The 144179-nt window shown below is 44.5% G+C and overlaps 2 protein-coding genes across 2 annotated transcripts; one reads left to right on the top strand and one right to left on the bottom strand.

The window, feature by feature from the left end:
* Nucleotides 1-64591: 64591 nt before the first annotated feature.
* PPP1R15B (protein phosphatase 1 regulatory subunit 15B) lies at nt 64592-99193 on the bottom strand. The gene is made up of 2 exons (XM_082244707.1): nt 97288-99193; nt 64592-64931 (listed from the first exon to the last, which is right to left on the bottom strand). The coding sequence occupies exons 1-2, from the start codon at nt 99058-99060 to the stop codon at nt 64734-64736; spliced, it is 1971 nt and encodes a 656-aa protein (XP_082100833.1). The 5' UTR covers nt 99061-99193; the 3' UTR covers nt 64592-64733.
* Nucleotides 99194-113289: 14096 nt separating this feature from the next.
* On the top strand, nt 113290-114150 carry LOC309548057 (uncharacterized protein; the record flags this gene model as incomplete). Its single annotated transcript, XM_082248024.1, has 1 exon — nt 113290-114150. The coding sequence occupies one exon, from the start codon at nt 113290-113292 to the stop codon at nt 114148-114150; it is 861 nt and encodes a 286-aa protein (XP_082104150.1).
* Nucleotides 114151-144179: the final 30029 nt, after the last annotated feature.

Below are 144179 nucleotides of genomic sequence, written 5' to 3'. Positions count from 1 at the left end.
CGGGCACGCTGGGCAGTTGTGTAGGCGGGGCCCCAGTGCACTGCATTACCCGGGGGCCTATAATGCTCTTAAGATGGCACTGAGTGCGCTCCGAATCATATGCGATGTCTGTGATCGCATTAGTGTGAACCGGCACTTAATGTTCAGCTCACTTTAACAGCCTGAGATGCCCAGACAAAGTAGCAGTCAGAGGCTTAAGACAAACCATTTAACACTGACAGAGGGGCTTACAATTATCAGCTTTTATTCATTTATGTAAAAACTTTATCCCAAAAAGAAAAAAGCTATTGCTGTAACTGCTTAAAAAGTGTTAGCTAAAGTTCACCTTTTTAGTAAAGTGAATCTAAATCTGTTAGTCTAATGCTATCCTCTCCCTAGAGAGGATAGCATTAGACTCCCTGCTGTTATCCAAACGTGTCTGCTTTACTACTTCATCCATAATGCAGACACCCTAAGAAATAAAGTGTTACAGTGTTGCAATATAATACATGTTTGCTTTTGGGTTCAATACCGCTTTAAGCTCAACATTATGAATGGTTGCCAAGAATTAGACTATGTATTTTTTTATATATATTACTACAGTTAGAAAAATATGAATCTCATTTTGGTCCTACAATAGAATAGAATATATCACAAATAACAGGGTTTTTGACTAACCAGTAAATTCGTGTATTTGGAGTACAGTAGGGGACAAAAGATCTTTAGTCTTTACCATAGTGGCAGCTGGTGCATTGGGGGTGCAGGGGCGCCGCCCCCCCTATCCATTCGTCCGGCCCCCTAACCTACATGCAGATACATCCAGAGGCTCTAATAGGCTTTAAAAAAAGGTGGGCTTGGGGCGCAGAGCACTGCGCCCTGAGCCCACCCAGTTGAGTGACAATAGCGAATGAAAATTCGCTATTATCACACTGATTCTCCTCCCAGCCAATCAGGAAGCGGGTCCTGAGGCCTGTTTCCCAATTGGCCAAAAGGAGAGGCCATGCTATTGGCCAAGGAGGAGGACGAGGGAGGAGATGCAGGGGAAGCCGCCACCGCCGCTGCTGCCTGCCATCCACGTAAGTCCAGGTGAATGAGCCAGCGGAGGGGGGGGAGGGGGGTGGGTGGTTATGGTGTGCAAGCTTGTGTGGTCTAAAGAGGGGTATGGTGTGGTCCATCTGACGCCCCCCCCAGGCCCATAGAGCACCAGCCGCCACTGCTTTACCATATATGCAGCTACCTTCAAGTGGCTAGACACTGGCAAAAAAAAAATCATGGGCATTCTCTATATAACTCCTCCCGCTCTCAGCTAGCCTCAGCTTTGTGAAAAGCAATATAAAATATGGCCCTACAAGGGAATATACTTAAAACCCAGCGCAAAAGGAGCAAAACCAGTATACAACCCTCAGAGGTAAAAGAACAAGGGGTGAATAGTTGTAAATCTCAAGGTAATGTTCATGAAAATTAAGTCCATACAATATAATGAATCCAATAAAGAGAATACACTCTTACAGTGTCAGCAGTCTCTCCTAGAGTTTTCCTACCAATAGTCATGTGAAAACAGAAAACACTGAGTTGGAGAGAGAGCGCCACTGTCTAATAGTAGTATTAGGAAAATCAATTAAAAAAAATGGATGATTTATTCCACTCAGATACACATGGATAAACACAGCATATTAATATGTTCAGTGGAGACATCAACAGATGGCAGCTTCTTAATAATACTCCAATGGATATACAACGATAAGAAAGAGGAGAGAGGGAAAGTGCACCACTCTCGGTGTAGTATTAAAGTGGTAGTAAAGTAATTTTTATTATTTAGTAATAAGTTGTACCTAAAGGTAAGCCTATAATAAAGCCTACTTTTAGGTACAGTGAATATCTCCTAAACTTGCAGCCAGTGACGTCACCGGCGCATGCGCTTTAAAGTTCTGGCGGGCCGTAGCCAAGGGCTCCTGTGCGCATAAGTGGGAGTGACGTAAACACAGCCCCAGCCAGTCATACAGCTGGAGCCCAGAAGAACCCAGAAGAAAGAACTGAGAAGGATGGAAGCCCTGTCAGCCAATGGAGGCTTTGTTCTAAGATAAGTATTGCATACTAGCAAATTATGCCATTGCCTTGAAGGGGATTCTTCTTCTTTTTTTTTCTTACTACCGCTTTATTAACCTCCCTGGTGGTCGGATTATGTCAGAATTTTTTGTACATTGTTATGCATGGAAATATGTTGTTTTATATTTTAGGCCTGTAATTCTTAGGAATAACCCACTTAAATCTGTCCAAACAAGAGTCTAGTATACATCCTGGGTATGATAAAGTTTGAAACACGAAATTAGAAATTATAATATAATAATGTTACATTTTATTCAATAATATAATCAAACCAAAAACACTGACATTTGTACAAACAAGGGATGCGATATTACTAGTCACTGTAATAAAGGTTTAGTAAACATCTCGGGTATGAAATATTTTGAAACCTGGGACTGCACAAAGTTCAATGTCACATTCGGGACAATAGAATCTGGTTTCTTTTCTTATTTTCCTTCCACTGTCATCTCTCTTCGAGCAACAAACCACTCACATCCTTATAGGTGCTGACTTTTTCTCAGTTGGTAGGATGTAGTCCATGAAGTGATGACCAGTAAGGCGTTCCGGGGTGACAACGCCAACAGCACGACGTCCATATCTGTTTACAGCCATTGATGGTGTTTGGTGACTCAGAAAGAAACTTTCCAAATTAAGTCCGCATGAATCAAAGAATTGTCACTCTTTTTTTTTTTTAGCAAAATGTAGGTATTGCTCAAGAAGATATCTGAAGATCTTATGGTATTTTTTTTGCTGCTTCCTCATAGCTGGGTAGGATGTCACTGCTTGGTCGCTCTGTCGACACCTCCCATGGTGTTGTTGTAGTCTATCACTACTTGTGGCTTCATGACTTCTTTCCCACCTTTCGTGCGTACCATAACAGTAGAGTTGTTATGCACTGTACTCATTAGGCACACATCTTTCTTGTCCCTCCATCACAGTGCCATCATTTTGCCATTCTGCCAGACAACCATTTCTCCTGTCTTGAGCTTCTTTTTGCCAAACATTGGCGGCATGTCGCGCCGGTTAGCCCTTACGGTTCCATAGGCATCAGTTTTGTTGTGCAGTAGAACCTCATAAAGTTCAGGAGATGTATAAAAGTTGTCTGTTGTTACACAATAGCCCTGATTTAACAATGGCTCAATTAGTGAAAGAACAGAAGATGTTGCCATTGCATAATTACTGTATTTTTCTTCAAATTTTGTTCCTTTTCCAGTGTATATCACTTAATTCCAAATGTAGCCAGGTGATGACTCGCACAGCATGTAGGATTTTACGCCAAATCGTGCCCTCTTTGATGCAATGTATTGCACCCAGCTGAGCCTTCCGTTCATTAAATTCTTCATTATTTTCAGGGAAAAATCTGTATTCTGACGTGACCGTGCCAAATAATGGAGGGGCAAGTAATGAATTGGTTGTCCAATACCACTTCTGCAGGGTTTTCCCCACCACTACCTGAAGAATTATTAGGCCCAGAAATTTCCAAAGGTCATCTTTGGTCAGTGGTTCCCAATTTCTGCATCATGCAAATCTCCGATGCGTAGCTCATTGTTGCTCTTTGTACCGGTTGGTTGGTCTCGGTAACATTTTTTTTTAATAACCTCATCGGTCAAAAATAATTGTAGGTATGCCAAGGGGTTGTCATGGTCAACGTCAACTTTCATGCCAGGTGCTCCTGTAAATGTGAATCTTGGGGGCGCTGCCTGATCCGTACCGCAGTCAATAGAGCACCAAGTCCGCACATCGCTGAGCTCAGTCGCAGAATCGTCGCTGTCGCCACTTTCCATACCTGATAATGAATTTTCCCACGAATCGTTATCGCTCAGTTCAAGTAACTCCTTTTCTATGTTGCTGTTTTCCAGTTCGTCTAAAAGCGCTTTTGCATAAAAAGAACGCTTTTTGAATGCCATGGTCATTCTCAATTTTCCAGGCACAAAGAACTGGAAAAGCACAGGCAGGGCACTGGAAAAGTTACCAGGTGAAATCCTGAGGTGAAATGGCTTGATACAGCGTAATCCGTTAGGATAACAACTTTGTGTCATGTCATTTATTTTATTTACTTTTTTGAAATTGCCATGGGTTCCACCCCCCTGCGTTCACAGGGAAGGGAACTGGAAGACAGGTGCCGGCATCTGCCGAGCACACAGAGGGAGGATGGCTGGAGGATGGCTGGGGAGGACGGCGGGGGATCGCAGGGGAAGGTGAGTTTGATTGTGGGGTAATCCCGAGTGTGGCTCAGGGTTACCGCTTTTGGAACTCTATATTAACCCTGAGCGACACTCTAGGAATATCGCTAGGGAGGTTAAAAGGTCATGTTCAAAAAATTTAGAAATACTCACATTAAGGTAGAGAAACACAGACTTAACTCTATGTGTCCAGCAGGTGGCATTCTTCTGATGGTTCCCAATGGAGATATATTGAGGCTGAATAGGGAGTTGCTCCTAGTGGATGGTCTCATCAGTGGACGTAAAAATACAGTGGCAAAAAGGCAAAAAAACAAACGGAGAGTAGGCTGCTCTAAGTGCCGGTTCACACTGGGGCGACCTGTGAGGCGACCTGGTCGCCTCACAGGTCGCCGCAGGTCGCCTCCCATAGGGAAGCTGCGGACTCGTTCTAATAGGAGCGACACAAGTCGCTCTGACCTAGAAAAAGGGTCCGGAGCTTCTTTGGGGTGACCCGGAGGCGACCGCCATAGACTTCAATGTTATGAAGTCCGTGGCGGCCGCTCCGAGGTAGGTCGGAGGTCGCGGTGCGAAGTAGCGTCGCTCCTATGTGAACGGGGGCTAAGTGTCGTATTATTTATTAAATAAAATGATAAATTACAAAAATTCACTTACCGTAAATTTAGTAAGTAAATCAACAGGCCCTATTCCAATAACTTTCAGTCGGTTGCATTATACCATGGGTCTCAATAGATAGTCAGTCCTGGATGGTCATAGCTGGATCAGTCCTGGATGGTCATAGCTGGATAAGTATGCTAGGAAGCATTGTAGTTTCTCATAGGATGAGAACCAGGGAGAAACCACACTGCTGTGTATAATTGGACTTTGTAGCAAGCAATGGGGAGATCATAAAAACAGAGAGGAGGGGCCTGTGTAAGTTTTCCAAAAAAAAACAGAAAATGTTATACTTACCTGACAGTAATTTTCCTTTCCTGATGCATAAGCATGACAACATACATGTATGGGCAGGCTTTGCCCCTCGCCCAATCAGAAATGGTAATACTAGATGTAGCACTGCCCCCTTTGGAGCTGCTGAAAATGGATTCCCCTGGGTTACCCATAGCAACAGTTTGTAAAATCCTATCGCTTTGTACTTCGCTCAGTCAATGAACAGTCCAGGGGAATTTGTTTTTTTTTTGTGTTTTATTAAGAATTGGGATGGGAGAAGGGATGAGTGGGATACTCCAACTTGACAACTATGCACAAATCTTGAGTACTTCTAACTGGATTGAGTGCGGCAAGGCCGCTGCTTCACCTTGCCACTGAAGTGAATATTTGAAAGGTGAACTATTCCTTAGGTGACTCTTCAGGGTCTAACTTTGCACCCCCTTTCTCACTTGCTGTGTGTGCTAGCTTCTGTCCACTGACCCTACTGGAGTGTTCCCTTTCCTGGTCAGACCCCTGGCAAGCTCCCGGGCACTCACGGACACTGTTTTTTTCTTCGGTCACTCTGCCTTCAACTCCACTGTCAGTATCCTGGACCTCCTGACTCAGCACCACACTCTGGCTCACTAGGCTGACTACCTGTGACCACCTTCTTTGCTGACAGCCATCACCCTCCTCCTGAGACCTGGCTTCCTGCCCAAAAACGCCCAGCCACATGTGCCCCTGGCTTTTATGATCAATCTCAGGATGCACAGTGATTGTGCCCTCCCACTGGGACTGCCACGAAAAGCTAGTGTGTCATTGGCTGGGCCTCCTCCACTGTCCAACAGGCTTCCCCACCGGACACAGCGGGGACACTCCCTCAGACCAAATGAATCACACCCTGTACTCATGTAACAGGCAGAACTAACAACCAGACTCTCCTGATGAGCAGACAGAGCCAAAAACTAAGCTTTTACCTAGCACCTATCTAGGAGGGTGCTACATCCACCCCCCACCAAAATGAGCCATGTCCCCATTGGCTCTGGGGCAGCCGCCCCCTATAAAAATCCCTACTGGAAAAAAAAACATAGGAGTATCCCACAAACCTGGAAAAGGGGAAGAGGAAAAAAACAAATGTACATAATAAATTAAGTAGCAAAAATATAAATATTCTGTCTGTACAATATAATACAAGTTAGGTGCATTTAGGGCAATGCACCCCCCCACCAAGCAAATTCTGCTCTGGTGGGTGGATATGACATCCTAACTAACTGACTCTTACTCTAAACAACCTGAAAAGAGAAACAAGGTTAGGCACTTCTGCAGTTACATGCTTTACATATCACAATCTGGATGGGGAATCTGTACAAACTTCCCATCCTTATCCTGGATTCGGATCGACCAGGCCTGGCCAGATCCATCTGGGCGGCGGACCTCGACCCGGTCCATGTAGATGGCCCGCCCATGATTCCACTGTGCTTTGACTGATAAAGAGGTTTTTCCACAAGTCCATCCTTGACTGGCTACGATGTGGTTTGGGGATAAAGAGGAAGTCCCATACAGCTTCATCACACCAGTACTCTCTCTTGGCTTCTATCTTGAGCATGATCTCCCGTGGAGCATATGGATAGTCATACCCATAATCTAGGGCCACCTTTCCCTGTATCCACCTCTGCATCCTGGAAAATCTGGGAAGGGTCTTCCGATTTCCTCACCCAGCTGGAGAATATGGGGTCTCCTCTCTTTTGATGAGGGAGTCATGGGCCTCATTCTGATCCCGAGCCCGGGCATAGTTCTTAGGTGGAGTTAGGTCTGGGACTCGATTAACATAGGCCATAATCTCTAGTCTCCTCAACAGGTGTATCAGGACCCAAACTGATTCTGAAAGCTGGGAGACCCCACATCAATGACTCCGTCCTCTTCCTCACTGCTCACACTCACACTAGCAGCCCCGGTCACCGCTAGCCATTTTCTCCCTTCTGCCTGTGTAGGAGCAGACTTTTTCTCTATCACTGCAGTTTTCAATGCACCAGGTGGCCACTCCCCGGCCTGCACTACCTGCATGCATCCTGGCTTGGACATTAAGGCCTCCTTCCATCTGCACGCTGGACCACTGTCAGTCTGCATGGTCTCCAGCTGCATTATGAACCGCAGCATTCCTCTTCCATGGCCCAGGAGGGGGCCCCGACTCTGCAGCCGACAGGGCATGATTGACCCCGGTCTCCCATGTCATGCTCAACTTCCTGGGCCGACCTTCACTCCTCTCTGCCCGCAGCAGATTGCCGCAGTGCCCGCACTGGCCCCAAGCTTTCACTTGCATGGTAACACTCAGACACTGACTATATACCAGGCACACATGCTCCACGCCTTCTCCAGTGCACAACGCCAGTCTTCCATCAGGCACCATCCACACCCCTGTACCCCACAGGATGGATGTCTTCGGCAGTCCGGTCTGCTCCACAGGTTCTGCGCCAACATGTGGGTTAGCCTCTGAACTCTGGCTCACTCTGGTACTCGCCATCTTGCCCCCTCGAAACAACGTGATCTGAATAATTTGTTTGTCTCACCTCCTAAAATTCACTGGACCAGGGAGTATAAGTAGCCTGATCATTGTTTCACTGGGTATACACAGGCCTTTCCCTCTCAACATGCCCCGCTGTATACCTCTCACTTTTAATTTGACTGTATTACTGTCCTGATGAACCCAAAGCAAGTTTTCTCGTTATGCTATGCTACTGTTTGACCACTAGATGGCAGCAAACCCTTATCCTTATTATACATGCAAGTTTTATCTTCCTGCGATGCTGTAATTTGACCACTAGATGACAGCGAGTCTCTATCCTCATTATGCTTGCATGTTTTTTATTCATGCAATACTTTTATTTGACCATTAGGTGGCAGCAAGCGTTCTACCTAACATGTAGTTTTACACAGTCAGACTGAAATAATAATTTTGTTGACAGAAAACTGACACAGTAATCTGGATACACCGGGTCCATATATCCTTTCTACATCTAACGAATCTGTTAGGAATACACCTTTGAAATGCTTCATATGTCTAAACTATCAGGAATGTACAATGTTCTACTGCTTTGCATTGGGTTATGATTCGTCAGTCCCTATAGTTTCCCTGACCTGTCGTTCAGTGAAATAAGGCATCCAAGGCCCTTCCAATCCTATTATCTCTCACATGCTCTCACTATCTTCACTAAGATTAACCAGTGGCGGTTTTAGGCATGGGCGAACGGAGAAGCCGCCCGGGGCGGCATTTTTTCATGACACGTGGGGGCGGCACACGAACTTGGAGGGAAAAAAAATCATCTGTGCCGCTAAGCGGTTTTCTATTATCTATGATACCTGTGCCGCCCCTGCTGCTGAAGGAGCTGCAGAGAAGCTAAGCGAGCGGAGAGGGGAGGGAGGGGATGAGGGGCGAGGGGCGGGGGGGGGGGGAGGCGCAGAGTACAGTTCACCTCTCCCAAATGAAGCGGACAAGGAGGGGGGCTAAACTATGTCAGTGACACACCTGACTTTCTTACAAATAACGCACATTTCATTCAAAATATTTTAAACACAGACCAATAATTTGCACATTTTTTTTATTTATTTAATTGTGTGAAATGGCTAATAAAAATAGGTAATAAAAACCATTATGATGTGGAGGTGAATTGGTTTAGTCTTGACTTCTGGTCGTGAATGACAGCGTTGGGGGATGGGAAATCTGTTGATTGCCGATTACAGTAAACACAGCGATGGAGAGAAAAAGGCCAAAGCTGTCAGGTGCCCAATTTAGGAAAAAAAGAAAAAAAGATGAGGAGAAACGGGCAAAAGACAACCATATTCTCTCTGTATGATTAAGGTATTCATGTCATTGTGTTAATTAGTGGTCTAACGTTAACTCTTAGGTTTGTTGTTAGCCTTCTTGCTTATGATGCATGCTATGCTTACCTTGCTAAAAAAAAAAAAAAAAAAAAAAAAAAAACACAGTAAAAGCCTAATATACCAACCATCACAGAAATTCTAATGGTTTCTATTAAATACCATTGTGCACCATTAACTTTTTTCCAGTGAAACTATTACAAAATTCCTTATTGTAGTGTGTTTTGGGCACTTTTCCAATAGGATTTACCATCCCACCCACCAATAGAATCCATCATATACCAGCAGACACTGTTATACTTACCATTAAAACCAATACAATTCCCATTATAACCATTAAATCCATTACATTTTCTGTTATTTTTGGGCAGGGTTCTATTGTTTTTTCAGCAGTGTATACAACACGAGATCTAATTAAATTTAACCACAAAATGATGCTTTGCAACAAAACTGTTGCAAGTACAGTTATTATTTATTTCCATTGTTTGTGTTGGCTACTGTAAATAGCCAGTGTAATTTACATATGTGTAGATAATGTAAAAGACAAACATTTTCCATTTGCTATAACTCTGTTACGTGACAAAGCATATAATTTGAGGCAGTAAATTAACCAAGGAGCTAATTGTTCCTCCCTTAGATTAGATTATATTGTATACATGTTAGGGCATGTTTATTTAAATTTGCAATTTTTAGGAGCAATATTGTAGCCAACAGTCTTTTTATGTCAATTTCAACTGCGTCCTGTTTTAGGGGCACTTCTAAAATATTTTGGAGCATGCTCTGCCACTTGTCAGGATGAGCCACCCAGAATGAGAGAGTGTGTGTGTGTGTGTGTGTGTGTGTATGTGTGTGTATGTGTGTATGTGTGTGTGTGTGTGTGTGTGTGTATGTGTGTGTGTGTGTATGTGTGTGTGTGTGTGTGTGTGTGTGTGTGTATGTGTGTATGTGTGTGTGTGTGTGTGTGTGTATGTGTGTATGTGTGTGTGTGTGTGTGTGTGTGTGTATGTGTGTGTGTGTGTGTGTGTGTGTATGTGTGTGTGTGTGTGTGTAGGGGGTATGTCTAGGCTACAAGACAACTACAATTTAATGTAATTTTAACATTTTTGATAATTTCTGAATATGCCTATGTGTTATGTTCCACTGCTCTGTTTTTTGAGTAATGTGCCACTATGTTGTCTGATAGAAATGCCTGGAGCTGAACGGCCTGAACCCCCACTCAGCCCCACTGCTGAGGATGAGCCTCTGTCAACTGACCCTGCTAACTGGCCCTCACCTGAGTCACCTCTGACTGACAGGATTCGGACTGAGCTGGTTCGCAGAGGACCAAGTAGGTTGCCAACTGACTTTGTTTTCCAGAGGAAAGAGAGTGATGGACGAAGTTGCCATCACCAATATTTGAAAAAGACATTAGTTAGTGGTGAAAAGATGGCAAGAAGTTGGCTGATATATTCCATGAAGAACAACAGCCTTTTTTGCTTCTGCTGCAAATTGTTTTCCAAGAGGAACATTCATTTAACAATTTCAGGAATGGCAAATTGGAAACATGCGAGCACTCACCTCACATCACATGAAAACAGTACAGAACATCTCAATTGCATGAAAGCATGGAAGGAACTGGCAGTGAGGTTAAGAAGTTGACAAACTATTGATAAGCAGGAGGAGGCACTACTTGAGGCTGAGAGGGGGAGATGGAGAGCAGTGCTGACACGTCTCACTGCTATTGTACAGTCACTGGCGGTTCGAAATTTGGCTCTAAGGGGACACACAGAAACACTGTTCACACCATCAAATGGGAATTTTTTCTCAAAGAGGTCCAACTTATGGCCAAGTTTGATCCCATTATGAAAGATCACCTTAACCGTGTCGAAAGAGGAACAGCAAGTCACAACAGCTACCTAGGGCATCATGTGCAGAATGAGCTGATTGATTTGTTAAGCAGCAAAATCATATCTGATAAAGTGGATGACATCAAACAGGCAAAGTTTTTTTCAATAATTCTGGACTGCACTCCAGATATAAGCCACATAGAACAGTTGTCAGTGGTCATTAGAGTGGTGTCACTGATGGAGAAGCCCTATATCAGGGAACATTTTTATGGGATTTTTGAAGGCAGAGGAGTCCACAGGGCAGCACTTGGCATCCATGATCCTGACAAGACTTGAGGAGTTGGGAATTCTTTTTGACGACTGCAGAGGACAATCATATGACAACGGGGCAAACATGAAGGGCAAAAATAAGGGAGTTCAAGCCAGGCTCTTAGAAAAGAATCCCAGAGCTCTGTTTGTGCCATGTGGGGCGCATACATTAAATTTAGTTGTGTGTGATGCTGCTAAGGGATCTGTGGATGCTATGAGCTATTTTGGTGTACTGCAAAAGCTTTACACATTATTTTCAGCCTCCTCCCAAAGATGGTCCATTCTGAAGAACCATGTGAGCATCACCTTAAAGATGTGGGCAGAAACAAGGTGGGAGAGCAAGGTCAAGAGCGTTGAGCCCATAAGGTACCACGGAGCTGCCGTGAGAGAGGCTTTAATTGAGGTGAGAGACCACACCAAAGACACTGCTATAAAGGCTGAGGCCCAGTCTTTGTCTGAGGAGGTGGGGTCGTACCACTTCAGCATCTGCACGGTTGTTTGGTATGACATGCTATCTGCAATACAGCATGTCAGCAAACTCATGCAGTCTCCAAATACGCATGTCGACCTAGCTGTGAATCTTTTGAAGAAGACTGAGCAAGGTCTCCAGAGCTACAGGGCAAGTGGCTTTGTGACTGCACAAATGGCGGCCAAAGACATTTGTGAAGAAATGAATGTGGAAGCTGTTTTGAAACAAAAAAGGCCGAGGTCCACAAAGCGCTACTTCTCATATGAATCACATGATGAGCCTTTCAGTGATGCCCTTAGGAAGTTGGAGATTGGATTCTTCAATGTTGTTCTTGATGCAGCCCTGTCAGCCATCGCGGAGAGATTTACCACACTGGAAAATGTGGAAAACAAATTTGGGGTTTTAACAAATTTCCCTAGTCTTGCAGATGAGGAGCTGGCAGAGCAGTGCAATGCACTAGGTACCACACTGCACTTCGAAGGGCATTCTGATTTGGACAGTAGAGAGCTTTTGCAGGAAATCAAGAACTTCCCTCACCTGCCATCAAAAACCATGAGCCTCCTTGAGCTTATCACTTTCATGCACGATAAGGATCTATCTGAGATCTACCCCAACTTTTGGAATGCTCTCAGGATTGCACTTACCCTGCCAGTGACTGTGGTTCAAGCAGAGAGGAGCTTTTCCAAACTGAAGTTAATCAAGACATACCTAAGGTCAACCATGTCTCAGGAACGGCTCACTGGCCTTGCTGTCATAAGCATTAATCATTCAGTAGGGGAGCATATCTCATATGATGCCATTATTGATGACTTTGCATCTAGAAAGGCCAGAAATGTCAGATTTTAGTTTCAGTTTGTGTTTTCTGTTCTGCGGTGAAATAATTTAATTTTCTTTAGTGTGATTTATTCTATATTTTACTTGTATATTATTCTTAATAATTTAAAATATTTTTTCTTAAATAATATTGGTTTGTACAGAGTATATTTAAGTTATGAGCAGTTTATTTATTTATTTATTTTGCAAAAATTGGTCTGTTACGGAATGACATAGTATTACTACAATAAAACATGTGGTGTGTACAAAATGTGAAGTTTTGTCATGCTATTTTTTTTTTGGGGGGGGGGGCCCCGGGAGGGAGTCTCGCCCAGGGAGCAATTTAGTGTAGAACCGCCACTGAGATTAACTATATGTGTCTCACATTTTTCTCTTAAACACTTAGTTCCGTTTCAGCGGAGCATAGCGGTCCTTATAGACTCACGTTTTGGAGGATGCACTGGATGGACATTTGCCTTTTCGCAATGGACGATCAATGACATGGAGGTACTGTGCCGCTGGCCAAGGAAAGGGAAGTGAGACTCTCCCTGTTTATGAACTCCCTTACCATTTTTGTCCATGTTAGGATGGAGCATTTGTTTCCTGGTGAGAGATGGGTTCACCTTGCCTACATCTCTCAAGTTTTGACTCATGGTAGAGTCCTCATTCCCTTACGTCGATACGGTAGTGGAGGATATGATAACACAGAAGTTTCATATAGTTTACCCGCAGAAATATGGCCCTTTTTTCGCTTCTGTAGTGAAAGCAATCCTGATTGCATTATAAATTGTATAACACCAACTTCTGTGGGTACTCTATGTACAATTTTGTTAACTCTATTAGGGAGAATTAGGAATGGAGATGGAGCTGACATCCGTGTGTTTTGGGGCCGTTGATGCATCTGCTCGCCTCTCACCCCTTTGGGCGGATTTTTGCCCAGGGGGGAAGTGGTATTGGCGCGTTCACGTGCCTCCTGGACATGGTGCTCAGGAGAAGGTGGGGCATGGTCATGACCTTGTCACGCATTCTCTGGTTACATAGTTACAGCTGCAAGAAAAAGTATGTGAACCCTTTGGAATGATATGGTTTTCTGCACAAATTGGTCATAAAATGTGATCTGATCATCATCTTCTAAGTCACAACAATAGACAATCACAGTCTGCTTAAACTGATAACACACAAAGAATGAAATGTTGCCATGTTTTTATTGAACACACTATGTAAACATTCACAGTGCAGGTGGAAAAAGTATGTGAACCCTTGGATTTAATAACTGGTTGAACTTCTTTTGGCAGCAACAACTTCAACCAAACGTTTCCTGTAGTTGCAGATCAGACGTGCACAACGGTCAGGAGTAATTCTTGACCATTCCTCTTTACAGAACTGTTTCAGTTCAGTAATATTCTTGGGATGTCTGGTGTGAATCGCTTTCTTGAGGTCATGCCACAGCATCTCAATGCTGTTGAGGTCAGGACTCTGACTGGGCCACTTCAGAAGGCGTATTTTCTTCTGTTTAAGCCATTCTGTTGTTGATTTACTTCTATGCTTTGGGTCATTGTCCTGTTGCAACACCCATCTTCTGTTGAGCTTCAGCTGGTAGACAGATGGCCTTAAGTTCTCCTGCAAAATGTCTTGATAAACTTGGGAATTGGGGGCGTGGCCTGGAGCGTGATGGGATAAGTCACATGTGGTGAGAGCTCCGTCTACCCGGTCTCCGTCCTAACTATCCTGCTACGTTATTCTAAACTATACTTACCTTACCTCATTCCCTGGACTCTCCTGACCCTCCGGGCACTAGGTCTCCGCCTAAAAGAACCACGGCCACCGTATCGCAGCTGGATAAGTTTCGCCGGCAGGATCCGGCCTTGCAGGCTCAAGATGGCGCTGGCTCCTCCTCCACCTCGGAGCAAAGTAGGCCATGCTATATCCGGCTCGCCTTCGGGTGGAAGCAGACAATCGCGTTCAGTTTTTTGAGGACCCTGCCCTGGCCATGGACTGGCTGGACTGGCGTAATGCTGCCCCTGCCTGAAGCTTCTTTCCCTTGCTGAGACCTTGGACCCTTTTCTCTTCTTTTGGACTTCCTGCTGGGGGGAAGGGGGATTTCTGATTGCTGTGACTAATGCCTGGTCAGTTTATCCTCCCTTATCCCCCTTTGCACTTGCCCCCTTTTTTTTCAGTGCCTTGTTAGCAGTGATGGTAGTAACTGCGTTTAAGTAAACGGCGTTACTTAACGCAGTTACTTTTCAGGGTAATGAGTAATCTATTTGATTACCCGTCCTATCCCTGTAACGCCGCTGCCGCTACTTTTGGCCGCGTTACCGCAATTACATCTACCGCCACTAGATGGCAGTAGATGTAATTGTATTCCCCCTCTCCTCTACAGGGCCGCTTTAAGCAATAATTGGGGGCCCCCGGCCGCTTGAAGCATTGGGGCCGCTGCAGCCCCGGCCCCCGCTGCGCTCCAATCGGATACACTGATGTACTTTCCTACGTCAGCCGCTATGAGTGGCATGACGTCACATCCGGCGGGAGCGGGCGGCTGCGCGGCGGTGGATCGTCGGACTCACTGCAAGCAAGATGGTAACACCGCAGATGCCGATCCGATCCCTCCCACAACAAAGACAGACGCCAGCAGCAGCATTCACAGCCAGGTAAACTGTGTTCCACCCAGTTGTGCCAAATGTTATATTTCTGGGGGCAGCGTCAGTGAACATATACAAAAGTGGCTTGAATGGGAGGGTGGCATCAATTTCAGAGATCCATAGGGGCTTTGTTGGAAGAAAATAAAGGTCAAGTTTTTATGTGGACTAAAACACCAACATATTAACAGAGCTGATTGTTCATTTCCTTCTATTCTCCCAAGTGGTCTCTCTCATGCTATTGATGGATCAGTGAAAAGACATGTTACTTTAAATTTATTAAGCCTTTACCTTTTTTGTAATGAATTCAATTTTGGTATTTCTTCAGCTTTACAACATTGCTGGCCCAGCAAAGAGTTTACGTGATTACAAAGTGCAATTTGTCCCTTTCCACAAAGACCTTGGATACCGGCACAAATACATATATAAGAGTCCGGAATTACGACAGATACTGAGGTAAGCAGGATACATGTGACTTAGGATAGCTATATACCGCCTGATATAAGGAAACAGTGCAGCAGATCTGAGCATTATTTCTAGCCATTAAACTTGTAGAATACTTTCAGTTTTCAAACAAGTTAGTCACAGAATTTTTTCTCTGTACTTCACAGAGCATGTACTGCATCCATATGTCAGCTGATTCAAGGGAAATGTGGATCCTGGCAGTTCATTTTAAAGTAAAACGATCACGTTGTATAACAACTCATTCAGTTTAAAATAGAAATGAAAGGCAAAACATTTTTTTATAGCTATAGAAAAAAAACACTATATCTTTTTCCCTTTTTAATAAACAATCACATTCACTCTGTTCTCAGCTGCATAAGAGCAGGGGAGGAGAAGCAGCAGCTTGAGCTTGCCAGTGAATGGCCTTGCAGCGGGGGAGTGTCAGGACAAGTCTGATCATTGGAGGAGAGTACACCAGGCTGCCTGGCTGGTGGTGACGTGGCACACTGCTGAAATGGCCGCTCACCTCCAATGGTAGGTAACAGGTCTCCAATGTAGACGGAGACCTGCCACACCAGCCGTCAGCGACAATGGCGACGAAAAAAGTCACAGTTACTTTGCTGAGTAACTAATTACTTTTTCAATATGGTAACTGAGTCAGTAACTCAATTACTTTTTGGGAGAAGTAATTTGTAACTGTAACTAATTACTTTTTTAAACTAAGATGAGCAACACTGCTTGTTAGTGTGAATGCCTGGAGCTCATTACTGCTGTTGAGTTTTTTTTTCTTCACTGTGGGAATTGACCTTGCTTTTCTATGATCACTGACTATGGGTAGCCCTGTTTAGCTCTACTGGAGCTACTGTGCGATCCTGTTCCCTCGGAATGGGATTTGCTCTTTCTCCACGTTACTCAGCGAGACTTTCGCCCCCAAATGCTACTGTTGGGTTTTTTATGTTATTTCAATTTTTGCTCTCTGATTTTTTTTCCATATTTACAGACTCTCTGTGTCACTACCCTGGTGGCCAAGGTGTAGTGCCCTGGTCCACGCCCGTTCCCTGACATGGGGCTCGGGCGGGGTACCGGAGACTTGTTCTCTGTGTTTCATTTTATTTGTGTGTTCTGTTTGGGTACTATGCTTGCACATGTTGGGGTTGGTGTAGAGCCGGGTGGGTTTGGGATTTCTGTTTTTTGTTGTTTCACACTGCCAAGGGGCCCCCTCATGACTTGTCTTTTTGTTTTCTGCCTAGCCTTGCCCTTTGGGGCTTTCTATATTACCGGTGCATGTCCTGTCTTGATTGCCCTGCTGGCTCTGGGGGTCCTCCCCTATTACTGTGGTTATTTGCTATTACAGGTTTTTATGCCCCCGGATGTCATCTTTAACCTTTTTGACGTGGAACGTCCGAGGTCTTGGGGATAGGCTGAAGCGCACGGCTGTCTTTTCCTATTTGAAGTGTCAGCGTGCTAACGTCATTGTGCTAGTCGAGACTCATGCTGCTGGTTCCATGCAGCGGGCGCTTCGGCGTCCCTGGATCGGGTGGGCGTTTCATTCTACCCACACTACCTATTCCAGAGGGGTTTCTGTATTAGTGGCTAAGTCGGTACAGTTTGCCGTCCACGTGGCTGAATTGGACCCTCAGGGCTGGTATTTTTTTCTACGGCTGTTATTGATAATTCCCCTGTGTTGCTTCTAGCATGGTATGTGCCGCCCCCCTATTGTTCGGGTGTCCTCACAGAGGGGTTTTCCTTCATGTCACAGCACCCGACCATTCCAGCCATCTGGCTGGGCGATTTTAATACTGTTTTGAATCCGGGCTTGGATAGGCTTGGGCAATCCCTTACGCGATACCCGTTTTGCTCGTTTACTGTCGGATTTTGCACTTGTGGACACTTGGAGACACCTCTACCCTGCCCGCAGGGCGTACTCGTGCTTTTCACTGACTCACTCGTCCATGTCCCGCATCGATCTTATTTTGGTTTCCCGTCACCTTCTCCCTAAGTTGCAAGGGGCGGTCTTTCTGCCCGCATATTTTGTCTGACCATGCCCCATATTGTTTTACTCTCCGTAAGACTGTAGTATCCTCCACTGTAATTTGGAAGCTTAACCCCTTTTGGCTGACTATTTTGACGGACCTTGCCAAGCTGGCGGGTGAGTGGCAGTTCTACTTTACCTGTAATGTGGGCTCGGCTTCCCCTATGCTTGTCTGGGATATGTTTAAATCACACTCGCTTACACTGCGCTTACTCAGCGAACATATTAATAGACATAAGCGTAGTGCTGAAGCCTCCTATGCTCAGGCTCTGGCCCGGCTTAGTGAGCTGGAGATTGGATATGTGGAGGCACCCTCCCCTGCTGGCTTGGCTTATCTTAGGCTGCAGACCCGCATTACTGAACAATTGTGTTTTGAAAAGGCCAAACGTTGCATGTTCTTTGCGAGGCAGCGGCTTTTCGAGCACGAAGAACGCCCAGGTAGGTTGTTAGCGTATCTTGCTCACCTTGACTCTTGGCACGCTGTTGTGGTTTCGCTCCTGTCCTCTTCTGGGGACTTGGTGTCGGAGCCGGCGGCGGTGGCGGAGGAGTTTGTCGCTTTTTTCTCTGATGTCTATGAGACCTACTCTGCTCAGGACCTCCAGACGTTCCTTGACCAGTTTTCCTTTCCTACCCTGACTGATGCACAAATTCATGCACTGGAGGCTCCCATTACGGAGGAAGATGTAGTGACTGCGCTCTCCCTCTTTGCACGTTCTAAGGCTCCTGGATCGGATGGCCTGCCAGTTGAATTTTATCAAACCTTTTCTGAGGTCTTGGTCCCTAGGCTTCTCGAGGTTTACCAGGCGGCCTTCGAGGCAGCTACCCTCCCAGATTCTATGACAGAAGCACTTATTGTGCTTATCCCTAAACCGGGTAATGATCCTCATCAGCCGGGTTCGTACAGAACGATCTCCTTGCTGCAAACAGATGTCAAGATCCTTGCAAAAATTCTGGCTCTGCATCTGAACAAGGTGATCCTTTCGCTTGTCCACGCGAATCAAACTGGGTTTATGCCTGCGAAGAACACTGCGTTTAATACCAGGTGTTTACATATGAACATCCAGGCTTCCCATTCGCAGATCGGCACCAGGGTGGTAGTATCGTTGGATGCAGCCAAGGCGTTCGACTCGGTGGAATGGCCCTACCTGTGGCAGTGCCTACGCTGCTTCGGCTTTGGCCCTAATTTCATCAAATGGCTCTCTATATTGTACAATTCCCAGAGAGCGCGGGTAGTAGTGAATGGGTGGACCTCTGCTGCTTTCCCCCTTTCGAGGGGGACGCGTCAGGGGTGCCCCATTTCTCCCCTTCTGTATGCCTTGGCTGTTGAACCGCTTGCTATGGCTTTGAGGGATCACCCTGGTGTCACTGGTCTGAGTTCGGGTACCCTGGAAGAAAAGGTTGGTCTGTACACCGATGACATGGTTCTGTACCTGGCTGATTCTGGACCCTCCCTTGCTACTGCCCTTCGCCTTATCGAGACCTTTGGGACCTTCTCTGGTTTGAAGATCAACTGGGACAAGTCCCAGATATTGCCTATTGACCTTTTCCCTCCTCCGCTGGAGCAGGCATCTTTGCCTTTGCAGAGGGTTAGCTCACTCAAGTACTTGGGGATTCAGGTGTCTCGGGATTTACCGGAGTTTGTCCCTTTGAATGTTGAACCCCTGATAAGAATAAGACGCAGGTTTGGTCTAAATTGCCCCTGGGTGTTATGGGTCGAATTGGCTTAGTGAAAATTGTTTTGTTGCCCAAGATATTATACACCCTCTGGCACTCACCGGTGTATATTCAGTTGAAATATTTTCAGGTTCTAGAGTCTGTCCTGAAGTCTTTCATATGGGGGTCATCCAGGCACAAGTTGTCTTGGAGGGCGCTGAAGTGCCCCACTGCCCTGAGAGGCCTTGCGGTCCCTGATCTCAGTTTATATTATATTGCTGCACAACTATCTCATTTTTTCTATTTCAACAAGATCGACAGGTTACGCTATGAATCCCTTGTCTGTGTGCAATCTCCTGGCCACTTCCCTCACCCCTTTTGTGATATTCTTAGAGGCCTTGGGGGTACGTCAGGGGGCTCTAGCAGGCATACCTTTACGTTTCATACTAAACGGATCTGAGAATTGGCGGTTGCAAAATTGGGCTGCCCTCTTTTTCACGATGACACGTCCTTATGGTTTAACAGATATTTACGGGAGCTGCTGCTGATTCCTGACCCAAGGATCTGGATTCAGCATGGTATTTATTTACTGTCCCATGTGATCCATAATGGTCGCCCTAAGCAATTTGACCACCTGAAAACTGAGTTCCATTTACCAAACTCTATGTTTTTTCGGTTTCTTCAGTTACGCCACGCCCTCTCCGCACAATTTGGTGATGCCTATCCCCAATTGCAACCCTTGGATGTACTGTTGGTTGCAAAGGGGGATGAGCCGAAACAACTAATTTCTATGTTTTATGATATGCTTCTTACTCCCTCGTCGACACAGCTGGCCTACCCTCTTAAGACTCCTCGGGTAGATTGTGCTGGGGACATGGACAATGAGGATTGGAGTGAGGTGTTGGAAGTGGGTAAATTGGTGTCTCCTAAGATGTCCGACAGGTTCTCAAACTTATATTTTACATAGATGCTATCTTACGCCTGTCAGAATGGCGAAGTTTGACGCTTCCCGCTCCCCGGATTGCCCTAAATGCCTCCTATCTCCTGGCACCTTTGAGCACCTGATTTGGCAATGCCCTTGAATCAACTGTTTCTGGCAACAAGTTGTTCGGTTTCTACATGACCAAATGGGCTCCCCGGTCTCATTGGACTTGTTCCCAGATCTAGAAGTCGATAAAAGTTCCCTGAAATTCATACATGAGACATTGTTTAGCGCCCGTAAGCTGTTGGCTCGCAGCTGGATGCAATCCACGCCCCCTACTCTGCCCGCGTGGATTGCAGAGATTAATGCTACTCTGCCATATAAGAAGCTGATTTATGTCAATAGGGGGTGTCCTGCTAAATATCACAAAATTTGGGACAGGTGGCTTAGATGATAGCAATCTGTCCAGGCCCTGACGCAGCAAAGCAACCCCAAACCATGATGCCCCCATCACCATACTTCACAGTTGGGATGAGGTTTTGATGTTGGTGTGCTGTGTCACTTTTTCGCCACATATAGTGTTGTGTGTTTCTTCCAAACAACTCAACTTTGGTTTCATCTGTCCACAGAACATTTTGCCAGTACTGCTGTGGAACATCCAGGTGCTCTTGTGCAAACTGTAAACGTGCAGCAATGTTTTGTTTGGACAGCAGTGGCTTCCTCTGTGGTATCCTCCCATGAAATCCATTCTTGTTTAGTGTTTACATATTGTAGATTCGCTAACAGGGATGTTAGCATTTGCCAGTGACTTTTGTAAGTCTTTAGCTGACACTCTAGGATTCTTCTTCACCTCATTGAGCAGTCTGCGCTGTGCTCTTGCAGTCATCTTTACAGGACGGCCACTCCTAGGGAGAGTAGCAGCAGTGCTGAACTTTCTCCATTTATAGACAATTTGTCTTACCGTGGACTGATGAACAGCAAGGCTTTTGGAGATACTTTTATAACCCTTTCCAGCTTTATGCAAGTCAACAATTCTTAATCGTAGGTCTTCTGAGAGCTCTTTTGTGTGAGGCATCATTCACATCAGACAATGCTTTTTGTGAAAAGAAAATCCAGAACTGGTGTGTGTTTTTTATAGGGCAGGGCAGCTGTAACCAACAACTCCAATCTCATCTCATTGTTTGGACTCCAGTTGGTTGACATCTCACTCCAATTAGCTCTTAGAGATGTCATTAGTCTAGGGGTTCACATACTTTTTCCACCTGCACTGTGAATGTTTATATAGTGTGTTCAATAAAAACATGGCAACATTTCATTCTTTGTGTGTTATTAGTTTAAGCAGACTGTGATTGTCTATTGTTGTGACTTAGATGATGATCAGATCACATTTTATGACCAATTTGTGCAGAAATCCATATAATTCCAAAGGGTTCACATACTTTTTCTTGCAGCTGTACATAGTAGTTGAGGTTGAATAAAGACAATAGTCCATCCAGTTCAACCTGTGGAGGTGTGTGTGGCCGTAATCATTTCTCATACCCCTGAATGTTTTGATCCTTGAGATGTATGTCCAAGAGTCTTTTAAAAGTAGCCATACTCCTCGCAGTTACCACCATTTGTGGCAGAGAATTCCACAATCTTGTAGCCCTTAGTGTAAAGAACTCCCTGCGCATCCTGAGGTTAAAAAGCTTCTCCTCTAAACACACTGTATGGCCTCATGTCCTCATGCATTCCTTACGACTGAAACATTTTTTTTTTCTATGCTCAGATCACCGTTGAGGTATTTGTAAATTGTTATCATGTCCCCTCTCAGGCATCTCTTCTCCAGGGAGAATAAATCAAGCGCTTCTAAACGCCCTTCGTAATTAAGGGCCTCTAATCCCCTTATTCGTTTTCTCTGTACTCTAACTCCAACACATCCCTTCTGAGGACTGGCGACCATAACTGGACAGAATACTCCAGATGCGGTCGGACCAGTGTTTTATAAAGTGGCAGGATTATAGTTTTATCTCAGGAATACGTCCCATTCCTTATGTATGCTAATAATCTTCCGGCTTTGGCAGCTGCAGCTTGAGATTGCATGCTATTGCTAAGTCTATCTTCTACTAAGACCCCCAGATCTTTCTCCATTTTTGATACCCCCCAGAGGTTCCCCTCCTAGCGTGTATTTTGCTTTTATGTTATTGGTCCCTAAGTGCAATACCTTGCACTTATCCACATTAAACATTATTTGCCACGTAGTTGCCCACTCTGTTATTTTGTTCAGGTCGTTCTGTAAGATTTCTGCCTCACGATGTGAAGTTACTGCCCTGCTCAATTTTGTGTCATCTGCAAAAACTGAGATTGAGCTAATGACTCCATCCTCAATGCTATTTATGAATAAATTGAACAAAGTTGGTCCCAGAACTGAGCCTTGGGGGACCCCACTTACCACCCCAGACCAGTCCGAGTATGCGTTATTTATTACCACCCTTTGGACATGCCCCTTTAACCAGTTCCGTATCCAAGAGCACACCTTGTGGTCAATGCTTGTGGACCTTAATTTATAAATCAAGCGTTTGTGGGGAACTGTATCAAACGCCTTAGCAAAATCCAAGTACAGCACATACACAGGTCTCCCACTGTCTAGCTCACAGCTAACCTCCTCATAGAATGTTAACAGATTGGTTTGCCACGAACGCCCCTTTGTAAACCCGTGCTGATTACGGCTGATGATAACATTGACTTTAGCAAACTCTTGGATATAATCCCTTATCATCCCCTCCAGAAGTTTACATACTATTGATGTCAGGCTAACCGGCCTATAATTTCTTGGGATATGCCTCTGCCCTTTTATCACGTTAGCTTTCCTCCAGTCACCTGATACAGTTCCTGTCATAATACTGTCAGCAAAGATTAGGAACAGTGGTCTAGATATAACCTTACTGAGTTCTTTAAGTACTCTTGGATGTACACCATCCGGGCCTGGTGATTTACTTGTGTTCATTTTATCCAGCCTTTCCCTGATCTCACCCTCTGTTAGCCATAGCGGCAAGTCCTGTGAAGTACTGTTAACCATACAGTTGTGGTCAGTGTACCCCTCCTTTTCTTGTGTAAAGACTGAGGAGAAAAAAGCATTAAGCACGGTTGCCTTTTCCATGTCCTCTGTAACCATCCTCCCATCATCGTTAATTGTGTGTAATATGTTCTGACCTCATTTTTTTACTGTTGATATATTTAAAGAATTTCTTAGGGTTCTTTTTACTATCCTCCGCTATTTGTCTCTCGAAGTTGATTTTAGCCATTTTGATTACGTATTTACAATTCTTATTTAATTCCTTGTATTGCTGGAAAGCCGATAACGTCCCCTCCGAGTTATATTTCTTGAAGGCCATTTTTTTCCCTAATAGGTTTTTTTACATTACGGCTAAGCCAGCCAGGTTTGGCTTTGGCTCTTTTAAATTGATCTCCCTTCTGAAATTTAGGGTTCTTATGTTCCCCTCATGCCTTGTTATGTTGTGATTTACGCTAAATGTGATCATCCTGTGATCGCTAGAACCCAGGTTGTCCCGGACTCCTACATCTGAGCTTAGGTCTGGGTCATTAGTAATTAATAGATCCAACACTGCATTCATTTTAGTAGGAGAATCCACCAACTGAGACATGTAGTTGTCCTGTAAGGTTTCCATGAAGAGACGGGCCTTTAGTGAGCGTGCAGTCCTCTCTTCCCAGTTAATGTCAGGATAGTTGAAGTCCCCTACTATGATGACTGATCCCAGCTTTGCCACGTTACCCAACAGTGACATAAATTCCAACTCTACCTCCTCCCTTTGGTTGGGTGGCCTATAACAAACCCCCACAATTACTTTCCCCTTTTCTCCTTCCCTATGGAGTTCTACCCACATGGGTTCATACTCCGTACTCATCCCTTCCATAATATTACTCCTCTTCACGATCCTTACATTATTCTTGACATAGAGACCCCCCCCCCCTCTTTTTCCTTCCCTGTCCTTCTGATACATAGTATACCCTTGGATATTGGCCAACCAGTCGTGTGAGGAATCAGCCAAGTTTCTATTATTCCCACAAGGTCTATGTCCTCCTCATGTACTAACATTTCCAACTCATCCATTTTATTAGCTAGGCTCCTGGCATTTGCATATATACCTCTTAGTTTAGTGGAAATTGATATTGCATAGTGCTTAATTTTATTTCTGTTTGGTCTGAGGTTTTCTTCAAACAGACCCCCCAATTTTAGTCGCTACGGACCTGCTGTCGCTTCTGCTCCTAATAATACTCTCTATCCTTAGTTGCCTCCTAGCTGACTCTACCACTGCCCCCCCCTCCTAGTTTAAAAGCACCTCAAACTTTGTGGCCATCTTTCTTCCCAATAGAGCTGTACCGTCCCCATTAAGGTGCAGCCCGTCCTTACTAAAGAGCCGGTAGCCAACTGAGAAGTCAGCCCAGTTCTCCAGGAACACAAACCCCTGCTTCCTACAGCAGTTCCTCAGCCACTTGTTCAGTTCCCTAATCTCCTTCTGCCTCTCTGGTGTGGCTCGAGGTACAGGCAGTATTTCAGAGAAAACCACCTTGGAGGTCCTATTCCTCAATCTATTCCCTAAGTCCCTGAAATCATTCTTTAGGATCCTCCACCTTACTCTTACTTGGTCATTGGTGCCTATGTGCACCATGACCGCTTGGTCCTCCCCAGCCCCGCCCAATAATCTGTCTACTTGATCCGCGATGTGCTGAACTCGAGCGCCCGGTAAGCAACATACTGTTCGGCTATCACGATCGTTTTGACAGATTGCCCTCTCTGTCCTGTTGATAATTGAGTCCCCCACTACCACAACCTGTCTAACCTTTCCTGAGCCACAGCCCCCCTTCTTCCTGGAGCCGCCGCTCCCCTGGCAGCTGGGGAAGGGCGCCTGCTCCAGCACTGCCACCCCTGAGCTGATATTGTCATGCAACTTGGCATATTTGTTGGAGTGTACCAACTCAGGACTGGCCTCCCTAGCGCTCTTCCCTCTACCCCTTCTTCTAACTGTCACCCAACTGCCTACCTCTGTTGCCTGCATCTCCTCTACTCCTCCCTCCTCTATGCTGGCCCCTGCCAGCACCTGATGGGTAATGTCCAAGCTCCTTTCGTTGCTACCTTGTTCTCTAAATCCAGGATCTGGGCTTCCAGAGAAACAAGTCGCTCACATCTTGCACAGCAGTATTCGCCCTCGGTTGCTTCATCAAGGAACGCATTCATTCAGCAAGAAGTGCACTGAGTCCAATCCTGCCAGACATTATTACCCTCTACTCTATGGGGAAAAATTAGGATACCTGCTATTCCTTACCTACACTACCTCTATCTCCCCTGGTACTGACCCTAGGGTACTCACCAGTCGCCTAAGGTACTCACCAGTCACCTAAGTTACTCACCAGTCGCCTAGGGTCACTTGGTCCTCCTAGTCGCTAGAGTTATCCACCAGTCATTGAAGGACAAGGTATACCTGGTCCCAGTCGCTACAGTAGCTCCCCAGGCACTGAGGTTACTACCAGACGCTAACTTACTCCTTAGTCGCTAAGGTTCACACCCAGTCGCTAATACCCAGTCACTAAGGCTACACGCAGTCGCTAAGGTTACACACAGTAGCAAGGTAGTCCTAGTCACACCCAGTCCCTGTCGCAAGGTACTCAGTCGCAAAGCACTCCCTGCTGCAAGGTACACTTAATACACTTAGTCACCTAGCCATAGTTATTTCTTATAGTCACATTCACAGTATATAGTGTCTTACAGTCCCAGTATATAATATCGTACAGTCGCAGCTATATCTTATAGTCCTAGTCACGGTTATTCTTAGTCACAGTCATAGTTATATCTTTTTACTCAGTTATATCCTGTAGTCACTAAATATTCCCCCCCCCCCCCCCGGCCGAACAGCTGATCAATCACTTACTCACGTCCCTGCTGCTGTTGCTCCCTCTGTCCTCCCTCTGTCCTACGCTGCCGCCGCCACTCAGTCGCTAGCTTAGTCTCTAGTCACAGGTCCCCCAGAGGTCCCTGCACCCCCGTCTCCCTTGTGTGGCTTCCCCCGCACATATCACCCGCAGCTCCTCCTCGCACTCAGCACTCAGCTCCCTCGCTGCATGCACACACACACACACAGTCACACAGCTTCCGGCTTTCTCACAGCGCCTCCTCCTCGCGCCTCCTGTGTGCTATTGTTATTGCGAGTAACCCTAATGGTTACTCGCTGACCCATCTTATTAACATTGGTCAACTTCTAATGGGTTGTGTTACACTGAAAGTTATTTAGTTGGGAATCCCCAAAGATGTAGAAGCTTGTCAATAAGGATATTACTGTTATTGTGTATGGTCTGCATCTATTAATGCCTTTTATGGACATTTGGTTGCATAGGCCTAAACACAATCACTCAGGTAGTTACTTGCTATACATTAGGCCGTTATTCATTACAGTCTTTTTAGGTTATATCATTAGGAGACTGTACTCCCCATGGTTCGTAATTAGTTGATACTTCCACTTTCCCCCAAAAGGAAGTTATTGTAACATACCAGTTACTCAGAAGAAGAAGTGATCGCAGGTAGCATATTTTGTTGCTGCTGAAATCATATTCTACTATATAGTCTTTTCCTTCTATCTATTCTTTTTTTTTGCTCTCCCTAGTTCTCTCCCACTTGACTATGGCTTATTCACATTTGGGAAAGAACCCCCTGATGATCCCATTATGTGAATGGTCTTATTATTCCCAAAAAGAGGAGACAGTTACTTCATGAACTTAAAAAGAGTAAATCTCAAATTGTATTCTTGCAAGAAACTCATTTTAACCACTTCTGGACCGGAAGATTTGCCCCCTTAATGACCAGGCCATATTTTGCGATTCGGCACTGCATTATTTTAACTGACAATTGTGCGGTTGTTCGATGCTGTACCCAAATAAAATTGATGTCCTTTTTTCCCCACAAATAGAGCTTTCTTTTGGTGGTATTTGATAACCTGTGTGATTTTTATTTTTTGCGCTATAAACAAAAAAAGAGTGACAATTCTGAAAAAACAAAAAAACAATATTTTTCACTTTCTGCTATAAAACATTCTCAAAAAAACAATATTTAAATCAAAATGTTTTAAAATTTTATGCTAATTTGTTTTCTGCTACATATTTTTGGTAAAAAAAATTGTAATAAGCGTATTTTGATTGGTTTGCGCAAAAGTTATCGCGTCTACTATCTGCGGGAAAGATTTACAGTCAGGTCCATAAATATTGGGACATCTACACAATTCTAATCTTTTTGGCTCTATACACCACCACAATGGATTTGAAATTAAACAAACAAGATGTGTTTTAACTGCAGACTTTCAGCTTTAATTTGAGGGTATTTATATCCAAATCAAGTGAAAGGTGTAGGAATTACAACAGTTTGTATATGTGCCTCCCACTTTTTAAGGGGCCAAAAGTAATTGGACAATTGGCAGCTCAGCTGTTCCATGGCCAGGTGTGTGTTATTCCCTCATTATCCCATTTACAAGGAGCAGATAAAAGGTCCAGAGTTAATTTCAAGTGTGCTATTTGCATTTTGAATCTGTTGCTGTTAACTCTCAATATGAGATCCAAAGAGCTGTTACTATCAGTGAAGCAAGCCATCATTAGGCAGAAAAAAAAAAAAAAAAACCCATCAGAGAGATAGCAAAAACATTAGGTGTGGCCAAATCAATTGTTTGGAAGATCCTTAAAAAGAAAGAATGCACCGGTGAGCTCAGCAACACCAAAAGACCCAGAAGACCACGGAAAACAACTGTGGTGGATGACCGAAGAATTCTTTACCTGGTGAAGAAAACACCCTTCACAACAGTTGGCCAGATCAAGAACGCTCTCTAGGAGGTAGGTGTATGTGTGTCAAAGTCAACAATCAAGAGAAGACTTCATCAGAGTGAATACAGAGGGTTCACCACAAGATGTAAACCATTGGTTAGCCTCAAAAACAGGAAGGCCAGATTAGAGTTTGCCAAACAACATCTAAAAAAGCCTTCACAGTTCTGGAACAACACCCTATGGACAGATGAGACCAAGATCAACTTGTACCGGAGTGATGGGAAGAGAAGAGTATGGAGAAGGAAAGGAACTGCTCATGATCCAAAGCATACCACCTCATCAGTGAAGCATGGTGGTGGTAGTGTCATGGATTGGGCATGTATGGCTGCCAATGGAAATGGTTCTTTTGTATTTATTGATGATGTGACTGCTGACAAAAGCAGCAGGATGAATTCTGAAGTGTTTTGGGCAATATTATCTGCTCATATTCAGAACTGATTGGACGGCACTTCACAGTGCAGATGGACAATGACCCGAAGCATACTGCAAAAGAAACCAAAGAGTTTTTTAAGGGAAAGAAGTGGAATGTTATACAATGGCCAAGTCAGTCACCTGACCTGAATCCGATTGAGCATGCATTTCACTTGCTGAAGACAAAACTGAATGGAAAATGCCCCAAGAACAAGCAGGAACTGAAGACAGTTGCAGTAGAGGCCTGGCAGAGCATCACCAGGGATGAAACCCAGCGTCTGGTGATGTCTATGCGTTCCAGACTTCAGGCTGTAATTGACTGCAAAGAATTTGCAACCAAGTATTAAAAAGTGAAAGTTTGATTTATGATTGTTAATCTGTCCCATTACTTTTGGTCCCTTAAAAAGTGGGAGGCACATATACAACCTGTTGTAAATCCTACACCGTTCACCTGATTTGGATGTAAATACCCTCAAATTAAAGCTGAAAGTCTGCAGTTAAAGCACATCTTGTTTGTTTCATTTCAAATCCATTGTGGTGGTGTATAGAGCCAAAAAGATTAGAATTGTGTAGATGTCCCAATATTTATGACCTGACTGCATGCCATTTTTATTGTTTTTTTGTTTTTTTTTTTCTAGTAATGGCGGCGATTTGCGACTTTTAGCGGGACTTCAACATTGTGGCGGACAGGTCGGACCCCTAACTGACATTTTTGACACTTTTGGGGGGACCAGTGACATTACTACAGTAATCAGTGCTAAAAATATGCACTGTTACTGTAATAATGACACTGGCAGGGAAGGGGTTAACATTGTGGGTGATCAATGGGTTAAATGTGAACCTAGGGGAATGATTCTAACTGTGGGGGGGGCGTGGCTTGTGAAATGATCATAGAGACCTGTGATCCTATATAGAAGCTGTGTTTACAACAGCTGACCGTTCTTCTCTCTCAGCAGGGAGCGATCGCGGGTGTCAGGCGGCAATCGGAGCTGCCTACCCTGTGCATCGGCTTTCCTGCTGTTAAGTATCCCGCTACCGGATCACTCGCTCATACCGAACCTCTCTACTACTGCTTGCTATTAGTGATAAGTACCCCGCAGGGGAATCCTCCATAACCTTCCTACTAAGCTTACACTATCTAGCTCTGCATATTAAGGACTGTAACTATCATCTGCACTGTTGTTTTAGATTGCTAGCTCTTGAGCCTACTAACATCTATCCTTGCACTGGGTTAGTCTCTCCTGTATGTCATCTGCTGTCCTACCACCTACTACCATACATGATTGCTAACCTACCTGCATCCTACCTGTTACCATCTATACTCTCATGAACATTTCTCTCAAGTGCTGTTCACCTATTTGTCACTGTTCATACCTGTCTCTTCAACTCATCACCACTATACTGCTATATACATCTATCACTCCAGGAACATCTTATTGAGTGTGTATATTTGTATGCTGAATCAGACAGACCACAGTGATGAGTCTTGGGAGTTGGAATTGGTATTTCAACGTATCTCTACATGACTACTGAGTGGAGTTTTTCTGCAGCTGCAAATCCATCGTGTTTCAGAAAACGCAGGAGCGTTACAGGCAGGCGGTTCGGAAGAGGTTAAAGGCCCCTATTCTACAAAAATTTCTGACAAATACTTTCCTAAGGTATTCCTAGCCTCTAACACTCAGCCCAATAACCAAAGGAGTCGCAATACTACCCAGTAAACATTCAACCTTTTCAGTAGAGAAACAATTATCAGACCCAGAGGGAAGGTACCTATTCTTATCGGGCACTCTTAATGGGAAATTACTTTCCTAATAAAGCGCATATTACCTTTTGCCAACACATCACAGATGAACTTAAAAGCTTTGCAAGGGGCTGTATCATACTTGGAGGGGATTTTAATATTCCCTTAAACCCTACACAGGACACCTCCACCGGCAAAACTTGTATAACGTTTAAAACACTCAAATGAATAAAGTCTCTTCTTAAATCCTTGACTCTGATAGACACATGGAGAGCACTCCACGGACAAGGACTTCATCTATTTTTCAGCACCTCATAGTAGATACACAAGAATTTATCATATTTTAATTTCCCAGAGAGACCTCCCTGACCCAATAGAGGCAGAGAAAGGTCTGATCTCCTTTTCTGACCATGCCCCCATCTCTATAAACCTGACGGCTAATTTCCCTAAGCGACACGACTTCAATTGGAGATTGAACTCCTCACTATTAGTGGTTCCAGAGATTCAAAAGAGTGTACAAAATTCTCTTACAAATTACTTTTGGTATAACTGCTCCCCCGATTTATCGCCGATGACTATCTGGGAGGCCCACAAAAAGCGTGATTAGGGGGGAATTAATCAAACATGGTGCCAGGAAAAAAAGAGAAAGGGAAGGCCAACTGAATCAGCTCATTTCTAAAATTGCGTTACTTGAGACCCAACATAAACAATCTCTAACACTGAAACTGGAGCAAGAATTGCTTACCCAGAGAAAAGCACTTACAAATTTATTAGATACTAAAATAAAAGTACCTGGACTGACTTTAGAAGGGAAGGAAAGTTACATGCAAATAGTTGAGGAAATTTGGGTGGAATGAAGGTTCCAAGATATTTCAGTGCAGAGCTTGTCCATTTTAGTTTGAAATGTAATTGCAATTGTTGTAGGAGGGAGTTCGATATACCCACCTCCATGGCCTCGGATTTGATAAAATTGATTTTCAGATTGGACAAAGCTCCATATGTCACAAATTCATGGAGGAGATTCGGCAATGAAATAATAGGATTTGTGAGGGGAAAACAGCATACTGTATCATCTGCATATGCCGATATTTTATGCTGGGTCAGACCCACATTAATGCACAAAATATCCGGGTTTAGGCGTGCTCTGCACAAAAACGGTTCCAGTGATAGGAAAAAGAGTAAGGGCGAAAGGGGACATCCCTGTCTAGTCCTGTTCATGATTGTGAAACAATCAGACAAGACACCATTCGCCCTCACTCTAGCCATGGGGGTAGAATAAATCTGCAATATCCTATTCAACATGGTATCACCTATACCTACATATCGAAGCACTGCGAACATGAAGTCCTGTCATACACTATCAAAAGCCTTTTCAGCATCCGTGCCAAGTAGAATGCATGGAGTATGGTTCTGGTGTACTATGTGTAAAAGGTTTAAGACCTTGGTTATATTATCTCGGGCCTCGCGCGTAGGCACAAAGCCAACATGGCCTAAATGGATCAGTTGCGTCAGATGTCGTTGAAGTCTAGTTGCGAGTATCTTTGCAAGCAGTTTGAAATCAACATTCAGCAATGAGATTGGTCTGTAACTTGTACAGGATGTGGGCTCCTTAACCTCCTTTGGGATAACCAATATGTGGGCTTGTAAAGTCTCCTTTGGGACTTTGCTTCCAGAGCTCCATACATTTAAAATGTCGACCACAAATCGTCCCAAGGAACGGATGAGCTTTTTATGATATTGAATAGTAAACCCGTCGGGTCCTGGGGCTTTCCCCACCTTAGTACTAGCCACAGCTTCCGTCAGTTCAGCTAATATAATTAAAACATACAAGGTGTTACTATCCCCTTCAGATAAGGGGGGCATCTGAGAGGAGTGTAAATACTTTTCCATTTGAGTTTGATGGGGAATCAGAGATTACAGATTATACAGTAAGGCTTAATACGATTTAAATTAGTGGGCAATGTGTCTAGGAAGTGTGGCTTTCTGGCCAGTACTAGAGACTTTTTGTGATATATATATTTATAGCCAGAGTTTTTTCTCTGAGAAATCTGGCTAGTTTTCTGACTGCATTGCTGCCTTAGCTTTGTATAGTAGAAGATCATTGATACATTTTCGTACCGTCGTAAGGTCCAGCTCCGACTAGGGTGAAGGAACGTGTTTGTGGCGGGATTCTAATGTGTGTAAAGACCGTAATAAAGAATCTAACTGCGCTGTACGTTGTTTTTTTATCCTGGATCCATGCTTAATAAGAACTCCACGAATTACTGCTTTGGGGGCTTCCCACATAATTCCGGGGTCAGAGTCTGCAATGGTATTGATTTGAAAGAAATAGTCCAGTTCTGTCGTGACATCTGTTAGGACAGTCTCATCTTGAAGTAGACTCTCATTCAGTCTCCACGTCCGCATCCCATGGGAGCGGGTGTCGGACAGCGCGTAGGAGAGAATGATAGGTGCATGATTAGACCAGGTAATGGAACTTATCGACATGTCTCTGATCGCATGTGATTGACTATGAGAAATTAAGAAATAGTCTATACGAGAGTATTGTTGATGTGAAGGGGAATAGAAATAATAATCGCGTTCGCCAGGATGCATTAGGCCCCACACGTCTATCAGCTGAGCATTATAGAAAGACTTTGCAATGCGTTTCCAGGTCCTCCGAGGGACAGAAGTAGAGCCCTGAGATGTATCTTCCGAAAGAATCAGGGGGACATTAAAGTCTACCCCCAACAATTAGATGACCCTCCCTCAATTCTAAAAGCTCCTCCATGCCTCTAGCAATAAAGCCATCTTGTTGGGTATTGTGGGCTTAAAAGGTAGCCAGGGTGATCCTAATATCCCCAATAGTTCCCTTCAGGACCAAAAAACGACCACTAGGGTCTTTTAAAGTATGTACACAAGTCCACGGCACCTTATTAAAAAATGGAAAATTGTATCAAATACTTACAGTAATTTTCCTTTCCTGACGCCAATACATGGCAGCATACACATGATATAACTCCGCCCCTATATCCACCCACAGGACCTGTTTAAATAAATGTATAAAAGTGTGACTGAGAGCAACCTCCCCATTCTTCGTAAAAATCATAAAGATCAAGAGGGAGGGTCCGTATGCTGCCTTGTATTGGCGTCAGGAAAGGTATATTACGGTAAGTATTTGATACAATTTTCCATTTTCCTGACGCCAATATGGCAGCATACACATGATAAATAATGAGCTTCTGAGAGGGAGGGTTTTGTGTTGCAAACTCAGTCTTTATTTTAACATGTAGACATGTTAACTCCACCATAGTGAGAGCTGCTGGACCCACCCTGTAATGTTTCAGAAACGTATGGCGGGAAGACCAGCTAGCTGCTCTGCACACTGTCTCCAGAGACACCCCTGCACGTGCTGCCCAGGATGATGAAACTGCTCTGGTCAAATGAGCCCTTACCACCTTCGGAGGTTCCTTCCCAACCGCTCTATATGCATTTTGAATGGTTTTGACTATCCATGCTGATACTGTTCTGGATGAGGCATCCTTCCTCTTCATTTTTCCAGAAGGAATGATGAAAAGCCTCTCAGATTGTCTGAAGGCGGCTGTTGCCTGTAGATAGGCTTTTAGGATCCTGGGGATGTCCAGTTCCTGAAGGTTGGCCTCTGACTCCTCTGGAAATCCCGGAAGAACCCATTCACTATTGAGATGAAATATCGAAGCCACTTTAGGCACGAAGTGATCCAGTGGTCTTAAGACCACTCTATCCGGGAAAAAAGTTGTATACGGGACATTAGCACCCAGGGCCTGAAGCTCTGACACTCTCCAGCCTGAAGTTATGGCAATTAGGAAGGCAGTTTTTAGGGTGATATTCCCTAATGAACAGTCCTGCGTTGGAGCAAACGGGGGTTGGGTCAGGAAATTTAGGACTACCACCAGGTCCCATTGGGGAAACCTATTTCTCTTCGGAGGGTGAAGCCTAAGAACTGCTCTCATAAACGGTTCCACTAGCGGATTTGCTGACCATTTTTTCTGTGTAAAGGCTGAGATGGCCGAAACTTGAACCTTCAGAGAGCTTAGACTTAACCCTAGATCTAGCCCCGTCTGCAGAAAAGAAAGGATCTGTGAAATATTGTGGTTACTTGGTTCGAACTGCCGGCTGGTCGCAAAGCTTGCAAACTTCTCCCATATCCTGGTGTATATGGTGTTCGTGGAGCTCTTCCTGGAGCTTTGCAGTGTACGTATGACCTCTGGTGAACATCCTAGGTCTTGTAACCCTTGCCTTTCAACCTCCAGGCCGCTAGGGCCAGCCGAGATGGATTCGGGTGTAGGATGTCTCCTTGCACTAGGAGAAGCGGGGTTTCTGGCAGCATGATCGGAGGACACATGCTCATATCCATTGCCAGAGAAAACCATGGCCTGCATGGCCAGTATGGAAGTATCGTAATGACTACCAGATTCTCTGCCAGTAGTCTCCTCAGAAACTTCAGTATTAGTTAGATTGGAGGAAAGGCGTAGGCCAGTTGTGCCCTCCACACATGTGTCAAGGCATCAGTCCCCTCTGCCATTGGGTGAGGGTAGCGCGAGAGGAAGCGGGTTACCTTGTTGTTGTTCGAGGAAGCAAAGAGATCTATTTGCGGAAGCCCCCACTGGAGGACGATCTGCTCGAACACTTCCGGGTGAAGAGCCCATTCGTTGGGATTCCTGAACTGCCTCAAGAGAAGGTCCGCTTCTATGTTTTGTCTGCCTGGCAGATATATTGCCCTTAGATCTGCCAGGTGTTGTTGTGCCAATGTCATTATTGGTTCTACCTCTGCTAGGAGAGAATGACTGTGCGTTCCTCCTTGCCTTTGTATATATGCCACTGCTGCCGTATTGTCCATGTGGATTAGGACTGGACGCCCTTGTATGTAGGTGTAACGCTCCTGCGTTTTACGTATGATGTGGATTTTCAGCTGCAGAAATATCCCACTTCAGTAGTCATGTAGAGAAACGCTGAGACACCATTCCCAACTCTCAATGACTCATCATGTGTGGATGATCTCAATTCAGCAAGTAAATACACACACTCAATAAGATGTTTCCTAGAGTGACTTATGTATATAGTAACACAGTGATGATAGGCTGAAGAGACAGGTTGGGTAGAGATGGTAGATGACAGACACTTGAAAGGAAATGTTCTTGAAAGTAAGATAGTAGCAGATGGGATGCAGATAGGTTTAGCAATCATGTATGGTAGTAGATGACAGAGTAGCAGGTGGACATACAAGAGAGATCAACCCAGTGCAAGAACAGGTGGTAGTAGGCTCAAGAGCTAGCAATCTTAGATAATGCAGATGTAGTAATAGTTCTTAGTATGCAGAGCTAGATAGTGTAAGCTTTAGTATGAAAGTTATAGAGGTTTCCCCTGTGGGGTACTTATCACTAATAGCAATGTAGCAGAGGAGAGGTTCGGCAAGAGCGGATGATGCGGTAGCGGGATACAGGGATCAGCGCAGCGTGGTTCCGACAGCGAAGTATGCTTGCAAGTATGTGAGCTTCAAGACAGGTTAGCATCAAGGCACAAAGCAGTGTGAACGAACACATGTGAGTGAGAGCCGGCGATCTAAATAGCCATCCAGTCCGGCGCTCAGTGATGACAGCATCAGTCTTAAAGGTGTATGCGCACCTTACCAAAAGAGAATGGTGGGGCGCATACACTTATGAAAGAGTAATTAGGGTACCCAAAGGTACCAGAACATTACAGTAGGGTAGTAGGGTGGTTAGTGCCATAAAGGCTGACCGAAGCTCCAGGATGTTATAGACGAGACCCTCTGTCGGGAATTCCCATCTGCCCTGAGTCTTGTGTGTTTCGCAAGTGGCTCCCCACCCTGCTGCGCTTGCGTCCATAGTGACCGTGATCCAGTCTTTTGGACCCAACGGCCGGTGTCTCAATAGGGTATCTTGGCACCAAAAACTTTGACTCATTTGAAGCTGACCCTGATGGGTTGGACTAGCCGCAGTTTTCTCCACTGCGCTAGGAAGCCCAGCTGAAAGATTCTGAGTCTCCAATGGAAGCATCGAGATACAGGACGCCATGGTCCCTAATAGGCTCATACATTGGGCTGCTGACATCACTGATGTTGCTAGGGCCTGCTGTATCTTTTCCCTTATCTTGGGGATTTTTTGTAAAGGTAAAGAGACTGTGGCCTCTTGGGTATTGAATTGGGCTCCTAGATAGACCATATTTCGCGTAGGTTCCAGCTGGTTTTTCTGTAGATTTACTATCCAGCCGAATGTCCTTAGGGTGGCCAAGAGTAATGCCCCGTACACACGTGCAGATTATCTGAAGACTTTTGTCTGTAGACTTACCAAAACCATATAATATGAGGTCAAACCTAAACACTTTCAATTTGTATGCAATCCGGCAGGCCCTTGCACTACATAGAAAAGGTAAATCTGAAGACAAAAGTCTTCAGATAATCTGCACGTGTGTATGGGGCATAAGTCTCTTTGCTGATGTAAGAGGTCTAAACTTTGGGATATAAGAATAATATTGTCCAAAAAATGGTGGACCCTGAGCCCTCTCTCTCTGAGGGGGGCTAAGACTGAAATTAGTACCTTGGTAAAGGTTCGTGGGGACGTTGACAGCCCGAAGGGGAGGCAGACAAATTGGAAGTGGTCTTCCCCTAACGCAAACCTGAGGAACTTTTGATATGCCTCGTGTATTGGGACGTGCAGATATGCGTCCTGCAGATCCACTGAGATCATCCAGTCCCCTGGTTGTATTACTTGGATTATCGTGTTGAGAGACTCCATTTTGAACCTCTCCAACCTGATGAACTGGTTCAACCTCTTGAGGTCTATCACTGGCCTGAAACCTCCTGTTTTTTTCTGGACCAGGAACAGAGGCGAGTAGAATCCTGTAAACCTCTGACAGGCAGGAACTACTACGATCGCTTCCTGATTCAGCAGGATATTGATATACTCCTGGAGTGCTGACATCTTCGAGGGAGACTGTGATGTTTTGGTGGGGGTAAAGGAATACTCTGGGGGGGGTGCTGCTTGAATGTCCAATAGTGGCCCTGCCAGACTGTGGACTGCACCCACCGGTCCTGACACTGATCCTGCCAGATTTGGGCAAATCTGAGCAATCGTGCCCCGACCGTTGTACTCTGGACTGGCTTGATGTCAAAAGGGCTTCTGGGAGGCAGGGGGATTTGGAGGGGCCTTGTTTCTTTGAGTTCTCCGGAAGGTGGATTGAGTGCCTCTCCAGTTCCTTCTAGAGTCTCTGTTGTACCAAGAGTTTCCGTATTCCGGGAACCTATTCGGTATCCCTCTGGAGGGTTGTCCCCTCTGTCTCCTAGTTTTTCTGTATGAGGCGGAAGACCCGACCTCCCGCCCGTAACTCTGGAGATGGCCGTCTCCAATTTTTTGGCCAAATAAGGCTTTTCCGTCGAAGGGAAGCTTGCAGCAATTTTGCTTTGACGAAGGGTCTGCCGCCCAGGGTTTTAGCCACGGGGCTCTCTTGGCTGCCACCGAGCTGAGCATCGCTCTGGCGGACCACCTAATGATGTCTATGGCCGCTTCCCCCATGAAGTCCGCGGCAAGTTTTATTTCATCCAGAGGTTTAATAATCTGCTCTTTCGGCAATCGGTTATTGATGGCGCATTCCAAATTCTGCGTCCATACTCTTATGGCGCTTGCCACAGATGTTAATGCCACTGCTGGTTTACAGGCGCTACCTGCTGCAAGGTAGGCTCTTTTTAAGTCAGTGTCGATACGCCTGTCTAGAGCATCCCTGAAGGAGGAGGAATCCTCCATTGGAAGGGTTACATTTTTGGCCAGTCTGGTGACTGCCGTGTCCACCACCGGTGGATTGGACAATGACGCCCCGTCTTCTTCTGTGAGGGGGTATAGTTTCTGGAGTCTACTGGAAAAAGCGGATCTTCTTTCTCCCTTCTCCCATTCCTCCTTAAACAGACCTCTTATTTCTGTCATAAGAGGGAAGGTAGCGACCTGCTTTTGCAGTCTGGGGTAGTAAGTCTTCCCCTTCTTTTGGGGGGGGGGGGTTCCGGGTCCTCCCATTCCAGTGCCACCTTTACGGCTTTTATAAATGGGGAAACCATGGAAAATTCAAATCCAGAGTCCTCTGGGTCCTCTGCCAAGGAAGAGGTTATTGGTTATTAGGATGTTGCTAAACCTGGGGATTCAGCTCGCGGGATCCGCTGAGCTGGCATTATCCCTGATGTACCGGGCCTTTCCCTTTCCGAGGAGGCCTGGATGGCAGGATCATGAGCCGGTATGGGGACCGTGACTTGTTCATTTGCCATTGGATGTGTCAAGCGTCCCGAAAATTCTGCCAGTGAGTCTTGAACTACCCTTTTCAGCAGGGTTAAGACTTGTTGGCTTTCAACCTCTTGGTCTCTGGCTAGCTGTCTGAAGCAGAGACTGCATACTAATGTGCCCTCCATTGGGTCGTTTCCGCATGAACAGCATTTGCCCTTCGGGCACTGCGCCCGCTGTGGCGATGCTTTTCTTTTTTGAGAGCATTTGCGTCCTCGTGCTTGAGGCCTGCCAGGACTCAAAGAGTCACTTTCTGCCCTGGAAAAACTTTGGTGATCCAGAGAGGCTCTGGACCTCGTGTAGCGGGAATGCAAGTGGCTGGGGCTGAAATAGATAAAAAGGCACGCTCGTCAGGGCATAGGGCACTCTTTTTTCCCGCTTCTTCTTACTTACCTGATGTTGGCTCTTTACCGGATATGGTGGTGGTCTTGTGTGTGTGGCGGTAAGCTCATGTTGAAAATGGAATACCGAAAGGTGCAGGGGGGGCTGCATAGTCATAGAGAGGAAAGGAAAAGAAGAGGAAAGATTTCTTATAATTTTCTTATCTATATACATGCAAAGACACCTTGTGACATGAAATGAACACCTATGTTTATTTAAATCTATGCCAACACATTGAACCTTTATATATTTTTTATCACTATCCCCTCCCGCCGCCCCTTCGTAAAAATCCCTAAAAAAGGAAATAAAAATATTATTTGTTTCTTAAATATATATATATGTATATATATATATATATATATATATATATATATATACATACACACACACACAAACCCCCCCCCCCCTTTTTTTTTAAATAGTCATAAAATACCAAAAACTGCCCTTTCTCTATTTCCTATTCCCCTCCCCCCCCCTAACGTCCCCCCATAAGACCATTACCTGTTTTAGTAGACTGTCCGTGGCGTGCTGCTTTCTTGACGTCCTGTTCCTATGGACATGTTTTTGCTTGTTGGCTGGAGGGGGTTTAAAAAGGCTGTTGAAATAGCCATGACCCTCCCAGCTTTTTATAATAAAGTTAATTTGGATGAGGAAAATTACCTTTTCAACATACAATGACTTTTTTCAACTATACAACGAGCAGTAAGAATACACACCAGCTACTAGATCAACAGGGAATGTTATATAACAGTCTACATATCGATATACATATAGGGGAATAATTTTGATGCAAACCCCTGCCCCCCCTAACAGAGAAACATCAAGGAAAGGAAGGAAAGAACCATGAGATATGCTGCCCCTGCTGCCATAAACAGATCCCACAACATGGACGCCACGAGAGGGACACCATCTCTACTAAGAGAACTCCTCACCCCAGAAGACCAACAGAAGGGGTTCCTCACCGTGTTGGCGCCATTGGCATGCCTAAGATGCAGGACTTCGATCTGGGAGAGGCTGAACCCAGACAGAACTGTGACATAGTCGGTAGGTAAGAGCTTTTGTCTTGAATATGATGGTCTGTAGGTGTTGATCTTTTGAGGACAAAAAGGAGAATGGAGAGGTTGCTCTCAGTCACACTTTTATATATTTAAACAGGTCCTGTGGGTGGATATAGGGGCGGAGCTATATCATGTGTATGCTGCCATGTTGGCGTCAGGAAATCCGTTTTTTTAGCATAGGGAGTTTGTCATCTCGGAATAAAAGCAATATCTATTTTAAAGCGTTTTAAATTGTTTAAAAGAATCTTTCTCTTTTCAGGGACATTAAGTCCTTTAGCATTAATCAAGAGAATTCGTATGACATCCATTTGTGGGAATCAAAAGGGGAGAAGGGAGGGAGAAGAAAGGAATGGGGAGAGTAAAGAGAGGGAAGAGTATGGCTGAAAAGGAAAAGAAGAGAAAAAATACAATCCTCCAGCTCACAGCCGTCAGTGTAGCAATGGACATGGGTGAGATTCAGATGTGAGCTCCTGCCTCTGGAGGTGAGCTGCTAGTGAATATTGGTGGTGGATTCTATTGAGCACATGTTTTCTTGATTATCACACACAGAGGTGGCAAGATTATTCATTTGTTTGGGACTGGTCGATTGTTACTGGAGAATTTTTGTCTTTTTGCACTTTTTTTGTGATGCCAGTTTATTTTTTGATAGACACGTATATAAGAATTGTTTTTTTTTTTTTACATATTTCACTTGGGGGTGTGTTGTGATTTAGCTATATTTTGGCACAGTTTATATATGTTTATACATACAGTATCTCATAAAAGTGAATACACCCCTCACATTTTTGTAAATATTGTATTATTTCTTTTCATGTGACAACACTGAAGAAATTACACTTTGCTACAATGTAAAGTAGTAAGTAAGCTTGTAAAACAGTGTAAATTTGCTGTCCCCTCAAAATAACTCAACACACAGCCATTAATGTCTAAACCACTGGCAACATTCAATTCCTCCTTCATTCAAGACAAATGGGTCCACGAGTTGATCAGGTCCGGTTACAAGTTCGAGTTTTGGTCCTTGCCTCCGGCAAGTTTCTTACTTACAACCTGCGCCTGTCCTTGGATCGGCTTCAGGCTTCTCTGGGCGTTTCAGGATTTGCTCTCACAAGGAGTCATTGCACCAGTTCCAGAGTTGGAACGTTTTCAGGGATTTTATTCAAACCTATTGACTGTCCCCAGGAAGGAAGGCAAGGTACATCCAATCTTGGACCTCAAGGCCCTAAACCGCTTTGTGCGGGTTCAGAAATTCAGAAAAAAAAAATTCTATTTAAATAGGAAATAATTCTAGGACCGCAGATCCCAACAGAGAGCCAGGTCCTTACACCAGACTAGGAAGAAAAAAACTGGAGTCCTACAGCAGGAAGTGATGGTATACCCTCTGGGACTGCCCCAGGGGCGTAACCAAAAAGGTTTCCACCTAGTCCTACTCCTGAAGAGAGAGCAGCATAAGCCCACTGGTCTGAAGAATTGAAGCTGTGTCTGTCAGTGAACGAAATAGAAATATGTTTATTGCTGTGTTTTCACACCCTGATGTTGACACTGCTTTGGGATGTCCCAAGGGTCAAAGAAGATATGGAGCTGTATCCGTCAATGAACGAAAGAGAAAAAAACTGGGTTTTTGTACTTGCTGTAAAATTATTTTCTCTGAAGTTCATCAACAGACGCAGCTCCATATCTTCTTAGACCATTGGGTTATGCTCCTCCAATCAGGAATAGGCAGGAAAAAGCTTTACAACACCTATGGCGGCTGTCCCTGCAGGCATAACCCCACACACCCCAGTTTTCGTTACAAGCAGTGTTTAGAAGACAAAAAAACACTTGTAAAGTGGTCATGGTGGTAGGAGTCAGAAACACTGCACATGCTGGGATATTTACAGTTAAGTGCTGGGGGCTAGTTGCACCCCTAGCACATGTGACTTAGGCAGCCAGAAAATGTTATGTCCTTATTCATACATGCATGAACAAGGACATGACATATAATGACAAAGCACAACTAGTTATTAAAAAAATATTGCAACAATTTACACACGCTAATGCACATACCTTTTCTACATATTTTGCAGACTGCTGGCGGTTACTGCTGGCGGGTACTGCTGGTGCAGTTACTGCTGGCGGGTACTGCTGGCAGGTAGTGCTGGCGGGGAATGCTGGTGGTTATTGCTGGCTGGTGCTGGCGGGTACTGTTGGCGGTTATTGCTGGCTGGTGCTGGCGGGTACTGTTGGCGGGTATTGCTGGCTGGTGCTGGCTGGTGCTGGCGGGTACTGTTGGTGGGTTCCTGACCCACCATTCCTGAGGATCAGCTTGACAGTCACAGGAGCAGCCCTGTAGGAAGCTGAGCCGATGCTTCCTGTATAGCACCAGCCGGCTCCTGTCACAGGCGGAGGCAGAGTGCATTTGGTGGCCGGCGCTATACAGGAAGCATTGGCTCTGCTTCCTCTAGCGCCAGCTCCATTTTTTACAGTGGTGTTGGCGGATCAGGAACCCGCAATCTGGGCTTACGGACTCGCCATCCCAGAGCAGGAGGGAGAGTCACCAAAATCTTCTCGGGGAGAGCAATTGCCCCGTTGAAGAAGAAGAAGGTACGAATCAAGGCATGTGTAGCTAACGGGCATTGGAAATATATAGCCAAAGCCAACACTTGGCTTTTGATAGTGCCCAAAGCCAACCACTGTTCAACCACTTTCTGTAGAAAGACCAAAACCCTAGCAGTTGAAAAAAAGCGAGGGTGCACCTTCAGCGATTCACACCATGAAATGTACGATTTCCACGCGCAATGATATATCTTCCTGGAAGTTGACTTCCGAGCCTTCAATAGCATAGGAATCACAGAGTCAGAAAGACCTCTATCTCTCAACACCTGGCTTTCAACAGCCATGCGGTAAAGCCAGCGACTGTAAAGCAGGATGGAAGATCCGCCCTTGAGACAGCAGATCTTCCCTGAGAGGAAATCTCCAAGGAGCATCAGCAACCAACCCTACTAGGTCTGTGTACCAAGATCGGCAAGGCCAGTCTGGGGCCACCAGAATGACCAGAATTCCTTCCACCTCTACCCTGCGTAGAAGGGCCATGGCAGAAGTTTTAACTGGGGAAGGCATAAATTAGCCGATACTGACCCCAAGGAGCCATCAGTGCGTCTGTGGCGTCGGCCAGAGGGTCTCGAGACCTGGCCATGAACCTCTGCACCTTCTTGTTGAGATGAGAAGCAAACAGATTGACCTCGGGCATCCCCTACTGAACACACAGGAGATGAAACACCTCCGGGTGTAGGGACCACTCCCATTGCTCCAACACCTGACGACCAGGTAATCCGCTTGCCAATTTTCCACACCTGGTATGTGCACAGCAGAAAGAGCTGGAACAAACTCTTCCGCACATGCCAGAATCTCGGCCACCTCCTTGGCCGCCAAGACACTCTTTGTGCCCCCCTGGTGATTGATGTAAGCCACAGCCGTGGCGTTGTCTGTTGAATCTGAACCGGACAATCTTGCAGACGAGTCGTTCAGTGGCTCAGACAAAGCTTTATTGCTCTGAGCTCCAAAACATTTATCGGCAGTTAGGACTCCTCTACTGTCCAGGATCCCTGGGCACTGAGCTTTCCCAGCAACCCGCCCCAGCCTGACAGGCTGGCATCCGTGGTCACCACCCTCCAAAACAACGGGAGGAGGGACTTGCCCTGGCATAGTGCTGGAGACTAGTGCTGAATCCACCACAACAGAGCAGACTGTGTGTTGTGGCTCAACCGAATCAAAATATCCAAGGACTTTGGATACCTGTTCCATTTGACCAGAATCTCTTTTGCAAAGGTCTTGTATGGAACTGAGCAAATGGAACCGCCATGAAGGTTGATACCATCAGACCCAAGGCCCGCATGCAAGTTCTCAGAGAGGACAGATTGGTTGCCAACCGTGACCGGATTGCCCCCTGCAATTTTTGCAGCTTGTCCAGGGGGAGAAAGAATCTTGCCAAAGCTGAATCCAGAGTAAGGCCCAGATAATTCAGTCTCAAGGAGGGTATCAGTGCAGATTTTTTTTAAATGGATGTTCCACCCAAACTCCTGCAGGGTTGTGACAGTGATCCTCAGGTCGCCCATCAGGGCTGAATGAGAGTCCGCTCTCAATAGGAGATAGTCTAGATACCCCAGGACCGCAATCCCCCGTTGGCGCAGCAATGCCAACACTGGGGCTAGCACCTTGGTAAACACCCTAGGGGCGGGAGGCGAGACCAAAGGGCAATGGCACAAATTGAGAATGCTCTTCTGCTACTGCAAAGCGAAGAAACCGCTGGTGCCCAGCGTAGATAGGGATATGTAGATATGCGTCCTTGATATCTATGGAGGCTAAAAAGTCCCCCTGATGCAGTGACGCCACTACCGTTCGGACGGATTCCATCCAAAACTAATGTCCCCGCACAAATCGGTTCAGGGCCTTGAGATCAAGGATAGGACGCGCCTTGCCCTCCTTCCTGGGCACGGTGAACAGGTTTGAATAAAATCCTTGAAAGCTGTCATGTACCTGGGTCTCCTTGAACTGGAAGGTTCCTTATTTCGTTAAAATTGTAAAAAGGTGTAAATACCGTGCTAACTTGAGAAAGCTGCTAGCACTACCAACTGACAAAAAAATTGGTGAAGGGTTATTAAATGTGAAAAGTGCAGGGCTAATACGAAAAGGTGAACTAAGAAAGTTCATATGATATGTGCTTGAATTGCATCTTAATTGGACTGCCTTGACTATCATTACGGTGTTTACTTGTGGATGTTTGTAAGTACATTTCTGCTTTTTAATAAAACGCATTATAGCAGTTTTACACTATGTACTTCTATTTGGCTTACTTACATGGTTACTGAATGAGGGACTTACCATTCCACATCCATCCTTGTTAGTGAGTTTTTATGAACATTCCCTGTGAACATCCAATCAGAGGAATTCAAGATTTTACCTGCTATACTTTGATGACCTGTCTGTTATATGGCAAAACAGGTCCACATTATTTGGTAAGCGTGTTTATACCTTATCCTATTTGGTGACAAAACACTACATATTTTTTGGATCATCTTTCTCACTGATCTTACATTTCCTGCATGTGAAGGGTGCCTGTTAAGTTTATTTCAGCCCATGTGCTATAGGGTACTATGGGCTTAAAATATCTGGTAAGCGCATACATTATTGGCATTCTCCCAATGGTGACGGGTCGAAGATGTTAAAGATCTGTTGTTGGATCCTAGTATCGTTTTAGGAGGATTATTCCTGTCTGGTCTTTTTCACCTATATGCTGTATTGCATTGATGTTTACTACTTCTGGTAAACGCACATTTTAATTATTTTACCTGGTGACGGGTTGCTTTAAACACTATTTTCTTTTCTGCTGGGGCTTTAGGTGACTTATAGTTCCAGAGAATAAATTCCTTACACACTTACTGGGTGTTTGGTTGATATATGTGCATGCTTACTGTGATACATTGTTGTTAGTGGTACCACACTATATATATTTTCCTTTTTTTTTTTGGTTACCCACAAAAACTTTTGTCCAATGAGGGACTCCTTCTTCTTCTTCTCCTTAGAGTATACGTCTATAGAATAAAATCTGGTGACACCCACTTCAGAGACATCTTGCATCATTCTCCACTGGCCCAATTGACTTGCATACCGTAAGTTAGTGTAAGTCCACTTGTTCTGGTAAGCATATATATATACCACTACAAAGGGGGAAAAGATTTTAATACCTTCCTAAACCTTCTACACGTGTTTAGACTTTATACTCCCCACGGAAGTCCCTGTGTATCAAGTCTTTGACTTTTACGCCACCACAGATCTACTCTGTCTGATTAATACAGGTTGTTTCCACTTCATGGACAGAATCGATTAGATATTTTTACATATGGACTCTATTTTCATATGGGATTCACTGTGTTCACCTATTCATGTTTGATATTTAGTTGACCTACATTGATTTTTAGGGACTTTGTTTCCAGTTATTTTTTTGACATTCATGCACATATCATATAAACTTTCTTAGTTCACCTTTTCATATTAGCGCTGCACTTTTCCTTATTTCGTAGCTTGCAGCCTTACCTTTTGTGCCACAGAGAAGCTCTGGAGTTTTGGCAGTGATTTTTCCAGCCCGATGCTTGCCTTGGACTCACTAGCCCCACCTGCTGTCAGCTGCGAACAATGTACAATTTAACCAGCTGCGAACAATGTACAATTTAACCAGCTGTAAACAATGTACAATTTAACCAGCTTTTAAATAGAAGCACTTCCTGTTACTGAGTGCCCGTTTGTTTTGGAATATCTTCCTGGGTGTGCTGCTTGCTCTTTGATAGACTTTTGTGTATGAACGTTTGCCTGTATTTGTGACCCCTCTTCAGCCTGCAGAATCTGTACTTCACCGCCAGCTTGTGTATGACTTCTGCCTGCCTGCCTGACCATTCTTTGGATTTCTTTTGGATACCGCTTTGCCTGATTTGTTGCCGGCCTGATCTCTCTGACTTTGTTTTCGCCTGAATCCTCAGCACTCAAGCTCCACTTCGGACTTTACCTCACAGGTACCTAACATAACAAAGGGGCCATAATGGCAGTGGACCCTGCTGAGATTGTTAAGGCGCTTACACATCAGGGACAATTGATTGGAGCTCATGAACAGCATATTTCTTCTCTGGACGCTAAGCTAGATGAACTTTGTGCTATGCTAAAATCCTGTTTGCCTGGCTCCTCCAGACTCCTGCTCCAATCCAACCCACCTCTTCTGTGCCCCTCAAACTTCCCTTACCTGAAAAGTTTGGTGGTGACACTGAGGACTGCGGAGGTTTTTTAAACGTTTGTCGTTTGCACTTCCGCAACAAACCTGGGGCTTTCAGTACTTCTTCTGCCAAAGTGAAATTTGTAATTTCTTTGGTAAAAGGGAAAGCCCTGGCATGGGTCTCTTCTTACTTGGAACGCAATGATCCTTTGCTGCAAGATGCTGATAGATTTCTGTTTTTTCATCAGACTGTATTTGACAAGTTAGATAGAGCTTCTGCAGCCGAGTGCTCACTTTTGGACATACAACAAGGTACCAGGACTGTGGCACAGTATGCTATTGAGTTCCGTACCCTGGCGGCTGAGACCAAATGGGATTCAGGGGCATTACGTGCAGCTTTCCGTAAAGGTCTTACAGATCGCATTGAGGATGAATTGGTCTATAAGGACTCCCCAGAAGATCTTGAAAAATTCATAGAGTTGTGTGTTCGTCTGGATCCCCGGTACCATGAAAGGTGCCAGGAGAGACTCAGAACTCGTAAGCTTCCAAGGCCGGTATATCGCTTGGCCCCTAACTTCCAAGGGCCATCTCAGCCTGAACCTGAAATTTCTGTTGAATCCAAGTCTCCTGTGGAAGCAATGGAAGTCAGCCATCTCCACCTCTCAGAATCGGAGAGACAAAGGAGGCGTGCATTGGGCTTATGTTTGTACTGTGGACTTAAATGACATTTGCTATCTGGTTGTCCAGCCCGTCCAGTAAAAGGCAGGGTCTAACCAGTGTCGTAGGAGCTGGGTTAGACCTTACAAGTACTTCCTCCAAAACCAGGACTACTGTACCCGCAACTTTCCACTTAGCCTCTAAACTTGTGTCCTGTGAGGCTTTTGTAGATTCGGGAGCCGCTGGTATATTCTTGGATTACAATTTTGCTAAAGAAAATAACATCTCATTTGTTCCAAAGTCTAGACCCCTGAACATTACCACCCTGAATGGACCGCCGTTGGGAGATGGCCTTGTAAAGTTTGAGACCACCACAATCACCCTTCAGGTAGGCACACTCCATAAAGAGCAAATCATCCTGTCTCTTATTGATTCCCCACTTCTGCCTGTTATCCTTGGCTACCCTTGGTTACAACAACACAACCCTTCCTTAGATTGGGTAAAGGGAGAATTAACCTCTTGGGGGTCTTCTTGTTATTGGAACTGTTTATCTCGACCCACAAGACTTTCTGGTTGTCTGTTGGCTTCCGCGGCCATCCCTCCTACCTTGTCTCATGAATACCATGAATTTGCAGATGTGTTTTGCAAGAAAAAGGCGGAGGTTTTACCTCCACATTGTTCTTTTGACTGTGCGATTAATCTGATCCCTGGAGCACCTCTTCCCAAAGGAAGGACCTATCCCCTGTCTCTGCCTGAACAAACATCCATGGAGGAATATGTCAAGGACAACTTGGAAAGAGGTTTTATTCAACCCTCTTCTTCTCCAGTAGGGGCAGGTTTCTTCTTTGTCGAAAAGAAGGATGGGGTCTTCGACCATGCATAGACTATCGAGTGTTAAATCAGATCACTGTAAAAGACTCCTACCCGTTGCCTCTTATTCTAGAGTTATTTGATGTACTTAAGGGAGGCGTTATCTTCACTAAACTTGACCTCAGAGGGGCTTATAATCTGGTTTGAATTAGAGAGGGAGACGACTGGAGCTTTCAACACCCGCAATGGACACTATGAGTATCTGGTTATGCCATTTGGACTCTGTAACGCTCCTGCTGTCTTCCAACATTTCATGAATGACATTATTCATGACTTCAGTAACCGTTTGGTGATAATCTACCTGGATGGCGTCCGTGGTGACCACAGTCCACAGCAACGGTCGGAAGGACTTGCCTTCCGTCAGAGCCGGAGACTGGAGCTACCACAGGAGATCCAATCTCACTTGGGAGCTCAAAGAAATCCTCCTTTGCAAAGACTGAGGATGTCTGTCCCACTTGACCAGAATCTCCGTGTGAAACTGTGCAAATGGGATCGCCTCGAAAGCCGACACCATCAAGCCCAGGGACCGCATGTAGGTCCGAAGCGAGGAGGCCTCATTGTCCCTGAGGGACTGGACCTCGTCCTGCAGGATCTGGAGCTTGTCCTCTGGAAGAAAGACCTTCGCCTGGGCGAAATCCAGAATCATCCCCAGGTAAGGGAGACGAATAGAAGGGGACAAGGCCGACTTCTGAAAATTGATGGTCCACCCGAAATCCTGGAGCGTCTGAACCGTGATTGACAGATCGCGCAACAGAGTGGCACTAAAACTCCACCTTAATAGGAGATCGTCCAGGTAACCGAGGATGGCAATCCCCTGTACCCTTAACAAGGCTAGAACAGGAGCCAACACTTTGGTAAAAGCCCTTGGAGCCGAAGCGAGGCTGAAAGGCAATGCCACAAACTGATAATGCTCCTCCGCGATTGCGAAGCGGAGGTACCTCTGATGACCCTCGTAGATAGGGATGAGTAGATACGCATCCTTGAGGTCGATGGAAGCTAAGAAATCCCCTGGACTCAGGGATGCCACCACTGACCGGAGGGACTTCATCCGAAACTTCTGAACCCGCACAAAGCGGTTTAGAAAAGTCAAGTCCAGAATCGGACGCACCTTGCCCTCCTTTCTGGGCACTGTGAACAGATTGGAGTAAAAACCCCGAAACCTGTCCCGCTGTGGAACCGGGACGACCACCCCTTGGGCGAGGAAATCCTGAACCGCCCGGCGGAGATCCCGGAAACGATCGGGAGTTAAATGAAGATTTGCGGGGCGAGACCGAAATTCAATCTTGTACCCTGAACGAATGAGTTCTTGAACCCACCTGTCCTGAACCTTGGACAGCCAGGGCTCAGGAAAACAACGCAGACGTCCCCCCCACCCCTGAGACGGGTGAGGGCGTCCCTTCAGGATGAGGTGGACTGGGTCGCAGTGCCAGCGTGGCCACCTTTGGACTTATCCTCCCAAGGCTTCTTCTGGCCACCAGAGGCCTTGAAGGACTTCCCCTTATCCTGTGTCCTGAAGGCACGAAAGGACCTCTGGTTAGGATTAAAAGAGGGACCCGCGAGACGATTTTCCCCTAGCCACCTGGGGCAAAAGAGTGCTCTTACCCCCAGTAAGCCCTTTGATCAGTTCATCCAGAGAGTCCCCAAAAAGACGACTCCCCGCATAAGGGATGTCAGTCACTGTCTTTTTTGAAGACTGGTCGGCCGACCAGCTTTTCAACCAATTAGTGCGGCGGATTGCAACCGCGACCGCCGACAGCCATGCGACTAAAGGGGCCTCATCAAAGGCCGCGTCACACAGGTATAGTACGGCCTGGGCCATTTGATCCACCATCTCCAGCGCAGCAGGAGAGGCGGAGTCAGCAATTAGAGTGCACCTAAGCGTCTTGACCCACTCTGCAACAGCCTGAGAGACCATTACTGAAGCGAACACGGGCTTCAGCAAGGAACCCGCGACCAGATGTGGCGGGAAAGAGTCTCCACCCGCCTATTTGCCGGGTCCTTAAACACCAGGGAATCCTCCACGGGCATTAAAGTGGCTTTATTTAATCTGGACACAGTGTGGTCCACCTTAGGAGCCACAGTCCAGCGAGAGTCCACCGGATCCGCAAAGCGATAACGGTACTGAAACCTCTTGGGCACCACAAACATATGTTTGATACGGCGCCATTGGTCATTCATTCACTGTTTCGTGAAACTCCTCGGGACAAGGAAAAACCTGACCCAATTTTTGGGCTTTGCGGGTCCGAAAGGAAACACGCTTACCCGACAGGGGGGGCTCATCATCCAAATTTAACATTTCCTTAACAGAGCTGATAAGCACGTCCACCGCAGTGCGGTCCCGCGATGACCCAGAGGACGAATCCTCCTCCTCCACATCCGACTGAGAGGACAGGGACCCTTCAGGGAGGACGTTGTCCGTGGCAACCATATCTGGCTCTTAATTTAGAAGACAGAGGGCATAGGCTGTTTTTTAGAAACCCGGTCAGACATCAGCAAATCCACTTTTGACGCTAATGTCCCTTGCTACAGGAATCTGTAAAAATGAGTGCTAGCAGGAATCCAGGCCAGAGAAACCAGTAAAAAGCCCCCCACAGTGTGTTATACTTGCCCGCGCTGCTAAGGATCTGAAGGGCAGAAGGAGGAAGTGACCTCACGCCCCTAGAGGCAAAGCCAGCCCTGAGCCACAAGAAAATGGTTGCCAATAGAAATCAATGGGAAGAAAAGCCCTGGGAAAATGGCCGCTGCCCACAATGGACATCATGCCCACACTAAAGATGGTCCCCGATCGGCGCCAAAAGGATAACAGAAAATGGCTGCTGCCCACACTATGAGGCCAAACAGCCTGCCCACACCCAAAATGGCGGCCGCGCGGAATAGCGCTATTTACGACCCCAAAACACCATGCACTGGTCCCCACAGAGCACCACAAGCACCCCTGGTAGGTAGGAGACCCCCGCATTCCCCCCCCCACACCGCGGTCAAACCGTGACAGCGCCCCCGCAGGGACAAGGAAGGGACACACAGGAGCCCAACCTACAGCCATGAGGGGGATCTCACAGAACCCATACTGAACTGTCATCCCCAAACAGAGGGCCCACATACACACCCCAAGAAGCATGGTTCAGAGACAGAGGGGTAGTCATGGTACTCACCGGTCCCGCGAACGTAGGCACCGCTCTGCGACAGGAAACCTCCTACCCTGAGTGGGGGTGCCGTCAGCCGAAGGGGACGCTAGCAACACACGGGCGTACCACACTGGAGACATCCCAGCGACGATAGTAACTTCGCAGGCTCATCCCTGACGCCAGGGACACTGTCGTTTGCGAGGCCTGGGCGTACCAATAACCTGCTAACGCTCGATGGCAGGCTGGGAGTCCGTAAGGTACTAGGATAACCAGTGAGAGGCCCAGCTCTGCAAACGCTGTAGTCTTCTAAAGTCAGACTAACTAAGCGAAGGAGAAATAAAAAGCTATCTTTTAAAAGAAAAAGAAGAAATTAGAGAAATATAAAAAGAAGAAAAAAGCTGAGACCGAAGTTTCAGCCAGGGAAACCCAGCCTACTCCTGAGCTAGGCAGCAGAAAATTGAATTGGGAATGAGGCTAGCTGGGGGTATTGACCAGAAGGACAGCCCCCTGTAGGTGTGTCTATACAAAGGTTTTGTGATTATTTCTAACAAAATCTTCTGCCTAGCTTACTCCTGTGGAGAAGGCCAATACCCAGACTTGCAGAATGAATGAGTGGGCGGCGACTGTCAGAGGACGAAAGAGAAAAATATTTTTTCATGTAAACAAAAAGTCCCAGAAAAGGCTTGGTTTTCAAGTGGTTAGAAGAGTGGGTGATGTGTGGCTAAGATTGAGCATACAATGCCGGGACAGTTCAAACACCCCCCAATTGACCCCTTTTTGAAAAGTAGACACCCAAAGCTATTTTCTGAGAGGCATATTGAGTCCATGGAGTGTTTTATATTTTGCCCTAAGTTTCGGGAAGGTGACAATTTGTTGTTTTTTTTTACAGAAAGTTGTCACTAAATGATATATTGCTCACGCATGCCATGAGTATATGTGAAATGACACCCCAAAATACATTCTGCTGCTTCTCCTGAGTACAGGGATACCACATGTGTGAGACTTTTTGGGAGCCTAGGTGTGTACGGGACCTCGAAAATCAATCCCCATCTTCAGGTTTTCTAATGGCGTAAATTGCTTGTTTTACCTCTGCTCTACCTGTAAGTTTCAGAGGCCCTGAAATTTCAAGATAGCACAACCCCCCCCCCCCCCCAAATGACCCCATTTTGCAAAGTAGACACTCTAAGCTATTTGCTGAGAGGCATGGTGAGTTTATACATTTTTTTTTTTGTTTTTTTTTTTTTTACACAAAGTTGTCACTAAATTATATATTGCTCACACATGCCATGGGTATATGTGAAGTGACACCCCAAAATACATTCTGTTGCTTCTCCTGAATACAGGGATACCTAATGTGTGAGACTTTTTGGGAGCCTAGCTGTGTACAGGACCCCGAAATCCAATCCCCATCTTCAGATTTTCTAATGGTGTAAATTGCTTATTTTACCTCTATCTGTCAGTTTCAGAGGCCCTGAAATTCCAAGATAGCACAACCCCCCCCCCCCCCCCCCAAAATGACTCCATTTTGCAAAGTAGACAATCCGAGCTATTAGCTGAGAGGCATGATGAGTCAATGGAATAGTTTATATTTTGCCACAAGTTTTGGTAAAATTATTATTTTTTTTTTTACACAAAGCTGTCAGTAAATGATATAATGCTCATACATGCCATGGGTATATGTGAAATGACACCCCAAAATACATTCTGCTGCTTCTCCTGAGTACAGGGATACACCATGTGTGAGACTTTTTGGCAGTCTAGCCGCGTACAGGACCCCAAAAACCAATCTGCACCTTCTGGCTTTCTAAGGGCGTAAATTGTTGATCTCACTCCTTACTACCCATCACACTTTTGAAGGCCATAAAATGCCAAGATGGCATAAACCCCTCCCCCCCCCCCAAATGACCCCATTTTGCAAAGTAGACACTCCAATCTATTTGCTGAGAGGCATGGTGAGTATTTTGCAGCTCTCATTTTTTTTTGGCAAATGAAGAAAAAACAGGAAAATGCATTTTTTTCCTCTTTTTTCAATTTCCAAAACTTTGTGACAAAAAGTGAGATCTGCAAAACGCTCACCATGCCTCTCTGCAAATAGCTTAGGGTATCTACTTTCCGAAAAGGGGTCATTTTCGTCTTGTGCTGTCTTGGCATTTCATGGCCTCCGAAAATGTGATAGGTAGTCAGGAGTGAAATCAACAATTTACGCCCTTGGAAAGCCTGAAAGTGGGGATTGGATTTCGGGGTCCTGTACTCGGCTAGACAGCAAAAAGTCTCACACATGGGGTATCCCTGTACTCAGGAGAAGCAGCAGAATGTATTTTGGGGTGTCATTTCACATATACCCATGGCATGTGTGAGCAATATATCATTTAGTGACAACTTTGTGTAAAAACACAAAAACAAAAAATATATATATATATTTCCCGAAACTTGTGGCAAAATAAAATATTCCTTGGGGGGGTTTTGTGCTATCTTGGAATTTTAGGGCCTCCGAAACTGTGACAGGTAGTGCGGAGGTGAAATGCACAATTTACTCCATTTGAAAACCTGAGAGTGTTGATTGGTTTTCGGGGTCCTGTACACAGCTAGGCTCCCAAAAAGTCTGACACATGTGGTATCCCTGTACTCAGGGGAAGCAGCAGAATGTATTTTGGAGTGTCATTCCACATCTACCCATGACATGTGTGAGCAATTTATCTTTTAGTGACAACTTTGTGTTAAAAAAGAAATTTAATTTTCCCGAAACTTGTGGCAAAATATTAAATATTCCATGGACTCACCATGCCTCTCAGCAAATAGATTGGGGTGTCTACTTTCCAAAATGGGGTCATTTGGGGGGGGGGGGTTGCTATCTTGAAATGTCAGGGCCTCCAAAACTGTGATGGGTAGTGAAAAGTAAAATCAAAATATTACGCCATTAGAAAACCTGAAGATGGTGATTGATTTTCGGGGTCCTGTACACAGCTAGGTTCCCAAAAAGTCTCACACATGGGGTATCCCCATACTCAGGAGAAGTGGCGGAATGTATTTTGGGGTGTCATTCCACATATACCCATGTCATGTGTGAGAAATTTATCTTTTAGTGACAACTTTGTGTTAAAAAAAATAAAAGTTTTTTTTAATATTCCCAAAACTTGTGGCAAAATATAAAATATTCCATGGACTCAACATGCCTCTCAGCAAACAGCTTGGGGTGTCTACTTTCCAAAATGGGGTAATTTGGGGGGGGGGGGGTTCGTGGTATCTTGACATTTCAGGACCTCCTAAACCGTTATAGGTAGTGAGAAAATGCAATGAAAAATGTACGCCCTTTGAAATTCTGATGGTGGGGATTTGTTTTCGGGGTCCCGTATACAGCTAGGCTCCCAAAAAGTCTCACATATGTGGTATCCCTGTACTCAGGAGAAGCAGCAGAATATATTTTGGGGTGTAATTACACATATACCCATGGCATGTGTGAGCAATATATCATTTCAATGTCAACTTTGTGTAAAAAAAAAAAAGTCATTTTTCAAACACCTGTGACAAAAAAAAGAAATATTCAGTGAGCTCAACTTGCCTCTCAGGACATTCCTTAGGATGTCTACATTGCAAAAAGTGGTAATTTGAGGGGGGGGGGGTTGTACTGCCCTGCCATTTTAGCAGTTCATGAAATGAGATAGGCAGTCAGAATTTAAAGCTACGTAAATTCCAGTATTTACACCATAGTTTGTAGACGCTATAACTTTTGCGCAAACCAATAAAAATACGCTCATTGAGATTTTTTTTGTCAAAGACATGTAGCTAAACACATTTTGGCCAAAATATATGATATAAAAATTGAGTATATTGGATATTTATTAAAAGACAAAGTTGAAAATGTAATTTTTTCTCAATTATTTTTGCATTTTTTTATTATTATCGCAAAAAATAAAAAGCACAGAGGTGATCAAATACCACCAAAAGAAAGCTCTGTTTGTGGGGGAAAAAAAGGACGTAAATTTTGTTTGGGTACAGCATTGCATGACCGCGCAATTGTCAGTTAAAGTCACGCAGTGCCAAGTTGAAAAAAGGGGTCTGGTCTTTGAGCAGCCAAATCCTCCGGGACTTAGGTGGTTAAAGGACAGGGATTCCTCCGCTGGAACAACGGTAGTCCCATTCAGCTGGAGACTAGAGCTGCGCGATTAATCGTAACAGAATCGAGATCGCGATTCACCCCCCCTGATGATCTTAACATGACACTTGCTCGATTCTTTACATAGCTGTGAGGGAGCAGCTGTCAAAAAAAAAAGCCTCCGCAAAAGCCTATAAGCATTAGTCTCCCACTGAACTGTAAACACAAATGATTACATTGTATCTTTTCTTTCCCTCTTAAAGACTACACCTTATTCCTACATTTGTTGCTTGCAAGTTAAATCAGTTTATTTTTCCTAGAAAAGTAGTTAGAACCCCCAAACATTTATATATTTTTTTTAGCAGAGACCCTGCAGAATAAAATGGTGATTTTTTTTAATTTTTATGTCACACTGTATTTGCGCAGCAGTCTTTCAAATGTAATTAATACACTTAAATGAAAAAAAAAAATAAAACAAAACCGTAAAGGTATCCCAATTTTTTTTATAATGTAAAAGATGTTACACAGAGAATCGTGATCTTTATTCCAAGCAAAAAAATCGTGATTCTCATTTTGGCTAGAATCGTGCAGCTCTACTAGAGACCGTACGTCCACCAAAGGCGGAACAGTCCTCTGTACCAGAGACTCCCCAAAAGGGCAACGTCTATCGGCCGCTTAGACACCCCAGGGGAACGTCTCAGACGGTCCCCTCCTACATGAGCAGCCAGCAAAAAAAGCAGCTCCAGATGGCATGCGAGTGCCAGATGGCTCCTGCGCTCCAGGCGCAGCGACCCCCAAATTGCAGCGCTACAGACATTGCATCCACCAGAGCCTGTCGCGGCAGGGGAGGTAGAAATGTCATCCTTATCATCCGAGGAGACAGAGTGCGAGGTAACAGACTCGGCAGGGAGGCCCCACGTCTGCGGCGGCTGAGCCAGATTCAGACTCCGAGACATCAGATGAGGCAGGGGTAGGCGGAGAAACGTCTCAGCGCATCTACCACCTGCACCCGGGCCCAAATTCTTCCCGAACTGCCGAAAAGGCATCGACGGACAGTGGAGATCCGGAAGGCCACACGACCTCCGTGAGGTGGTCAGGTGGGAACAAATGGCCTGCAGGTTCCATACTGAACCTGAGGAACCCGCCAGCAACTTAAATGTCTTTTGTCATTTTTTTTTTAGTGACCCCACAGCGCCCCCCCCAGGTCAGGTGCGCTAACAGACCCCCACAGAGAGGGAGAGACCACCCTCATGACTCACTGTCCTCCAGGCACTCCAACCAGCCTCCACAGCAAAAAATCTACCGCAAAATGGACGAAAACGGGTGTACCAAGATGGCCACCACCATAGAAGCAGACAGAGGCTACAACAAAATGCCGGCCCTGCGCGAGAATCGCGGTAATCTGGACCCCCCAAATGCCCATCCACAGCAGAAAACCCCACCAAGGACCCTCCCGCAAGATCGGTCGAGCGATGGACAGCGCACTCCCCTGGCCCCCCATGCGGCCTGCACACTAGGCCCCAGCCTCAGGTAGGCCCAAACAGTCCCCCACCTGGGAGGGATGGGTGGTGAAGAGGAGGGGGGGTCACAACAGGACAGAGGGAACTCTGGAGTGTGAAGGTCCAACCAGTCCAGAGAGAGGGCCCGCGTCCACCCACAAATCTGCCAGGAAAAGGGGGGGGCGTTTACTCACCATATCGGGAACACAGGTGGGCGCCATCTCATGACAGGACCCCACGCCACTGGAGTAGGGAGGCTGTTGGCCAAATAGCAACGCTGCGACATCAGCCTAGACCCTTTCGTGTGCGTCCTGACGAGACGTTTAACTCGCGGGACCAGTCCCTGTCCAGCAGGACTATGTCGCAGCCGACCCAGCACGGAGCTAAGGCCTGCACGCACTCGATGGCCAGACTGGGGTGACCACTGGATATGGGGGTCCAGTCTGTCGCCCAGCCCGGCATAATTCCTAGAAGATCTCACAGGAAAAACGATCTGGAGAAAAAAAATTTACATAAAAAAAATTACTTCTATGCCAGGACCAAAGATCCTAGCAAGGAACTTGGTCCTTACTCCTGACTAGGCAGATTAAAAACTGGCATCCTATGCAGGAAGAGAGAGGGTGTACCCTCCGGGACTGCCCATAGGCGTAGCCAGAACTTTTTTCTTCCTAGTGTCCTACTCCTGTAGGGGGCAATATTACCCTACTGATATGAATCAGAGAGAACTGCGTCCGTCAATGAACGATAGAGAAACCTTTATTCCAAAATAAAAAAGTTTGCTGTACCTGCTTATAAAGTGTTGGGAGTTTGCCTTCAATTTGTTAGTGTATTTAAATCTGCTAGAACAGCTACCCCCCCCCCCCCCCAGACTGGCAATGCTGCTATCCAAATGTGTCCCCTGTGCTTTTTTTTTATCCAAAGTGGGAGCACTCTAACACAGGTGGTGTGTTCCTGGCTAGAGCTCCAGGGAAAAAAGCCTAAATAATAAAAAGAAAACAAATGCAGCCATTACATCTTAAGAGGGATATGATGCAATATATTACATTTTGGGTCAGTACCACTCACTGCCTAGTAAGGTCACGGTCTACTATGTGGCAACTTTCAGTGATTATTTCTTGTGAATTTTGTTCATGTTGAAACACACTGATGCCTGAAGGCTCTCAATCTCTATCAAATCTGGAAGTACCCATTTTTTTTTGCAGTATTATCACAAAGATACAGCTGCAAGAAAAAGTATGTGAACCCTTTGGAATGATATGGATTTCTGCACAAATTTGTTATAAAATGTTATCCGATCATCATCCAAGTCACAACAATAGACAATCACAGTCTGCTTAAACTAATAACACACAAAGAATGAAATGTTGCCATGTTTTTATTGAATACACCATGTAAACAGTCACAGTGCAGGTGGAAAAAGTATGTGAACCCCTAGACTGATGACATCTCCAAGAGCTAATTGGAGTGAGATGTCAGCCAACTGGAGTCCAATCAATGAGATGAGATTGGAGGTGATGGTTACAGCTGCCCTGCCCAATAAAAAACACACACCAGTTCTGGGTTTGCTTTTCACAAGAAGCATTGCCTGATGTGAATGATGCCTCGCACAAAAGAGCTCTCAGAAGACCTTCAATTAAGAACTGTTGACTTGCATAAAGCTGGAAAGGGTTATAAAAGTATCTCCAAAAGCCTTGCTGTTCATCAGTCCACGGTAAGACAAATTATCTATAAATGGAGAAAGTTCAGCACTGCTGCTACGCTCCCTAGGAGTGGCCGTCCTGTAAAGATGACTGCAAGAGCACAGAGCAGACTGCTCAATGAGGTGAAGAAGAATCCTAGAGTGTCAGCTAAAGGCTTAAGCTGGATACACACTATCCACCTTTTGTGGTTAGATTTCCTTCAGATTTACCTTTTCTATGTCTGAAAAGGCCTGCCTGGTTGCATACAAATTGAAAGGGTTTAGATTTGACCTCATATTATATGGTTTTGGTAGGTCTAAAGGAAAAAGTCTTCAGAAAATCTTTTAGTGTGTATGGCCCATTACAAAAGTCACTGGCAAATGCTAACTGTTAGCGAATCTACAATATGTAAAACACTAAACAAGAATGGATTTCAAAACCATCAAAACCTCATCCCAACTGTGAAGTATGGTGGTGGGGCATCATGGTTTGAGGCTGCTTTGCTGCGTCAAGGCCTGGACGGATTGCTATCATCAAATGAAAAACGAATTCCCAAGTTTATCAAGACATTTTGCAGAACTTAAGGCCATCTGCCTATCAGCTGAAGCGCAACAGAAGATGGGTGTTTTGCAACAGGACAATGAGCCAAAGCATAGAAGTAAATCAACAGAATGGCTTAAACAGAAGAAAATACGCCTTCTGAAGTGGCCCAGAGTCCTGACCTCAACCCGATTGAGATGCTGTGACATGGCCTCAAGAAAGCGATTCACACCAGACATCCCAAGAATATTGCTGAAATGAAACTAAAAAACTTATTAGGGTAAAAAAATTGGCCTTCAGGAAATATAAATCAGAGGGCACAGTATTGGCTTTCGACCAATACAAGGAGGCAAATAAGAAGAGTAAACACGAAATCAAGATGGCTAAAATAAACTTTGAGAGACAAATAGCGGAGGATAGTAAAAAAAAAAAAAAAACAAAGAAAATTCTTTAAATATATCAACAACAAAAAAACTAGGGCAGAGCATATTGCACACATAATTAACGATGATGGGAGGATGGTTACAGAGGACACTGAAAAAGCAACCGTGCTGAATGCTTTTTTCTCGTCAGTATTTACACAGGAAACGGAGGGATACACTGGCCACGACTGTATGGTTAGTAGTAATACACAGGACTTGCCACTATGGCTAACAGAGGGTGAAATCAGGGAAAGGCTGGATAAACTTAACACAAACAAATCACCAGGTCCAGATGGCGTACATCCGAGAGTACTTAAGGAACTCAGTAAGGTTATATCTAGACCACTGTTCCTGATCTTTGCTGACAGTATTAGGACAGGAGATGTACCAGGGGAGTGGAGGAAAGCAAACGTGATTCCGATATTCAAAAAGGGTCAGAGGCATATACCGGGAAATTAGAGGCCTGTCAGTTTGACATCAATAGTATGTAAACTTTTGGAGGGGATGATAAGGGACTATATCGTAGAGTTTGCTAAAGACAACAGCATCATCAGCAGTAACCAGCACGGGTTTACAAATGGGCGTTCTTGTCAAACCAATCTCTTAACATTCTACGAGGAGGTGAGCTGTGAGCTAGATAGGGGCAGACCAGTGGATGTGGTGTACTTAGATTTAGCTAAGGCGTTTGATACAGTTCCCCATAAGCGCTTAATTTGTAAAATAAGGTCTGCAGGTATCGACAGCAGGGTTTGCTCTTGGATACGGAACTGGCTAAAAGGGCATGTCCAAGGGGTGGTAATAAACAGCGCATACTCAGACTGGTCTGAGGTAGTAAGCGGGGTCCCCGAAGGCTCAGTCCTGGGACCAACCTTGTTCAATTTATTCATAAACAGCATTGAGGACGGGATCAGTAGTTCGATATCAGTTTTTGCAGAGGACACAAAATTGGGCAGGGCAATAACTGCACAGCATGAAGCAGATATCCTACAGAATGACCTGGACAAAATAACGGAGTGGGCAACGACTTGGTAAATGAGGTTTAAACGTGGAGAAGTGTAAGGTTTTGCACTTGGGGACTAGAAACATAAAAGCACAATACACATTAGGAGGGGAACCCTTGGGGGAATCAAAAATGGAGAAAGATCTGGGAGTCTTGGTTGATGATAGACTAGGCAACAGCATGCAATGTCAAGCGGCAGCTGCCAAAGCCAGCAGAATATTAGCATGCATAAAGAAAGGGATGTATTCCAGAGATAAGTCTATAATCCTTCCACTTTATAAAACTCTGGTCCGACCGCATCTGGAGTATTCTGTCCAGTTCTGGTCGCTGGTCCTCAGGAGGGATGTGTTGGAGCTGGAGAGAGTCCAGAGAAGGGCAACTAAACTAATTAGGGGATGGGAGGACCTTAATTATGAAGAGCGTCTGCAATCGCTTGATTTATTCTCCCTGGAGAAGAGACGGGGGGGACATGATAGCAATTTTTAAATATCTCAAAGGGGATCTCAGCTTAGAAAAAAAGCTGTTCAGTCGAAGGGATTGCATGAGGACTCGGGGGCAAACAATGCGATTAGAGGAGAAATGTTTTAACCTCAGGCAACGTGGGGGGTTCTTTACTGTTAGGGCTACAAGATTGTGGAATTCTCTACCACAAGAGGTGGTTTCTGCGGGTAGTATGGTGGCTCTCAAAAGACTATTAGACGTACATCTCAAGGATCAGAAGATTCAGGGGTATGCGAGATGATTACAGCCACACACACCTACACAGGTTGAACTGGATGGACTGTTGTCTTTATTCAACCTCACCTACTATGTAACTATGAAACAGTTCTGTAAAGAGGAATGGTCAAGAATTACTCCGGACCGTTGTGCACGTCTGATCTGCAACTACAGGAAACGTTTGGTTGAAGTTATTGCTGCCAAAGGAGGTTCAACCAGTTATTAAATCCAATGGGGTCCCAATACTTTTTCCACCTGCACTGTGAATGTTTACATGGTGTATTCAATGAAAACATGGCAACATTTCATTCTTTGTGTGTTATTAGTTTAAGCAGACTGTGATTGTCTATTGTTGTGACTTAGATGATGATCAGTTAACATTTTATGACCAATTTGTGCAGAAATCCATATCATTCCAAAGGGTTCACATACTTTTTCTTGCAGCTGTACAGTAATCCCCCGCTCCATCGCGGTTCAGTTTTTGCGGTCCCGGTAATTCGCGTTTTTTTTTGTAATGTTATTTTACTATATAAATCATTAAAAATGAAAACTTTTTGTGTTTTCCATAGTTCTTGCTATGTCTCTTAGTATCTTTATGTGTTTAAATGAGTTTCTATTGTTTTAAAAGTGTGTTTAAAGACCTTAAAATGCTTCTACACGTACAGTGACAGTAAAATAAACATGCCTACAATGCATTTTAATAGGGTTTTTCTATTTCGCGGAATTTCACTTTTCGCGCCTGGGTCCGGAACGTAACCCCCGCAATGGAGGGGGGTTTACTGTATATTTGTTTAGAGTTGCATCTCTAAAGCAGGCAGGGATTTTGAAAGTACCAACTAATTGTCTGCTTTTAGTGAGCCAACTATCAGACGGTAACAGAATCCCTTTAACTTCGAAAGTTGCAGGGATTACAGGAACATATAAGATGTTTTGTTCTTGGGCATTTTATTAAATACTCAGCTGCTATATAGAGAGATTTAACAACTTGGCCGCTTTCACAAAGGCGGAGTCCACCAGCGGATCCACCTGCTCAGCAGGGAATCTGTCCATTAATCCCTGCTACGCAGGTGGATGACAAGTCTGTGTCTGCTCCGCTTATGCAGAGCAGACACAGCCCACTTTCTTCTAAGGGGGATCAGATGTAAATGGACCACCCGCCCGTCCGTTGACATCCAACTGTTTGTTATCCAATCCTCTAGACAGGGAATTATTTCCCCCATCTGTTTTTGGCAGAGCAGATGCAGGTGAGTGTAAATGGACACATGTCCGTTTACATCCACCACTCCATAGAGGGCAATGGATGGTCCGATTAGGTCTGTCTGAACAACGGAAAAGTAGACCCGACTGGTCCGCCCATGTGAAAGAGGTCTAAAGCGCACATCCAGCCAAAACAATTTAACTTTAGGATAAGTTAGAAACCATGTCCAAGTTTTTAGTGCAATGCTGGGCTCAATTAGAAAAATGTTAACCCCACTTCCTGTTCTGCTTACCAGGCAGGAAATAGAGGTAATTCTACTGAAAAGTTGTGTTTGGGGATGAACCGAAATGAAAATTCTGGGCCGAAACCGAAAATGCAGGATGCCCTTGGCCGAAAATAACTTTTTTCCCCCCAAATGATTTTAAAATAGATAGAATAGGGGCATACACCAAAAACAGGCAGCGACATACACCTGTCGCTGCCACCCTGTCACAGTATATGTACTGTGACGGGTTGGCAAGTGGTTAATTTAATTACCAATGGTATTTATATTATGCAGCATGAGGGGGTTAATGTATTGCCACTGCTGCATTAGTGACCAACCAGTGGCAGTTAATTAACCCCTTTGTGCTGCATTAGTGCAACCAGTATCAGTGTTAATTAATACTGGTTGCACTACTGCAGCACAAAGGGGTTAATTAACTGCCACTGGTCGGTCACTAAAGCATCAGTGACCAGCAGTGGCAATACCTTAACCCCCTCATGCTGCATTATACTAATACCATTGGTAACCTCGCCTCAGCATGCCCCCCCCCCCCCCGCCGCCTCAGCGTCCCTCCCCATCCCAATAATGCAATCTCCTTACTCTCAGCTCCTCCTGTGTCCTTCCTTTCAAAAGACGCGCCTCTGGCCGGCGGCCCACCTCCCGGTGATGTCACTACTACTACGATGTGCATGAATGAACTAACACACCGGGCGGGCGGCCGATAATAGCTATAATTAAGTGAGCCCTTCACTTCCCTGTCAGCGGAGATACCCGCCTGATAGGGAAGTGAAGCGCTCACTTAGTTACAGCTATTAGCGGCCGCTCGCCCGCCTGCCCGGTGTGTTAGTTCATTCATGCACATCGTAGTAGTAGTGACATCCCTGGGAGGCGGGCCGCTGGCCAGAGGAGGGTCTTTTGAAACCTACGCTGCGCCCACCATCATTAATATCGGCATCTTTAACCCATTTTCGGCTGAAATGGAATAAGCCAACATTTTGGTTGCCGAAATTTCGGAGCACCACTGATTGTGTTTTTCTTTTTGTTTGAAAGTATGTTAAATCCCATCCAATTTTTAGTTAGGTCTGTGTACCCTTTGTCACTAAGAAAGGAAGTGAGAGTAAATCTCGGATTGACAGCTAGGAGCACATGTACAATGAGTGCATTTGGAGAGAAAAAGCCATGAAGATGAATTTAAAAAAATATACTATATGGCCAAACAATTTGTAGATTCTGCAGCACCTGGTAAACAGCAAACTAAAGGCAGGCAGTGAACAGTGTTACCAAATATGTTTCTCTGTAGAGCAAGAAGGGAAGGTTGAAACCAGTCAGAATGTATTTTTATTTTGTTAATCCCCTTACTTTTTTGTCTAGTGAAACCATTGTCAGCAGTTCAGATACTGCTAAATCCACACAGTGCCCTGGCTAGCAGTAAAAACCTTTCACAATTTATCCAAAAACTGGAAACCAAGGTTTTGGCTTGAACTACACTTTAAGGTTTGCATGTTCTAGTTTGGGGACCACTCAGCGTTTTGTGTTGACTAATCATATTTTCGTTCCCTTCACCATAGGTGGAAGGAAAGAAAATCACTTGCTTTCCCGATTAACAGTCAGTCAGGGGAATACAATGATTACTGCTAGTGGCTATAGCATGTAGAAAAATCTGACAGATTGGTGGTAACCAAAATTGATCAACTGATCCACTTGGGTAAAATCAGCCTGCCCATTCATGGATCAAAATGAGTCCACTTCCTGCTGAACCAGGTGAATTTTGATCCTGTATGGCAAACTTAAATGCTTCATAATGCATTCTCTATGTGACAATGTTACATCACAATCAAGAGTCAAAATAAAAAGGTCTCATTAGAAATGAAAAGTAATATGATAAAACAAATAAGAACTCCAATTAAAGGTAAACAATTAATAGCAAATATAATGCTCCACTTTTTGGACTTCGGATGACCACTTTCATAAAATACATAAGTAGATATATAATTTTGTATAAAATTAAGGAAATTCTGCAGAGTCTGAGGCATAAAACCCTGGTGGGACTAGCTTCCCCACTGTCCTTGCATTCTCTCCCATGCCCTTTGTCTGTGATTAGGTGTCAAGCAATGTCCAATAACAAATTCTGTTTCCCTTATTCGACGCTGAAAACGGCAGCGGTCCCGGGCTAGCTCCTCCCAATGACCTTTGCGCTCTTCTTTATCACACACATAGTGGATCGTGACTTTTTCATGGAAGGTCACCTATTAAAAACAAAACAAAGACACAATGAAAGGCATGTAAAGCAAAGTAACCTATCTTAATAGGAACCAAGACTACTGTTTCAGTGCTTCCCACCTTTAAAGCATTTCTTACCCCACATTTCATATTCCTGATAGGCGTCTACTGTACCATGTACTTGTATGAGAATGTATCCTGTTCTCCTTGTATTGCTTCCTTTGTGTGAAATCCCTGGTGTTCCTGTCAGTCCTGCTTTGCCATTAAAAACTGACCACGCTAAGCAGGGGAACACAGCATGGTCAGTTCTCTAGGTACGCTGGGAACTCGGCCTGCTCTCCTCCAGTGATCAGACCAGGTCCTAACACTCCCCCCCTCCACATCCCTGCATAGCCTGTCACCAGGAAGCTCAGTATACTCCTGCCTCCCCTCCCCCGTTCCAGAAGGAGGAAATTACGTTAGGGCATAGCACGTGACCCGACGGTTTTGTCATCAACATGACATCAGACCCCTGATGACGAAACGCGTTGGTTCACGTGCTACACCCTAACGTCACTTCCGTCTTCCGGAATGCAAACCGGCTCCATCGCTGCTTTCAATGTACCAGCTGGATGTCATGTTCTGTATATGTAAGTGACTACTATATTTATTAAAAATACTTATGCATATCACACTATGAGTCTCCCTATTGTGTATCATGCGGCTCACTGAAACCACCATGGTTCCAACGGACATACAGAGGACGCCCACACAGTGGATTGGACCCTTGAATACATATCCTAAAGCCCACAGAGGATTTGTGACCAGCACAAAGGGACCATTTACCCACGCTAGACCCCAAGGGCTCATCTGGTAAGTGGGCTGAACACCCGGTGACGGATTCCCCTCTCTGTATCTGCATGTGGAATCGGATCTTATTGAGCACCAGAACTTTTTATAAAACACATCACTAAGGACTGTAGTATTATTGGAATTGGATATTATTTAGCACCAGCACTTTTTTCACTAAGGACTGTGTTATTACTATTATTGTTTGCACTTGGCACTTAAAGGGATTAATACTACCTATCCAATCAACCTTTCAAGCACAGTGACTTTATCTCTTTAGCACTTTATTTCTATCACTGAATACACAGTTTGAGATTATTGTATATCGATATTTTTCACTTTATAATTTTCAGCGCTGTCGCCTTGTATTGCAAAAATCGCTGACCGCCGCCATTACTAGTAAAAAAGAAATAAAAATGACAAATTCTTTCCCCTAGTTTGTAGATGAGATAACTTTTGCGCAAACCAATCAATATATACTTACTGGGGGTTTTTTTTACCAAAATATGTAGCAGAATACATATTGGCCTAAAATGATTAAAAAAAAATAGATTTTTAATTTTTTTTTTTTGGGCATGTTTTAGGAGCAGAAAGTAAAAAAAAAGTTGCTATTTCCCCAGAATTGTTGTTTTTGTTAATAGCGCAAAAAAAATTGATTTTTCTGTTACCGTAAAATCCTTTTCTCTGACAGCTTCAATTCTTCAGACCCTTGGGCTCATGCTCTTGCTGCCCAGGAGCAGGACAAGGCAGAAACCTTTTTGGGCAGGCCCAGAGGGTATACCATCACTTTCTGCTGTAGGACACCAGTTTGTAACAAGCAGTGTCAGAACAACAAATAACTCAACCCCAACAGAGGGACGGGTGCTGTGTCTGTCAGTGAACCTCAGAGAAAAGGATTTTACTATAAGACGAAATTCAGTTTTCTCTTTTGTTCCCGACAGACCCTTAAGACCTTTGGGATGTCCCAAAGCACCGAAGACACAGTTGACGAAATACCTCCGGGTGAAGAGACCATTCACCTGGATCCAACGTCTGCCGACGGATAATCCGATTGCCAATTCTCTACCCCCAGAATGTGCACAGCAGAGAGGGCCGGAATATTTTTTTTCTGCCCACCTTAAGATGCTGGCCACTTCCCGAGCTGCCAGGGCACTTCTTGTGCCCCCTTGATGATTGACATATGCCGCAGCATTGTCCAATAGTATCCATACAGGGCGTCCCTGTAGACGATCCGTCCATTGAGACAAAGTCTGATCGCCCGAATCTCCAGGAAGTTGATCAGCAACCTGGACTACTCCAAAGTCCAGACACCTTGGGCCAAACACACTCCCAAGATGCCTCCCCATCCGAACAGACTGGCATCTGTGGTGATTACAATCCAATACAGTGGGGAAAAAAGATTTTCCCAGACGTAGAGCCGGGGAGCGGAGCCACCATAGGAGATACTTCCTAGGAACCCCAACTAAACAGGATCAGATTGTCCAATGACAGCGGATCCTTGTTTCATTTGATCATTTGTAAGAGTCTGGTGTGGAATTTCACAAACAGAACCACCTCGACGGTGGAGACAACCAGCCCCAGCACTTGTGTGCAAGTCCTGAGTGATGATCGATGGTTGGACAACAGGAGCCAAACAGCATCCTGTAGCTTCAGAAGCTTTGTCTGAGGAAGAAACACCTGGGCTGATGCTGAATCCAGTGTCAGACCCAAGTAGTCCAAGCTTTGGACGGAGACCATGTTGATTTCTGAAAATTATGAATTTCTGCAGGGTGTGCACCGAAAACGTCCAAGTCGGCTTCTAGAGCCAAGGAAGGCTCTGCACGCAGAAGCAGATCATCCAGGTAACCTAGTACCGCAATCCCCTTCTGCCGTAACAAGGCCAAGACTGGGGACAGAACCTTTGCAAACACCCGAGGACCTAAGGTGAGACCAAAGGGTAACGACACTAATTGAAAGTGCTCCTTGCCCACGGCAAAAAGAAGAAAACGCTGATGACCGACATATATTGCAATATGAAGGCAAGCGTCCTTGAGATTGATAGAAGCCAGCAGATCTCCTTGATGAGGAAAGCTACTACTGTGCGGATGGACTCCATCTGAAATTTATGAACCCGCAAAAAGTGGTTCAGAGCCTTGATATCCAAGATTGGACGACCCTTGCATTCCTTCTTGGAAACTCTAAACAGATTTAAACAAAAACCTTGGAAACGCTCCGACTCTGGAACCGGCACAATAACTCCTTGTGTTAACAGGTCCTGCACTCCTCTGTAGAGGCCCTGTAGCCGCTGTAGAGACAGGCATAAGTTGGAAGGAAAGAACCTTTCCGGGGGCAAGAACCACAACTCGATCTTGTCACCGAACCAAATCAGTAGGTGGACCCATTTGTCCTGAATGAGCAAGATCCACGGATACGGAAAGAAACAAAGACGTGCCCCACCCCAGACGTGGGTAAGGGCACCCCTTCAGGCTGAGGAAGCGGAACCAGAAGTACCCGCTTTGGACTTACCATTCCATGGTCTCGAAGCCTCCCGCAAAGTTATGGGTGGATCTTGAACCCTTTTCTTACGAACTAGACAAACCAGAGGGCCGCTTGTGAGCCAAAAAGAAGGGACCCTGCATCCAGGGATACATCACAAATATACTGTAACCCTTGGATCAACTGATCTGCCAGCTCAGAAAGGTGTTGACTCCCCTTCAGAACCTGGCACAAAATCTTAGCCGTTAAGGTCTGAGATACCAAGGTGATAGCAAACACCGGTCTCAAAATAGAACCAACCACAGTGAAGAGGTTACGGACCAGAGCCTTTTGTCCATGGAGTCCTTAAAAGACAGGGAATCCATAAAAGGCAAAAAAGTGGCCTTATTTAGCCTGGAAACCTGAGAGTCCACCGACGGTTTCTTTAGAAGAGACTCCTCAAATGGATATCTTCTAGCAAAATGCTTAGGTATACCAACCATGCGTTTCGGGGAATCCCACTGACTAGTGACAATCTCGTCAAAATAGGCAGGAAAGGGAAACCCCTTGTTCACCTTGGAAGATTTGCGGGTGCCAAATTGCACCGGCATAGCCGACTCAGCAGCAGCTGAGTCCTCCGAACTTTAAAGTTTCCAGCACTGATACAATCGGGGCCTCCACAAGCGCTTTTTAATGCACGGCTGCAGAGGACGATGACTCATCCTCACAATTAGAGAAATTCAGCCTGCGTGGACGCAGATCCAGTGGGCTGACTCGTCCGTGGTGGCCAAATCCACTTCAGAATCTGAGGAAGCAGAGGATACAGGTGAAGGCGGGGGGAGCTTCTTGCCAGGTCTCCTTTGCAGGATCATATCTACTTTGGCTACGGCGCTATATACAGCAGAGGAAGGAATATATACCCCCAGAGACTCACCACCCTATCTGGAGAGCGCCAAAACCAGTCTGCCACACTGCAGGAAGAGGAAACACTGACCTGACACTAGAGGCCCCCACAGCTCAGCACTGCATCTGACTACAAGAAAATGGCCACCAATGAAACTATGGGAAAACCGAAAACATGGCCACTGTACTACACAAACATGGCTGCCGAAGCCAGGGATACAAAGACCACGGCATAATGGCGGCACTACACTGCGCTGCCCAGGACCTTGGACTCCAGGGAAAAATTCAAAGACCCCAGAAAGGGGACCCCCCCCCCCTCAGCACCCAGGTACATATAGTTACATAGTAGGTGAGGTTGAATAAAGACCATAGTCCATTCAGTTCAACCTGTGTAGGTGTGTGTGGCCGTAATCATCTCGCATAATCCTGAATGTTTTTCTCCTTGAGATGTACGTCTAAGAGTCTTTTGAAAGCCACCATACCTCCCGCAGAAACCACCTCTTGTGGTAGGGAATTCCACAATCTTGTAGCCATAACAGCAAAGAACCCCCCCCCCCACATTGCTACAGTTAAAACGCTTTTCCAATCGCACAGACAGTACAGAGACACCCAACAGAGGGCCGACAGCGACAGCACCCACCTCTCCTCCAGCCCAGCACCATGTAGCCCCCCCCTACCCAATTTCACCCATGCCCCAAAATGGCCTGCGACCACCCTAGCAATTCTGCAGGAAAGGAGGGGGGACGGGACAGTACTCACCATACCATGGGCACCAGGCAGGCGCCACTCCCAGCAGTCCACCGCACCATCTTGGAATAGGTTGCTGCGGCCCGAGGAATGCTGCGACTTTGGTCGTGACTATTGTCGTGAATAGGGCTATGCTACCTTGCGAGGTTTTTCACTCGCCGGTCAGCCCCCGTCCAGTGGGGCTATGTCGCGGCCAACTTAGCGCGGAGTTAATAGTTGGGTCGTGCTCTCAGGCCAGACTGGGAAGATGGTAAGGATCTAGAATATTCAGTGCGTCGCCCAGTTCGGCTATTGAAGTTCACACAGGAACAAAAATAATAAAGAAAAAGTAAACAGTTCCATTTAAATAAGAATGCCATGACCGCAGATCCCTGCAGAGAGCCAGGGCCTTACTTCTGACTAGGCAGAAAAAAAACTGGAGTCCTACAGCAGGAGGTGATGGTATACCCTCTGGGACTGCCCCAGGGGCGTGCCCAAAAAGGTTTCCGCCTAGTCCTACTCTTGGGGAGCGAGAACATGAGCCCAATGGTCAGAAGAACTGAAGCTGTGTCTGTCCGTGAACAAAAAAAGAGAAAAAAAAATAAAAAACGCAGATTAGAGCTGCACAAATAATCATTAAAGAAAAAAAAATTATGATCTCGATTCGCCCCCCCCCCCCCACCCCTCACGATCTTAAAACAGCATGTCCTCGATTCCTACAGAGCTCTCTGCATAATCACAGCTGTCAAAAAAAAAAAAAAACTATCAAAATTGTTAAGGCTGCTAAACAACTATAAACAATGCATTACAATGTATAATTTCGTTCTTTTAGATCAAAGGAGTAACTTCCGCCTGAGTGCCGATTCACACATATGCGATGTCAGACATCGCATGTCATTCGCACCGCAATGCAGTGCAAATCACATGCGATGTCTGTGCAATGCGAATTCAGCCATACAGATTGCATGGCTGAATTTGAATCGCATTTGGCCCAAAGTCGCACAGGACCCTATTATTGCACCAGAATGGGAGCCCATGGGTGTTCACACCTATGCGAACGGATTCCTATCCAAGCTGACAGTTTGCACTGTGATATGCAAACTAACCTGGGGGTGTCGTTAACTTTGTATTGACACTCCCAGCAGTTCGCATATGGCAGTGTGAACTGCCTGCGAGTCGGGTGCGATGCGGGAACCCACAGTGGATTCCCAAGGTTTCCGCATCGCACCAATGTGGACCGGGACTAAGTGAGGGCAGTTTAACGGCTTAAAGACTAAGGTGTACATTTAATAAACTGTGTTAATTCTTGCATTATCACCGTTCTCGTAACACTCGAACACCGCCGATTTTTACTCCTGCTTTGAGGCTGTAAAATAAACGGTGTAGTGTTAACCCCAGGTCTGTGATCAGCAGTGTTCGCTAGCAGCGTGTTAGCACTGTGTTAGAGAGTGAAAGGAATGTGGGGAAGATTTAACTAGCTGCACTACAGCCATCCTGTGTGGAAAAACCTATGAGCCGCAGTAAAAGGATTGTGATCATTTCTCAGAAAGGTTTAAAAATAAAAAACAAACACCTGCAAAAGCACTTACCCGGACTAATATTATAAAGTATATATTTACATACACTGTGTATTTTTGTTTAATTCTACTATTCCCTTACCATCCTCTACCCTGAAGGATTATAATCTTCAGTACCGAATTATGGGGTTAATATAGAACACAAATAAAAAACACATATTTAAAACCTATACACACACCTTTATTAAAATATTTTTTTTCTATTACCCTGCCATCCCACCCACAGCTAACTGCACTCATTTCCAGACACATTTCTTTTTCTCTTTGAGCCCCGGTTCACACTTATGCGAGTTCCGGGTTCGCATGTAATGTCGGAGCGCACTGCTCCTTCATTACATGCGATCGGCTGTGCGGTGCGAGTTTAGCCATACACTTTGTATGGCTAAATTCGCACCCGCACCAAACTCGCACAGGACCCTTTTTGGCAGCCGCATCAGGATCGGATCGCACAGCGGTTCACACTTGTGCGATCCGATCCTGTGCGAACTGCAAGATCGCACTGCGATATGCGATCAAACTGGGGGTGTCGTTAAGATTACATTGACACCCCCAGCGTATCGCATATGGCAGTGTGAACTGCCTGGGGTGTGTGTGCGATGCGGGAACAGGCTGCGGATTTGCAGCCTTCCCGCATCGCATAAGTGTGAACCGGACCTTAGGGCTGGTTCGGTTCACACCATGCCCACACAGAAATGTACTGTGCAATCCTGTTCAAAATGCATGCAAAACGCACTCCATTTGCAAGCAGCGGGTGTCAATAGAACGTTAATGACACCCCAAATATGGGTTGCAAAGGCATTGCCTTCTCCAATACCTGCCAGCACCGGTTTGCATGGTACAAAAGATCCGGTTACAGTGCGGTTTAAAAAGTAGTGCATGCACTACTTTTGGTGAAGTGTAGTGTGATTTTAGCCCATTCATAATGAAGCGGCTGAAGTCGCACCGCACAGAACCACATGTGAATCGCACAAGAATGCACGCGTTCCTGTGTGATTCAAGTGCAGGCATAGTATGAACCAGCCGTGAATGGGTTAAAAATCGCACTACGCTGCACAAAAAGGAGTCTACTTTTTAAGCCGCACTGTAACCGGTTTGCATGGTACAAAAGCATTAGCAACCTGCATTTGGGGCGTAGTTACCTTTCTATTGACACCCACTGCAGATATGGAGTGCATTTTGCATGCGTTCTAAATCACACAGGAAATCATAGTGCAATTCTGTGCGATTCATGTGCTGGCATGGTGTGAAGTGTGAACCAGCTCTTAGAAAGAGTACATATCAATCCTACATGTTAGCTGCCAAGTATCAGACATGCCAGGGCTGGCCATACATACATTTTTTTTTCATTTCCACTGATACTTCCTCTCCGTCGGAATACTGATCAGTACTGCAGGCTATAGCTGGCAGCATTAATTGATCAGGGATAAACCAGACAGGCTGGTTGTACGGAAGTTGATCTACAACTCGACTTCTGTACAACCAGCCTGCCCATACATTGATCAAAATTCAGTCAGTCCCTGCTGAACCAGCCAAATTTAGATCCATGTATGACTGGCTTAAGATAGCAGTCTCATGTAGTAGGAAATATGCACCTCTCCGTCATTGAGGTCTACTGCTCTCCTTTCTCAGCATTGATGTCCACTCTGCTCTGCCATTACATATGCATGATATTTGAGTGCTGCAGGCATAGGGTTCTAAAATGGATACCCTGCAGTCTCTACTAGTGTTGTCCTAAAGCAGTTATTGACCACAATAACACAACTAAACACCTGCTTAACACCGTTTTTTAAACGTACACCCAAGCCTTTTTCTGACACTTGTTACTTAAAATCAGTATTTTTTGCTATATATTTATTAGAGCAGAGACCCTAGAGAATAAAATGGCGATACACCATTTGCGCAGAAGTCTTTCAAACAAAGTTTTTTGGGATAAAAATACACTTTAATGTACATTTAAAAAAAAAACAGTAAAGTTAGCCCAATTTTTTTGTAGATTGTAAAAGATGATGTTACGCCAAGAATCGTGATATCGGGTGTCTCATTTTATCCACAATCGCGCAGCTCTACCGCAGAGGTGATCAAATACCACCAAAAGAAAGCTCTATTTGTGGGGATAAAAGGACAAATTTTATCTGGGTACAGCGTCGCCCGACCGCGCAATTGTCAGAAAAAATAACAGTGCCGTTTCGCAAAAACTGGCCTGGTCATTAATGGGGTTAAAAATTCTGGTCCTTAAGTGGTTAATCTGTAGATAAAGGTTCCCCTGCAGAAATCCTTGTGCTGAGGATGCTTTAGGTTGCTGTTACAGTCAGGTCCATAAATATTGGGACATCAACACAAATCTAATCTTTTTGGCTCTATACACCACCATAATGGATTTGAAATGAAACAAACAAGATTTGTTTTAACTGCAGACTTTCAGCTTTAATTTGAGGGTATTTACATCCAAATCAGGTAAAAGGTGTCGGAATGACAACAGTTTGTATATGTGCCTCCCACTTTTTAAGGGACCCAAAGTAATTGGACAATTGGCTACTTAGCTGTTCCATGGCCAAGTGTGTGTTATTCCCTCATTATCTTATTTACAAGGAGCAGATAAAAGGTCCAGAGTTAATTTCAAGTGTGCTATTTGCATTTGGAATCTGTTGCTGTCAACTCTCAACATGAGATCCAAAGAGCTGTCACTATCAGTGAAGCAAGCCATCATTAGGCTGAAAAAAGAAAACAAACCCATAAGAGAGATAGCAAAAACATTAGGTGTGGCCAAACCAACTGTTTGGAACATCCTTAAAAAGTAAGAACACACCGGTGAGCTCAGCAACACCAAAAGACCCAGAAAAAGACGGAAAACAACGGTGGTGGGTGACCGAAGAATTCTTTCCCTGGTGAAGAAAACACCCTTCACAATAGTTGGCCAGATCAAGAACACTCTCCAGGAGGTAGGTGTATGTGTGTCAAAGTCAACAATCAAGAGAAGACTTCACCAGAGTGAATACAGAGGGTTCACCACACAATGTAAACCATTGGTGAGCCTCAAAAACAGGAAGGCCAGATTAAAGTTTGCCAAACAACATCTAAAAAAGCCTTCACAGTTCTGGAACAACATCCTATGGACAGATGATGCCAAGATCAACTTGTACCAGAGTGATGGGAAGAGAAGAGTATGGAGAAGGAAAGGAACTGCTCATGATCCAAAGCATACCACCTCATCAGTGAAGCATGGTGGTGGTAGTGTCATGGCATGGGCATGTATGGCTGCCAATGGAAACGGTTCTCTTGTATTTGTTGATGATGTGACTGCTGACAAAAGCAGCAGGATGAATTCTGAAGTGTTTTGGGCAAAATTATCTGCTCATATTCAGCCAAATGCTTCAGAACTCATTGGACGGCGCTTCACAGTGCAGATGGACAATGACCTGAAGCATACTGCGAAGGCAACCAAAGAGTTTTTTAAGGGAAAGAAGTTGAATGTTATGCAATGGCCAAGTCAATCACCTGACATGAATCCGATTGAGCATGCATTTCACTTGCTGAAGACAAAACTGAAGGGAAAATGCCCCAAGAACAAGCAGGAACTGAAGACAGTTGCAGTAGAGGCCTGGCAGAGCATCACCATGGATGAAACCCAGCGTCTGATGATGTCTGTGCATTCCAGACTTCAGGCTGTAATTGACTGCAAAAGGATTTGCAACCAAGTATTAAAAAGTGAAAGTTTGATTTATGATTGTTAATCTGTCCCATTACTTTTGGTCCCTTAAAAAGTGTGAGGCACATATACAAACTGTTGTAATTCCTACACTGTTCACCTGATTTGGATGTAAATACCCTCAAATTAAAGCTGAACGTCTGCAGTTAAAGCACATCTTGTTTGTTTCATTTCAAATCCTCTGTGGTGGTGTATAGAGCCAAAAAGATTAGAATTGTGTCGATGTCCCAATATTTATGGACCTGACTGTACATCTGGCTGTCATTTACAGCTCCAGTCCCACTTGGTGTTTTGGGATCCTGGCAGAATTGGTGTGATTTTGCCCCCAAAAATCACAGAACAGGTATTGGAAGGTTTTCTTTACCCTATGCAGAGAATGCATTAAGGTGTAACAACCTTTTGTGTTTAGAACTACGTTAAAGAGGAAGTAAAGCCAGTGAATTTTTTTTTTTTTTTGTTACCTGAAAAGTAAAAGGCATAATGTGCTAGTATGCATCGCATATTAGCACATTATGTGACACTTACCTCCAAACGAAGCCCTTGTCATCCCCACTGGAGGCCGCATCCATCTTCACCTGTCTTTCTTCCGGGTCTGCAAACTCTGGCTGTTACTGGCCGGAGCCGCTGGTCACGGCACAGGGCTCTGAAGAAACAGCACGGGCGGCCGTTCCTTCAGAGCGCATGCGCCAGCGACGTCATTGGCGCAGTATACAGTAAATATCTCCTAAATGGTTCAATTTTAGGAGTCATTTACAGTACCTATAGGTAAGCCTTATTATAGGCACAAGCTAGAGAAGGGAGGGGGCGGGGGGTGTTTCAACCACTTTAACTGCCCCTTTCAGCTCCAGCTTTCCTTTTTCCAGTGTTGTGTACCGTTCTCCAAATATCCCATTCAAAATGTCTGAATTCAGGGCTGTGTGCTTGAAGCACCAGCTGGGTTATCTAAGTCATTGGGTTAAAAATGCAGAGTCACTAGGCTCACAAATGCAGAGTCATGCTACCCCAAGCATGACCATATCTCTGCAGTACATACAATGCTGACAAATAGCCACTTTTACGTTTATATATCACCCAGATAGTCCCGTTTTAGCACAACATTTCGATTCTTTATACGCTTTTTTTTTTTTATTCCAGAAGTCTGAAACATTTACTGTAAATGAAGGGTGTATGTTAAATCAATATGCAAGTAACCAGATATTTTATTAAATTATATACATTAATTTTTTTTTTTTTTTTAATAAATAAAACAGCACAGGGTCTTTCCCCTCATCCCTGAAAACTATTATGATCCCAACAGCTTGGTATTGCCAGATTATGATCAAGAGTAACCTCCTGCTGTAATCTTGTAGTGTAATAAATTATATTGGGGGGGTTGTGTCCCTTCCTTCCAATCAGCTATCCTCACTGAGCTCTGCAGTGTGTAATGGCAGCTCTTTTTCTGAGCTCTAAGTCAACCTTTAAAAAATTCTGGACTTTGAATGGCTGTAGAGAGAATACTTCAGATAAAACTTATGTAGGAGGATCAGTTTCATCTCTGTTTATCACCTGAGGCCAGTCACTTTGTTGGGTATATGTAAGGGTTTACAATCATTTTAAAGGTAAAAAAAAATAAAAAACAAAAAACAACACACCCTTCAGTATATCCACCCCCCTTATACTTATTTGAGCCCAATCATGATCCAGCAATGTGCACGAGAGCCGAGGCTCCCTCCTAGTTGGCTCAGACACAGCAGGGTGGGAGAAGGGTATAATCAGGATGCATTATGCAAAACTATTTCCCAGTGCAAGTACGACATGTATTATTTAGAAGAACAAAAAATGAAAGTAAATTTCAATCATGTTAACCACTTGCCACTCTGCCACAGTGCATTTACTGCGACAGGGCGGCATATGCAGGCTCAGTCTTGTATATACACATGACAGCCTGCTGCAGTTTAGGAGCACATTGCACACTCCTCTTGTGACCACTGTGTCCACCGAACAGAGTGGACCACTATTACCAAAAACCGGGTACCATGTGATCGCTATGACTGGTCACATGATAATGTAAACAATCTGTCATGAATGGCTTTCTATTCTAGCAGTAGTGTCACTATGGTTACAATGAACTACTCTGATGAAAAAAATGTAAAAAAAATATCTCGACTAAAAAAGGTTTAAAAAAACTGAATAAAAAGGATTTTTATTTTACATACTGTCATCAGTCAGTATCCTTGATCCCTACTAAACCAGTCATACAGAGGATGCTGTACTGCACTGGTGACCGTACAGTAAAAAAAAAAAAAAAAATAATAATAATAATCCTGATGTACTGACAACCCCATCTCATTTCTTGAGGCCCTTAATGCCAGGACAGTATAATTACCACTCAAATTAACCCTTTTTGGAAAGTGGACAGTTTGAGGCATTTAGTAAGAGGCATGGAGATTTTTTTCAAATACCACTAAAAGAAAGCTATATTTGTGTGAAAAAAAAGATATACAATGTCATTTTGGTACAGTGTTGCAGGACCATAAAATTAGCAAATAGCAAAAAATGGCCTGGTCATAAGAGATTAAAACCTTCTGGAGGTCAAGTGGGTATTAATACTCAAGGCCAGCAGTTAATCTAGACCAGATGGAAAAAGCTAGAATGTGTCCCATGGAGTGTTTCTTCTGAGAGTATGTGTGCCTCACATGTGAATTGCACTTTTCAAATGCAATTGTAGACCTTGCATGAGGTTTATCTTCAAGGAGCGTAAATCAAATACACCCGTCTCTTTAGGACCTGGGCTTTACCAGACTTTGGTGACTAGAAATACAGATAGTTTGGGAGAGCCCAATAAAAGGCTGCCAGCAGTCTGATGAGATCCGAGTACCACATCTTTCTGGACCAATTTGGTGTATCACTAAAATACCCTCCATCTCAACCCTGCATAGCAGACAAAGGAGGCCACTTAGAGGAAAGGCATAGATCTTAATGAACTGAACCCCTGGAATCACATTATCTACTGTTCTGACCAGAGGATTGCTGGATCTTGAGACAAACCTACCCAGTTTGTCTCTAGATCCAGCAAAGCCAGGAGGTTTACAACCCGTGTTCCCTACCTACAACAGCGGTCCAACACCTCTGAATGAGAAGACCATTCTCCAGAGTCATCAAGTCCACCTGCCAATTTCTACACCTGGAATGTGCATGGCAGACAGTGCAGGACTCTGGTAAACTTCTGTTTGAGATTCAAGATTTCTGGTTCTTCTTTGAGGATTATTGCAAAAGCAAAGAGTAGGTCAGCTTTTGAACTGCATGCGCTGAACATGGGAACAGAAGGCCTAGAGACCTGGTTGGACCCCAAACCTTCATAATTTAGCGCTGGAACTAAACCAAACTTTAGAGAGTCTGAACAACGGTTCTCCAAGTAAAATATGTGAGGTGCAGTTGACAAGTCAAGGGGAAGGGCAACAAAATGATGGTGGTGTGTGTCCAAAGCAAAATGCAGAGAAGAGGATATGCAGGTAGCCTGATGTCTACTGAGGCAATAGTTTCCTGGAAGGGAGGAGGTAATGGCTGACCAAGCAGATTCAATAGGGAACTTTTTCTTTTAAACATGTGTGTGCTCTGAGGTCTAAAATGGGAAAGAGTAAACCGATTGGAAGAAAAATCCAAACATCCTTCTTGCTCCAGAACAGGAGCAACAAATAAATGCATTAGGAGTTGTGCCAGGTCAACATGGAGGTCTGCTATTCATTGTGGGGGGGGGGGGGGTGCAGATAAAAATTAAAGTTGTAATATGTAGCCCCTGGACACTACAAGGGGGAGTTGGAGTTTTTAAATTTGTTAGTCAAGTCCATCTAAATACACTCTTCCCAGATTGACAAGGCTGCTGTCCAAAAGGGTCTCCTCCATCCAGAGTGGAGACACCCTGGGATAGGAAATATGTTATTGGCTGGAGTACCATGTGAAAAATAAATAACTTAAAAAAAAAAAAATAAAAAAAGAAGCCTGATAATCTTCAATATTACATTTGGTTTTTTGGGTTTATTACTGCTTTAACCACTTAAGCCCCAGAAGATTTGGCTGCTCAAAGACCAGGGCCTATTTTGCAATTCGGCACTGTGTGACTTTAATGGACAATTGCGCGGTCGTGCGACGCTGTACGCAAACAAAATTGACGTCTTTTTTTGTCCCACAAACAGAGCTTTCTTTTGGTGGCATTTGATCACCTGTGCGATTTTTATTTTTTTGCGCTATAAACAAAAAAAAAAAGAGCGACAATTTTGAAAAAACAACAATATTGCACTGTTACTGTAAAAATGACACTGGCAGGGAAGGGGTTACGTGTGTCCCTAGGGGTGTTATTCTAACTGTGGGGGGGGGGGGGGGCGTGGCTTGTGATGTAACCACAGAGACATACGATCTTACATAGCAGGATTGTATATTCTCTGCACTTGCATCAGGGAGAATGACAGACGGCTGTGTTTACATCAGCCGTCTGCCTTTCTCCCTTTCCTGCGGGAGATCGCGAGTGACCATCGGTCACTCACGCGGGGATGCCTGTGAACAAGGGGGAGCGCACCCCCGGCGGCACGCGCTCGCCCCCTACAGGTGGCTGAGCGAGTGACTTACCCCTACGTCACTTTGCCCAGCAGTGGCTACCTGCTGCAGTATATCTGCGGTGGGGGGTCGTTATGTGGTTAAACATTAGAATGCCTTCAAAAAATAGTCAGCGTTTTCTTAAGGAAGGAAATGGCATGATTCATCATAGAGAGGGATCATTTCTGAAAAGCCTCAAAAGGGTTTTGTTGGGCAATACGTTTAGGAGGAAAAATAGTTCACAGGTTAGGGGCAGGTACCCTTAGAGAATGCAAATGTAGGTTGCTCCAGTGTCAAATATGTACACACTGCCTCAATAAGAACCAAGATAGTCCTTACTGCGCCTCCTCAGGCACTAAATCTAAAAGTGATAGATTAGGCTCAGTTGTAGGTGTAAAAAAATTGCTGCAGGCATGTCAGACAGGTTCTGCAGGAGAAACTGAAGAAATATGCTTGCAACCCTTGCATTCTGAGTCAGCAGTCATGGCAGTGATCTTTTAAATAAGTTACAGAAAGAATGTTTCTCTCTGATAAGGTAGAAGTCATTACAGACAGCCAATGAAGACTTCAACATATGTGTGGACTGAAATGGGAAAAAAGTGATCCAGTTGGCCTGTGTCAGGTCTAAAAGAATACTAAAAAGCCACCCTGGAGTTGTGCGTGGATTGAAGTGAGCTAAAGTCACAACGGTGATTACAAAAATTAACTGCAGGAGCAAGTGAGTTTAGGAGACCTTCTGTAACCAAGTAGGACTGACCCTGGGATCCTCACAGGGAGCTGTGCTTCTACTTGGTAAAAAAGTAGTAGAGGACGATTGCAAAAACAAGCACACGCACACTGGCACCACTGCACACCAAAGTCACAGGCATGTTCCCTAAAGTGCTTGCAACACAGATTGTGTCGGAGCACCCTTCTTCCAGCTTCTGCCTCATTGGGATACCCTGGAACCAAACAGCACACACCCAGGTACTTTGCAACGCTGTTGCAGCGTCAGCCTCATAAAGCACTTGCGACACTGATGTGTCAGGAGCACAAGTAAATCGAGTATAAGGTTACTAGGAGGGTAACTTGGGAAACCGAGGGCACATGCCAGGTTCCCAGAAAGGATTAAGGGCAGTAAGCTCCGCACTTACCACCGACAAATCACAGTCCAGTCTTTGCCCTCCTAAAGGGCATACACCAAAGGAGTCTTCAGGGGCAGGCATATATCTACAGGTAAATTACAGCCCTGGACCTGGATCACCAGTGGTCTTTAAATTGCCAACAGCAGAGTCCAGTGCACTAGGGTAATATCACAGACTGGCCTTGAGTCTTCCTCATTGTGGGATGCAGATACTACCACCAAGGCAGTTCCAAGAAGCAGATGCTCAGGAAAACTGCAAAAGTGCTCTGTTGTCTTTGCAGTGAAGTAAAAAAAAAAAAAAGTCTTGATAAAAAGAAAAGATATCTATTCACCAAGGACACAAGCATAACGATGAAGCATGAAGGGAGTGGGAGGTGTTATACTGCTTGTTAAAACAGTTTTCTTACTTAGAGGCTTTTATTAAACTCACTGAACACCAGTGCTTGGAGGGGGCTTCTACTCCCACTGAACACCAACTTGGGGGAGAGAATTTACAAAGTAAACTCTTCCTTTTTTTTCCCCTGCAAAGTAAATGCATAATGTGCTAGTATGCATCCGATGACGTCATCGGCTTCATGCAATGTAAATATCTCCTAAACAGGACAAGTTTAGGAGATATTTGCAGTACCTATAGGTAGGGCTGGGCGATATGGCTGAAAACTGTATCACGATATCAGTGTTTCATATCGGTCGATATCGATAATTATTGATATTTTTTATTACCCATTTAAAATAAGGACCCTAGGGTGAGAATGCAGGGCGGCGGGCATGGTACAGGAGAATGCAGGGTGACTGGCATGGTGCAGGAGAATGCAGGGCACTGGCATGGTGCAGGAGAATGCAGGGCACTGGCATGGTACAAGAGGATCCGGGGTTGTGGGTATACTACAGGAGATGCAGTGCTGTAGGCATGGTACAGGTAGACCATGCCCGCAGCACTGCATCCCTTGTAGTGTGCCCGCAGCCCTGCATAATGGCAGGTAGTGAAGCTGTTTCACTTACCTGTTCCAGAGGCGCCTTCATTTTAAAAATGGCGCCGCCCGGCGCCGCCACGTCATTGCGCACGCGGCGCCACCGCTCGTGTAATTTCGGCTATTCCCGGCCTCTCCCGAGCGGCGGCGGCACGTGCGCGGTGACATGTATGCGACGGGCGGCGCCATTTTTAAAGCTTAAACCCGTCGGAGCGGACTTTTCGTTTTATCGTTCACAGTCTTTTATTGCTATCGAAAATGTCACTATCGCGATACATATCGGTATCGTTTTATCGCCCAGCCCTACCTATAGGTAAGCCTTTATATAGGCTTAACTATAGGTAAAAGTCATCAAAGTGGGTTTACAACCACTTTAATACTCTCACTGAATGCTAATGCTAGGAGAGGGCTTTTATTCCTCTCAAATAGCAAGGCTTGGGGGGAATTTTATTAAACCCAATAAACACTAATGCTGGGGCATTCGTCACTCTCTACTTTTTTTTCTTCCACTGACAAATGCAGGGCCTAGTTTTCTATCACTGACTACAGAGTTTAGGATTTTATTGATCTCTTGAACCATCTACGCTTGAGCATTTTTCACTTCTACAGACCACCTAACAAGGGAAAAGGGAGGGGATCAGGTCAACGAGGAGCAGGTCAGCAGCAGACAATCCCACACTACTACTACAGGTTACTGTGACATGAGACGGATTTACTATAGGATTTGATAATTTTACCGCAATATTATGTTTAAAGATTCAATTATCCAATATTGTGACAAGAAAATCCCTGTTTACCTATTTCTGCTACAAATGATTGGATAATGATAAAGGAATATTCACACAATGTACATATGTATTCACAAATCCTTTAACAAGTCAGACTAAGACCCCGTTCACACTGGGGTGACCTGTAAGGCGACCTGGTAGCCTGACAGGTCGCCGTAGGTCGCCTGCCATAGAGAAGCTGTGGACCCGTTCTAATAGGAGCGACACAAGTCGCTCCGACTTAGAAAAAGGGTCCGGAGCTTCTTTGGGGCGACCCGGAGCGACCTGCATTGACTTCAATGATAAGTCCATGCCGGCCGCTCCGAGGTCGCGGTGCGCAGCTCGCACTGCGACCCGAGGTCGCCCCGGCAAGTAGCGTCGCCCCAGTGTGAACGGTCTTAATGCCTCACATTCCCTTGAAAAATGTTCCCAGGAGGGGATAAAAAAAAAAAAAATAATAATGTGCTTCCCTCTTTGGTTTATCCCCAGGTATCCAAAAATGTTTTAAAGTGGTTCTAAAGGTGACCAATTTACTTTTTAGTCTAAAAGCCAAAGATTATGTGTGGTGGAAAACTAACACTGCACATCCCCCTGATCACACCATCCCCACCGTGAAACAGGGTTGTGGCATCATCATGTTGTGGGGATGCTTTTCTAAAGAGACAGGGAAGCTGGTCAGTTGGTGGGAAGAAGGATGGAGCCAAATACAGGGCAATCTTAGAAGAAAACCTGTTAGAGTCTGCGAAAGACTGGAGGCTGAGATAGAAGTTCACCATCCAGCAGGTCAACCCTCTAAATATACAGCCAGAGCTACAATGGAATGGTTTAGATCTAAGCATATTTATGTTTTAGAATGGCCCAGTCAAAGTCCAGACCTAAATCCAATTGATAATCTGTGGCAAGACTTGAAAATTGCTGTTCACAGAGGCTTTCCATCCAATCTGACAGAGCTTGAGCTATTTTGCAAAGAATGGGCAAAAATGTCACCCTTTAGATGTACAAAGTTGGAAGAGACATACCCAAAAAAACTTTCAGCTGTAATTGCAGCAAAAGGTGGTTCTACAGAGTATTGACTTAGGGGGGCTGACTATAAATGCAAGCCACACTTTTCAGATATTTATTTGTAAAAAATGTGAAAACCATTTATTATTTTTTTTCTTTTACTTCACAACTACAGTGGGTACGGAAAGTATTCAGACCCCCTTAAATTTTTCACTCTGTTATATTGCAGCCATTTGCTAAAATCATTTAGGTTCATTCTTCTTCCTCATGAATGTACACATAGCACCCCATACTGACAGAAAAACACAGAATCATTGACATTGTTGCAGATTTATTAAAAAAGAAAAACTGAAATATCACATGGTCCTAAGTATTCAGACCCTTTGCTGTGACACTCATATTTAACTCGGGTGCTTTCCATTTCTTCTGATCATCCTTGAGATGGTTCTACACCTTCATTTGAGTCCAGCTGTGTTTGATTATACTGATTGGACTTGATTAGGAAAGCCACACACCTGTCTATATAAGACCTTCCAGATCACAATGCATGTCAGAGCAAATGAGAATCATGAGGTCAAAGGAACTGCCTGAAGAGCTCAGAGACAGAATTGTGGCAAAGCACAGATCTGGCCAAGGTTACAAAAAGATTTCTGCTGCACTTAAGGTTCCTAAGAGCACAGTGGCCTCCATAATCCTCAAATGGAAGACGTTTGGGACGACCAGAACCCTTCCTAGAACTGGCCGTCCGGCCAAACTAAGCTATCGGGGGAGAAGAGCCTTGGTGAGAGAGGTAAAGAAGAACCCAAAGATCACTGTGGCTGAGCTCCAGAGATGCAGTCAGGAGATGGGAGAAAGTTGTAGAAAGTCAACCATCACCGCAGCCCTCCACCAGTCGGGGCTTTATGGCAGAGTGGCCCGACGGAAGCCTCTCCTCAGTGTAAGACACATGAAAGTTCGCATGGAGTTTGCTAAAAAACACCTGAAGGACTCCAAGATGGTGAGAAATAAGATTCTCTGGTCTGATGAGACCAAAATAGAACTTTTTGGCCTTAATTCTAAGCGGTATGTGTGGAGAAAACCAGGCACTGCTCATCACCTGTCCAATACAGTCCCAACAGTGAAGCATGGTGGTGGCAGCATCATGCTGTGGGGGTGTTTTTCAGCTGCAGGGACAGGACAACTGGTTGCAATCGAGGGAAAGATGAATGTGGCCAAGTACAGGGATATCCTGGACAAAAACCTTCTCCAGAGTGCTCTAGACCTCAGACTGGGCCGAAGGTTTACCTTCCAACAAGACAATGACCCTAAGCACACAGCTAAAATAACGAAGGAGTGGCTTCACAGCCACTCCGTCACTGTTCTTGAATGGCCCAGCCAGAGCCCTGACTTAAACCCAATTGAGCATCTCTGGAGAGACCTAAAAATGGCTGTCCACCAACGTTTACCATCCAACCTGACAGAACTGGAGAGGATCTGCAAGGAGGAATGGCAGAGGATCCCCAAATCCAGGTGTGAAAGACTTGTTGCATCTTTCCCAAAAAGACTCCTGGCTGTATTAGATCAAAAGGGGGCTTCTACTAAATACTGAGCAAAGGGTCTGAATACTTAGGACCATGTGATATTTCAGTTTTTCTTTTTTAATAAATCTGCAACAATGTCAGCAATTCTGTGTTTTTCTGTCAGTATGGGGTGCTATGTGTACATTCATGAGGAAGAAGAATGAACTTAAATGATTTTAGCAAATGGCTGCAATATAACAAAGTGAAAAATTTAAGGGGGTCTGAATACTTTCCGTACCCACTGTATGTGCCACTGTGTTGGTCTATACAGCGGTCTTCAAACTATGGCCCTCCAGTTGTTCAGGAACTACAGTGGCCATCATGCCTAGTCATGTCTGCGGATGTCAGAGATTTAAAATGCCTTATGGGATGTGTAGTTCCGCAACAGCTGGAGGGCCAGAGTTTGAGGATCCCTGGTCTATCACTTAAAATCCATTTACCTTTTTGGTTGTAACATGACAAACTGTGTAAATTTTTAAGAGGTATGAATACTTTGACAAGGCATAGTATATTTGGTTGCATATGGAGGTGGAATTTATTCTGTGCTGCCTCATATATGCGTATGACTGGTGTTGCGGTTTTGTGTTGGGAGCAGGTTCAACTGCTGTCACTAAGCTCCCATCGGAACATCAATCTGGAGCCAGGACCGGCTCTCCACATGATGAACTACATACAGTGATTCCATGATCAGGAAAGCCCAGGAAACTTCGCCAGCATTTAAAATTTCCTAAAGGGCCACCAGGAACATTCAGCCAGGATTTCTCCATCCACGCAAAGATCAAATGATCGATTTCTATCAAGCAGGGACAGCCAAACACTGCTCGAAATTCATCCAGTCCCTACTGAACTGCCTGACTGAATTAAAAGAAAAAAAAAAATGTTCCTATAGCAGCAGTCAAGTAATATACTTATACTGAACTTGTTCCACTTGCAGGCAACTGGATCCTGTAGTAATCTGAGCAAGGATGCCAGGTCCTCTTCCTGGTGCAGAACGTCCAGGGCTAAGGGAGTGAACAGCTTCAGCTCTTCTGTGAGCTGCAGTGAAATAAAGATCTGACTGGGACTCACCCCTCCTCCCCCTTCACCCAGAGAGAGAAGAGCATGCATGATTATTTCTATGTTACATGCAGTGTATACTATGTACAAGACACTCAATGAAAGAGGAGCCACTAGGGACAAAGAACTATAATCCATTTCAATGGCCACAATAAGTTAGTGTTATGGCCAATAAAAAGAATGCCCAAGCACTTGAAGTGCCTAGACATCATTTAGGAGTGTCAACATTTTTTTTTTTTTAAGAGATGCACCGAAATTTTGGCAGCCCAAAAAAGTTATTGCTATTTTGCCGAAAAAGAAAAAAGTGCTGCTAAGGGGGCTAAAACTGCACGGGGATTTTACCGTGCTTATGCTGTTTTTCATAGGTCATGTGACTAAAAAAAAAAAAAAATTGCATAAAGTAACACGTGCGTTATTGATGCATTCTTGCTGCGTTTTCAATGCATTTCCACAGGGAGGTGCGTTTTTTTTTTAACTGACCAAAAATGCAGCAAGCAGGATTTTTAACAGGCCAGTGTGAAGACAAACATTTTTCCTGAGCTTTTCTTGAACTAAAAAGGTGCCAAAAAGGGTCAGACAAATTTAGCTCCATTTTTTTTTTTTTTTTTTTTTTTTTAAACTGCCATTTTTGGTTTTCTGCATTTTCGGTTTCAGCACCAAAAATTTCTATTCGGTGCACCTATAGTTTTTTTTCTGCCAAAAAGGAAGAAAGGTGCCTAGGAGAGATGTTCAAATGCCCTGTGATCAGCTGTCAAAACCCAGCAACTATGGCTAGGGAAGCAACTGACGGAGCACAACCTTTGTTTAACTGGATTTAACAGAATGCAGCGGTGACCTATAGGCTTTTAGGGAGTTGAAGCTGTAGTATACACAAGCCCTTAGGCTCCTTTCACACACTCCGTCCGTTGGACGGAGTCCGTTTTTCTCAGCGGGGGATCGAGCCGCCGATCCCCCGCTGAGCAGCAGGAGGACAGCCGTATCTCCGCGCTGTGTGCGGAGACACAGCTGACAGTTCCCCATGCATCTCTATGGGGGAAATCGGATATCAACGGACCGGCAGTCCGTTCTCACCCGATCCGCTGGACGAATGGAAAATAGGGTTTCCATCCGTCCAGATTTGACGGATCGGATCGGGTCTGATGTCAGCGGACATGTCTCCGCTGACATCCGATGCCCCATAGGAATGCATGGGGGGACCGTTCAGATCCGCCAAAAAAAAACAAAAACGGACAGGCGGATCTGAACGGTCCGCCTGTGTGAAAGGGACCTTATACTACACTTTTGTAAAAGGAGGCTTGTCAACCCTGTTGATAGCAATAACATTTAAGAGTTAACCACTTGCTGACCAGGCTACTGGAAATTTTGTTTACAAGACCATCGCTGATCCACCACCAAACCGGCCAAGCTGAATGAGGTTACAGGCAGCATAACATTCTCCACGGCTTCTCCAGGCCCTTTCACATCTGTCACATGTGCTCAGAGTGGTGAAACTGCTCTCATCTGTAAGAAGCACAGGGCGCCAGTGGCGGACCTGCCAATACTGGTGTTCGAAGGCAAATGGCAATTGAGCTCCATGGAGCCAGGCATTGAGCACAGGGCCAACTAGAGGATGTCGGGTCCTCAGCTCACCCTCATGAAGTCGGTTTCTGATTGTTTGGTCAGAAACATTCACACCAGTAGCCTGCTGGAGATCATTTTGTTGGGCTCTGGCAGTGTTTATTCAGTTGATACATGCTCAAAGGAGCAGATACCGGTCCTGCGGATGGGTTAAGGACCTTCTACAGCCCTGTCCAGCTCTCCTAGAGTAACTGCCTGTCTTCTGGAATCTCCTCCATGCTCGAGAATGTGCTGGGAGACACAGCAGACATTCAGGAAATGGCATGTATTGATGTGCCATCCTGGAGTTGGACTGCCTATGCAACTGCTAAAGGGTCCAGGTAGAGCCTGATGCTACCAGTAGTGACACAGACCCTAGCCAAATGCAAAACTAGAGAAAAAAAAAAGTCAGAAAAGAGGAGTAGGGAAAATAAGGTCAGTGGCCCTGCCTGTAAAACCATTCCTGTTTTGGAGGTCATCTCATTGTTGTCCATCTAGTGCACCTGTTAATTTCATTAACACCAAAGCAGCTGAAAGTGATTAACAACACCCTCTGTTATTTAACTGACCAGATCAATATCCCAGGAGTTTAAATTGACTTGATGCTATACTCTGATTAAAAAGAAGTGTTCCTTTATTTTTTTGAGCAATAGATCTATAGTTTTTTTTTTTTCTTTTAAAGTAGAGGCCCTATAGAATAAAATGAATGGTGTTGCAATTTTTATGCCACACAGTATTTGGGCAGCAGTTTTTCAAAAGCAATTTTTTTTTGGGGGGGGGGGGAACTTTAATGAATTAAAAAAAAAAAAAAATGTTTGGGGGTTCCAAGTAATTTTCTAGCAAAAAAAAAAGTAGATTTTTACATGTAGGAGCGAAGTGTCAGAATTGGCCTGGTTACAAAGAGATTAAAATTTTACATCTGCAGCTGCTGATACAAGTAAAAGTATTTTCAGCAACTTTGTTCAGAATGGGTGTTAAACAAAAAAACAAAAAAAAAAAAAAACCTAAAAATTCTAAAATGCATGCTCACTGAAAAATAGTCACCCAGTTGAGATGCTCACAAAGATAAGGGTCTCATCTGTGTACGGCACTCCAGACTGATACCAATTTCATCTGAATTGTCAGTTTGTGTACCGATTATGGCATCCCAGTCTTAGCCCTTCGGGTTCAATATTGAGTGCCCACCATTTGCAGCTTTAAATCTTCTGGGAAGGCTGTCCACAAGGAGGAATGTGTCTATGGTAATGTTTGACTATTCTTCTAGAAGCGCATTTGTGAGGTCAAGCTCTGATGTTGGAGAGAAGGCCTGGCTCACAGTCTGCGCTCTAATTCCCCCCAAATGTGTTCAGTCTGGTTAAGGTCAACAGACCTTGCTTTGTGCCCTGGCCCTAATCATTTGGTGGAGGGGGGGGGGGGGGATTGTGGTGTGCAGGTGTTTTTCAGGGGTTGGGGTTGGCCTATTTTCCCGGTGAAGGGAACTCTTAAGATGTCAGCATACAAAGACATTTTGGACAATTTCACGCACCCGACTTTCTGGGAACAGTTTGAGGTTGGCCCTTGTTCCAAAATGACTGCGCACCAGTGTACAAAGCAAGGTCCATAGACATTGATGAGGGAGTTTGGGGTGGAAGAACTTGACTGGCCTGCACAGAGTTCTGACCTCAACCCGACTGACCACCTTTGTGATGAATTAGAGCGGAGACTGCGAGTCAGGCCTTCTCATCCAACATCAGTGCCTGACCTCACATATATACGCTTCTGGAAGAAAGGTCAAACATTCACAAAGACACACTCCTAAACCTTGTGGACAGCCTTCCCAGAAGAGTTGAAGCTGCTATAGCAAAGGGTGGACCAACTCAATATTGAACCCTATAGACTAAGATTCCATTAAATTTCATGTGCGTTTTAAGGCATGTGTCCCAATATTTTTGGTAAGAGTGTAGCTACTACTGCATTTAAAGTGGTATGAAACCCAAAACCACAAATTTAATATTTTGCAGCTTACCAATCATATTTGATAGCTGCATTAGTTTTCTGAAGAAAGAGCACACATGCTCAGTTAGAGCTTTGCGCACGCTCAGAAACGCGTTGGGTTTGCCTAGCTCCCCGGTAATGTCACACGACTCTCCCCGTGCTGCGTTTCTCTTCACGGCCTCCGCCTGGGACCTAGAAGTAAACAGGAGACTGCCGGCATCTTCTCCCACAGACCACAGTGCCCCAGGCTGTTGGATCAGGTTGAATGGACAGTCAATGAACCAGGAGGAGCCGTATCACTGTACTATCCTAAATAGCCTGTTTTCTGGCTTCTGCGAGTTGCCATTTGTCTTATTTTGTGCTATATTAAAAAGTCTGTGCATACAGGATCATAAGGCCTTTTTACACAACGCAAAGGATTACTTAAATGACACGGCGAGTATAAAAAACATGCTATTCTGCATCTACAGACAGATTTTACTGTTGTGGGTATAGGAACACTTTTTAAATGGTTTGTCCCAATCCTCTACAGAGCAGCATGCTCTGTTGAAAAACAAACAGGATTTACAGGCAGGAACAGCACAAGGATACAAAAATATATCCTACAAAGAAAAAACTAGTGCAGCCATCAAATGTAAGAATTGGTAAACTGCAATATAATAAATGTAATTGTTTGTGGTTGGGTGTAAATACTGCTTTAACTACCTACCAGTAATACATCTTCTCCCAGGTAGAAACCTATATAATGTACCATAAAACTTGTTAAATAAAAAACCCTCTGAGAAAAGGTTTCTTTTTAAATACAACAATCTTCTATATGCCTCATGACTTATTTTTGTATATTGTATTTCCTACTGCTTATGCTGCATGTTGGTTCCCAGTAGACAACTTTGTCTGTCCAACCGTTACATCATCTTGATCTTGTTGCAGGTTTAAGTTTCAGTCCTTTGCATCAGTCTCATTATCTCTTGGGAAGTCATTACCTGGAATGCTTTCATATTGCTTCCAAAGTTACAGCAACAACTTACATATCTACCCAAGTTAACGAATTATGCTGATTATTGAAAACAAAAACAAATCGAACATCACGAAAAATAATCTTCAGTTTCAGCAAAAAGGAACCAGGTGCCGTCATCCAAATTGACTCACAGAAAAAGGAGGGAGTGTCAGTTGGAACTAACTAGACATACCAAAATAAGCTGGACTTTGGGAGGCACATAATAAGATAGATATATGCAACTCAAATTCTTAAAAAGTAGTAGATCAAGATTTGTACTTGACTGTTGAAGAGTACACTTGGTTAAGAGGTTGACGCGTTGCGCAGTAAGCTTCATCAGGACCCTTATTACTCAGAAAAACTATATGTGCATATGCGTCAGTAAAAGTGAACCAACCTTCTCTAGTATGCGTATGGCAGGTAATGGCTCCCGGGCGGTCACAGGGGACAAGTAGGAGGAAGGACGCCTTAAATGTACATTAGAGCTCATAAGATGTATCCCAATGCAGTATCAGGGACAAGGAGTGCGATATTTCAGGATTCAACTAGCTTGAGCTAGTAATCCAATAGTCTTGGTGAATGCCAGATTCAGTCCCTGGTGGTTACTAATAGGGATGCACCGAAATTTTGGCCACCAAAATTTTCGGCCGAAAATTGGCCTATCCCATTTCGGCCGCAAATGGGTTAAAAATGCTGAAATTAATATCCGCCGTGAGGAAGGAAGAGGGCGCAGTGCAGGTTGGAAAAGTCCCGCCTCTGGCCGGCTGCCAGCCTCTCAATTATGTCCCTACTACGACTATGTGCATGAATGAACTAACAGACCGGGCAGGAGAGCGAGCGGCCGCTAATAGCTATAACTATGTGAGCTTCACTTCCCTGTCATGCGGGTATCTCCTCTGACAGGGAAGTGAAGCGCTCACATAGTTATAGCTATTAGCGGCCGCTCGCCTGCCCTCCCGCCCGGTATGTTAGTTCATTCATGCACAGATTGTAGTAGTAGTGACATCACAGGGAGGTGGGCCGCCGGCCAGAGGCGCGTCTTTTGAAACTGGAAGGCAGTGGAGGGGGGAAGCTGAGGCGAGCTTACCAATGGTGTTAGTAGTATGCAGCATGAGGAGGTTAAGGTATTGCCACTGCTGGTCACTGATGCATTAGTGACCAACCAGTGGCAGTTAACCCCTTTGTGCTGCATTAGTGCAACCAGTATCAGTGCAACCAGTGTTAATTAACACTGATACTGGTTGCACTAATGCAGCACAAAGGGGTTAATTAACTACCACTGGTCGGTCACTAATGCATCAGTGACCAGCAGTGGCAATACATTAACCCCCTCATGCTGCATAATACAAATACCATTGATAATTAAATTAACCTCTTGCCAACCCGTCACAGTCCATATACTGTGACAGGGTGGCAGCGACAGGTGTACGTCGCTGCCTGTTTTTGGTGTATGCCCCTCTTCTATCTATTTTAAAATAGATTTCGGCCAAGGGCATCCTGCATTTTCGGTTTCAGCCCAGAATTTTCATTTCGGTGCATCCCATAGTTACTAATATGGGGATAATCCCAAGATGTATAGTGTTAAAGACTTGGTAGAAATATAATGCCTTGGAAGTGGGTATGTTCAGATGGGTGAGCTCAAACCGTCCTCCTCCAAGACCTGCAGTTTATCTCACGGCGGGCGAGGGCATCCAAGAGCTTCTCCCTAGCTCTTAGAGATGCCTGTCTGTGTGTATGCTGCCACTGATCTACCACTTGACCAATTCGTTTATGCATACAAATGTAGAAAAATATGTTTTTTTATATGGCTTATGGCCTTGTCTTTCATTTTACTATTTTCAGGTATTGTACTGTCCTCAAGTGGGGGTCTTGCCACCTCTCACTGATTTTAAACATTGTGTTCAATAAAGGTATCCTTTTTAAGAATTTGAGTTGCATATATCTCTCTCATGTGCCCCTGAAAGTCCAGCTTTTTTTTTGGTATGTCTAGATGGTTCCAACTGACACTTCCTCCTTTTTCTGTGAATCTTCAGTTTCAAAATCTGTGAAGTACACAATCTTTTAGCCTTGCTTCACACCATATGGTTAAATACAGCAATGGAAAGTAGTGGAAGGTGAATGGCAAAGCATTTTTGGATGCGACACAGTAAGTTTCCTTTAGTGATCATCCCTTGCCATTCTTATCCATCATGGCCCCATACTATGTCTAAATGAGATCAGTGTATGACATCAGCAGCAGAGGGAGAAGAGAAGCGATACTGGCAAAACGATATCATTCAAGCTAGATTTCAACTACACGTTGGCAAACTCAGCAAATACCTTGTGTTCACTGAAAAAATAAAAGGACTTCTATGAATGGAGGCAGAGCTGAGAGACCCCAATGAGGTCAGCATGCAGAGTAAGCCACTTGCACAGAATACTAGCAGAGCTGGAAAAAAATGTGGCTTTAGACAGCTCTAGGTTGGGGGAAAAACAAACAAACACAAAAGCATACATAAAACCAAACATACGGACTAATCCCATGTCCTTCAATGTTTTTAGTGAAGGCCTATGTCTTATGATTAACTTTTCCTTTAACAGGTGTGGGCAAATTAATGAACAACTCAAAAGCTGCAATATGGCTAGGTTCACATATCTGTGGTCACACTCATTTCTGACCCACAAAAGAAATGCACTGCACTTTAGCAGATGCACAGGGATGTCATTAACTCCTAATAGCACCTCCATGCATTGGCAAATGCAGCACGCTTTTTGGGTGTCCCAAAATGCATGGTGCCATAGCACCTTTGGCTTTGTGCACCGCGATTTAAAAAAAAAAAAAAAAAAAAAAAAAAAGGTCCAGGGGTTCTTTCCCCCCCGTTTCTGCAGGTAGAGCAGCCCAGTGAAATACCCAGCCACATAGATCTGAATGGAGAAGGGTTTGTGCGCATAGATTACCTAAAGTATATACACACACAATCTTACTGCTATTTGCTATGCGCTATGCAATTAAGTGTGGATAACTGCTCTGTTAAGCCTGGTACACACTATTAGTTTTTGTCTGTTCAACCCCGTGGGTCGGAACCGCTATACCAACTATGCAAAGTTAGTATACCGATCTCCCCAGATGAGCTATTGTATTCTGATAGGGGGGACAAAAAAACTATTAGATGGGCACCTTAAAGACCACAACATACAGGGGTATACAATGTACGGTTAACAGCAAACACACACACACATCATAGGTTGAACTGGACGGACTGATGTCTTTTTTCAACCTCACTATGTAAAAACACTTCGATCAGCTGCTGGTTTTCCAGCATGCACGACCGGCTTCTGTCAAACAGACCGACATGCTGAATGTCGGATGTTTTTTTTTTTTTGGACCGGCAAATGTCTCAACATTTGTCCCATGTGTACCCGGCTTTACTTAAGGGTCCATTTTTAACAGATGAAGAGAATACAGAAGTGCCTCTAGGTTAAGTTGGTGGGGAGTGGTCCAAAATTTGGTCTTGCACAGGGCTTTTTGCTGAGGACCCTTGCACACAGCGTTGTTTTTAGTTGCTGTGTGTGCTTCCTGGCATTTTTGCACACCTGAGAAGCACAGGTGCAACTTCCAACCCCTTTGCCTGCAGCCTAGTAAAGTCAATAGCAGGTTGCAGTTGGATGGGGCTAAATGCTGTACCAAGTCGCACTAGGCTGAAAGCCCTCAACTACTCAGTACACATAGTCTTAAGCTCATCCAGCTGCAGACTGCTATAGATTTTGACAAGCTGGAGGCAGTGGGGCCGGACACTGTACTACCTGCTGGGCGAACTAAAATGCCAGGAAGCAGACAAGACCCCCCCCGTGCAAGAGACCCAACTCTTTAATCCACTGAATACACCTTGCAGCAAAAAACAGGGCCTAGTGGGTACCTGATTTTGACAGGACCGTCCCCACTTCTGGGAGACCTCACCGCGGAAGTTCGGGCCTCCTCCTCCTTCCCGCGTCACCGGGCTATGACAGGTAAGTGTCCTAATATTAAAAAAGTCAGCAGCTACAGTATTTTTAGCTGCTGACTTAATTTTTGGAGGGTGAGGGCTAGAGCTCCGCTTTAAATGCTAGTAGCATGGGTGTTTAAAGCTTCAATACTCATGCACTGGCCCTGAATAAGTATTCAATCAGAACTCGATTTATGTTTTGGTCAGTGACTAAGGCCCCATTCACACCTAAGCATAATGTAGCGACACTTGATTTTTTAGGAAACGTGAAGGATTTAATTCTAAAAATGCTTGAGGCTCGCTCTTCCATCTGAATCACTAATGTGGAACAAGTATAGAGATAAGAAAATATAAACCTATCCTGGGTGGCTGAGGAATACTGAAGCCAGACACAGCCAGGCAATCAGCATTATCAGAAGTAGGCCAGCAATGGAAAACCTAATTTTTCTTCTTTAATTTCTAAGACGGATTTAAAATCTCAATTATGTATTTAGAATTACTAAAAAGGAGGCATTTAGATAATCTAACAAGAAATGGATTCCCTGAGATAAATCTAAGTATATGGTAGTGGCAAAAAAAAAATCTCAACAGTGCCATAAATATTGCCGATTAAAGAAGTAGGACCAAGCTGGCTTAGCCTATCAGAGAGATGATGGAAGAATAAGCCAGCCGCTCCCACTTCCTCCACACCCCAGCGGCTCTATACTCAGAGCACAGAGGAAAACTGAACGATCAGCGGCCTTTGATCGATCCATTCTCAGTGCAGATGCAGCTGGGAACAAATGCAGCATCCAATTTAGGGGACTACATTTTATTTTATTTTTTTGAAACCCCACCCTCTTTTACAGTACATGCCAATACTTTCATGCTGTGACTCAAGTAGCAGCACTATGTATAAAAAAACAAAAACAAAACTATAATATATAACAAAAAATATAAAACCACACACACAATAAAAAGGGACTATTCATTAGAAGTGTGCAAGCAATTTTAGGGCTGATTCACACCAGCAGCAGTGGTGATCTTGTGGCAGCTGGGAGAACCAAGTGTTAAAATTAAATTCCAGCTGTACCCCAAGCCTAAATCTACTTCCACCCCCATTCTGAGACTATTCTTTTAAGCCTTCAAAAGAAAAGATGTGTATACTTTCCTATTCTGAAGCAGCGGCAGTCTGGTCGCATGACCAGCTTTAGTGTAGAGGAGGCTCCAGGAAAAGTATACAGAACCTATCTTTTACAGATAGAATAGTCTTAGGATGGAGGTAGGAGCAGATTTAGGCTTAGCTAGGGTTTGACTGGAATGCCACTGTAAAACCCAACACTGGACACCTTTTCTTTTCACATGCAGTTGGGCTGTGCCTGCACTGCATAGGTCAAATGCTTGTTTTTTTTCTAGGGGTGAGCACATAGATCATACTCACCTGATAAACTGATCCTGTAGAAAAAAAAAACACTATGCTCCCCCACAGTCCAGGGGTGTTGTTCCTGTCTATTGAACATGCGGAGGTCAGGAACAGTGCATTTTCAAGACTGCTGGAGAGCGGAGGGGGGGGGGGGGGGTGCCAGACTGGGCTTGCATGGGGAAGATTGCCAGATCAGGTAAGTATATCTCCCCCTGTCCTCTCCACCGGAATAAGACGAGCAGTTAACCCTTGCAGTGCAGGCACAGCCCCACTGCACAGGAAGAAAGTAATGTTGGCCAGAGTTCAGCTTTAGGACCCTTTTACACTGATACACTTTTAGTGCATTTCTACCTTGCAAGAAAAAGGTTTCTCCTTTAAATCCCATGGGACCCTTCTTCACACCACTGCTTTACCAATGTGGTGTGTTTTGAAAAGTCCTACATGCTGCATCTAACAGTTTTCCTTTTTTAGAACTGAAGTGAAATGTTAAATGTCCTTCCATTAAGTTATTTTCAAACTCAGGTTTGAATGTAGTGGTTTTTACTGCAACCTGCTGCTACAAAAATGACTGTATGCATTACTATTTTCAGCAAGCACCATTCCAGTGCTGTGGAGTGAATGGGTCCAAGGAATGTAAGTGTGTAAAAGCATGGCCAGCTATACTAGAAACAAATGTTAAAACATTTTTTACAGGAGAGCTTTAAAAATGTCACCTACTCCCCTACACCAGAGTTTTATTTTCTCTACAGATTTGTCAAGCCTTGTAAAATTAGGGGTCTGGTACTGGTCCATGGCCTGTCAAGAACCAGGCCACACAGCAGGAATTGACATGGGAATGTAAAGCTGCTGGAGCACCAAAGCTGTCTATTCCCAGCTGAGGTGGGTGGATTGTGTGGTGCGCACCTCAGTAGTACGCTATGCTGCTGTACATTGATTGCCATGTGCTTCAGAACACAGGCTGCCTTGCAGTGTGAACACAACACATAGGAAACAATGTAGTAAAACATTTGCCACTGTACACTTTGTGAATTATCCCTAGAACATTTCCCTCCCCCTGATCCATGGAAATTTTTTTTCCATGAAACCAGTCCCTGGTGCCAAAAAAAGGCTGGGGATCAGTGTCGTAAATGGAAATGCACTGTTAATAAAAGAAGGTTTTGTGGAACACACATTATTTACACACATCATTTTGCTTATAGCCATCATATACCTTTTTAGGTCCAAGATTGGCACCATTGTACGTTTCTTTACACTGCTGTTGCTGGAGGTCATAAGAATGATGTGTAACCAAGGTTACTTTTTCATTTGGAAGGTGTCTACAAACCATCTCTGAATTTGTGTTGGCAATTTCACTAATCTGTCTTTTTTTGTCGGATGTTTGCACAGGGGCTGTAAAGTAAAGGGGGTTGTAAGGATCATTGGATTTTAAAAAGGCATTCCAAAGTCTTAGATTTTCCTGTTCATCAGCACTACAGTCACTCTCACTATCCGACTCTGCATTACTATCACACCACAATTCTTCATCAGACTGAGGCTGATCCTGCGTTTCCAAAGAAACTGAGTCTTCCCCAGTTGTAACACCAGTTTGTAACGAGGCTGTGAAATTTTGAAGGTTGTAAGGATCAGCAGAACAAAATGAACTCCACAGGACCTCTTCAGGGACAGAAGTTTCACTGTCTGTGGAGGACATTGATCCTTCGCTGTCAAAGCCATCATCGTCATCCTCGTCCCATTCATCGCTGCTTGATGGACTGGTATCAACATCATCATCATCATCGCTTACAACTGTTCCCAAAATGTAGCCAATATGTTTATTTGTGCAAACAGTAACAGAAGTAATAGGAATTTCATCTTGGAGATCAGAGTCCATGTCTTCATTGTTTTGGGCATCTGGACAAGCTAATAGCCACGTTGGCAAGGCAAATAATACAGACTCTCCGTCTAACTCACAGGGTTCAGGGGTTTCACCTGTGGTAAGATTTTGTGAAAGAGGCGGGCACTGCAAGTATTCCAGACTGTGATATCCTTGGTCCTTATCAGGACATAAATGCTGGTGGTTGTTTGACTTATCCGCTTCTTGAACTACAATGGGTTGCTGGTCACAGAAACCATACTTCTCATTCATTTCTGGAAACTCCGGTGTCAAGCTAAAAGCTGCTAACTGCTCACACTGATCATGGATTTCTTTACATTGGGCCTCAAGACATTGAGTCACGGACAAATCTAAATGACAAACATCATGGTTGGGTAATGAGAAGTGCATAGGATCTAGGAGTTTGGGCTCTATGGTTTGAGTCGGTTCTCTCTCACTAGCTTCTTGCTTGACAACCTCCTGAGTCTTGTTCTGCTGCAGAAATCGGAGTCTCTTGTTGCGGATATGCTGAATCTGACTAGGGTCGTCTTTCCATTGGACCCCACCTGTCCCTACATTTAGGATACATGATATTATACCAAGTGAGGAAGACTGTGGCTGGGCTCCACTTATCAATGTCTGGTCAGCAGAAGACAATATATGGTGGGCAGAGGCTGCTTTATGGCACTCTTCTTGGTTGGGCTGTGCAGCAACGTTCCAGGCTAATCCTTGCCCCCACAACACCTGCATATTACTATGAACCTTCTGCCAGGTGGAGAGTTCCTCCTCATCTTTACCTTTCCATGATTTCAGAAGGTCCAGATCGTCTCCAACCTCAGGAGGAAGCAGCTCTTTCCAGGTCCCCAGTTCTTCTAAGCATTCTCCCAGCTCCTCCCAGGACCCTGAGCGCAAACCCAGAGCTTCAAGTACCTCAGGCAACTCACCAGACCGCACCGACCTGTGAATCAACCAACCGGAAGGGAGGAAGGACGACGCTTCCCAGGGTCCCATTAGATAAGACCAAGCAGCTCCCACCCCTTCTAAAAGACGATAGGGGTGCAAGCCGCGCAGGAAGCGGCCTAGCAAGGCCCGGAGTCCCGGGGAGGACCTGTCCTTCTTGTCAGTAAACATCAGGCCGCGCCCACAAAGCTCCAGGATGTTTCCAGAAGGTGAACGGTAGCCATTAGGGTCGCTTAACGGCTAAGCGACCACGAGACCGGCCGGCCACAAAGCGCACACCGGTACTACTCCAACAGCTGGAAAGCTTCGAGGGAAAGAACGTCGAATGGGCGGAGCGAGATGACGCAAGGCTGTCAACGCAACATTGCGGAAGCTACGAGCTTCCGCAAGTTATCGCGAGACTGTCACAGGCGCCCAACTAGCCCAGTGATCGTCGTTTTATGTTTTTTTTTTTAGCGGAGTGTTACAATATGCATATCCAAAAGTTGAATTACAGCTCCGCATACGGGCGTGCTCCCTAACAACCTACATTTTTACATGTTGGAGTTTAGAATAGAACTTTAGGCTTTTTTTTCTAATGTGGATGGAGTAGAAACGTTATAAAACTTGTTAGGTTATCTTTTGCCATCTGTGTCCATTGGGGGAGGTTTCTCTTTACGTATTGTCCCACTACCGTGATAAATCCATACCCTCCGAGCATGCGCTCTTGTCAGGCCCTCAGCTGTTCAATGACTTAGGTGCTGACGTAGGTACACCGGAAGTGACGAGGTTAGGCATTTCTCACAGGTAGGTTTTTCTCACGGAACACAGGTGTTCAGGTGTTCCGTGAAAAATCCATACCCGTGAGAAAACCATACCCTCGTCACTTCCGGTTCCGCTACGGAGGGTATGGATTTCTCACGGTAGTTAAACTTGCGGCGCTTACATTAAAACAGCTCCTCTGAAACATAAATCATCTCCGCTCTTCGCCCTGTCACTGCCCTCATCTCCGGTAATAAATATAAAAGCGGATCACGGAGCCGCGATCGCCGTCACATTTACATCTCATACACCCGCCGCCGCTTTTATATTTATTACCGGAGATGAGGGCAGTGACAGGGCGAAGAGCGGAGATGATTTACGTTTCAGATTAGCTGTTTTAATGTACCCGCCGCAAGTTTTACATTAGACACAGTGCCGTGAGAATTTCATGCCCACCGAGCATGCGCACTTGCCTAATTCTTTAATGTTCAATCACGTATCCGGGCCTCTGAGCATGCGCACTGCTGCGCTGCTCAGCTGTTTCAGCCCGGAAGTGACGAGGGTATGGTTTCTCCACGGGGTATGGTTTTTTAACGTTACACCGGTGTAACGTTAAAAAACCATACCCCGTGGAGAAACCATACCCTCGTCACTTCCGGGCTGAAACAGCTGAGCAGCGCAGCAGTGCGCATGCTCAGAGCCCCGGATACGTGATTGAACATTAAAGAATTAGACAAGTGCGCATGCTCGGTGGGCATGAAATTCTCACGGCACTGTGTCTAATGTAAAACTTGCGGCGCTTACATTAAAACAGCTCATCTGAAACGTAAATCATCTCCGCTCTTCGCCCTGTAACTGCCCTCATCTCCGGTAATAAATATAAAAGCGGCGGCGGGTGTATGAGATGTAAATGTGACGGCGATCGCGGCTCCGTGATCCGCTTTTATATTTATTACCGGAGATGAGGGCAGTGACAGGGCGAAGAGCGGAGATGATTTACGTTTCAGAGGAGCTATTTTAATGTAAGCGCCGCATGTTTAACTACCGTGAGAAATCCATACCCTCCGTAGCGGAACCGGAAGTGACGAGGGTATGGTTTTCTCACGGTATGGATTTTTCACGGAACACCGGAATTACACTGAAAACAAGAGGAAATCCCTCCAAAGGTGTACGTTTATCAAACTGAGAATTTTTTTCTCGGCAGTTTTTAGAGGAAAATGATCTCCTCTGGCCCCCTGGTTATGAAGCTTCAGTTTTCACAGGGAGAACAGAGAAGTTTTTTCCTCTGAAAACGGCCGAGATCTTTGTACAAGTGAATGGGCCCCTGTACTGCCGAATTTTCCAACCTGCCGAGATCTCCAACTTCACCACTTCTGGTCAGAGATCTCGGCAATTTACTGCTACCGCGCATGCGCTGCCGTGAACAGGGGACTCCAACTCCGTGCATGAGTTGGGACTTCTCGGCAGCGCAATAGAATACTACTGCGCATGGCAATGCCCGTTCACAGAGAACTCCGTCTCCGTGCACGAGAGATATACTTCTCGGCAGCTCAATAAAATACTACCGCGCATGCACCGCCTTGAAAGCGCATTCACAGAGGAATCCAACTCCGTGCATGAGTTGGGACTTCTCGACAGCGCAATGGAATACTACTGCGCATGCGCGAGTGGCAATGCCCGTTCACGGAGAACTCCGTCTTCGTGCACGAGAGTTGGACTTCTTGGCAGCTCAATAAAATACTACCGCGCATGCGCCTGCAGACAGTGTACAAGTTGGAGCTTTTGGCAAATAATAACCCCTGCACAGTAAAAATCCCCCACAGTATCATGTACAATTAAGGCTGAAAGGGAATGCTGGGATTTATAGTTCCTAAAAAAAAAAAAATAGTGAATCTGAGCTTGAAAGTACATGCTGGGATTTATAGTTCCTCTCCCAAAACACAATTGTGAACAGTGCATAATGGGGACACTGGCTGCGTGATGGGGGACAGGCTGGATGATGGCGGGGACACTGGCTGTGTGATGGGGGACAGGCTGGATGATGGCGGGGACACTGGCTGTGTGATGGGGGACACAGGCTGGATTACGGCGGGGGACACAGGCTGCGTTTATGGGGGACACAGGTTGAATGACGGCAGGTAACACAGGCTGCGTTTATGGGGGACACTGGCTGCGTGATGGGGGACAGGCTGCATGACGGCGGGGACACTGGCTGTGGCATGGGGGCACAGGCTGCCTTATGGGGGACACAGGCTGGATGACGGTGGATAACACAGGCTGCATTTATGGGGGACACAGGCTGCGTGGTGGGGGGCACAGGCTGGGTGATGGCGGGGGACACAGGCTGCATTTATGGGGGACACAGGCTTCATGACAGCGGGTAACACAGGCTGCGTTTATGGGGGACACAGGCTTCATGATGGCGGGGGACACATGCTGGATCACAGGCGGGGTGTACTATAGGTGCAGTCACGTAGACGAACTTTGAGGGGCCACAGCTCGGACCCTGAATGAGTCCAGGGTCCAAAATTTGGCACAGAGATATGGGAGGTCCCCCATAAGGCAATCTGTGTCCCCCATAAACGCAGCCTGTGATACCCGCCGTCATCTAGCCTGTGCCCCCCATAAACACAGCCTGCGTTACCCACCGTCATGAAGCCTGTGTCCCCCGCCTTCATTCAACCTGCATCCCCCATAAACACAGCCTGTGTCCCCCATCATGCAGCCAGTGTCCCCACCGTCATGCAGCCAGTGTCCCCACCGTCATGCAGCCAGTGTCCCCACCGTCATGCAGCCAGTGTCCCCCATAAACGCAGCCAGTGTCCCCCATAAACGCAGCCAGTGTCCCCCATAAACGCAGCCAGTGTCCCCCATAAACGCAGCCAGTATCCCCCCATAAAACGCAGCCTGTGTTACCTGCTGTCATCCAACCTGTGCCCCCCATCACGCAGCCTGTGCCCACCATAATTGCAGCCTGTGTTACCCGCCGTCATGAAGCCTGTGTCCCCCATAAACGCAGCCTGTGTCCCCCATCATGCAGCCTGTGTCCCCCATAAGGCACCTTGTGTTCCCCGCCGTCATCCAGCCTGTGTCCCCCATAAATGCAGCTTGTGTTACCCGCCGTCATCCAGCCTGTGTTCCCCCCATAAGGCAGCCTGTGTTCCCAGCCGTCATCCAGACTGTGCCCCCCATCATGCAGCCAGTCCCCCATCACACAGCCTGTGCCCCCCCCCCCATCACGCAGCCAGTGTCCCTGCCATCATGCAGCCTGTCCCCCATCATGCAGCCTGTGTCCCCCATAAGGCAGCTTTGTTACCCGCCGTCATCCAACCTGTGTCCCCAATAAACGCAGCTTGTGTTCCCCATCACACAGCCAGTGTCCCTGCCATCATCCAGCCTGTCCCCCATCAGGCAGCCTGTGTCCCTCATAAACATAGCCTGTGTTGCCTGCCGTCATTCAGCCAGCGTCCCCCATAAGGCAGCCTTTGTTCCACGCCATCTTGAAGCCTGTCCCCCATAAACGCAGCCTGTGTTACCTGCCGTAATCCAATCTGTGCCCCCCATCATGGAGAGATACACATGAATCGCGCAAACCACGTCCAGGGAGTGCAGAGCCACCTCCTTAGGTGTGCGATGGCCGAGAGCACACAAAAGGAGGGATAGTGTCCTCATTAATAAAAATCCAACACTACCTTTGATGGAAAGGAAGGGGGAGGTCTAAGCACCACCTTGTCCTGTGTAAAATCAGATAAGGTAGCTTACAGAACTAAACTTCCAATTTCCGAAACCTGCTGCACAGAGGCGATACCTACTAGGAAGGCAACAGTCCACGAAAGCAAGGGAATATGCTGAATGCCCTCAAAAAGGAGGCTTCTAAAGAGCCAAAAGCACCAAGTTTAAATCCCACAGTGGCAACAGTGAGCACACAGGTGGCTCCAAATGACGAACCCCCTGAACGAAGGTGTGAACCAAAGAATGCGTGGCAAAGGGACACTGAAATAAAACAACCAAAGCAGAGTGTTGACCCTTGATCATATTCAATGCAAGCTTCTGTTGCACACCACATTAAAAGAAGGCCAACATCCAAGCCACCGGGAAGGAGCAAGGATGGAACCCCCGGCTTCACACCAAACAATATAGGCCCTCCAGGTGCGATGATAAATCTTCTGGGACATAGACTTAGATGATTTTAATATAGTCATAGTCACAGAGCCAGACAATCCACTGTCCTTCAGAACTTGGCTTTCAATAGCCACGCCATCAAAGCCAGCGATGGTAAATCTGGGTGGAAGACTGGTCCTCCCGAAGAGGCAGCCGCCAGGGAGCGTCCACCATCAATCAGACCACATCAGCATATCACAGACGGCGAGGCCCATCTGGGGCCACCAGTGTGACCAGGATCCCTTTGGCTTCTATCCTGCGTAGTAGAAGAGAAATCAGCCAAAGGGGAGGGAAGGCGTAGTTGAGATTGTACCGATCCCAAGGCACCAATATCGCATCAGACAGAGGATTCAATGATCTTGCCCCAAACTGTGGAACCTTCCAATTGAGACGGGATGCCAGAAAACCCACGTCCAGCATCCCCTAGCAAAGGCAGAGCTTATGGAACACCTCAGAATGTAGGAACCACTCACTCTTGTCCAGCGTCTTACGGCTGAGATAACCCAATTTCCTGTTTTTGATGCCTGGAATGTGTATAACGGACAGAGCAAGAACAAACAAGGATGGCAGCTGCCTCCATCGCCGCTGCCGCACTTCTCGTACCCGCCTGATGATTGACATAAGCCACCGCAGTGGCGTCGTCTGACTGTATCCTGGGTGGCAGACCCTTTATGCAATCTGTCCAATGTGCCAGTGACAACCTGATCGCCTGCAGATCCAGGACATTGATGAGCAGTCAAGTTAACTCCAGAGTCCAGCGACCCTGAGCCAAGTCTGATCCCAGGACTCCTCCCCAGTCCGACAGGCTGGCATCCATCGTGAACACAGTCCAGGGAATGGGAAGGAAGGACTTTTCATTTCGTAGAGCTGGAGAACTCATCCACCAGAGAAGAGAGGCCCTCATGGATCGCTCTAGGCGAATCCGAAAGTCCAAAGAGACAGAAGACCTGTTCCATTCAAGTAGGATTTTCTTTTGCAGAGTTTTCGTATGAAACAGGGCATACAGAACCGCTTCAGAGGGAGCCACCATTAGGCCTAAAACCTGCATGGAAAAATGCAGGGCCACTTGTAAGCCAAGAGCTGCTGGCCCGCAGACCGGAGCTTCGGGAGTTTGTCCGACCGAAGAAACACTTTGCTTGCTCCAATTAAGGATCAGTCCCAGATACTCCAGGCGTTTGGAAGGGGACAACACTGACTTCCTGAGGTTTAGGGTCCAACCAAAAATCTGTAGAGAATGCATGGTGATCTCCACACTGTCTAGCAGGAACAAGTGGGTCTCCACACGTAGGAGCAAGCCGTCCAGGTAGCCAATCACAGCAATCCCTTGTTATCTCAGCAAGGCCAGGGCAAGACCTTGGCAAACACCCAAGGCGTTTCCCCAATAGCAAAGCATAAAAATTGCTGATGCCCCTCGCAAATAGTAATGTGCATGTAGGTGTCCTTAATGTCTATGGAGGCAAGAAAATCTCCTTGTCAGAGGGAAGCTACCACTGAGCAAATTAATTCCATCTTGTAATTGTGAACCCGTAGGAAGGCATTCAGGGCCCTGAGATCCAGGATGGGATGAACCCCATTTGTCTTGGGAACTGTGAACAGGTTGGAGTAAAAACCTCTGAACCGCTCCAACTCGGGCACAGAGATAATAACTCCCCAAAGGAACAGATCCTGCACAGCCCCATACAGGGCCCACAGATGGACCAGCTAGAGCCGTAGATTGGAGGGAAAGGGCCAGGGAAGCTTGGCGCTTCCCGAAGAGGCCTTGAAGGGTTTGGATTTGTTTGCTGGGGGGAGCGAAAAATCCGCTTATGTGCCATGAAGGTCTGCCCCATCCTCCTACAAGGTTTTTTTTTCTTCTTGGACTGTGCCAACTGTAATTTCCAACTGTGTCCGTCAAAAAAGGGTTTTTCCTTCAAGTGATATTAAAGTCTTGGTTTATTTTGTTTAAAATTAACAAGCATGTTATACTTAACTGTTCTGTGCAGTGATTTTCATCAGAGCAATCGAGATCCTCCTCTACTCGGGTCCCACGCCTGGGCTTCTTGCCCCTGCCGAGTGCCCCCACAGCAGCAGAGGCTCGGGCCTGTTCCCTCTCTCCCCTCATTGACTTACTGATTTGATTTACAGTAGCCAATGTGGCGCACGCTACTATGTCTCAGCCAATCAGGAGGACAAATGCCTGACAGGCAAGGCTCTTGTGCAACATGGCTGGATCAAGATGGGGCTAAGGTAGAATGAATTAAGATTAAAAAAAATTACATTCTGCTTTTAGAACCACTTTCACTTTAAAGGAGAAGTTTGAGAAACCAAAAAACAAACACACATATTTACAGTACATATATGGTTATATATGTTATATGTCATATACATATATATGACACATCAGTCTGATACTGCAGCTGTACCCCCCTGGCCCTAAGCCCGAGCACTGAGCAATCATGTATATTAAAGAAATGTGTTCCGCGCTATGGTAAAGGGGAAGAATAGGCTGCAGCCTCCCTCAAATATAACCAAAGGTTAAATCCGTAAATGTGCAAGGAAGGGTGGGGAGGAGGATGGCGCTGCCTAGGAAGATGGAGAGTACAGCAATATGCTAAAAAAGTATGAAAAGGTCTGGGAAGAATATAATAAGAGCAAAAGCTGTATAAAGTGGCTTGGATATATACGTATGGAGTGTGGGTCCAGCAACAAATGATGATAATATGGCAATACTTTGGAAAAGGTGACAGGTGCTGGTAAATGGTTACAACAATACAATCTGACAACATACAATGGATAAGGTTATAACAAACCCAAAATAAATAAAGTGACTGGTGCCATAAAGTGCAGAGGTCTGGACGACTAAACGGTGAGTCCAGTAATAATGGTGGCAGGAAAGAAACAAACAATGAATGGTAATAAAAGGTAAAGTGCTGATCCAGAGCAATGCAACAAGGTGTGCAGTGCTAAGTGACTGAGTGCTATAAATAATAAGTATTAGTGGATGAGTATAAATAGTATACTAAATATTAAATAGATTATGCAGGGTGGACCCTATAGAGCATACTAAACCGTATAAAAATAATAATAAATAAATAATAAAAGTGACACTGTGCAGAGGTAGATAATGGCTAATGTGTTTTATAGTCCATAGGTAGTACACAGCATGTGCAGCATTGATCTTCATGCAATATTCCCAAACCGTATAATCATGGTGGGTATGGTGGTCCTAGAACAGTAGGCATCTGAAGGTCCCCAGGTAGGGACCTAATCAGGACAAGCCACCCCCACCAATGCAGCGCCACAACACCCGCAATATTACAGCCCCACAAGGTAAAAACGAGCTAGGGGTAGTGGAGCAGTCCTCCGAGAGGCCAGGGGAACCGAGGGAGCACATGGGTCTGACTATTCCAGGGAGGGGGCCCAAGTCCACCCCGAGACAGCCAGCGGTTTTGGGTGGACAATCTACTCACCATACCGCGATACCAGGTGGGCGCCACTCTGAAACAGCTCACCTCCCACCCGGGATGGGAGTGCTGTCAGCCAGGGGGAAGCTGCGACTCAGGGCGTTCCAGGTCATCGCGTCCCTCGAGACACTGTCGTGGCGAGGCCTAGTTCTGGACTATAACCTGCTCACGCTCGCTGGCCAGGCTGGGAGACCTTAAGGATCTAGATTATCAAGTGCGAAGCCACAGCCTGCTGTTGCTTGTAAGTTCCTCTGGATCTTGGTCCTTCAGGAACTAACTTATGAAAAAAAAAAATACAACTAACACAAATTTCCCTGTTAACAGCCAAGACCAAAGTCCCAGCAGGGAGCCAGGTCCTATTCCTAAAACTAGGCAGAAACAAACTGATTACTGATAGCAGAATGTGTGGGGTTATGCCTACAGGGACAGCCCCATAGGCATGGTTAAACTTTTTTCCTGCCTAGTGCCTATTCCTGGTAGGAGGAGCATAACCCATTGGTCTACAGATGATGGAGCTGCGTCTGTCGATGAACGATAGAGAAAAGGAGATTTTTACTATGCTGAAATTGACTGGAGTAATGGCACTGCTGGAAATGTCTAAGGATAAAAATTTATAAATCTGCTGCAAGTCATATTTATGGTACAGTTTTTTGGAAGCCCAAGCTAGAAATGATGCTCTGCTGGACCTAATAATGTCAAACAATTCAGGGCATATTACTAATGTTCATATAAAAACATCTGGGTAACATTTACCACAAGCTGTAAACAAGCACAAACTGAAAAGATAAAAACACTTAATTTTAAAAGGTCAGAGGTCAGAGTGCAATGGTCAGTAGTAAGTGATGTAGAGTTCAGGAGACAGGAGTGGTGCAGAGTTTGAAGGTCAGGAGTAAGTGACCTGGAGTTCAGAGATCCGGAATAGGTTACACAAAGGTCAGAAAGTCAGTAGTACCTGGCCCTCTATCCCAAAATATAGCCACACAGCATACCATTTGGACTGTTTCCTCTGTCTGAAGTGTGTCTTCTTTTCTTTCTTTTTCCCGGGTCTAGTAGGTGGGACTAGCAGGACAGTGTTTGGCTTGAGTAGTGGCCAACCACAGCTCTCCTGGAAAAAGCGACCCACTAGCCAGCATTAGACTGACACTGTTATCCTCCGCATACATGAATATTTTCTGCTGCAGCTGCGAGTGAAAATCGCAGCTGCAGAAAATACAGAAAACACAACAGTGTTTCCTCATTGCTGGACAATGTGTAAGGGGACAGTTCACCGCACACATTGCACCCATGGAGTATATGCCACTGTGGTAGATCATAGACATATTAACCGCAAATCAACGCAGGTCTATGTCAGTCGCGAGCAGGCAGCTAGGGGGTGAGTGTGCGCTCCCGCCCCCACTCGCAGCGGGGAAGCCGATGCATGGGTCAGGCGGCTCCGATTGCCCGACACCCGTGATCGTTCCACGGTGAGAGAGAAGAAAGGTCAGCTGTTGTAAACACAGCTGACCGCTCTTCTCCCTGGAATGATCACAGAGCCCCTGTGATCATTCTATATAGGATCACAGGTCTCTATGATCATTTCAGAAGCCACGCCCCCACACAGCTAGAATCACTCCCCTTGGCTCTCATTTAACCCCTTGATCACCCACAATGTCAACTCCTTCCCTGCCAGTGTCATTATTACAATAACAGTGCATAATTTTAGCACTGATTATTGTAGTAAAGTCACTGGTCCCCCCAAAAGTGTAAAAAATGTCAGTTAGGGGTCCGATCTGTCCGCCGCAATGTCGCAGTCCCACTAAAAATCGCAGATCGCCGCCATTACTAGTAAAAAAAACCAATAAAAATAACATAAATCTTTGCCGTAGTAAGTAGACGCGATAACGCTTATTGCAATTTTTTTTACCAAAAATATGTAGCAAAAAACAAATTGGCCTAAAATGTTAAAAAATTTTGATTTTTACATTTTTTTTTTTTTGAGAATGTTATATAGCAGAATGTGAAAAAAAAATATTTATATTTATTTTTTCAGAATTGTTGCTCTTTTTTTTGTTTATAGCGAAAAAAATAATCACACAGGTGATCAAATACCACCAAAAGAAAGCTCTATTTGTGTAAAAAAAAAAGGTCATCAATTTTATTTAAGTACAGCATCGCAGGACCGCGCAATTGTCCGTTAAAGTAACGCAGTGCTGAATCACAAAATATGGCCTGGTCATTAAGGGGGAAAATGTTCTGGTCCAGAAGTGGTTAATAGCATGCAATTCGAAGCTGCAGTTTTTAAAGCAAGTAAAATATTTTCTTTTATTTATAAAGGTATAGAATCCAGAGAGAGAAAGAAAGAAAGAATGTTGCCCCTGTGAAAAACATTATTAAAGATTTTATCTAGAATATGTAGTTCAATTTTGGGGACCAGTTCACAAAAAAAGGATATTGGGGAACTTTAAAAAGGGCAGAGAACGCCAACCAAACTGATAGGAGGCATGGAGTAGCTAAACTATGAGAAACAATTAGCAGAACTTAAACCAGGCTTTTTTCTATTTTCATCTGGTGATGCAGCAAGTCTGTGTTTCAAAACCCCAAACTCTAGCAAAATGAATCAATTTACATGGATGAGACAAGCCACTTAACATTGGAAGAGGTGATTAAAATGATCAGCCTTTATTTTTATTCATGCAAAACCTTTATCTCAAAAAGGAAAACACTGTTCGCTGTAATTCCTTTAAAATGTGAGCTGGACTTTTGCTTCAATTTGTTACTGTAATTAGGTAAGTCTGCTAATACATACACTAGCGCCCCCCCCCCCCCCCCCCCAATTACAATGCTGCTGCCTGCTGTGCTTCCTGTTCTCATTCCTCCAGAGTTATGACTCACTAATACAGAAAAGTGTTTTTTGGCCATATTAACAGGTGAAAACAGAGGAAAACAAGGGGGAAAAAGTCAAAGAAATAAAAACTGATGCAGCCACCACAACTAATGATTGTTAGGCTTCAATAATACATTTTTGCTTTTGTTTTTTTTTTACCACTTTAGGTTATTAATATAAGATGAAAAAGATGCGTTGGCCTGTAATCAATCACAGCTGCTGCACCTGAGATTCCCTGAATACCGGGAGAAAACTGATTCAGTGCATAAGTGAAGTGCGCAGTCATAAAATAAAATTCACAGGGAAAATACATGTATAAAATGCAAAAACAATCATGACACATACATCCAAATATCAAATACCAGTATGTGATAACATGTCTAAAATGCAATAGAGTGCAAATAAATGCACAAAGCAAAGTTCCAAAAGATCCAAAAATGTCCAAATAGTGTGATTTGAATGGTGAAATCTTGTTCTTGGCGAGCTCCAATCCCAGTTGACGCCTTCTGAGGGGAAACGCGTCGGTTGGAGACAGTCGTGACGTCAGTATGCACAGATCGCACTGCAGGTGGCCGTGCCACCACGAGTACAGTGCTCAATCTCCTAGTCTGTTTACCGTCTGTGGATTGATCCCTTTAGGCTCCTTTCACACAGTAAGTCTGTCAAACGGACTCCGCTTTTCTCAGCGGGGGATCGATCCGCTGATCAGCGGACACAGCCCCATAGATCTCTATGGGGGAATCGGATGAGAACGGACCGTCGGTCCGTTCTCATCGGATCCGATCCGCTGGACGGATGGAAAATAGGGTTTCCATCCGTCCAAATTTGACGGATCGGATCGGGTGTCAGCGAACATGTCTCCGCTGACATCCGATCCCCATTAAAGATGCATGGGGGGACCGTTCAGATCCGCCAAAAAAACAGAAAGGCGGATCTGAACGATCCGCCTGTGTGAAAGGGGCCTTACAGTTTACTCATTGACCCTATTGGGTCTGGTAAGCAGCTAATTCATCATTCTAGCATGGTGGTGGGTGATGCATGCAGAACTTAGAAATGACAATATTTCACCATTCAAATCACGTTATTTGGACTTTGTTGTATCATTTGGAACTTTAATTTGTGCATTTATTTGCACTCTATTGCACCAAGCCATTAGTAGCAGATCCTTTAATCTTTCGCTGGCTTGCTTTTTTCTTATAGTGCATCCTGGTGACATAGATACATAGTATGTATAGGTATACTCTAATCACTAATCCCACAGGGCAATGAATCAAGTATAAGTAGCGCAGACAGTACAAAATTGTGCATCATCAAGAAAACAAAGTCCATGAAATATTCACACAATTGGATAATCAATGCTTTCAATCAAACGTCCATCCCTGGATCCATAAACAGGGTTCAATAGGGTATCAGTATCCAGCAATAGTCCACCACACCAAGGAGCGGTCACCACTGTGAGTCAGGATCACCCTTTAACTATACCTCCACCGTTGTGAACATACAGGGGAAATGGCAACTCACCAAAAAGATTGGCCCTCCTACTCTCATAGGACAGGCAAACAAACTTGTGTGTAAAATCTCTCCTGCGATCGGCTTCTGCTACGGATTTTAATGCCTCCTTTAGTGGTGTGCGTCTCTTGTTCTCACAATGCACCAGCCGTCCAGCAAGCATATGGTGAAACAAAAAAGTAGCCGCACTAGCGTAATATTGCTAAACACCAGTAATCCTTTATTCCCACGAACCCAAAATACAATGCACTCACAATATATAAATGCGTTTTCATCAATGTATAAGCACCCAGGGTAACGTAGTGGGCAATGGTGGTCCAGCTCACCCTCTCCACGCTGGTGTCCCGGACCTCCGGAGCCTCCGCTCGTGTCCCCTGTGTACTTCCGGTCGCCGCAAGGTTCACGCCCTGACGCGTTTCGTCATTTCCGACTTCTTCGAAGGGCGTGAACCTCACGGCGCGGCGCCCGGATAAATAGAGAGACAAATGCTGACAGTGCTGACGTCTATCGGATGTTACACCCCTTTATGCTAATCTAGCCATTATACGGCCAAGAGGACTTCCGCCAGTACTATACTCCTGAAAGGTCTTGCAACCTTCCGACCCTGCCCACACTAAGGTCCTTTTTACATAGTGATACTTGCAAACAGCCGCAATGATTACAAAGGGACTGTATTTAATCAAATGGGCATTGGTAACCTCGTGATCATCACCATTCTATCATCACCAATTGACCACCATGTTGAATGATGAGAGTACCTATACCAAACTATCCACTGATCCGACCTCCACGTTTGATGAGGAATTAAAAAGCTTGGTTAATCAGGGCTATAGAGCATTTGCCCTGACAAAAAAGGAGAAGAGGTATTTGACCCCGAGTGTGTGCCGTATTCCCACAATATATACGCTCCCAAAAATACATAAGGACGTGGCCTGTCCTCCAGCCCATCCTATAGTGAATGGGATTGGGTCGGTGACCGCAAGGTTAGGCCAATACCTCGATAAATTCCTCCAACTAAGTGTGATCACTACCAAGGCCTTTTTGAAGGATACTAAAGATCTACTAATATCACTGGGTGATGTGTTGTTGGGTGAGGACTCGTCGGCCTTCTTAGTGACGGCCGACGTGTCCTCACTCTACACCATCATCCAGCATGATGATGCCCTTCTGGCCCTCAACTGGGCGCTCAGTAAAAGGGATGACATCCCATTTGAACAAAAGCGCTTTATTCATAAGTCATTAGATTTTTGTCTTTCCCACAATTATTTTTGGTTTAACGATTGTTTCTATAGCCAGAAGACAGGGGTGGCCATGGGAGCCAAATTTGCTCCGAGTTTGGCTAATATTTTCATGGCCGAATGGGAAGACAAATATGTTTTTAACCAGTCGAAAAAAGAATTACGGTTTTATAAAAGATTTATTGATGACATTTTGTTCATCTGGGAAGGCTCTGAGGAATCCCTTTTGTCCTTTATGTCCCATTTGAATTCTAACTCAAATAATATTAGGTTGGAGTCCCATTGGGACAGAACTAATATTCAGTTTTTAGATGTTACGATTTTTAGACATCTTAATGGTTTTGCCACAAAGGTTTATTTTAAACAAACTGATCGGAACAGCTACCTATCTATCATGAGTGGCCACCACCCTACGTGGTTAAAAAATATACCAAGGGGTCAATTTATGAGGGTCAAACGGAATTGTACATTTGACGAAGATTTTGTAACACAATCTGCAGTAATAAGAGACAGGTTTTTACAAAAAGGTTATGAGGAGAAGTCCCTGGATCAAGAGATTAAGAAAATTCTTGATCTACCAAGGTCAGAAGTTTTAAAAACTAAAGATAGATCTGTGGACAACTCGAACGAGTGGAGCTTTCTGTCTGACTTCTCGAGTGATTATAAAAATGTGGAGGCGATTTTTAAAAAACACTGGCCTATGCTGCAGAAAGATCGGGTATTGGGTCCAGTATTACCGCCCAACCCATTCTTTATATACCGTAAGGCCCCTAATTTTGGGGATAGGGTAGTTAGGAAAGTTTTAGATCCTCCGAATCTAACCTTCTTTCCAAATAGAAAGGGTTTTCACACATGTGGGCGGTGCAGGGCATGTTCCTTCACAAAATCAAATTTAAAGAGAAGAGTTGAGTTTGAGGTCCCTGCAATAGGGAAACATTTTAAAATTCAAAACTTGATTACTTGTGATACCACCCATGTGGTATACGCCCTTATGTGTCCCTGTAACCTTATATATATTGGTAGAACCAAACGGACTGTCAAAAAACGGGTGGGAGAACACATCACCAACATTATTAATGGTTTTAAGTACCATAGTGTTCCCGAGCATTTCAGGAGGTTCCATAATCAGGACCCTAGTGGTCTTCAATTTTGGGGTGTGGAAAGGGTTACCCCCTCTTGGAGGGGGGCCAACTGGGTGAGAGAGCTATCTAAATGTGAAACCAAGTGGATATATCTCACCCAGGCCCTTGTCCCCAAAGGATTAAACATCGATTTGGACCTCAACTGTTTCATAAGTGACTCGTGATGAACACTATAATGTTGAGAAGCCTGTGGGATATATATCCATATCCATTTACATTTGATAGTCATTTATTTATTTGAGGTCAGTTTATATTTATATTTATATCCATATATCCTTGTCTTTTTATCCTTCCATTTTTAAACCTTTTTTAACCGTTTTTATTCATTTTTATCCTTCTTATTTATGTATTGATCTGATTGATTGGAATTTGTATATATTCAGGATCTTATAGATTGTATTTTAATATGCATGTCGGCTTTACATTAATACATCTGAGTATTAGGCCATTCGTGTATATGTTTACATTGGGGTATTTAGAGTACCTTTGTTTTTAATATATTTTTAAATTTTAATTTTCAATGCATGAGGTTTATTACCAAGTGTATTGGGTGTCATGATTTTATGATGTATTGTGCATTTTTAGCAAGCACGATATGTCAAAGTATACATTATGAGTCTAAATCATATTTACTCAGTGTATTATGAATTTGTTATTGATGGACATCAGTAGAGAGTTGCTGACAGTGTGCTTAGTACTTTGGAATTCACAAGGTTACCAATGCCCATTTGATTAAATACAGTCCCTTTGTAATCATTGCGGCTGTTTGCAAGTATCACTATGTAAAAAGGACCTTAGTGTGGGCAGGGTCGGAAGGTTGCAAGACCTTTCAGGAGTATAGTACTGGCGGAAGTCCTCTTGGCCGTATAATGGCTAGATTAGCATAAAGGGGTGTAACATCCGATAGACGTCAGCACTGTCAGCATTTGTCTCTCTATTTATCTGGGCGCCGCGCCGTGAGGTTCACGCCCTTCGAAGAAGTCGGAAATGACGAAACGCGTCAGGGCGTGAACCTTGCGGCGACCGGAAGTACACAGGGGACACGAGCGGAGGCTCCGGAGGTCCGGGACACCAGCGTGGAGAGGGTGAGCTGGACCACCATTGCCCACTACGTTACCCTGGGTGCTTATGCATTGATGAAAACGCATTTATATATTGTGAGTGCATTGTATTTTGGGTTCGTGGGAATAAAGGATTACTGGTGTTTAGCAATATTACGCTAGTGCGGCTACTTTTTTGTTTCACCATATGCTTGCTGGACGGCTGGTGCATTGTGAGAACAAGAGACGCACACCACTAAAGGAGGCATTAAAATCCGTAGCAGAAGCCGATCGCAGGAGAGGTTTTACACACAAGTTTGTTTGCCTGTCCTATGAGAGTAGGAGGGCCAATCTTTTTGGTGAGTTGCCATTTCCCCTGTATGTTCACAACGGTGGAGGTATAGTTAAAGGGTGATCCCGACTCACAGTGGTGACCGCTCCTTGGTGTGGTGGACTATTGCTGGATACTGATACCCTATTGAACCCTGTTTATGGATCCAGGGATGGACGTTTGATTGAAAGCATTGATTATCCAATTGTGTGAATATTTCATGGACTTTGTTTTCTTGATGATGCACAATTTTGTACTGTCTGCGCTACTTATACTTGATTCATTGCCCTGTGGGATTAGTGATTAGAGTATACCTATACATATTGCTTTTCATTAGGTAGCTGCGACAGTGTCTGTCTTGAAGACGCATCTGTTCATGTGCCTTGTGCGCAGGGGATATATCTTATCATTTTCAGAGGGCGCATATAGTGATATTTTATATACAATTACATAGATACATAGTAGTTGAGGTTGAATAAAGACAACAGTTCATCCAGTTCAACCTGTACAGGTGTGTGTGGTCATTTCTCATAACCCTGAATGTTGTGATCTGTGAGATGCAGGTCCAAGAGTCTTTTAAAAGGTAGCCATACTCCCCGCAGCTACCACCAATTTTGAAAGAGAGTTCCACATTCTCACCGCCCTTACAGTCAAGAACCCCTTATACAGTTTAAGATTTAACCACCTCTCCTCTAATCTCATTGTGTGGCCATGTGTCCTCTTGCACTCCTTGAGACTAAAAAGTTTTTTCCTATGCTGGGATCATCAAGGTTTTTGTAAATCGCTATCATGTCCCCTCTTAGGCGTCTCCTCTCCAAGGAGAATAAATCAAGTGCTTATAATCGCTCCTCGTAATTAAGGTCCTCCAATCCCCTAATTTGTTTAATTGCCCTTCTTTGGATTATCTCCAGTGCAAGCACATCCCTTCTGAGGATTGGCGACCAGAACTGGACAGAATACTCCAGATCTGGGCGGACCAGGGTTTTAAAAAGTGGCAGGATTATAGCTTTATCTCTGGAATATATCCCCTTCTTAATGCATGCTAATATTCTGCCATCTGACAGCTGCAGCTTGACATTGCATGCTATTGCTTAGTCTATCTTCTACTAGAACCACCAAATCCTTCTCCATCCTGGATTCCCCCAGATGTTCCCCCCCAGGGCATAATTTCCATTTATGTTTTTTGCCTCCAAGTGCAATACCTTACATTGCTCTACATTAAACCTCATTTGTCATGTAGTTGCCCACTCTGTTATTTTGTTCAGGTCACTCTGTAAGATTTCTATATCTTGATGAGAAGTTATTGCCCCGCCTATTTTTGTGTCATCCACCATGAAAACTGAGATTGAGCTAATGGTTCTGTCATCTAGGTTATTGATGAATAGATTGAACAAAATTGGTCCCAGGACTGAGCCTTGGGGGACCCCACTTTCCACTCCAGACAAGTTTGAGTACACGTTATTTATCACCACCCTCTGGACACGCCCATGTAACAAGTTTTCTATCCAAGAACAAACCTTGTTGTCGATACCTGCAGACCTTAGTTTGTAGATTAAGCGTTTGTGGGGAACTGTGTCGAATGCCTTAGCAAAATCCAGATACACCACATCCACAGGTCTCACCCTATCTAGCTCACCTCCTCGTAAAATGTTAAAAGATTGGTTTGGCAAGAACGTCCTTTTGTGAAACCGTGCTGATTACTGCTGATGATACTGTTGACCTTAGCAAATTCTTGGATATAGTTTCTTATCATTCCTTCCAATAATTTACATACAACCGATGTCAGGCTAACCGGCCTATAGTTTCCCGGAATATCCCTCTGCCCATTTTTTCAATATTGGTATCACATTAGCTTTCCTCCAGTCACCTGGTACAGTTCCTGTCAATATACTGTCTGCGAAGATTAGGAACAATGGTCTAGATATAACCCTACTGAGTTCCTTGAGTACTCTCGGGTACAAGCCATCCGGTCTTGGTGATTTATTAGTGTTAATGTTATTGAGTCTTTCCTTGATTTTGCCCTCTGTTAGCCACTGCGACAAGTCTTGTGATGATGTGCTAACCATACAGTCCTGGTCAGTATACCATAATAAATGAATCTTTTCAATGGCCACTAAACAAAGCAGACTTTGATTACCGTCTTCCGGATTGCTTCTGGCAACCACTAGAGGCAGAGGAGAGCGCAACGAGTAGAGGAGAGTGGAGAGCAGTGAAGCAGCGAGTGCAAGAGACGCTCAGGGGAGACGCTGAGGGGGGCTGAGGGGAAAGAGACTGGGCGGCAGGCCGGGACCGGGATTGCGGCAGGCGGCAGCTGCCGCGAGCAGAGGCTTAGAGTGGACGGTCTCTAACAGGAGGAGAAGAGACAGCAGTAAATTGTGAGCAGGTGCTGGGCTGATCAGCTGTTCCGCTGATAGAGGGGGGGGGGGGCGGAGGGGGATCACACACAGCAAGCTGTCACGATCTGAAGGGGGACTCAAGGGGTAACAGGCAAAGACTGACTGAAGAGAGGCAGACGGGGAGGCTGCAGGATCTGACATCAGAGCAAGGGCGGCAAAGCAGTTGGACTGAGAGTACCATAGTACCTTGGAGTACCTTGTGACTGGGAGCACTTGGTGACTGGAAGTACCTTAGTACCTGGGAGTACCTTAGCGGCTGGGAGTATCTTAGTACATGGGAGTACCTTAGCGACTGGGAGTACCTTAGTCAAATAAGAATTTTGCAGCGCTCATTAAAGTGACATCCAAAAATTAATATTCATAAAATAAAATACATAAAAGTCCAAAATACATAAAAATTAGTCTGCAAAAATTAATATGGAGTCCTATGGGTAAAAATCCAAATGAGTACCTGCAGGCACATCAATAATAAGGTGGATGCGGGATCCTCCAAAAGGTTAAATCCGTGGACCAACATGTAAGGATTGTAAACAAATCATGGTGCAGTACCAACAGACTGTGGATGTAGTACAAAGAGAGGGAGGGTAACACCCATGATGGAAGAACAAAAGCTCAACTGTGTTTAAACTCCTTCACCCCTCATGCAATGCAAACTCACCAGAAAATAGGAGCTTATTAAACCTCCAATAACATCCAGTATGAGAAACTCAGCATATTTTCAGCATAGAGAACCATCCATCTTAGTATATCAGGTATCAGTATAGATCAGGATCTTCCATTAAATGGTACTCCATAGCTTCATCCTATCCTGTGCATCTCCAGAGCCAAGAGTAATGTGCCTGGGAAGATCAGCCCAGTGTCCTAATCCAGCAGCAGTAGCAGAGTGAAAGGCTGCTCTCTTAGTACCTTGCAACTGGGGAGTACCTTAGTGGCTGGGAGTACCTTGTGACTGGGAGTACCTTAGCAACTGGGAGTACCATAGTACCTTGTGACTGGGAGTACCTTAGCGACTGGGAGTACCTTAGCACCTGGGAGTACCTTAGCAACTGGGAGTACCTTGGTGATTAGGAGTACCTTAGTACCTGGTGACTAGGAGTAACCTGAGACTGGGAGCACCCTGGGACTCAAAGCCAGGTGATAGGAGCGACTGTGAAGAAACTGGAGTAGGTTTAGTATCAGGGGAGCTAGAGTTGGGTAGGTAACAAATTAGCAGGTCTTTATTATCCCCATAGAATAGAGGGTAATAATGTTCAACAGGATTGGGGATGCCACTCAGTGCACTTCTTTCTCCATGTATGCGTTCCTTGATGAAGCAATCGAGGGTGAATACTGCTGTGCGAGATGTGAGCGACTTGTTTCTCTGGAAGCACTAATCCTAGATCTAGAAAACGAGGTGGCAACACTGCGCAACATCAACAACCTGGAAAGAAGCCTGGACATTACCCAGCAGGTGCTGGCGGGGGCCAGCGTAGAGGAAAGTGGAGACATTGAGACACAGGCGCCGGAGGTAAGTAGTTGGGTGACAAGAGGGGAAGAGGGAAGAGCGCTAGGGAGGCCAGTCCTGAGTTAGTACACCCCAACAAATACAGTCATGTCCATAAATATCGGGACATCGACACAATTCTAATCTTTTTGGCTCTATACACCACCACAATGGATTTGAAATATTTATGGACCTGACTGTATGCCAAGTTGCATGATGTTGGGGATATAAGCTCAGAGGTGGCAGTGCTGGAGCAGTCGCCCTCCCCTAGCTGCCAGGGGAGCGACGGCTCCATTAATTAGGGGGGCAGAAACCCAGGAATGGTTAGACAAGTAGTGGTAGTAGGGGACTCCATTATTAAGAGCACAGAGAGGGATATCTGTCAAAACGATTGTGGTCGCCGAACAGTATGTTGTTTATCGGGCGCTCAGGTTCGACACATCGCGGATCTGGTAGACAGATAATTGGGCGGGGCTGGGGAGGACCCAGTGGTCATGGTGCATGTAGGCACCAATAACAAAGTAAGAGGAAGGTGGAGGATTCTAAAAAATTATTTCAGAGACTTAGAAAATAGATTGAGGAAAAGGACCTCCAAGGTGGTTTTCTCTGAAATACTACCTATACCTCGAGCCACACCAGAGAGGCAGAAGGAGCTTAGGGAACTGAACAAGTGGCTGAAGAACTGGTGTAGGAAGGAGGGATTCAGGTTCCTGGAGAACTGGGCTGACTTCTCAGTCGGTTACCGGCTCTTTAGTAAGGCTGCACCTTAATGGGGATGGTACAGCTCTATAGGGAAGAAAGATGGCCACAAAATTGGAGGGGCTTTGAAACTAGGTGTTGGGGGGGAGGGCTTCTAAGGGAGTGCAAGTTAGTAGTGAGCAAAGGACAGAAGCTATTAATGGGGGTCAGCAGTGACAATATAACCGTAACGACAACTACTGGGGGGAATGAGCGGACAAACCACAAACCAAGCAGGAATAAACTTAATGATAAATCACTATCAACTCCAACAACACTAAGAGGGGTATACACAAATGCCAGGAGCACAGCTAATAAAACGGAGGAATTGGAAATGTTAATACATGAGGAGGACATAGACCTTGAGGTAATAATAGAAACTTGGTTTGACCCATCACACGACTGGCTGGCAAATATTGAAGGGTATTCTGTGTATAGGAAGGACAGGGAAGGGAAAAGAGGGGGAGGGGTATGTCTCTATATAAAAAATAATGTAAGGGTGGTAGAGAGGAGTGACATTCTAGAAGGGACGAGGACAGTGGTGGAGTCCCTGTAGGTGGAACTCCATAAGGAAGAAGTAAGGGGAAAAGTAATAGTGGGGGTATGTTATAGGCCCCCCCAACCAAAGGGAGGAGGTAGAGCTGGAATTTCTTTCACAGTTGGGAATAGTGGCAAAGCAGGGACAAGCCATCGTAATGGGAGACTTCAATTATCCCGATTGACTGGGAAGAGGGGACAGTTCACTCAGTAAAGGCTAGTCATTTAATGAATGTCTTACAGGACAACTACATGTCTCAGATGGTAGATCATCTTACTAGAAAGAATGCATTGCTAGATCTATTAATTACGAATGATTCGGGTCTAATCTCAGATGTAGAAGTACAGGACAACTTGGGTTCTGGCGATCACAGGATGATCACATTTAGAGTAAATCATAGGACAAGGCACGAGGGGAACATAAGGACCCTAAGCTTCAGAAGGGCAAACTTTCCTAAAATGTGCTCAATAATAGAGAACATAAATTGGGACCTAACCCTAGGAACATTGAACAAAGAGGAAAAATGGGAATGCTTTAAGAACATGTTAAACAAAAGTATCTCAAAGTGCATTCCAATGGGAAATAAATTTAGAAGAGCCAAGGTCAAACCAGGGTGGCTAAACCGTAATGTAAAAATTCTTCTTAGAATGACAAAAATGATCGGCTTTCCACCAATACAAGGAATCTAACAAGAAATGTAGAAAATTGAATCAGAATAGCTAAAAATGACTTAGAGAGACACATAGTAGTGGAGAGTAAAAAAAAAAGCCCTATGAAATTCTTTAAATATATTAAAAACAAAAAAGCGAGGTCAGAGCATGTTGCACACATAATTAACAATGATGGGAGGATGGTTACAGAGGACACAGAGAAGGCAACTGTGCTAAAGACTTTCTTCTCCTTGATTTTTACACACGAAAAGGAGGGATATACATCTCTTCCCCAGGTAAGCGACGCACATGCACCATCATCTAAAGCAATATTCCTGGTGGGCTCAATGGGTTTTTCTAAAGGGTAAGAATCATGTTGAGATTCCAAGGAAATACAGGGTGTTGCTAGGGGAGCTTTCAAAATACACCCTGAATAAATGTTTTTAAAATAAAGTGCAAAGCCAAAGGCCTTTAACCACTTGCCTTCTGTGCACTTAAACACCCTTCCCATCCAGGCCAATTTTCAGCTTTCAGCGCTGTCACACTTTGAATGACAATTGCGCGGTCATGCTACACTGTACCCATTTGAAATTTTTATCATTTTTTTCACACAAATAGAGCTTTCTTTTGGTGGTATTTAATCATCTCTGGGTTTTTTATTTTTTACAAAAAAAAAGAATAAAGACAAAAAATTTTGAAAAAAAAAAAAAGTTTTTCTTATTTTCTGCGAGTAAATTTTGAAAATAAATTTTTCTCCTTCACTGATGTGCGCTGATGAGGCGGCACTGATCGGCACTGATAGGCTGCACTGATGAGGTGGCACTTATGGGCACTGATGAGGTGGCACTTATGGGCACTGATGAGGTGGCACTTATGGGCACTGATGAGGAGGTACTAATATGCCGCACTGATGAGCACTGATAGGCAGCACTGAGAGGCGGCACTGATAGGCGGCACTGATGAGCACTGATAGGCGGCACTGCTGGGCACTGATAGGCGGCACTGCTGGGCACTGACAGGTGGCACTGCTGGGCACTGACAGGTGGCACTGCTGGGCACTGAGAGGCGGCACTGAGAGGCGGCACTGATGGGCACTGATAGGCGGCACTGATGGGCACTGGCGGATGGCACTGGACACCGACGGGTGGCACTGATGAGCGGCACTGATGGGCAGCACCATCAGTGCCCACACTCAGTGCCCATAGTGCTGCCAGTCAGTGCTCATCAGTGCCTAGATGAGCAGGCACTGATGGGCACTGACTAGAAGCACTATGGGCACTGATTGTGGGCATTGATGGGGGCACTGATGGCGGGCACTGTGGGCACTGATGGGGGGGCACTGTGTGTGTGTTTTTTACCTTGTGTAATCAGGGCACTGGTGATCGGTGCCCTGATTACATGTCTCTGTGTCCCCGGCGGCTAACGGCTCCCCCTCCTTCCTCACACTGCAGGCTCCGTGTGAGGAAGGAGCGCCGGCGATGAGAGATGATCTCATATGTTTACATATGAGATCATCGCTCATTGGATGGCCAGATCACGTGGTGAATGGCCGCTGTGATTGGCCATTCACCACGATCTGTGATCCCTTGGACACGGCCGACACAGATTTTCCCCGCAGCGTGCTCGCGGGAGCGCGCTGGGGGCGTGTCACTGGGAGGCCGTTTAAAAACGGCCTCCCGAAAATTCGAGTCCGCGCTGCAGCCGTATATAGGCTGTAGCGCGGACGGGGGGAGGTTAAAAAATAATGCACAAGGTCAAACCTGACCTCTCAGACCTCTTAATGTGTTACTAAACTCAAAATAGTAAAAACAGTATGTATATGCAGTAGCTTGCTTGTTATACTCACTGTGTAACCTAAGGGGTTAATCCTCTGCATTGTGTAAAAGGGCTGCTTGATATTGTATGCATAGATCCTCCTCTTCTTCCTCTGACTCCAGAACATGTCCAGATAAGACAGTCTTTGGAGTCAGGCTGCACATGCTCAGTTTGGTGTGTATTGCTAGAGAAGTTTTTTTCTTGGGAAAGTGCATGCAATCAGCACTGTTCAGACTTGTCCAGACAGAAGGTCTGGAGCCCTGCAGCCTCAAAGGGCAGCTCAGTGCAGTATGAAAACTCCTCCTACAAGCTTCACCAGGAAAAGATAGAAGTCACAAGACTGCTATATACTGCTGATGAGAAAAGGTATTTAGCAGTTTATATTTACTAAAATAATTGCATTTCTACGTTCTGCGTACTGTGGAGGACCAGATATAGTGAATGCAGGGTCCTGGGTTTAGTATCACTTAAAAACCAAATTCTAGTCAATGGGAGGCACTGAGTAATCTCTGAGATTGAAGTTTAAAAAAAATAAATAAATAAAACACCTGCACAAAAGGTGAATATATGACTAATCGGGGAACTGGAGAAAGTGCAGAGAAGGGCAACCAAACTGATAAGAGGCATGGAGGAGCTCAGCTATGAGAAAAGATTAGAGGAACTGAATTTATTCTCTCTTGAGAAGAGGAGATTAAGGGGGGATATGATCAACATGTATAAATACATAAGGGGTCCATATAGTGAACTTGGTGTTGAGTTATTCACTTTAAGGTCAACACAAAGGAGAAGGGGGCACTCTTTACATCTAGAGGAAAACAAATTTAGTCTCCACATACGGAAAGGTTTCTTCACCGTAAGAGCTGTGAATATGTGGAATAGACTCCCTCCATAGGGTGGTTCTGGCCAGCTCACTAGATTGTTTTAAAAAAAGGCCTGGATTCTTTCCTGGGTGTACTCAATATAAGTGGGTACTAATATTTATAGGTAAAGTTGATCCAGGGAATATCCGATTGCCTCTCGGGGGATCAGGAAGGAATTTTTTTCCCCTGCTGTAGCAAATTGGATCATGCTTTGCTGGGATTTTTCGCCTTCCTCTTGATCAACTGTGGGTATAGGATTGTGTATATGGGATTGTATGGTTGGGTTTTCATTACTGTTTTTTTTTTTGTTTTTTTTTATTGGTTGAGCCAGATGGACTTTTTTCAACCTGACTATGTAACTTTGGATAGCTGCTGCTCATTTTCTGGCACTTTTTGTTTACATGTATCTTTTGTTAGAAAAAAACTTAAAACGCCAAAACATTATATATTTTTTTTAAAGCAGAGGCCCTAGAAAATAAAATGGTGGGTGTTTCAATGTTTTATATCACAAATTTTTAAATCACTCTGTATTTGTGTGGCAGTTTTATTGGAAAACATTTTTTTTCTTTTTCTTTTAATGCACAAAAACACAATATAATACCCAATTGTCTGGTAAAATATAAGAGATGATGTTATGCCGAGTAAACAGATATCAAACATGTTGTGCTTTAAATTGTGCACGCCCATGCAACATCGACACTTTAACCACTTCAGCCCTGGAAGGTTTTACCCCCTTAATGACCAGGCCATTTTTGTGATATGGCACTGCGTTGCTTTAACTAACAATTGCGCGGTCCTTTTTCCCCTATAAATAGAGCTTTCTTTTTAACACCTCTGCAGTTTTTTTTATTTTTTGCGCAGTAAACAAAAAAAGACAGACAATTTTGAAAAAAAATATTTTTCTTTAACAGTTTAGGACACTTTGTATTCTGCTACATACTTTTGGTAAAAAAAAATCCCAAAAAGTGTATATTAATTGGTTTGCGCAAAAGTTATAGCATTTACAAACTATGGGATAGATTTAAGGACTTATTATTTTTTAATTGTTTTTATTAGTAATGGCGGCGATCAGCGATTTTTAGCGAGACTGCGACATTGCGGCGGACACTTTTTGGAGACCAGTGACACCAATACAGTAATCAGTGCTAAATAATATGAACTGTTACTGTATAAATGACACTAGCAGGGAAGGGGTTAATATCAGGGGCGACCCAAGGGGTTAAGTGTGCTCCTAGGGAGTGCTTTCTAACTGTAGAGGGACTGGACTGACTGCAGGAAGAGAGAGATCTGTTTTCCTGATTAGTAGGATCTCTCCCTTCCTGTCTGACAGAACAGCTGTCTGCCTTGTTTACATAGGCAGACGGCTGTTCTGTCATTATCCTTCACAATTGCAGGTGGCCGGCGGCCATCGCGGCCGCCGAACCTGCAGACTGGCTTCTGCTGTGTCTAGCTTGGGTGGCGTGCGCATGCCTCTTAGAGCCCTAAAATAAAGTCACGTATATGTACTGGATTTTGCACTTAAGGGCCGCCCTGCTGCAGTGTATGTACGTGGGGTGGTCCTTAAGTGGTTAAAAGCCTTTACAGAGGACCACTTTAGATTTACATAAGAGGTCTGGTGCTAGAATTATGCCTCGTTTCCACTGAGTGGTATGGTACGGTTCGGTTCGGAACGGTACACATTGCGTTTCCACTGCCAATAGTACCCTTTCATGATAGGCGTGGTGTAGCAGGAAAGCTGTGATAGACGATTCTCTGTCAACCAATCAAAGTTCTGGAGAGTGTAGCTCCACCCTGTTGGTACGGTACTAATGTGCTTGGTACCCCAACAAAAGGGTACCAAAAAGTGGTACGGTACGGTTCGGAAATAGGGTACCATTCATAATGGAAACGGCATAAATAGCGTACCGTACCGAACCGTACCAGAAAGCTCAGTGGAAACGAGCCATTACTGTCCATGATCTGACGTTCACGGTGATACTGCACATGTGGGGTGATCACCGTTCACGCATGCACGCGAACACAGGGGGATGAGGGCACTTCAACATTTTATTATCAGGATTTCATTTTTTTTTTTTTACACTTCAAAACATCTGAAGGTAAGAGTCTATAATCCAGGGTCTGAGAATACTTTTTCTGTGTCCTGCACATAAATAGGAAATTCAACGTTCACATACAGAAAGGCTTCTTCACAATATTAGTGGTGAACATGTGGACTAGGCTCCCTGAAGAATTGTTTATGGCCTACAACTTGGTCTAATATCCCAGGATTCCAATCTAACAGAATTGATGATGTTGCCTAGATGGTTCAGTCAGCACTCTCAGTGACTTGTAGTTCCCTTGGTAGATTCTCCTTAAGAGTTAATGAATAATAAATATTTGTAATTTTTAAATTACACCCTTTTGCAAAATGTTGAAAATTGAACGTACGAAAAAAATGTAAAGAACCATATTTCTCTAAAAATCTGAAGGTTTCCATTGTGTCAAGGTCTTACCTTGTCTTCCTGTTGGCAGTCATCTTGGACATGTGCAGACTGCTGTCTCTTATAAACTCTGTTTAACATCATCACTTGCCTGCTGCCTAGGCATTGCTCAGTAAAGATGTTGCACACCTGACCATATATATATATCACCTGATGGGTTGCAGTCCTTGCCCTTGTGTTTGTGTTCCAAGGTGCATCTCTGCTAGTAGTCTTCTGTTCTCCGTGTTCCTCTTTGCATGACCTGGCTTGGCTGAGGACTCTCCTGGCTCTCGACCTGGCATCGGCAGACGACCCGCTCCTGGACTCGACCCCGGCTTGGATGACTAGCTGCTTCTGGACTTGACCTTGGCTTTTTCCTGCTCCCACTTCTTCACTCTTGCTGTGCGTTTATTGTTTTTTTCTCCAATAAACTGCCTTATTTTACCTGCATCCCCGTGTGGTCTGGTTTCCTGGCACCCTGACACATTGTTCCCTTACAACTTTGAGAGTTTGTTAAAGACCCAAACTATAAAGTTTATGAAAGCATAGGACCAGTAGAATAAAATTAAAGTGCTACTGATTTTAAAGATCCCACAATATTTGCGCAAATGTTTACTAAATTAATATTTTCGCTAAAATAACACTAACATCATTAAATAGTAGATACAAATACAGCAAGTTTTACAAAATTCCTGCTAAGTTCCTTCTAAATAAAAAAGCTAAACCTGTATTGAGTTAATAAATAATATTTGTACATTTTAATATGAGCCTTTTTGAAAAATAGTGAAAATCGGACGTACACAAAAATTTCTCAAAAAATCTGTAGGTTTTCCTTTTTCACTTACAGCTTTCAGAGTTTATAAAAGACCCCCCCCCCCAACCATATATTTTCTGAAAGCACATGGCCAGTAGAATAAAAAGTAGGTGCTACTGATTTTTAAGGCACCGTGATATTTGCGCAAATGTTTATCGAACCAATATTTTTGCTAAAAATACACTAAAATCAATAATAATGGATTCATACATGGCAAAATGTACAAAATTCCTACTAAATATAAAAGTTAAAACTGTATTGAGTTAATGAATAACAAATATTTGTCCATTTTTAATTGTACCTTTTTGTGAAATGGTGCAAACTGAATGTACGCAAAATTGTAAATAAAAACAATTTAATCTAAAAATCCAGAGGTTACCATTTTTCACTTACAGCTTTCAGAATTTGAAAAGTCACTTCAGGCTCGGTTCACACTGGTCTGATGCCGGAAACCCTGCGCATCCAGCGCGGGTTCCCGCATTGCACCTGAATCGCTGGCAGTTCACACTGCCCTCTGCGAACTGCTGCGAGTGTCAATACAAAGGTAATGACACCCGAAGATCGGTTTGCAGATCGTAGTGTGAACTGTGATTATAGACAGGAATGGAATTGAATGGGTGTGAACACCCATGCAATGCGATTCTGTAGTGGAAAAAAAGGGTCCTGCACGAGGTTAGCCTGAATGAGATGCAAAGTCAGCCATACAGTCAGCATAGACATTGCATGTGATCTGCACAGCAATGTGGTGTGAATCACATGCGGTCTGGCATCGCACCAGTGTGAACTGGCCCCTCAAACCAAACACTTTCTGAAAGCTCATGAACTGTAGAATAGAAAAAAAAGTGCTACTGATTTTTTTTAGGCCTCGCAACAATGGCGCAAATGTTTATCATATCGCTATTTTCACTAAAAATACACTAAAATCATTAATAGTGCACATAAACGCAACATAACTTGCAAAATTCCTGCTAAATTACTACTAAAGCTGCGTTCACATGTGGCAAATCAAAGTGTATGCCCATAGAGGGCCATGTTACCTGCACAGTTGTTCCGTGCATCCCTGTAATGACAGTCCCATTTATGTCAATTGGGATGCAACGGCTGCACAGGCCGTTGCACGCGGGATATGCACCCGGACCTACATGAATGTCAAATTGGGAGCAATGGCTCTGTTCGTGCAGTTGCTACATCCCAAATTACATTAATGGGACTGCCTGCACAGGGATGCACAGAACACCTTTGCATCCTTGTAAAGGTATGCTGTGTATGCCCGGTGTGAACAAGACCTTTTGCCCCTTTCACACAAGCAGACCGATTGGGCCTGCCTGTCTGTTTTTCAAGTGGGCTTAATCAGACCACTCATTGTTTTCTATGGAGAGGCTGATGTAAATGGACATGTGTCCGTTAACACATGCCTAAATCTAATCCGATCCGGTCCACTAAAAACAGACGGCTGAGGATTCCATTCCCCATCCATCGAGCAGATCGGATCAGATGGAAATGGACAGGTGGCCTGTTTCCATCCGACCACCCCATAGAGAACAGCGGGCTGTCATTTGCCAGCTCAGCAGGGATCAGCAGAGTGATCCCTTGCTGAGCAGCCGGATCTGCTTGACAATTGTTTTTTTTTTTTACAATTATATCTTTTTTTTTGGATGGGGGGTGCAGGGGCCAGTACGGGGGGGGGAGGGGAGGTTCAGCCTGGGGGGACATTTTGTGATCCCCCCCCCCCAAGCCCCAGCAACACCTGAAGCCGGGGGAGAGCGGCAGAGGAGGAATGCCGACTTCCAAAGGCTGCTGCAGGGGATCGGGTTTTCGGGGGGGGGGGGGAATCAGTGCTGGGGGTGAAGGTGAGGTGATTGGGAAAGGAAAGGAGGGTAGGGGGAGAATTTTAGGTGGAGAGGCTGGGGACAGGGAAGCAGCAGCATGAGGGGGGGTGGGGTGGGGGGTGGTCACATTTTAGGTAATAACTCTGATCAGCAGATTGTAATCCGCTAATCAGAGTTAGAGAGTTGTTCATCAGAGTCTGCTGAACAATTCTGTTATAAGTTGATAGCCTTATGCAGGGGGAAAAAATTAGGTCCATATTACGTACGGACCTGGCCAACTGCAAGTAGTGCTGTAGGTTCGTAATCCATATAAACCTGGCAGTTAAAGGGATAATGACCCTAAAGACTCATTTTCATTCAAGTTGAGGACTCAAGCTTTACCCTATCTAGGAATTAAATTCATTCCATTTATTTTATCATTATATAAAGCTAACTGTATTCCCCTATGCTACTCTGAAAGAGGAAATACAAACTTGGTCTACATACTCTCTCCTGGCTGGGTAGGATAACCATGTTTAAAATTACCTGGTTACCAAAAACCTTATATTATTTTCACACATTGCCAATTCCTATCCCCTATCCACACCATAAACAATTCCAATCTCCTATCTTCAAGCATATATGAAGTTCTGGTAGATGTAGGGTAGCTTACAAAACTTTATATGCTCCATAACTGTCTGGAGGTTTGGGGGGTCCCCACCTTTTGAGATATTATCGCGCGGCACAACTGGTCCAACTGTAACAGATTTATTCTACCAATTATAGACAGGCCTGGATCAAACTGGAATCCTAAGTGGGATACCGTCTTCCCATGGACCTCCTTATGTGGATGGCATAAAAAAAAAAACGTAAAGCTATCTTGAGCCCCACCCTGTCCCATTCATTGCATCTTTCGAACACTGTTTGCAAACCAATTCCCTTTACATCCCCTCACACACACTAGTGGTGCCCTTTTTTTTTTTTTTTTTAACAATCCTGTGATCCTGCCTGGCTTATGCCTGTACCTAATTTACCTGGTGGATAAATAAGAACCTATATCCTATAGGACATTTCTTGTACATAAGGGAATTTGATCGCCAGAATACCTCCTTCAGATCCTCAGGATACACCCCTCAGAGTAATGACCAAAAGAATCAAATGCTCCGTTTCTTATGATCGCTGTGAATTTTTTTTCTACTGAGGACATTACTATGAGAACGCTATATGGAAACAGATGCATTCAAGACCTAGATTTACGGGGAGGGATGATCGAACGATTCGGGTCGACCATCGGTTCGACCCGAACATTGGGTGTTCGAAATTCGGCAACCAGAACCGACCAAAATGCAATCGGACAGGAAATGGGCTTTAAAAGCCCGTGATTGGACCAGAACAATCAGTAAAAACCAATTGAGGGGGCAGGAGAATGCTAGGAATGTGATTGGAGTGACTAGGGGCCAATCATTAGTGAATACGCCCCCCAGTATATAAGATAGCCCCGCCAAATTCCTAGCATTGTAATACAGGGACGTGGAAAAGAGTGGAAGCAGTTCTGTTACTTCTGCTTCAAAGTGTCATTTAGCAATTATTAGTGTGAGGAAAGGGCTATCTAGTGTAGTTAGGGTGCTATTTTCCTTTTTAGCTAGCTTTAATAATCTAGTTTCTGTAGGGAAAATGTTAAGTGCCAGGGTGACCGTAGTGTAGTGTAGTGTTGGGTTAACTGACTCTGACTGCTATGGCAGGGTGACCAAACCCGTCCATGTCAGGGTGACCGCTATAGAGAAAAGATAGTTTCTCTTAGGTCACTTATAGAACAGCGATATGGCTTCTCGCCTGTCACCCTGCTTTTTGCTGCAGGTGTTTATAGGGCTTTTTTGAGGACATGTTTGGAGTCAGGCATGACATCTGAACTTCTGTGTATGGGTATATATATATATATATATATATATATATATATATATATATATATATATATACACACACACACACGTCTGTATATATACACATATACAGTGGGTACGGAAAGTATTCAGACCCCCTTAAATTTTTCACTCTTTGTTATATTACAGCCATTTGCTAAAATCATTTAAGTTCATTCTTCCTCCTCATGAATGCACACATAGCACCCCATACTGACAGAAAAACACAGAATTGTTGACATTGTTGCAGATTTATTAAAAAAGAAAAACTGAAATATCACTTGGTCCTAAGTATTCAGACCCTTTGCTGTGACACTTATATATTTAACTCAGGTGCTTTCCATTTCTTCTGATCATCCTTGAGATGGTTCTACACCTTCATTTGAGTCCAGCTGTGTTTGATTATACTGATTGGACTTGATTAGGAAAGCCACACACCTGTCTATATAAGACCTTCCAGATCACAATGCATGTCAGAGCAAATGAGAATCATGAGGTCAAAAGGAACTGCCTGAAGAGCTCAGAGACAGAATTGTGGCAAGGCACAGATCTGGCCAAGGTTACAAAAAGATTTCTGCTGCACTTAAGGTTCCTAAGAGCACAGTGGCCTCCATAATCCTCAAATGGAAGACATTTGGGACGACCAGAACCCTTCCTAGAGCTGGCCGTCCAGCCAAACTGAGCTATCGGGGGATTAGAGCCTTGGTGAGAGAGGTAATGAAGAACCCAAAGATCACTGTGGCTGAGCTCCAGAGATGCAGTCAGGAGACGGGAGAAAGTTGTAGAAAGTCAACCATCACTGCAGCCCTCCACCAGTCGGGGCTTTATGGCAGAGTGACCCGACGGAAGACTCTCCTCAGTGTAAGACACATGAAAGCCCGCATGGAGTTTGCTAAAAAAACACCTGAAGGACTCCAAGATGGTGAGAAATAAGATTCTCTGGTCTGATGAATAGAACTTTTTGGCCTTAATTCTAAGCGGTATGTGTGGAGAAAACCAGGCACTGCTCATCACCTGTCCAATACAGTCCCAACAGTGAAGCATGGTGGCGGCAGCATTATGCTGTGGGGGTGTTTTTCAGCTGCAGGGACAGGACGACTGGTTGCAATCGAGGGAAAGATGAATGCGGCCAAGTACAGGGATATCCTGGACAAAAACCTTCTCCAGAGTGCTCTGGACCTCAGACTGGGCCGAAGGTTTACCTTCCAACAAGACAATGACCCTAAGCACACAGCTAAAATAACGAAGGAGTGGCTTCACAACAACTCCGTGACTGTTCTTAAATGGCCCGGCCAGAGCCCTGACTTAAACCCAATTGAGCATCTCTGGAGAGACCTAAAAATGGCTGTCCACCAACGTTTACCATCCAACCTGACAGAACTGGAGAGGATCTGCAAGGAGGAATGGCAGAGGATCCCCAAATCCAGGTGTGAAAGACTTGTTGCATCTTTCCCAAAAAGACTCCTGGCTGTATTAGATCAAAAGGGGGCTTCTACTAAATACTGAGCAAAGGGTCTGAATACTTAGGACCATGTGATATTTCAGTTTTTCTTTTTTAATAAATCTGCAACAATGTCAACAATTCTGTGTTTTTCTGTCAGTATGGGGTGCTATGTGTACATTCATGAGGAAGAAGAATGAACTTAAATGATTTTAGCAAATGGCTGCAATACAACAAAGAGTAAAAAATTTAAGGGGGTCTGAATACGTTCCGTACCCACTGTATAGGTGTGAAAGTAGCAGAACACTATACTTGCCCTAATGAAATAATTAACAGGCATATGTCTCCTCTCCTATGACACCTATATGTGTGTATGTGTATAAATACATATAAGTGTGTGTGTGTGTATATATACCCCTATACAGAAGTTCAGATGTTTTGCCTGCCTCCAAAGACCCCCAAAAAGATGCCCAAAAAAAACGCCCAGGTGTGTTATTGCAGGCGTTTTTTTTTGGGCATTTTTTTGGGGTCTTTGGAGGCAGGCAAAACATCTGAACTTCTGTATAGGGGTATATATACACACACACTTATATGTATTTATACACATACACATATATAGGTGTTATAGGAGCGGAGACATATGCCTGTTAATTATTTCATTAGCGCAAGCATAGTGTTCTGCTATTTTCACACCTATATGTGTGTATGTGTATAAATACATATAAGTGTGTGTGTATATATACCCCTATACAGAAGTTCAGATGTTTTGCCTGCCTCCAAAGACCCACAAAAAATGCCCAAAAAAACGCCTGCAATAACACACCTGGGTTTTTTTTTTTTGGCGCAGGCGGTTTTTTGGGCATTTTTTATATGTATTTATACACATACACACATATAGGTGTGATAGCAGATTATTTAATTAGCACAAGTATAGTGTTCTGCTACTTTCACACCTATATATGTGTATATATACTTACAAGTATGTGTGTATATATACCCCTACACAGAAGTTCTGATGTTATGCCTGCCTCCAATAACCCCCAAAAAATGCCCAAAAAAACGCTTGCTACAAAACCAGCAAGGTGTGAAAATAGCGGAGCCATATCCCTGTTCTATATTAATTCTAATACAAACAATCTTTTTTTTCTGGTTCTGGACATGCTACAGAGCTGAAACTTTTTAGACCCCCCCAGACACTAAATCCAAAGAAATCTCTTTTTTTTTTTCAATAATTGGCTCTCTATCAAAAATGACAATTTTTAAGAACTTTTTTTGTGTGATTAATAGTCCCTGGGGCATGACCCAGAACCCTAGGCACTTTTTAGGGGCATTTATTGCGTTTTAGGGCTTCAAAATGGTGTTTTTTGATTCCAGAAGTTCGGGTCCCATTGATTTCAATGGGGTTCTGAAATCCAAACCAAACTTTCTGGAAATTCGGGTGTTCCGGTCGAACCAAACTTTTCAAAATTTCGATCATCCCTAGATCTTGGTGCTCCATGAGCTCTTTTCACACAACCAATAAATTGCCTCAACTGGCAAACCAAGATACCAGGCAAGGACTGGTTTCGATAGACAACTAGGATACATAAAGACATACTTAGCGTGACTTTGATAAAAGCAAACTACAAGGTTGTGTCCTGTTGGTATCTGATTCCTTCCAGAAATGGCAAGATATATCCTGACGCTTCTCCCCTTTGTTTTAGGGAATGCAAACAGGATGGTAATATGTATCACATATAGTGAAAGTCCCAAAGTTAAAAGACTCTGGACTAGAATGTTACATAGTTACATAGTTAGTTACATAGTTAGTGAGGCTGAAAAAAGACACAAGTCCATCCAGTTCAACCTATGATGTGTTTGTGTGTTTGCTTTTAACCGTACATTGTATACCCCTGTATGTTGTGGTCTTTAAGGTGTCCATCCAATAGTTTTTTGAAACTATCAATGCTCCCCGCTGATACGACATCCTTACCGCTCTTACAGTGAAGAACCCCTTACGCACTTTAAGGTTAAACCGCCTTTCCTCAAGTTTTAGTGAGTGGCAACGTGTCTTATTGTATCTCCTTTCTCTGAATAGTTTGTTCCTTATGCTAGGGTCGCCAGTACAGTATTTGTACATTGATATCATATCCCCCCTCAATCGTCTCTTCTCCAGAGAGAATAGGTTCAGTGCTTGTAGTCTTTCCTCATAGCTGATGTCCTCCATTCCCCTAATTATTTTTGTTGCCCTTCTCTGGACTTTCTCCAGTTCCAGCACATCCTTCCTGAGGACCGGTGCCCAGAACTGGACAGCATACTCCAGATGTGGCCGGACCAGGGTCTTGTAGAGTGGAAGAATAATCTCTTTATTTCTGGAGTGAATCCCCTTTTTTATACAACCCAGTATTCTGTTGGCTTTGCTTGCAGCGGCTTGGCATTGCATGCCACTTCCAAGCCTGTTGTCTACCAGTACCCCCAGGTTCCTTTCCATCCTAGACTCACCCAGAGGTTCCCCCCCTAGTGAGTAGCTTGCTTTCCGGTTTCTGGCCCCCAAGTGCATTACTTTACATTTTTCTACATTAAATCTCATCTGCCATGTAGTTGCCCACCCCGTTATTTTGTACAGGTCTGCTTGCAAGATTTCCACATCCTGCATAGAAGATATTGGCATGCCTAATTTAGTATCATCTGCAAATACTGAGATTGTACTAGATATCCCCTCCTCTAGATCATTTATGAATAAATTAAACAGGATTGGTCCCAGGACAGAACCCTGGGGGACCCCACTTTCCACACCCGCCCAATCAGAGTACTCCCCATTAATCACCACCCTCTGGACTCTCCCCTGGAGCCAGTTCTCTATCCAGGTACTCACCTTATGGTCCATACCTAACTTCCTTAGTTTGTACAGTAAGCGTTTGTGGGGAACGGTGTCAAAGGCCTTTGCAAAGTTCAGATACACCACATCCACAGGCTTACCTTTATCTAAGTGGCAGCTCACTTCATCGTAGAAGGTTAATAGATTGGTTTGGCATGAACGATTTTTCATGAATCCATGCTGATTACTACTTATAATACCGTTTTCATTACTAAAGTCTTGTATGTGGTCCCTTATCATCCCCTCCAAAATTTTGCAGACTACTGATGTTAGGCTGACCGGCCTATAGTTACCCGGGATATATCTCGGCCCCTTTTTAAATATTGGTACCACGTTGGCTTTTTTCCCAATCAGCTGGCACCATACCTGTCTGTAAACTATCCTTAAAGATCAAGAATAATGGTCTGGCAATCACCTGGCTGAGCTCATTAAGAACCCTTGGGTGCAAGCCATCCGGTCCCGGGGATTTATTTATGTTAAGTTTCTCTAGTTTAGCTCTAAGTCTATCCTCTGTTAGCCATGGCGGCACTTCCTGAGGTGTATTATTTAGTTCGGCCTTACAAGCGGGGTTCGTGTAGCCCCCCGATTCCTTTGTGAAGACTGAAGAAAAGAAATTATTTAACACTTCCGCCTTTTCTCTGTCCTCAGTGGCCATTTTTCCTTTATCATCTTTTATGGGGCCAATGTGTTCTGGCCTCGCTTTCTTACTGTTTATATACTTAAAGAACTTCTTGGGGTTCTTTTTACTCTCCTCCGCTATATGTCTCTCGTGTTCTATTTTAGCCGCCCTGATTTCGTCTTTACATTTCTTATTACACTCTTTGTAGTGCTTAAATGCTGCCAATGACCCCTCAGTCTTGTATTTTTTGAAGGCCTTTTCTTTAGCTCTAATATACATTTTTATGTTGGAGTTTAGCCACCCAGGGTTTAGTTTTGCTCTTTTAAATTTATTTCCCTGTGGAATGCACTGGCCCACCCCCTTGTTAAGTATGCTCTTGAAGCACTCCCATTTTTCCTCTGTGTTCTTTGTTCCCAGGGTTCTATCCCATTTGATATTTTCTAGCAGCGAGCGCAGTTTAGGGAAATTGGCTCTTTTGAAATTCAGTGTCCTTATATTACCCTTGTGTTTCCTATTACTGTAATTAATACTGAAACCAATTGACCTATGGTCACTGTTCCCTAAGTTGTCCCGTATTTCTATATCCGTGAGCAGGTCTATATTGTTGATAATCAGTAGGTCAAGTACCGCATTGTTTCTTGTCGGTGCATTCACCATGTGACCCATGAAATTGTCCTGCAAAACATTTAGGAACTGCCGAGCCTTGGCTGAATGCGCGGTTCCTTCTGCCCAGTCTATATCAGGATAATTAAAGTCCCCCATTATAATGACATTTCCCATCCTTGCTGCCAATCCTATCTGTAACATGAGGTCCACCTCACCCTCCTCCCTCTGGTTTGGGGGCCTATAGCATACGCCCAATATTACCTTCCCCACCGTGCCTTTCCTTTGAAGCTCTACCCATAGGGATTCTGCCTCGTCCATAGCTCCATTATTAATATCATCCCTCATATTTACCTGTATACTGTTCTTAATATACAAACATACCCCTCCCCCTTTTTTACCCTCTCTATCTCTGCGATAAAGGGAATACCCCTGAATGGTCGCCATCCAGTCATGAGAGCTGTCAAACCAAGTCTCAGTTATCCCCACAAAATCTAAGTCCTCCTCAAACATCAGCAGCTCCAGCTCTCCCATCTTGTTGGCCAGGCTTCTGGCATTGGTATATAAGCCTCGTAATTTTGATGTTTTTAGGCTGCTCTCTTGATTTTTCCCCGTACCCACCCTGGGTATAGGAGCTCCGAACACCCTACCGCTAATGCCCCCATTTCTGCCCTCTGAAACTTGCTTTCCACTGGCTAATTCTACATCTGTACCCTCCCCCCCATTCCCTAATTTAAAAGCCCCTCTAACTTTTTGGCCATCCTCGCACCCATGTTCACCATGATTCATCCAGTAACCAATGTAGACATACATAAAAATGCAGAAACAGTACTTTTATTTGCTGGTGGACACTCCGAGACACACCCAGACTCTTATATTTTATATTTTTTTGGTGGTAAAAATGACAATCACAAAGACATGGAAATCACCTTGTCATTAACCTCTTGCCGACCACCTGCTGCAGATATACTGCGGCAAAGTGGCTCCGCTGCACGTTTTGCCATACCCATGCGTCGCTCTTCGCGATGATTCACGAGTGGGGAAGCTGGTCTGCAGGGCGGGTGGTCACGATTGCCGCCGGGTACCCGCGATCACTCACCCGGGGAGACAGAACTGTGGTTTGCCGTTATAATCACGGCAGACCGTTGTTCTGTCAGAAATAAACACAGGGCTCCTGTGTTCCTCCTATTTAGGAACACAGGTCCCTGTGTCGATTCTATAAGCCCATCCCCCTTACAGTTAGAAAACACCCCCTAGGCATACATTTAACCCTTTGATCGCCCCTAGTGTTAATCCCATTCCCTGCCAGTGTCATTAGTACAGTAACAGGGAATATTTTTAGCACTTACTGTAGTAATGTCCCTGGTCCCCCCCAAAACTGTAAAAAAATGTCCGATCTGTCCGCGGCAATGTTGCAGTCATGCTAAAAATCGCTGATCGTCACCATTACTAGTAAAAAACATAAATTAAATAAAAATGACAAATCTTTCCCCTAGTTTGTAGGGGATTGCACAAACCAATCAATATACACTTATTGGGATTTTTTTTTACCAAAAAATTGTGGCAGAATACAAATTGGCCTAAAATGGATGAAACATTTTGATTTTTAATTTTTTTTTATTGGGAATGTTATTGAGAGGAAGGAAAAAATATAGCTTTTTTTCAAAAACTGTCTCTTTTTTTTGTTTATAGCGCAAAAAATAAAAATGGCAGAGGTGATCAAATACCACCAAAAGAAAGCTCTATTTGTGGGAAAAATAGGACATCAATTTTATTTGGGTACATCTTCGCATGACTGTGCAACTGTCAGTTAAGGTAACGCAGTGCGGAATCGCAAAAAATTACCTGGTCATTAAGGGAGTAAAACCTTCCGGCCCTTAGGTGGTTAATATTGTTCCAACAAAGAACAAAGTCTCATGAATAATGCTACACGAAAAGCTCGCTAGCATTCTTTAGGACAAACATACCATATACCTGGTTACATTAGCTACAATCCACTGGGTAGATTGGGGGTAGGATACATGTAGAAATGTGAAGCCGCACACAGATGAATGAAATCAAAGCGGTATCTTTATTCTTCAAAATCATCCAGGACAAAGACAGTGTGAGGAACAGAATATGTCCAAGGTAGACGCGTTTCACGGCACGAACGGCCGCTTACTCATTACTCCGTGGTAATGAGTAAGCGGCCGTTCGTGCCGTGAAACGCGTCTACCTTGGACATATTCTGTTCCTCACACTGTCTGTTTGTCCTGGATGATTTTGAAGAATAAAGATACCGCTTTGATTTCATTCATCTGTGTGCGGCTTCACATTTCTACATGTATCTTTCCGGACGGCGGATCTAGCCAGCACCAGATTGGACACACACCTGCGCGGCACTTCCCAATCCCCTTCCCCCTACACATAGATTGGGGGTAGGGGCAGGATCCGGATCAAAGGGACCAGCCTTGATGTTTTTCACCCTTTTTTTTTCTTGTCCATCCTTTCTTTAAGCTTTCCCTTTCTATTCTTTTTTTAAACCCTTATTTTTCTCCTAATGTTTTTTTTACAAGTTTTTAAATCTTTATACACTTAAAGAGTAAAGGTTATATTATGGATGAAATGTCTTTTTCATTCTAAATGAATACTGATCACTTGTTTGTGAATTTAGGCTGTGGCAGGCCCTAGTGGAGGGCAAAGACTCAAGTTATCTCAAAGGTGGTGGGACATATATAATTGCAAATACTCGTCTGTTTAATGGCAATATCCTTTGATAAAGTTATTTTTAACAAAACGCATCAGGATGATGCCAAGGACAGTCCGATTTGCTTGCGTATTATATGCTTGTACCTCTGGATGTCTTTAAGTGTACATCCCCTTTTTTAATAAATTTGTTTTGCGGATTTACACTATGTTTGTTCCCTCTGGTTTTATTCCTCATGTCATGTGTGGGTTGAGACTTCCTTTCTTTTGAATCCATCTTATGACCACTGTTTGGAACATCCGAGGGCACTGCGGGCATTTGGAGATGCTAAGAATTCCATGTTACCAGCCTATTTGACCCTTTTGCCATATGGTAGTTTGGGTCCAAATTCTCTGGTGAGCGCATTATCATTTCTCCTCTGATGGTGTTGGGGTCTGGCAGCCACTGTGATCACATTTACCACTTTTGGATGATTTTCTGCACCATTCACACGGGACTTTTTTTTTTTTTATGTATTCACCATCTTTGGTGAATCCTTATGCACATGGGCTAGTGTTGAAAAAAGGGGAGGGGGGGGTGACCAGCGCTATGGAATATATGAGAAAGGTGTATACAGGTGTGAAGCTGCCACCAACCAACCCCTGGGTGTAGGGGTCAAGTGTAAATACAAGGTTTGGAAAGGTTGGTACCGGCGCTACCTGTTATAAATATATATTAGCCTAGATCCTATAGGTATATACTCATCATAAAATGAACACACATATAAATAAATAAATAAATGATCCACAAGTGTTGATAAAGTGCAAGTGCAAAAATAGGATCTGTATTTGGGCTGGAATGTCTATGCCCATATAAAATGCTCGGTGCTGAAGGTGAGTGTTAGAAACCTTAAATAAAACAAGGTGCAACTAAATTTATTCATAAAGTGCTAGTAATGCAATATCCAGTGCGGGAATGTGGATAAAACAATATAATGAATAGACTTTTAAGTGAACAATCACAAAACATGTATAAATCAAATAAAATGAATAAATAAAGGGAGAGGACCCCTTTAAAGCAGTGCTGGGGACAGTGTCCGTGAAACTAAAATAAAAAAGTGGTGAGATAAATAAGGCTGGTGAATTAAGTGCCTATCCTATTTTTGCACTTGCACTTTATCATCACTTGTGGATCATTTATTTATTTATATGTGTGTTCATTTTATGATGAGTATATAACTATAGGATCTAGGCTAATATATATTTATAACAGGTAGCGCCGGTACCAACCTTTCCAAACCTTTTATTTACATAGACTAGTGTGTTCAGTCATTATTATTTAGCGCTGCACTTTATTAACTTTGTTTATATTTTGCTGACCATATGTCTGGTTTTTGTGCTAGCGGGTTTAGTTGTATTTAGTTAGCGCAGTTGATCCCTTTTTTCTTTTGCAGGGACGGTGGGAGCCAGGGGGGATGTTTGTGTCACGTTCTTCCATTTCTCTATTTAATGCATATATCGTATGTGTTTCAATGCTTCCAATTTATGGCAGCTTGTCTCTTCATGGGCTAGTGTTGAAAAAAAGGGGGGGGGGGTGACCAGCGCTATGGAATATATGAGAAAGGTGTATACAGGTGTGAAGCTGCCACCAACCAACCCCTGGGTGTAGGGGTCAAGTGTAAATACAAGGTTTGGAAAGGTTGGTACCGGCGCTACCTGTTATAAATATATATTAGCCTAGATCCTATAGGTATATACTCATCATAAAATGAACACACATATAAATAAATAAATAAATGATCCACAAGTGATGATAAAGTGCAAGTGCAAAAATAGGATCTGTATTTGGGCTGGAATGTCTATGCCCATATAAAATGCTCGGTGCTGAAGGTGAGTGTTAGAAACCTTAAATAAAACAAGGTGCAACTAAATTTATTCATAAAGTGCTAGTAATGCAATATCCAGTGCGGGAATGTGGATAAAACAATATAATGAATAGACTTTTAAGTGAACAATCACAAAACATGCATAAATCAAATAAAATGAATAAATAAATAAAGGGAGAGGACCCCTTTAAAGCAGTGCTGGGGACAGTGTCCGTGAAACTAAAATAAAAAAGTGGTGAGATAAATAAGGCTGGTGAATTAAGTGCCTATCCTATTTTTGCACTTGCACTTTATCATCACTTGTGGATCATTTATTTATTTATATGTGTGTTCATTTTATGATGAGTATATAACTATAGGATCTAGGCTAATATATATTTATAACAGGTAGCGCCGGTACCAACCTTTCCAAACCTTTTATTTACATAGACTAGTGTGTTCAGTCATTATTATTTAGCGCTGCACTTTATTAACTTTGTTTATATTTTGCTGACCATATGTCTGGTTTTTGTGCTAGCGGGTTTAGTTGTATTTAGTTAGCACAGTTGATCCCTTTTTTCTTTTGCAGAGATGGTGGGAGCCAGGGGGGATGTTTGTGTCACGTTCTTCCATTTCTCTATTTAATGCATATATCGTATGTGTTTCAATGCTTCCAATTTATGGCAGCTTGTCTCTTCATTGACATCAGATCTAAACAAATGTTTGCATAATCTTCTGTGTCTTTTTCTTATTCAAGTAATAATAAAAATATTGAAACAGAATAACTGGTTCTGGTCAGCTCAGTAGATTGTTTTAACCAATCAAGGCCATTTTTTGTGATACAGCAGTGCATTATTTTAACTGACAATTGCGCGGTCATGCAAAGCTGTACCCAAATAACATTTATGTCTTTTTTCCCCCTTTGGTGGTATTTGATCACCTCTGCGGTTTTTATTTTTTGCGCTATAACCAAAAAAAGACAATTTTAAAAAACAAAACAATATTTTGGCCAATATGTATTCTGCTACATGCTATTTTTAGTAAAAAAAAAATCCAAATAAGCGTATATTGATTGGTTTGTGCAAACGTTATAGTGTCTACGAGCAGTGAGATATATTTTTGGAATTTTTATTTATTTTTACTAGTATTGGCGATGATCAGCGACTTATAGCGGGACTGTTATATAGTGGCGGATAAAACTGACACTTTTTTGGAACCAGTGACAGTAATACAGTGATCAGTGCTAAAAATATGCACTGTTCCTGTACTTATGACACTGGTCCGGGAAGGGGTTAACATCAGGAGCGATCAAAGGGTTAAAGGGAGGGAGTGTTTGGAGATCAAAGGGAGGGAGTATTTGGAGATACAGTATACTGTCAGCCCAGATTCAGCCAGTGCTTGCGAACTGTGTGGGGGGTGCTTGAACTGTGGGAAGGTAGTAACACTTAGAAGAAACACAAGATCACTGCCTTCCCTTGTCACACAACAGCGATCTGTCTTGTTTACATAAGCAGATAGCCAATCTGCCTGTGCCTCGAACGATCGGCGGGTCCCGGCGGACATTGCGTGTCCAATTACAGCGGGAGCAGGTCACTGGCAGCGCGAGTGTCTGCGCCCCAGACATGGAAGTGTAGAATCACATATGTGTACGTGGTTCTGCGCTGAGGAGCCGCCACCCCGCAGTAAGTGTATACATGGAGCGGTCAGCAAGAGGGTAATAAAGAGCTGAATGCATACCTAAATGAACAAAACCTAACTGTTTATTACCATTTTTTAGGTAATAACACCAGGGGTTGTTGATTCAGGGAATATCTCATACCTTATGGGATCAGTAGGAACTTAATTTCCCTACGCTGGAGCAAATTGGACCATGCTTTACACTGGTATTTGCCGTTCTATGGACCATCTAAGGGTATAGGATTGTATATATGGAAGTTTTCTATTCATTTACTCTAAATTTTCTGTTGGTGAAACTAGATGGACTTGTGACTTTTTTCAACCTATGTAACTATGGTCATACTCAGTTGATATACTCATATTTACCAACAAATAAATGACAGAACATGTGACTTCAGAGACAAATTTGCAAAAACAAATGGTAAAGGCATTACCTACAAGGTGCTACCAAAACACATATACTATAGAAATATTGTGTCATTTATTCAGCATTGAGACATTACTGATGTCTATTGTTTTCTGTCAGGACAGTACAGATAAATACCTCTCATTAAACCAGCTCTCCTTGGGAAGTAACTCATTCAAATTGTTGAGGCACACAGTATGCAAGGTCCGAGAATCCCAATTTCTATACCTACTGTACAACTCCCTTACTTTCCTTATACTGTGAAAAGACTGTGATGCTGTTTAGGTGTTCGTTTCCATTTACATAATCAAATATTATTCTATTTCAAATTCACTTAAAATTAAACAATCCAAATGAATTTGAAGTAATTTGAAGAAGCAGACTAGGATGGTTTTTTCATGGCCGATACTGAAATTTTGGTCACAACATATCAGTATCGGCCAATATGGGCCGTGATTTTGTACATTTAAAGTTTTGAAAAATAAAGACAATTTTTGACACAAATCTGGTACTAAACATGTCTATTTTTATTTAATGCCTAATGGCTGGCACCCTGTGGTGGATGGCTGGCTGGCACCCTTTGGTGGGTGGCTGGCTGTCTGGCACCCTGTGGTGGGTGGCTGGCTGGCACCCTGTGGTGGGTGGGTGGCTGGCACAGGGGCTGTGGGTGACTGGCTGGTACAGGGCCTGTGGGCAGCTGGCTGGTACAGTGCCTGTACCTGGCTGGAACAGGGCCTGTGGGTGGCTGGCTGTCTGGCACCCTGTCTGTGGATGGCTGCCTGTCTGGCACCCTGTGGTGGGTGGCTGGCTGATGGCTGCCTGTGGCGGGTGGGTGGCTGGCACAGGGGCTGTGGGTGGCTGACTGGCTGGTACAGTGCCTGTGGCTGGCTGGTACAGTGCCTGTGGCTGGCAGGTACAGGGCCTGTGGATGGCTGGCTGGTACAGGGCCTGTGGATGTGGGTGGCTGGCTGGCACCAGGCTGCTGTGGGTGGGTGTATGGCTGTGATACACTCCCTGAGACTAGTCCCGACTCCAGACAAGGCTGTCCAAGGCGAGGGAGGCGGCCTAAGAAGGTAGAATGATGTCACAAAAATATCTGCAATATCAGCTAGTTCCAGGGCCGATACCGATATATCTGGGAAAGTGCATATCGACCATCGATATATCAGCCTTGTCGATAATCAGTCTATCCCTAATACAGACTTTCAGC

This window comes from Pelophylax lessonae (genome assembly GCF_965119305.1).
Source record: "Pelophylax lessonae genome assembly, chromosome: 2".
Classification (NCBI taxonomy): domain Eukaryota; kingdom Metazoa; phylum Chordata; class Amphibia; order Anura; family Ranidae; genus Pelophylax; species Pelophylax lessonae.
Note: the sequence above shows the minus strand (reverse complement) of the source record. Positions and strands in the feature narration are given on the sequence as shown.

What these genes read in the sequence shown, in the direction of transcription:
- PPP1R15B (XM_082244707.1), bottom strand. Translation starts at nt 99,060, where the DNA reads ATGTTTACTGACAAGAAGGACAGGTCCTCCCCGGGACTCCGGGCCTTG. An exon ending in CCAATCTTGGACCTAAAAAG is followed by an intron (nt 64,932 to 97,287) that starts GTATATGATGGC and finishes TGTTTTTAATAG; the next exon opens with GTGACCTTCCATGAAAAAGT.